Source organism: Anabas testudineus, chromosome 16 (genome assembly GCF_900324465.2).
Source record: "Anabas testudineus chromosome 16, fAnaTes1.2, whole genome shotgun sequence".
Classification (NCBI taxonomy): domain Eukaryota; kingdom Metazoa; phylum Chordata; class Actinopteri; order Anabantiformes; family Anabantidae; genus Anabas; species Anabas testudineus.
In genome coordinates this window covers 1,847,813-1,966,143 of record NC_046625.1, presented here as the reverse complement: position 1 = coordinate 1,966,143, position 118,331 = coordinate 1,847,813, and the positions used below count along the sequence as shown (strand labels likewise).

Here is a 118,331-nt window from a genome sequence, read left to right as displayed (position 1 = left end):
TGAAAACGTGTGTAGTAACTGGTTTTTGTATGAAATAATACATTTGGGTGAAAGTCTGTTTTGTAAGCAAAAGATCGTCCTCAGACCAAAGATGTGAACTTTATTATAATGTGTTATAAATAATATTTCAGGTTTGACGTTTAGTTCTGCTCAGTAACAGATCCAGTTGGACTAAATTTCTTTTACATTTTCATTTAAACTCTCTCATTAGTTTTTATTTTATCTGTCTAGAGTTTCTACATTTCTTCCTGTGTTCATTTTCTGAAGTAGATAAATAGGATCGCCTTCATATTTGGAGTAGGTGTTTGAATTTGCTTTCTACTGGTCACTCTACTCAACATTTATTCTATTTTTCAAAGGTAGTGTTATGTCTTGTGTGGTGGTTTATGTCTTGTGTTTAGTTTTCCTCAAGTTACAGTGTGAAGGACTTTTATGGGATCATTGTGTCTCTCAGATTGTAGCATATTATCTCTTACATGAAGTGTCACACGCTGTTTGTTCATCATTGTAGTTGCAAAGATGAGGAACTTGGTGTTGGTTGCTGTGATCCTCCAGTTGGCTCTCATAGAGGTTCAAGGTGAAGATGTAAGTTGATTTGTTTCTAGTTATTAGGTTATTAGGTTATTATATATATTATTATTACCATACGTTACCACAAAAGATATCACAAGTACTTAGCTGCACAGCTTCTTATTCTGCAGCAGTGAAGTAACTAAGTAATTGAATCAAACATTAATTTGTAGAATCTTAGAGACAGTTTGAGAAAATAAAATAATGTTTTTAGTTGAGTGGTTAAAACAAACTGTCAAATAAAACTTCCAACTTTAAAACATGAGTTAAAGGGCTGTTTTAAAATGTTACATCAAGTCTAATTCTTCTAAGACTAAACTAAATGTTATCCTAACTAAACATTGCCTGCTGTGCAAACCTTTGTCTTAGATTGATTGATTGGAATTTGTTGGTGCAGTTTATTGAACAAGTTAAGTAATCGCTCTTCAGCCACTCTATAGTTTTGTTGAGTACTGTTTCCTGTTTGAGCCTCCAAATTAGATCATATATAAACATTTAAAAATTTGCAAACATTTGATTGGTAAATTGACTTTTTAATTATTTACACAATTATTAAGAATACTGATAATAAGAATAATAATATAAAATCATATATCTCACTGTTTCAGAATGTCTGTTTGCACCTTTGTTCTTTAAAACATGGTGTCTAGTAGCCAAAGTCCCATCATTTGAACTATAGTCATTAAAACAAACTGGATCCTAAAATACTCAAACACTTCTGAGACACCTCAAAGAACTAATTCCATACTATTGTCTATACCTGATTTGTTGATATTGTAAAAAAAACTGTATTATTCAATACTGTGCCATATTTTTGACATCTGTGTTGTGATTTATTTATTGTACTTAATGTAACATTGATATATGTTTGTTTTTCATTCACAGTACGAATTTGGAGATATCATTTCATTTGTGAGGAGCTGTCCCTGTGATCCTAAAAAGACCTACAAACACTTTGCCATTTATGTGGGCGACACAGAAATTGATGGTAAAGAACCAGGCCAGGACCTATTTCAACGCACAGGTACAAAAGTTAAAACAGAGAACTGTATAACCTTCAATAATAAATAAGCTTTAATAATAATCTGCAGCATTGTGGTCAACTATTTTCTAATGACGCTGTAGAGTAGCTTACTAGCCTAACAGTTCTAACCCTGTGTCAAACTAGAGGGTGTTAGAAAACATCAGCAGGAGCAGAGCAAAACCTGCTGCTGTGACTCCAACAAGAACCTTTTTAGGCTCAGAAATCATGTTAGTCTGTAGTCCGACCTCACCAGCTGAAAACCATCCAGCTACAGTTAATGTCCCCTTCTGATCCAGGATCAGCACAGGTGACTTGTCCATTTGTTTAAAAGACATCATGTCAGAGTTTTGTCAGTGCTCCTCTTCAGCTCTGTATGTCTGATGCTGATTTATGAAGCCCCTTTTCTAATCTACCTGTCGAGTGGATCTTCTCATAACTGATCTATTACATTACATCAGGAAACTGTGTCATGTAGCCTATTAAAGCCATAGAGGACTTTATCTAACAGATAGATGGGACACTGTTTCTATTCCATGTCTTAAATGAATTACATTAACATGTTTCTTGTTAAGTTTGTTAAGTTTCTCTTTTCCTGCCAGGTCCGGTCCCAGGAATCAATCCACCCAAACTTTCAGATTGCATTTTTGACAAACTAGAAAATGAGCACAAATCAAAATCAAAATTAAACATTGAGAAGAAGGACAACTACTTTGACTCTGTATTGACACCTGGAACCAAAGAGGAAATAATACAAAGAATCAAGGAAAAGAAAGGAAAATGTGGAGTTTATAATCCCATCAATAACAACTGTGAACACGTAGCTACTTACATCCGATATGGAGAAAGATATTCACTGCAGGTATGAAGTAGAAAAGTATCATAAATGTAAAAACCTTAGTTTGAACTATTTCATCTAGAAGACATGTGGCGTTAGAGAACAGCAGATCCATAATAATAAAATAATAATAAATAATAACATGAGAGAAGTGTTTTAATATGTTCACTATATAAATTATAAACTGTGACAAGTTAGGCTGTAAGTGGTCTCATGTCATGTTCCCTGTAAAGTCTGATAAAAGAAGACAAACAAATAAAGCTGTGATCAAATAACTAAGAAACATTCAAACAAATCTAACAACAACTATGAAACTTATTAAATGTTGTCACTGTTTTTATCCTTTCTTTACAGAGTGGTACATCGTTTGAGAAAAAGTTCGAAGAAATTGCCAAGACCATGGCTGACGGAAAAAAGTTTATGGCCAAAATATTAGAGATAAAAACTGAGGTGGGATGTATCATCTGTGTACCTAAAAAGGACTAAAGTGTCCAGCTGTGTCTCTCCTCATATCGAGTAACATGACATCTTTAATAAATAGAGCAAAGAGTGTGAGTCTATTATTACAATTCAATTAAACTTTAAACATTTCAACACCAAGACTTTTTTTTTGTGTTTTGTCATACTTTGTTGTACAATCCTGCTTTTGCAATGAGCAGCAATGTGGGGACGACTGCAAACACTGTGGTGGTTACAATAAACGAGGGCATTAGAACCTACTGATGTCTTTTTACCCTCTGTTCCCAAATCAACATTAAACTAAGAACATTTGACACCGAACTGATGTGAACCAGATGTTTCGTCGACTTTTGTGGAATTAAACTTTCAGGAACAAAGTACAGAAAAAGTTTGGTGTAGAAGAAGCTCCAGGATGTATCAGGTAGTAAAGTGGACTCCTATCATTTGTCCTGTGTCGCCCCCTGGAGGACGTGGAGGGTTTTTTCTAAGTGTGGTGTGGGAACAATCAGCTGACCTGAAGTGTAACCAGGAGATAGTTGTGGACTAGGAGGAACAGAAGCGGCTCTGACACCGTCTCCACGCTGTGAGACAACAGACTGGACTGGACATGCAGCACAGTGCACAGGAGGGGACAGAGCAGACTCTGGTTCTTCAGGATCCCTAAGTCCTGCTCTAAGGTCCCAGTGAAGTCCCAGCACAGAGCCGGCCGTTAGTTTGTTGGTGTCACCGTGTGCTTTGATACCAGAGACGTGACTTTGTAGGAAGCTTATTTAACACATGTTCAACCTGACGTGGACACATTCAACTTATCTTAATAATTTAGAATTTAATTTGTATATTAAACACTGAATTACCCAGTTACACACAATTAGACATGTGTAGTGAGTTTTTGTTTCCTCTCTGTCACCTGCACGAGTATCCTTTCTCTTTCTCTTTTACCTTTTCTGATTGAATGTTGTCCAAATTGTTATATTTTCATCTGTACTTAGTCTTTTCATGTAAATATTTGTTAAAATTCATGATGCTCAAGCTGGTTTTGTTTTCCCTGCTTATGAATAGTGGCCATATGTGACGACATTGATGTGTATTGCTGCACAATTCCCAGTTCGAAGTACATATGTATGTACATAATGTACACACATGGGTGTGTGCTGTATTTGTGTAAACAGGTGATGCACATGTAATATGCAGTATTACATACAAGTATATATACTGGACTGCCTGCTGCCTACACAGCATGTAATCACCCATATGAGGATGGGTTCCCTGTTGAGTCTGGTTCCTCTCAAGGTTTCTTCCTGTTGCCTTCTCAGGGAGTTTTTCCTTGCCACCGTCGCCCTCGGCTTGCTCATCAGGGACAATCACATTATTATGATTCATACACATTCACTGTTCATGTACTGTTCTTTGGTTGTGTAAAGCTGCTTTGTGACAATGTCAATTGTAAAAAGCGCTCTAAAAATAAAATTGAATTTAATTGAATTGAATATACTGTGTGTATGAGTGCAGAGACACACAGAGACATGTTGATATAGTAAATGTATATTTAGAGATGTGTATCGAGTTGGATTATTTAATTTTACATTTTTTTGTGTGTGTTTTTAATCCATTATCACTTTTAAAAACCACAGATTATTTCACATTCCAGTGACAAAGCAAACATTATTTTCCAAACTTTGGTTTTTTTTTTTTTTTAGCTGCTCAACATTAATATTAATATGAACAATCTGTTTTTAAAGATTATAATAAGACAACTGCACCACAGTCAGTGTGACGTGTTTATGGCCCTTTATTACACAAGGGTTGTAAATGGTCAAAGATTTGAAGGTTACAGTCTGTTAACTAAAAAAAGGAAGTGACATATTTAATAAGACAGTTTCACAGTTTTACCTTTCATCATGTGCTTCAACCAGGAATCATTTGAAAGTTAAAAATGAAATGTTTAAAACATCTTACATAACACCTTAATGTTGATCACAGACGGCACTCATGGGGTCTTTTTCTCAGCTAGACTGTAAAATAATCATAAAATAAGTATTTTGAAGCAGTTACAGTGGGATGAAACATATTTATTTCATGGGTTAGGGTTAGGGCACAGTGTAATGGGTCAGTGTTGGATTCACACAGACAGTCAGTAGAGGATATCTGTGGCCTGCATAGATTACTTCCTTAATCTCTTGTAATTCTTGTGATGTGTGATTAATAACCTGTAAATATGACATAATTGTAATATTCAAAATAGGGCTCACGTTGTCCGTGTTAGCAACAAAGTCAGAGAGGCCAGCCTAAGATGGTTTGGACATGTTCAGAGGAGGGATAGTGAGTATATTGGTAGAAGGATGTTGGAGATGGAGCTGCCAGGCAGGAGGGCAAGAGGACGACCAAGGAGGAGATACATGGATGTCTTAACAGAGGACATGAGGTTGGCTAATGTTAGGGTAGAAGATGTTCATGATAGAGTTAGGTGGAGAAGGATGATTCGCTGTGGCGACCCCTGATGGGAAAAGAAGAAAGAGAAGAAGTGGTTCTGTAACTGGTTGTCCAGATTAAAGACACAGGCAACGTGTCAGGGTTATAAAGATTATACCTCAGCCGTTTACAGTGACTCCAACCACTACAGCACACGAAGAGACTAGAGCACAGCTTCAATTCAAACACATCACTTGTTCTACATTACAGCTCAGTTCAAATCATTTCACTTCAGGTTCAGACCAGAAAACCCTGAGTCAGGGGAAAAGGTCCTGACTGATCAACACACAGAGCACAGAGGTGAAAAACCCCAATGATGCTGAATGTTGGAGAGAAAAACGCCTCCATGGTCTCTATGTAAACGATCACCATCCACAGCCTGCAGTGAACCTGACTGTAAGACAGAACAGATCACAGACATTAGGATCATCACAAAACTAAACACACCGACATTTCTCATCACTGATTAAATGACTGACAACATGATTTATCTTGTCTTGAGGTAATATTGCAACTAAACCATTGTCTGATGTCAAATTACGCTCAGACTAAACCATGTGTGTACGTGAGATAAGTGCATATTCAGAGTATATTTGAATGATAGATGTCTACAACAGATGTGTGTAATGATGTAAGTGATTCTCAGTGTCACACGAATACATCAGAGTTCACAAACAAAGTCCATCAGCCGGCCTGGCAGTGACCAGCTCACTCACTTGGACCTTCACTCCAGCCTCCGACTCCTTGTCTTCTTCTTCTTCACTCGGTCCAGTGGATCCACTCAGGTGTGGGAAACATGTCAGGATCCAGATCAGTCTGATTCCTACTCTAATCCTGCCCCACTCCCTGTTTCATCATTACCATCTGAAACCTCCTCACAGAAATACAACAGCATAGAATGAACCCCACTGACACCACCTCAGTCAATCCAAGTGTCTTCCTTCTATCCCAGCTGGGCCGATACAGTAAACTGGAAAGTTAATGGAAAACAGGGATGATGGCAGAGAGAGAGCAGGATGGCTAATTAGGGGAAACAGGTGAAATGATCAGGTGATGGTCTATGACCCTCTGCTGAGTTTAAATTTTGTGTACAGTTCTAATCAAATGAATGGTGCTGACTGTAGGCGGTGGTGTTTTCCTTCGATATAAAAAGCCAATTTTATATTATAATAAGGAAAGTTAGTTTTTATGAGCTACGTTCTCTAAAATAATGAAATAAAAGATCATAAGAAAATAAAAAAGGAAACTAAATGTTACTACATCTAACACAAAGCAACTGAAGAGTTAAATGGTTCAGTCTTAATTCTGAAAGCAGGAAAGACCGGTTCAGTAAATACAGTTTAGACCTCATGTGTCAAATTCACGGCCCGCGGGCCACATCCAGCCCGGCGTGTAATTATATCCGGCCCGCGAGATCATTTCTATATTATTGTTATTAATGGCGATATGAAGCGCTGGTAACACAATAAACTACAGATCCCATAATGCAGCGCTTCAGCTGCCGAACACATTCCGCGTTAATCAAGTCTAGTTTATGATGCTGCCAGTTATTATGAAGTTTGTCCTCACAATGCCAAGTAATGTTGAACCATATCGTTACAACGGTGTTCACAAATACGCACTTTGCTGATAAACTGAGTTCTCACGGAGCTTTGGAGACTTTGACGAACAAGAAAAGAGTTTAGAGTTGCTTCTCAACTCATTTACCGTCTATGTGTAAACTGCACCTGTGCAGATTCAGATGGAGCTGATTGAGCTGCAGTGTAATGACTGAAGGTAAAGTAGGACACTGCAGGACCCTGCACAGTTTATTCACTCCATTCCCGTAGAAATGTCCCAGCTCCGTCCACATTGTTTATATTTAGTAGCACAAATCTTAGTAAGAAGGTCTTCTCAGTGATGAAGACTAACAAAACAGAACACAGGAGTCCTCTCACTGGTGAGAACCTACAGTCCATCCTGAGAATCTCCACAACACAGAACCTCACACCAAATATAAACAAACTTGTTGACAAAAACAGATGCAGCTCTGATAAAATGACTGAAGAGCAAAGACAACTGAATGATTTGTTTTGTTATTGCTGAAAAGCACAAATTTTATTTATATTTCCAGGTTTTGTTATGCAGCATGTTCACATTTTGAATTTGTATAATTTTGACAGGAAATATTTTTATGGAGAGTAAAATCTTTTGGGATATTTAAAATTTAAGTTTATTTTTTATATAAAATGACATAAGAGTAAAGAAATTTGAATGTTTGTTCTTTTAATGTTTACTTTATTTCTAACTTGTTTAATTTAGAGAGGATATATTTTTATAGAGAGCAAATAATTATAAGTTATTTAAGGTTTATGTTAAAAAAAGTTAAGTTTTAAAAGTTTTAGTGTTGTTCAATAAATGTTTATCCTGTTCGGCCCGCGACCTAAAGTGTGTTTTGGATTTTGGCCCCCTGTGCAATTGAGTTTGACTCCCCTGGTTTAGACAGTCTGAAGGTGAATCACTTTATCAGAGGAGACGCTCCCAGCAGCCCAGTCCAGGTACACCCCCACTCTGTTAGAGCGAGGTTTATAGATGGACACTCTTCTTTTATTGTGCAGGACAGAGTAATTTTTATTAGAGCAGCCCAAACTCCAGGACTGATCATTTCGTCCAAGGCAGCTGTCGTCACCTTCTCCTCTCCGTCTGATTCCTCTGTACGTCACAGCTATATAAACCTCTCCGTCCGTCTCAACCTCCCAATAACAGCGACCTTTCAGACCCTCTGTACACAGCAGCTGTTTCCAGTAGTTGAATCTGTCTGGATGTTCAGGATACGGCTGCGTCTCTTTCCCCACTGTTACCTTTGTATTGTGATCTGACAGTACCAGCTTTCTGTTTGCTGTGTTTGGGTCCAGTGTGAGTTGGCAGGCATCTGATGAAGAGACAAGACACAATGTAGCAGCAGTTTCTTTTCACTACATTTTCTACATAATAATTTAATAGTATTCCATCTGAAATGGATTTTGAATAATTCCGCTCCTCTGAGAGTATTGGAACGACATTGTCATGATTCCAGCCTCGTTGCTCCTGGTGTTGCCCCCGAGCTCTTATTTTGGCAACTTCCTGTTTCCTCTTCCTGGTCTGATCACATGAACTCACCCGATTGGTTACACCTGGTCTCCCCCACACTATAAATACCGGCCTGCTCACCTGATTTCTCTGCCAGATAGTTTGTTCTAAAACCCCGGACACTATCCCGCATTTCCTTGGACTGATTTGGTTTGGATTTTTCGGACTCTGCCTGTTCTGGACCCCGTCTCTTGCCTGACCCCCTGGTACTGTGAGTTCTGTTCTTTCCCTGTCTTTCCCCCTGCTCATGGTACCAGAACTGTACCTCCTGTCTGATGCCCTTTCCCGGACCTGTACCCCTTTACCCTGGCTACCCTGGATTCCCCCTCGTTGGACCAGCCTGTCCTGACCCTGCTTCCCCTCTGGTCCAGTGAGTTTACCCTGTGGTCTGTTCTCTCCCTTGTTGTTCCCTTCCCTGCTCTGTTTTGGTTTGGATTTCCCTGTGTGTCGACCTGGATTGTCTCACTGTTGTGGATTTTGCCTGTTGGATTTACCCCTGAACTGCCTTTTGTGTATGACCTGGATTACCCTCGACCTCTGAGTTAGCCCTGTGGACTATTTCTTCGTGGTAATTGTGTGACTGTCCTGAACTTTCTCCATTTTGTCCATGTGCTCTCTGTTGGTCGGCCATCTTGGTCTTGACGTCACTTCCGGTTTTCACCCAGTCCACCATACTCACCCGACGTCATCTCCTTGCATCTGGTGACTGTTTCATCCAATCCATTCATTTACCGTGTTCTGTCACTACAAATAAAGATTCAAAACCTGGTCCTGTCCTGTCATATCTCTGGCCATGGAGTCCTTCCTCCAGCGCATGACAGAACTATCTGGCCACAAAATGGACTCCGTCAGAGACCTGGCCTGGGGGGGACTTACCTACCCGCCCAGCTACCGAGAGGAGTACTCGTACCTGGATGATGATGATTACCTGGATTCTCCGTACTACGGTACACATCTGGCCATTGCCCCGAAACCAGTCAGTTACGTGAAATCCAGATACCTGCGGCGTTTCCGCCAGAAGCGGCGGAATCTCCAGACTTCAGCTCCAGCTCCAGTTCCCGTTCCGTATACCACGGCCAAGGCTGCCTCAGCTCCAGCCTCAGTTCATGTTCCTGTCTCCGCAGCTGCCTCAGCTCCAGTCACCGCAGCTCTCTCAGCCTCAGCTCCAGTCACTGCGGCGGTTCCTGCTACTGCTCCAGTTCCGGTCTCCACCACCGCAGCTGCTCCAGTCAGTCTCGATTCCTGTTTCGGCCACCGTCTCCGCTCCTGTTCCTGTTTCGGCCACCGTCTCGACTCCTGTTCCTGTTTCGGCCACCACAGCTGCTCCAGCTTCAGTTCCTTCAGTTCTGGCCACCGCAGCTGCTCCAGCACCTACTGTCACCACCACGACGTCTCTTTTCCTGTCATCATGGCGGACGTCGCTCCCGCTCCGGTCATCGTGGCGGACGTCGCTCCCGCTCCGGTCATGGCTACTGTGTCTGCTGATCCTGCGGTCTGTGTTGCGGCCGCCGCCTTGACACCTGCCCAATCCCCGGGCTTGCCTACATCAAGGGGATTGACACTGTTCCTCCAGGCTCCTGCTCTAGTTACAGTAGCAACACTTTCCCAATCTCTAGGTGGGCCAACGTCAAGGGCATCGCCGTCGCTTCCTCTTCAGTCGCCTCAGGGGCCCCGGCTCACGTCGCCTCAGGGGCCCCGGCTCACGTCGCCTCAGGGGCCCCGGCTCACGTCGCCTCAGGGGCCCCGGCTCACGTCGCCTCAGGGGCTCCTGAGGAGCGGAAGCCTGGAGAGCCGGCTGAGGAGCGGAAGCCTGGAGAGCCGGCTGAGGAGCGGAAGCCTGGAGAGCCGGCTGAGGAGCAGGAGGGTGAGGGGCACCAGGAGGATGCTCTGATTGCAGGAACTGGGCAGGCTGGAGAGACAGGCCAGGCCGGGGGAGTGACGCCGATGAACTCTGCGTCAACCAGCCTGTAGACAGGAGAGACGGCGGCGACGACCTCTGCGTCGACCCGCCCGGAGACATGACAGGATGGGAAGACGGCAACGACGACCTCTGCGTCGCCCCGCCCTGAAACACAGGACAGGCTGGTTAGGCTCCGGTCAGCGGATCTCCGGGCGCCTCCACCGGGACGTCCACCCGACGCCCTCCGGTCAGCGGATCTCCGGGCGCCTCCACCGGGACGTCCGCCCAACGCCCTCCGGTCAGCGGAGCTTCAGTCCTCCAGCCTGGCGCCTCCGGGCCGTCCGCCCGAGGCTCTGTCTCCTGGTCCGTCGTCTCTCCAGTCCTGTTTGCCACCTCCTGGCCGTCCGCCGGAGGCCCTCCTGGTCTGTTTGCCGCCTCCTGGCCGTCCGCCGGAGTCCCTCCTGGTCTGTTTGCCGCCTCCTGGCCGTCCGCCGGAGGCCCTCCTGGTCTGTTTGCCGCCTCCTGGCCGTCCGCCGGAGGCACTCCTGCTCTGCTCTGCCCGAGTACAGGCTGGAAGTCCCAAAGTCAAAATGGGACACACCTCCATAGGTGGTCGAAAATGACAGAGCTAAGATTCTGTGGGACTTCCAGATACAGACTGACAAACTGGTAATGGCCAACCAACCCGACATAGTACTGGTGGATTAACAGGAGAACAAGGCTGTAGTGATAGATGTAGCAATCCCAAGTGATATCAACATCAGGAAGAAGGAGCACGAGAAGATCAAGAAGTACCAAGGGCTGAAAGAAGAGATGGAAAAGATGTGGAAGGTGAAGGCATAAGTGGTACTGGTGGTAATAGGAACACTGGGGGCTGTAACTCCCAAACTGGGAGAGTGGCTCCAGAAGAGTGCAGTCTGGAAGAGGACCCGAGCTTGAAGGAATAAGATTGCTCCAAGGAAAGAGCAAGTGGGGAAATTTTCAGTCTATTACAAATCTCTTCATTTGAGTACATGGCATAAATAAAGATTAGAAGGCAGTATAATTTCAAGTGTGACCTCCAAGCACATTATTTCACTCTATGTCTGTCTAATGACAATATAGATTTAAGATTTAATAAAGAGTAAACAAAAGTCACATTTTATTGCTGTAGGTTTTTTCACATGATGAAACCCTACCTGAGAATTTCTAGTGTACAATGTTTAACATATTTTTGACTTACTGTACTGCAGAGAATCAGCCAGCTCCTCCTGCTTCATTTTCCTCAGGAACTGCAGTGTGATTTCTAGAAAAGCTGCTCTCCCTCCTTAACATCACCCACCAGCTCATCTGCACCTTGGCTCTCCAGGTCAGCTGGGTAATCTGTGCTCAGAGCTCTCTGGATCTTCGTAAACTCAGTTTTCACAAAAGCAAAAATGTTCTCCTCGAGAAGCTGAAATGACATCCACTTTAAAAATTTAATCACACAACATATACATCCCATCTGTTTCAGGGAGACCTGCTTTTATGCACAGCATCTATGTTTTCATAGAAAACGATTTCAGATTCTTTCATAGTATCTGTTGTTACTATAGATCCTGATACAGTACTACACATACTGTAGAGTTACACACCATAAATATGAAGTCCAGTTGTGTTAGACAATCAGTGTAAATCTTGTTGTGTTTTAAAATTAAGAGGGTGACCCAAAGACCGGTTCATGGCTGCGTGCAGGAGAGTCTGGTCTCAGTAGCTGGAATATAGAATGTCCTATAAAAAGTAGACGTAGGAACCTTTACAAACACAAAGAAAGAGGAATGTGTGGTCTAAGAACAGCCTGAGTCCTGGATTCATGGCACAGAATTCAATACAACACAGTTACAGCTTCCTCTCACTGTAATCGCTATTATTTAGTTACAGTTATGTTTTACTAAGACAAACTATCGCTATCACCACAGGGACACGTGCAGTGACCAGGTTCTGCACTTTAACACGGTTTGATGCTGAAATCAGCAGCTGTAGTTTCAGATTAACTGGCACAGATTGCGTGCTCCCGCGGACGACGTCACTACCTGAGACTCCTAAGATCTTAAAAAGACAGGACATCAGCTCGGCTACGTTTGGTAGAACCTGCAGATTCATACATGACCCACCTCTACCTCGTTAGGTTAACGAGTGTTGAGGAGTCAATAGAGAAAATGAAAGTGAAAGTCTGGACTTTTTGGGCAGAAATACGTGATTTTCTGAGGAGTTCAATGGAACCAACATGACTCATTTTAGAAAATATGTAGTGAGATTATAGATGCACAGAGCTTCTCAATGCTGCCACCAGGTGTCACCAACATGGTTCATGGTTCTGTCTGGGTTGTTAGAACACATCCTGTTCTCTACAAATATGTTAGGACTTAATTACAACCCACACATAATAACTTATTTATAGAGTAACAATACTTATTTTCCTCTTTTTCCAACACTTGACTTATAAACAGCTGTTTGAAGTGACAGAGTAAAACCACAACAGGGCACAATCCAGTCTTAGAAATGCAGAAGGTTGGATCAGGAAGGACATCTGACGTAAAACATTTGTCAAACCAAACATATGAATCATGAACAGGACTTTAATACTTGATCTGTCACAGGTGCTGCTGACCTACAGGGTGCCAGTGGAAACCGGGCTACTGTTGGTCAAAGAATGAGAGGAGAAAAATGAGTGTAGGACCATTGAATGTTGGACTATGACATAGGAGTTTGTAAAGAAAATTCTGGAGGTGAAAAGATTCTTGGATAGGGTGATGACCGTGAGGCTGGACATCGAGGTGTGATGTTCAGTGAAGGAAGACGCACTCAGGTGGACTAGATCTTGTGCCAATGTCAACTAATAGGAGATCAGTGACTGTAAAGTATTGGTAGAAGAGAGTGTAGCCAGACAGCATGACTATGTGGAAGATGAAGAGGACGAAGTGGTGGAACATAAACAGGGTTAATTAGACAAGAGCACTGGAAACAACTTCACCAGGACTCCATCAGATACTGTAGAATCAGGCAGTGTGTCGTGAGTCACTGGTTTCTGGTGAACACCATACGAGAGGAACGTTCATGCAGCACATCTACAGTGTGTATGTGTATTCACCTTGTACTGAAGCAATTCACAAGACAAAAATGATCTTGAATTACTCGTCACCAGATGACACTGATGATCAATTACTCATCAAGTAGGTCCAAATAATAATGTGTAATAACAAGTAAAGTTTCTGTTCTCTGTCACCTGTAAGAGCTTAGTTTCTGTTTCTCTCCTGCTGTCTCTCATTTAAATCTCATTTATTTCTATTTACATTGGTTTTACCTGCTCACATGTTTTATCTAAAGCAACTTACAAATCAAATCCAAGCCTGAGAGAAGATACTGAAAGTAAACGGGCCATGACGAGGAAGAACAAACGTGATGTTAGCAGTGTTACCAACGAACGCCTCACATTTAAAGTCCACACTCACACCCGTCCTTTGTCTTTGATAGGTCATTTATGTAAACAGACAATGATTTATGTAAATAAATGTAAACAGACCAAATGTAAACTGTTCGTCTTAGTTCTATTTGATATGTACAGTAAAAACCTGCAGCACACAGGGGGCGGAGTTTAATTATCAGTTTAATTATCAGTCTAATCGTCAGTCTAATCGTCAGTTTAATCAGTTTCCTCCTTTATGAGGAATCTGTATTCCTCTGTCAGGTTTGATGGCAGCACCATGTGAGGAACGGCAGCACTGGAGGCACGTTGGGCTCTGTTCTCCCTTCCTGGGCTGCATTCCATTTTAAAATATCGCTTATCCACAACAATCAATCACAACCTGAGCACAAGCTTTTTAAAAAAAAACGTATGTGCAAATGGTTTGTTTCCAGAGCCACATGTAGATGAGCATACTGAATGAGAAATCTTCTTGATAAACTCACTTCTAATTACACAATACGCAAATGATGATGAAAATAATAATAATAATTATTATTATTAACGGACAGTTATAGTCGCCTCTTCAGAATACGCTTAATTAGGAATTTTCTAATGCTCTGGATTTAATTCACTTAACTTAATTAATGATGGTGAAGTTGTTTAAATTTAGGATTTAATTTAATTTAGGATTTATTTCTGAATTATAATAGCTCACATCATTACTGTATTTAATATTTTCACATGGTTGTATTTTCTTTTCGTTTCTGGAGATTTTGTTATTATTTTGCATTTTACCTTCAGCATTTTTCCTACAGTTGTTTATTGGCTTTGATTCACTCATCTTTGATTCTTTGGCAGCTGATTGAGAAAAAGCTCCTTTCAAATCTAATGCCAGTGTGTTGAGATGACCATGAAGGTCCCTGTGCCCTTTAAACCTCCCCTGATGATTCAATCTATCCATCATTTCTTACCATTTAACAAACATTTGACAATAAACTAGTTTCTGTTTCTTTTCTCCGTCACCTTTACGTGCTTCTCTCCTGCTTTCTCTCATTTGAATGTGTTCAAATGTGATTAGATTTACATATATATTTACATTCAGTCTTCTGGCAGCTGCTTTTATCCAAAGCGACTTCCAAGTGAGGAGCAAAGCAGCAAATCAGCAGTCACGGAGAAGATAGTGAAAGTGAAATGCCAGAAGAAGAAACGCATCTGTTCTGTAGAAGTATATACAGTAACTGAACACTTGTGAGTGTGGAAGCTTTAGCAGTCAGAGTTTATTACAATGTAGAACAACACAGAACATTATATTCCTTCTCTTTTCCTCTGCCATGTTGGCCTGAGCAGTGGTATTTGTTTCTATTTGCAGTTTCCTGGTTCTATTTAAATTGATCAGATCACATGGGCCATGTTATCTGATCTTCACCAAAGTCACAAATATCACAAACACAATCTTTCCAAGCTGATAATCAGTCCTGAGCTTACTACATGTCATGTCAGCTGGGGTCAGGTGTGACCAAACCTGGAGTCCAGTCAATGAAACAAATATGGAGGTGTGGTTTAGAGCTACCTTGACTCTTACAAATAGCCAAACAGAGTCGGTGTGCTATTCACAAGCAACATCATCTGGCAAGAGCCATGCCTCGCAAAAAAGAGATCTCAGAAGACCTACGATCGAGAGTTGTTGCTTGGCACCAAGCTGGAAAGGGTTACAGAGTCATCGCAAAGACTTTACTTATTCATTCATCCACAGTCAGACAAATTGTCTATAAATGGAGACGATTTAGCACTGTGGCCACTCGTCATAGAAGTGGGCGTCCAGCCAAGATCACTCCAAGGGCGCAACGCACAATACTCAGTGAGGTCAAAAGGAACCCGCGGGTAACAGCCAAAGTCTTGAAGGACTCATTGGAACTGGCTGACATCTCTGTTCATGAGTCAACCATCCGCAAAACACTGAACAGACATGGTATCTTCGGAAGGAAGCCACGGAGGAAGCCATTGCTCTCCAAACAAAACATTACAGCACGGCTGAAGTTTGCCAAAGAGCATCTCAACACTCCACAGCACTACTGGGAAAATGTCCTGTGGACAGATGAAACAAAGGTGGAATTGTTTGGGAAGAACACGCAGCGCTACGTATGGCGTAAAAAGGGAACCGCATACCAACATGAAAACGTCATCCCAACAGTGAAAAACGGGGGAGGGAGCATCATAATTTGGGGCTGCTTTGCTGCCTCTGGACCTGGACAACTTGCCATTGTTGGGGGTAAAAATAATAATTCCCAAATTTATCAAGGTATCCTACAGGATCATCTCAGGCTAGCTGTCCGCAAGCTGAAGCTCAGTGACAGCTGGGTGATGCAGCAGGACAATGATCCCACACATCGAAGCAAATCTACTGTAGGATGGCTTCAGAAAAACAAAATCCGGCTTCTGGAGTGGCCCAGTAAGAGCCCGGACCTCAACCCGATAGAGATACTGTGGAGTGATCTTAAGAGAGCCATTCACAGCAGACGTCCTAAAAATCTGTCTGAGCTGAAGCTGTTCTGTGAAGAAGAATGGGCCAAAATTCCTCCTGAACGTTGTGCAGGTCTGATCCACAGCTACAGGAACCGCTTGCATGAAGTCATCGCTGCCAGAGGTGGTTCAACCAGTTATTAAATCATTGCTTTACTTTTTCTATCATCACTCTGCATGTTTAAAGGGTGTGTTCAATAAAGACATGAAAGAACTTTTATCTATTTGTCTTTTATTAGAAGTGTGTGATTTGCGTTTCTGTGTATTTATGTTTGCTCTGTTTTTTTATTTCTTGTCTGACTTAAACTAAAACTGAATAAAACAACCTGAACGACACAAAACTATTTCGCCTGATGATTTTGTCAGTGTAAGTCCTTGCTTGAAGTACTTACAACATGTCATGACATTCACATAAAGTACAAGTTCCAGACTAAGAAAACCAACAACATTAAATTTGAAGCTCTAAAATAACATTTCTAATTAAGATTTAATTTCAAAGGTGAAAAATATGACAAAGACCAAATCCCCAGTAATTAATAAATCAATCATTAGTTGAGTATAAAGAGAGATTTGCATTTTGTCAGACTACAGGTCACGTTACACACATTATTTTCTAAATATTCATTATTTTACTGCAAAACAAAAAGTGTCAAATAACAGAATCTATAAATTCAATTCAATTCAATTCAATTTTATTTGTAGAGCGCTTTTTACAATTGACATTGTCACAAAGCAGCTTTACACAACCAAAGAACAGTACATGAACAGTGTATGTGTATGAGTCATAATAATGTGATTGTCCCTGATGAGCAAGCCGAGGGCGACAGTGGCAAGAAAAACTCCCTGAGAAGGCAACAGGAAGAAACCTTGAGAGGAACCAGACTCAACAGGGAACCCATCCTCATATGGGTGATTACATGCTGTGTAGGCAGCAGTAATCAATGAATTGTGTTCTGCAGCCATCATCTGTTGATTCATGGATTTCATCTAAAAGTCATCTTAGCTTTTCTCTTGTTTTCAAGAGATAAACCATTTGGACTGAAGTTGTTCAGGAGGTGAAATACCAAATCATAATAATAAAGTTAACAACTCTAAACTCATAAATCTTGTTGCTGTCAAAGATCATCTCAGATCATCTGGAGACTGTAAAGGGAGACAGATACTGGATTGTCCAGAACAGCTGGGAAACATTTACTGTTTGACTGACATATATGTAATATGTCGATATTATATAAGCGAGATCACTGGTTGTCTTTTTATTTTATCATTTCTTGAGACTTCATGTTGCATCCTGTTGTGAAAATCCAATTACAAGTGTTCTGAGTTGAATTCTATTTATTGACAGCTGCTGGTTTAGATCCTCACCAAGTCTTTTGTCTGTCTATTGTTATTATTAATTACTAATAGGGGGGGTCCTAAGTGTGTTTTATTTTATTGTATTTATTTCATGATTATCATGAAGCTGCTTGAGTGAGTTAAGGCCACTAGATGTTGCTGTAGGACGTGATTTGACCTTATTCAACTATTCATGGAAATACATGTTGTACACATTTGCATTGTAGTAATCCTACACAAGCTAACTGTCAAACACCCCCCGTGCTGAAAACATGTCTGTGTAGATGAAGTTTTCATGGGGGGTTAATTAATTCAGGAAGTAGATGTTTGCATGAAACACATGAACCTGTTTTATCTGATTCAAACCCACGTTTTTATAATCAATATGTTTTATAATAGTTTGCTTTAAGAATATTTGCAGTGACCACTCTGAACTATCAACTTGGGGGCCACAGTTCAGTCTGCACATGCCCAACGCCGCCCATAACGTTAATGAACAACTGCCCGACTTATACAAGTGAGGGAAGTGGTTGTGGTTTTGAATTTGTATCCTCAACAGTTCTTAACGTGGGTGGAGGTTATTTTAGGTCATTTGTTCCACTGCCATTCTGATGCAATCAGATTTGAAGACATAATTTAATGAATTACAAATACAAAAAGTTGCATGTTAAAAATACTATTTCAAGTAAGAACAGTTCTGGATAAGATGTGTAACTAAGTCCCTGACCCCAATTCATATTTATATATGAATTATTTCAGAAGCTCACAGCTGTCACACCCTGCGTGGGTTATTGTGCGTGATCTGACGCTTCTAGACGCTTCTGAACCTGTAACTTCAAGCCCAGTTACTAGTCAAAGGATTTCATTCATCACTTACCAGAATTGAGGATGTATATTACTTATTTAAAGAGGTAAGCACATGTTTCATGATTGTGAGCAGGTATTTCCTCTAACTTGTACTTTCTTTATGGGACTTTTCTTTCTTTTCTAAATTCATACTCACAATATGAATAAATGTAACCTGAATCTAACTGTTGGTGGTCACCCTCTGAAACTTCTGAGTTTAGGTCTGTTCATTCATCTTTGTGTTCGTTAGTAGTTTAAGTTTGACTCAGCTCCTCCACATTTAACAGCTTATCTTGGCCACATCATCTAGAGAATGGTTTTTACCTGTGAACACCCTCAGCGGCTTCTCTGTGCTGTTTCAGGATGTGTCTTTGTCTGGTCCTGCTGTTGCTGCTGGCAGTCTTATATGTGAACTGCTCTTTGAAGGATGAAACCCTGGACATCCAGTGGGAACAGTGGAAAATCAAATACAAGAAGAAATATAATGTAAGACTATGTGTGAAGTGTGGTTTCCTCTATTCTGAGATGTACTCTTTAGTAATATTATTATTAGTGGTAGCAATAAAAAAGCCAACGTTGGTCAAAATAGTTGTTTTAAAAGGAGTTTATATTTATTAAAAAATATTATATTTATTAACAAATTTATTAGATCATTACATTTTCTACCTCAGAACTGTATGTAAGTATAGTATAAAATTGGTTATTATGTCATACGTGTTTCTGTCTTCGTTCCTACCTCCCTGGGTGAAACATGTATTCACACGAACTTTACTTGATGATTCAGCCTCTCGCAGCATAGTTTAAAAAATGCCACAGAGGGAGAGAGGGAGGGACTCTTCAGGACGTCCCATAGCTCTTATTGGCGTTTGAGGATACATGGGACAGGAAAGACACACCTCTTTTCTATAAATCTGTTAGTGATCATCTCACAGAGCTGATGTAGCAACGCTGCAGTTTTATGTGGTTGTGGGTGAACAACTGACCCAGTTCAAGTTTTTACTTTATTTCTTTATTGATCCACAGCCTCACTGAAAACCAGCAAAAGAACCATTTTAGTCCTGTTGGTTTAGATCTAGTTATTTTAGTAACACTTTATTTTAAAGTATTTCCTTCCTGTGACTTCACAAGTGTGAAGACCTAAATTGACATAGAAAGTAAATCACTAAGTAAATTTACTATTTCCAGTCGACTTTCTGCAAACATAACAGCATTACTTTGCTTCGCTGACACATTTTCCTGTATTCGTATCTTAGGATGAAGAGGACTATCGGAGGACCATCTGGGAGCAGAACATGTATTTGATTGAAGTCCACAACTGCGAGGCAGAGCAGGGCAAACACTCGTACAAGCTGGGGATGAACTACCTGACAGACATGGTGAGGCCTTCATTAAACTTTAACTTTAACACATCACCCTGTGTTTTGTTCATTTGTTACTGTGAATTCATTTAGAGCTAAATTTCTTTTTTCTTTTGCACATTTCATTTCTAAAGTGCATCCATCAATTTTCAGTACAGCATCTTAAGAAGGGTGTGAAGCTTTAGACAGACATGTTTTATAAAGTCACTAAAGGTTATTACAACCTACAACATTACACAACATCCCCCTTTATCCTAAACCTGCAACAATGAACACTGGACCCAGTTCTGATTAATCTGTCTCTTCTCTCCATCTAGACTTCGGAGGAAGTGGCTGAAAAGCTGACATGCCTGAAACCTCACAGAGTATGATTTCAGTTCTTGTGTTGAAAACGTGTGAACGTGTTTTACTGTAGAATAATCATTGTGAGAGCGCACAGACCAAATCAAACTCTGTTTTATTCTGTTGTAAAGTAAGGTAAATGTGTATGTTTTAGGCAAAATTCAGTGATTTTTCAAGATCAAGAAAATGCTATCTACAGTCAAGAGGCTCCACTGGACCCGACTGGTCAACAAACAGAATGGTGAGTGAACACTGAATATTATAGTGTCATATCAAATGTCAGGCTCAACTTTAACATTTATAACAAAATGTCAGCTCATTTTGAATTCGACGTGCTAGATAGAGGTTTGTAGAACAACACATGCGGCCTGAAATGCAGAAGCATGAATAAGATTGTTTTCATTAATAAAGCAACAGGTCTTTGAGGGTTGTTCACAGAAGAGGTGATACAATAAATACAAAATGAGCAAAGTCTTTGTTCTATGTTCAAATCAAAAATCTATGTATTTTTTTTTTATTTCCATTTTACACAATGTCCCAACTGTTCTGGAAGTGGGATTTGTACCAAGTCCTGGATTGTCTGAATATGTCCTCATGTAAGCACAGAACAAACCTCTTCACACTAAAATAGATTTGGTTCATTGTGTGAGTGTGAAAAATGGTTCATTGATTAGAAGTAGTTGATGTAAGAACAGCAGCTACTAAGTCCTAATACTAGTATTGTCAGAGAATGATGACTGACATTTTTCTCACCGTCACGTCCATAAAAAAACCTCTGTCTCACACAGAGAGGTTTGCTTCACACCATTAATTTTAACTGTTGTCCTCCCACTGATAAAGTTGTGCCTGCTTTGGGTCTGTGGCAGCAGTTCGTTTTTCCTTCAGAAATGAGGTCAGATGAAAGGTTGGTAGTCTTCCTTTTAACCTCATCACCTCTTATCTCTGCTTTGGTTGCGATATTAATTATATACAGTATTTTCTATCATGAATTTGCGTTTTATTGCACTCACAATGCTGAATGTTGCAATTCACAGTAAATAGCTCAGAATATATTCACGTACTGATGCAGCATTATTCAAATAATCTTAAGACATGGGAGACTTTGGAATTTGAAGGGTTGAAGACTTTGAAAGTACAAAGCTGCAAGAATTTTCATTGACTCTCATCAGTCACTATTTTGCATCAAGCAGCCAGTGGGGAGTTTGTCTGAAATGATCATCTCAGGTGCTCTTGGTTGCTCATTATGAAATGTAGAACCTAAAATAACATGTTATCATGTTACATGAGATTTACTTTCAGCATGTTGACAGCTCTGACTTTAAACATCTCTCTGCTCAGACACATATTCACCAGAAGAAATGCTCACAAGACAGTAAACTTCCCAAGTCCATCGACTACCGCCAGACAGGATTGGTGACCTCAGTCAAAAATCAGGTCAGAGGCCAATTACCAACCATAATTTTTTAACACTCTAATCTTTAATTATGCTTGTAACATTATACTTAAACATTATACTTATAGCAGTAATTCAAACCACTACTCTAAACAAGGTTTATGCATTAACTGTAAATTATAGATTATTTCAGCAGGTGAATACGTCACCAGCTTACTGCACCAGTCCATCGCATGGCACTGGACTAAAGACATCTTGTGTGGCATTGTTCACTCGGTCTGTGTGAACCAGATCAACAAGTAGTAAAAAAGAAAAAGCAGCAGATGTAAGATGTCAGATGATACACAGAGATTCACAGAGCTTCTCCAGTCTGAACAAAACAAAAGGTTTGAACCAGTGTCAGTTCATAGAAATGAGGTCACATGGTTTTCACAGGACATTAAAGGTTGTGGAAAAGGGTTTAACTCCTCTTGCTGTGCTCCTCACTTTGTAGGGATCCTGTGGCGCCTGCTGGGTGTTCAGTGCCACGGGGGCCATCGAGGGCCAGTTGGCCAAGAAGACAGGCCGGTTGCTGGACCTCAGTGCTCAGAACCTCCTCGACTGTGTTGACAATAATGGCTGCAACGGAGGACACATTATCGATGCCTTCGAGTATGTGCAAAAAAACGGAATTAACTCAGAGGAGGACTACCCCTACGTCATAAAGGTAATGTGCTTTTGTTCTTAAAAACTGTACCAAACAATTCATAAAAAGGTCCATTCAGTCCAAATACTGAAAACCCACCTCCCTCTGGTCGTAACAATCCATGCACATAGTTATGGTTTTATTTGATTACTGCCTTTGTACTGCAGTGCAAGACAAAGTATTTTTATTTGAGATGTGTACAGATCCCTGTTATTCAGGAGAATCTACACCCACTCTGAATCTGCTGCTAATAATCTGCCTAATAATCCAGGCAGTGGATTATTAACGTCATTACATAACCCACTCCTTAGCTCTTGTTGTGTATTTGGTTCCAAACTGTGAAATCATTGCAGCATCATTTGACTGGAATTTTGTAAAAATAATTAACCACAATCTTTAACCTGTCTTCTCTGCAGAAGCAGTCATGCCGCTTCAACTCATCGGCCATTGCAGCCCAGTGCAAAGGCTATAGAGCGATCCCAGAGGGGGATGAGTATGAGCTGGCTGAAGCTCTGGTTGAAGTGGGCCCTCTCTCTGTTGCCATTGATTCCAGAAACATTTCCATCTACACAAGCGGTCGGTCATCTACTCTGCTGTTCTTCAATTCTTAATGAATAAATAATTTACTAACAGTATACACCATGTGTGCAGGTGTTTACTACAACCCACAGTGTGACAAAGACAACCCTGGTCATGCCGTGCTGTTAGTGGGCTATGGAGAGACTGCAGAGGGCGAGAAGTACTGGATTGTCAAGAACAGGTGGGAAACACCAACTGTACGAGATAACTGATAATACCTGTTGGCCAAATGTTGACAGATGATTCCTTCTTTTTTCTCTCTGTCGACAGCTGGGGTGACGGCTGGGGTGAAAAGGGCTACATCCGGATCGCTCGGAACCGTGAGAACCACTGTGGTATTGCCACTGACGCCACATACCCACTCATGTGACAAAGAACCTGGGGACACAGCGTTTGATGTTAGTTCTTTAATGAAATGTTAATTTGGAAAACAACCATGGAGCAGTGGGTTTTCAAGGACGTGTGACACCCTCAGTCTTGACGATCACTTCTCTGCCTACAGTAAAGGTTTAATCCCTGGACCTTGAGGATTCAATTTGGTTGGAAGCAGTAAAAAAGCAGCACTTGTCTTCTCCCTCATCACCACTTTGGTATCCAAAAATCAAAAAGCAATGACGAGTCCCAACATCTCTTAAGTAATAAACTTATTTAACTACTGTTTGTTGTTTGAGTCATAGTATTTTAAGATGTTTGTTTTATTGCTATTTCAAATCCCAATCTGGAAAAAATCATGTACAAATAGAGAAATAAAAACACACGTTTCTCAGATGTATTCGTGTTCACTGACATACCTTATACATTTACTGACTTGGAATCAGTTTCAGATTCTTTTAAAGTGCTCTGAAAGCATTTAACATTTCCTCTCACAAGTACGGGGGTTGGTGTTGGTTTGGTATTTGTGGCATCATCTTCACCATCATCATGGGAAGTGAAGCAGGAAACCTAGAAACTGCAGTGAACGCTGTGAAAATGTTGTTGATACTGGCTGACTTTGTTTTTCTTGGTTCTAATTAGATCAGGTAGATGTTTGACGTATTTTATATTTGAACATCTTTACATTTATCTTCATACTGTAATTCAAACTTTTCCAGATCAATTATTAAGGTTTAATTATTTATTTATTTCCAGAAATTACTTCTCAACCAGTCAGAAACCTCTGAACACCACAGTGACATCATTAGAGTCCATTTTAAGACACCAACAGGACACAACTGGTTTCCTGTAAACTGGGACTATGCTCTGAAACCCATAAAAAACATAACTTAACAGAGAGCTGGTGGATAAACAGGTTTAATAAGACAAGAGGAATGGAAACCAGTTCACCAGGAGTCTGACACCTTGTCATGAATCACTGTGGTTACTGATCAACGGGGACATTAACTAAGATCTTGTTCATTGTTCCTTCTATTGTTTTCATTCCAGAGACATGATTATTGACATGTTCGAAGTCTATTTAAAGCATGTTTGGATGAATTAGACCTATTCAAATGTCACACAAATCACATAATGACAGTGAAGAGAGTACTTATATTGTGTAAGACCTAATAAAGTTTCTGTTTCGTTTCTCCGTCACCTGTACAAACTTCCTTTTTGTTCATCTCCTGCTTTCTCTCATTTGAATGCGTTCAAATATTATTACATTTACATTTATATTTACATTCAGTTACAGCTGAAAACTGAAACAAAGTGCCCTGAGAAAGGTTTTCATTGTGTGAGATGTAAATGTCACGAGGAACGAGTTTAGTTTAGTTTAGTTTAGTTTAGTTTAGTTTAGTTTAGTTTAGTTTAGTTTAGTTTTATATTACAGTATACAGTATTTTATATTACAGTATACTGTGTGTACTTTATTTGGGGCTTTCAACAATGAAATATACTTTTGAATTGTCTGAGTACAATGTTCCATCTGTTCTCCTGCACAGTGTTGATTTGCTGAGCTGTGGTGATCGTGTCAATCAATGTCAGTCACCACAGAATTGTAAAACTATCTAATCTAATAATATTTTTATCTGATCCACATTGATATTAATAAGACAATTATTCTCTTAAGGATGATGTCATGAAAACCATTCCACATACTATGATTTGATTTGTTTTTTTTTACTATTTGCACAGTGGAGTGAACTACTCCTGAAACATGGTGACGTGTGTATGAGTATTATAACACGGGGGCTTGTAAATGATCATGTTACATTAAATTAATGTTACATTAAATTAATGTTACATTAAATTGTCAACTGACTGCTCAAGTGAATGAAGTAATATTATATGAAATAAACATTAAACATTAACTCTTTTTACACAGATCATCACGCCACATCACGTGACGTCAGCAACATTTCGTGAGTGATAACCCTTGACTGTACTTCAATAGAGCGACCGTCAAACACACTGAGCACATTCCTAATTTAAAACACTCCCACTTGTGTCATTTTGAAAGTGATCTCTGCAGTATATAAATAAAGGAAACAGGTCCTGAGGTGTGCACCTAAACAAAAACCTTCTCCTGCTTTAACAAAGAGCAAAATAGTGACGGCTTCAGAACTTCATCCAAATTCTACCAAACTTCTGGACTAAAGGTAAAATAACTTTCACCAACCAGTAATTAACAGATTTTCTGTAAAATGCTTTATGTTTAAAATAGAATCATCTGATATTTTACTCCACATTTGGTGGGTGTTGAAATATTTCAGCCCCTCAAACAACTGAGAGAAACAAATTATTTTCTTTTAATTATGTAGTTAAACTTTTATTTTATGTGTTTGTTTGTGTGAAGATTATTCAAACTAGCGATTTTCAGCTGTGAACCATCAACGTGATGACTGTGGTTCTGGTACAGTCACACCTGAGATCATGTGTTATTTATTGATTACTGTCTGTGTTGCTGCCATTTCAGGATGTTGCTGTCCATCTGTGTGATACTGTTGGCTGCCTCAAAGCTGAGCTTTTGTCTGGATGAAGTTTCCCTTAGTGCCCAGTGGGAGGAGTGGAAGATCACTTATGGAAAAGACTACAAAGATCCTGTAGGTGGTACAGTTAGACCAGATTTAATAGGCTAAAATGTTTAGCAGACATTTCTCCAACAGCACAGATAAAATTGGTCAAGGTAAAGTCAATAATAATATTGAATAATATTGTGCACAGTATTGATTTAATCTAAAGTATCCTGAACAATAGTCTTTAAAAAAGTGTTACAGCCTACAATAAGAATTATAGATCACTGATAGATACTTTTATTATTATTATTATTATTATTATTATTATTATTATTATTATTATTATTATTATTATTATTATTATTATTATTATTATTATTATTATTATTATTATTATTATTAAGAGCAGGGATTAATACATTTGCACCAGTGTTTCTCTGTGACACTCGACAAAATCACACAGAAGTCTTCACTCTACCAATGATACAATTGTGCACATTCATGTATCTTTTAAAACTGTTTTATCAAAAGTTTTGAGGATGATAATTAGGATTCGTTTGTAAATATGTGTCTTGGTAACTTTCCCCCTCCGACTTTTCCTCTGCTGTACAAAAACCAGCAGCACACAGCTGCTTTCCCAACCATTTACATTTTCAGGTTGATTAAATAAAATGGTGTTTTAGGATGAAGAGGAGTATCGGAGGAACATCTGGGAACAGAACATGTATTTGATCGAAGTCCACAACCAGGAGGCAAAAGAGGGCAAACACTCCTACAAACTGGGGATGAATCATAACGGTGACAAGGTGAGTCTGGATACTGACTTCATGCTGCTGCTCTAAATACACATTTACTTATATTGTTGTTCTTGTGGAATTAAGTGGGTTAAAGTCAGGGCTGTAAATGGAGATAATGCTTTTTTTAATGCAAATTAATCATATGAATTATGAGTATGACTTCAACTTCTCCCCTTAATAGCAGCCCAGATAGTTGTCAGACTGCGGTGAGTGGGTGTGGTTTTTCCCTCTGCAGGACACGACATCACTTATCGGCTAATGCTTAATTCTTGTTACCTTGATACTGTCACTGTACTTACACACAGCTTTGACACCTCTAAGAACCATTCAAACCACACTGACATAGAGTAGCTTATTACAGTACATGTCAAGTTTGCCTGTCAACTCGTGCCTGTACTGGGTCTAACTTAATACTTAACCTCAACTTTTTGGTTCTTCAGAATATGAATTCAAATTCATTTAACAAACTCAAATAATTGCTGTAACATAAATTTACATAAACACTGGAGGGAACAGGATTCTTTTATCCTCCTCTGTTGTTCTGATGTGTCAACTGCACTGTGGGGAACAAAGTAATTGGTACTAAATGTGAGTAGAGTTGAGCCGACAACTACATATGTTGAAAAAACTGAAACATGACATGAAATCTAATCTAATCTAATTTCATCCAGGTCCCAGAGGAAATGGCTGAGAAGATGGCTGAGCACAATAGGATGTCAAGAAATCATGTATGATATTTTCATCAGCTTTACATTTTCACATCTAATACTCATTCATTTGTTGTTATGTCTTAACATCACAATGCAGAAAACTGGAACTTGAACAAACCAGCAACACTAAACTCCTCCGTTATTTGCTTTGCTTTCATCTCTTAGACCCATCAAAGCTGAAGCATGACAGTAACATTTAACTCTCCCCATGTAGATCTTGAAAAAAATGGCTGAGAAGATGCTTGAGAATGACAGGATGGCAAGATATGAAGTATGTTTTTACAGTTTTATTTCATAGTTAATGATTACGTGATAGACATTTGTGACTCAGATAATGACAGATAATATTTTTATTTACACGCTGGCCCTGGTTAAGATTTTACTTAAAATTACACTGATGTGAACATTGTAATGACACATTTTCTACAAAGGAGACATTTTACCTAACTCAACCCTTCCAACAACATTTAGGAACACCAGCTGTGTGTTTGTTCCTGTTTCAATCAGATTTGAGCCAAATTCAGTGATTTAGAGAATTTTATTTTTTATTACATAATCTGAGGATTTGTGCTTTTTGAGTAAATCTGTTTTATCTGAGCAAAACATGACAAAAGATTTAACTCCTCATCCAGATCTTGAAGAAAATAGCTCTGAAGATGGCTGAGAATGACAAAATATATAGGACTCATGTAAGATATTTTTACATTCACCTTATTTTGTAAATAGTTTCTTTGACATTTGTGAATGATTAATATATAATTGGAAGCTTGGACAGAGAATGAATGACATCTAATATTAATCAGATGAAAAGCAACTGGAATTTTTAACTCTCCTTATCCAGATCTTGGAGGAAATAGCTGAGAAGATGGCTGAGAAAAGCAACATATTAAGACATCATGTAAGGTTTTTTTTACATTTTCTACATTTTTATATTTAATAATTGTTTCATAGACATCTGTAAAGATTAAGTATCCAGTTGGTAGCTTGGACAAGCAATGAAGAGGATGAAGATTATGTGTTGCTGTTGTATGTGTTGTATCTCATTTATGCACAGTCAAACACAAGTTGTTTTATAATGTGGTTGTAACATATCTATTAAAATCTAGTACTTAAATGTACAGTTTTGAGGTGCTATATTTGGGGTACCAAGACCTACAGCAGAGGTAAAGAGGGCAGCTGGTCCTGTTCCCCCCTGTAGATACAAAGTGAAGCCCAATCTAATCCTGTACTTTGTCTGGTTTGGTGTTTGAGGACTTTTTCTCTTCTTCTGCTGTTTCTCTGCACAACTTATCACATCACAATATTATTATAGTATATAACAAATTCTGTAATATTTAATATTTTTTGCTACCTCCACTGGTGTGCTCAGTAATTGTAATTGTAATAAACTTGCTCTGTTTATGTTATTTATTTCCTAAACTGACATAGCATTTCATTTTTCCCATGCAGGTCTTAAAGGACATGGCTGAGGAGCTGATGGAGAATGATGGAATACTAACAAATGATGTATGATTTTAATATTTGCTTATTATTTTTATGTAGAATTTTTATTATAAAAATAAACTAACCTAAAAATGGATGGTCTTTACAGCCCTGATAATTAGCTGTGTGCTTGTCCATCTTTTCTACCTTCTAAGAGTTTTGAGACAATCTCAGAATAAATAATAGAAGTTTTTACATGATATTTTATTCTTTAGATTCTGTAAATCTAAAACATTTTTATTAATGTTGATTTTGCTACTGTGCTTAGTCATACTAGTGAACAGTGTTAGAAATATCAATTAACTCCTGATATTAACACTGACACTAACAAACACTGAAAACAGTGGGATTCCATAAAAGTACAGTATCTAACCCGGAACCCGAAAACAATTTTATTCTTTCCCTCCAGATCTTGGGGGAATTGGCTAAGAAGATGGTTGAGAACAGCAAAATATTAAGAAATCAGGTATGATTTTTGACTTCGTTCATTGTTGTTATATTGATTTATTTTAGATTGATTGAATCATATTTGAGATCAGCAACATCACAATATGTACATGTCTGGATCTCATGACAGAATGAAACCGTAATATCTGATATCATGCCTGCAGAACTTATGGCTTTAAAATATTATTATCTAAAAGTCTCTGTTAATAAAATATTTTATATTGATGCTGCAGTTATTCTATTGTTATTATAACTTCGTCTGTTTCTTCGTAACGTTAGTTTGTTGTCATTTCCTAAACCTAAAACTTTCTCTTCTTGCAGATCTTGAAGATAATGAGTTGGAGGATGGTTGACTACGACAGGATATTAAGAGTTGATGTAGGATTTTTGCATTTGCTTATGTTATTAAAAACTAACTAATTATATTCCCCCTTTGCTCTGGACAGATTTTTACATAAATGCAGCAAATGTCAATTCTTTTCATTTTGGTTCCACTTTGCTACATGGCCAGAGCTAACACTACAAAAAAAATTTTTTAATCTCAGTTTAGCACCTACATGTGACATCTCAATATTTATATATTAAAAATTCTGCAAATCTAACACTAACATCAGTGCAAATATGATAACTGTATCACTGTACTCTGTGGTACCTCTTTTATAAGTTCTTTCTAAACCTGTCTAACCTAAAACATCCATCCAGATCTACGAGGAAATGACCAAGAAGATGGCTGAGTACGACAAGATGTCAATAACTAACGTATGATTTTGAGATTGTCTTTTTATTTTTATATATCATAATTGTATCATAGACTAAATTAAATTTAAGTACAGACTGTGGCATTGTTGTCTAATTTGACATGTCATTATTTGGTGTAGCAAATATAGTAAATGTTCCTTTAACTCAATCAGGAGAAATTCTCTCTTCATGAAAGTCTGTCTTAAATTTGTAAAAAATGTTAATTGTTTTTATGTAGTTTTAAGGACTGTTTCAAATGTATGCTAGTTTGAAGAATTCTAGCCAAGCAAAATGTGCTTGGCCAATCTTTTTGCTTTATATAAAAATATATTGTGATTACATTTCAGAATACTTGGCAAATATTTAGCAGGACTCTTTTTGCAGTGATTCTGCTGCTGTGTTGTAACACAGCTTGTCACGAGTTCCTTGTTATCTCCCAAACCACTTAAACATGATGCAAAATTGAACTTTCTTCATACAGGTCTTGAAGGAAATGGTCAGGAAGATGGCTGAGTACAACTGGATGTCAAGAAATTATGTATGATTATTATTTTAATACCTAATAGTTATTTCATTAGACGTTTCTGATTGATTGATTGATTGATTGATTGATTGATTGATTGATTGATTGATTGATTGATTGATTGATTGATCGATTGATTATGCATCATCCCTCTTAGCAGGAACAGATTGAAAAAAGTCAAATCCATAAACTCAACTTCAGTCATGTCACATCTTGTAATATCTACATAACAAAGATAATCTTTTAGTCTTTTCAGGATATATTAACCATTAACAAACATAGTAAGTCTCATAAACTGTGAATTAAAAGTAAAATCATCCCATGCTACTCAGTGTCCTTAAATTATATTCGTATATAACTAAACTACAATCACAAATACATTTTAATGAGCACATTAAAATAAGAAAGCACGATATAAGTGCAGAGTGTTTACCATTTTTAAAAAATGTGTTGTCATTTTGTAAATTTCTGTCTATGTTACAGGCAAAGTTTATATATTCCAAAGACCAAGACACCTACAACCAGGAGGCAACACAGGAAGTCTCTCAAGAGTGCACGAAAGACTTTGACTGCATGGTGAGTAAACACTGAGAGAGGCACTGAGACACTGTTGTAAATAAGACTTAATTTGTTCATTGGTGATTGAAACTCTTTTGAGATTACTCTCAACGATGGCTGTAAGAGCTTTAGTTAATCTACAAAGCTTGAAATGTGATGCAACATTCTTCTAACTGTTTGTCTCTCATGTCTCTTCAACCAGAGCTCTGAAAAAAACGATGATACTGGCTCACTGCCCAAATCTGTTGACTATCGAGAGGACGGCATCGTGACTGGAGTCAAAGACCAGGTCAGAGATTTTTATGAAATTATAGTATATTCTAATGCATGTTTCAGATATCAAGGGAATGATAGTCCTCCATCCCATAGTCCTCACCAAACTGAAATTCTGTTCTCCACATCCTGCAGGGGAACTGTGGCTCCTGTTGGGCATTCAGTGCTGCAGGAGCCCTTGAAGGACAGTTGGCCAAAAAGACGGGTCAGCTGCTGGAACTGAGTCCTCAGAACCTGGTCGACTGTGTCCCAGAGAATAGTGGCTGTGATGGAGGACACCCAGATTTTGCGTTTGAGTATGTTCAAGAAAATGGAGGCATTTACTCTGAAGAGGACTATCTGTATGTTGGAAAGGTAGTGTGTTGGAAGCACATACGCCTTAACTGGCCCAATATCAAAAAAGTGAATCAAAGCAGGCAGTGCCTTTAGTGTCCTTCAATGAGTTAACTTATCTCTAACAACTGCTAATTACTGGTATGTTAATGATGCTAAAGGTACCCACTTGAATTGTGATGGTGTGCACTGGGGTGCTGATAGACCACAATAATAAGCCACATGCCTATGTATTTGACGTACCTTGTCTCAATAGGAGCAGGAGTGTCACAACAAATCATCAGCCAGAGTAGCCCAGTGCAAAGGCATGAAGTGGATTCCCGAGGGGGATGAAGACGCACTGGCTGAAGCCCTGATTGAAGTGGGTCCTCTGTCTGTGGTCATCAACACTGGCGACGAAAAGTTCCAGTTCTACAAGAGTGGTCAGTGCCGAGCTCGGACTTTAGAGATGCTGGACAACATTCAGAGTTGACCTCTGCTGTTACGCCTTAATGTCATAATGAGTGTATTTCTTTAAACCTCATATTTTATACTTGTACACATTTACTAAGTGGAGAATAATAGATAATTAACAGTTTAAATGATTAAACCATCATTTTTCTATTAAAAAAGCAGGATCATGCATTTTTGGAGGGGGCCATGTCTCAGGAAGCATAAAATAGTTCTTCTACCTTGTTAAGCACCAGGTTCACTCACTCCTCTCACGCAAACAGGTGTTTACTACAACCCAGAGTGTGACGAAGATGATCTCAGTCATGCCGTGCTGTTAGTGGGCTACGGAGAGACTGCAAAGGGAGAGAAGTACTGGATTGTCAAGAACAGGTGGGAAACACCAACTTTAATACTCAGTTATTAATGTAAGATATATACAGTATATACAATATATATTATATATGACATCTCCATTTATTTATTTTGTGAGTTGTACCAACATCTGTTGTTTGATCATCAGACTGATCAAAACCTTTCTCTCATTCTTCTTTATCTGACAGTTATGGGGAGTCCTGGGGTGAGAAGGGCTACATGAGGATTGCACGTAACCATGATAACCACTGTGGGATCGCCAGTGATGCCAGCTACCCACTCGTTTGACACAGCAAGTGCAGAAGCAAGCAGAGAGGCTGAAAGGATCATTCCTGACATGAACACAAACACATTTATGACAGTTGTTGTATTTTCTTTCCTAAGTTTTAAACAAACGTTTTTCATTTTAAAGCCTAATTACAATGCTGTGGTCCCTCAGAGCCACAAGGAATTAATCTTCTAACTTAGGTAATGCACAGAGAAATAGGAGGTTTTAGAAATTGCTTTAAATATCTGTCAGTGTTGGGTTGAGAGTGATGATTTACAGTGGATATTTCTGAAGTGAATAACTTACTTCCTTAATTTATTATAATACTTTTATCTGTGATGATCTCTTGATATTTCTTCTATTTCTTAATATTCTGTTTCAAATATTACTGATTGTGCAACTGGGCAGTGGCAACATGTTAGTCTTGGTAGTAGTAGTCCTGGAGATCTGGATCCTTCTTACAGTGAGGAATGGATCAGGGGGAGTTTGAATGTTGCTTAGGATCACATCATCTAAGCTTTTTCAATTTTAAATTAAATTTACAATGCAATGAAATGTGAAAAAAGTGGAGGGGTGTGACTTTTCCAAAACAAATATCAAATGTCAACAAATGTCATTTCATTTATAAAATCTTCTCCATACTTTTATCTTCAGCAGTCTGACAGTGACGCAGGGCGTCTTCACAGGTGACGTCGTCTGACAAATGTTGGTTTATAAAGCACATAATGGCAGAAATCACTTTTAATTTGAAACTGTTGCACAAATAAATCCGCTTTGTACTTTTACATTTTTACAATATATATAAAAAAATATAGTGTTTTCGTTCTTCACCTCATTAAACCACTTGGAAAAAGAAAACATGAACTTCACAATATGGTCAATTTTACCCGGGAGGACCAGTATGTCCTGTTGTCTGTGTCGCCCTCCTGAGTATATCTGAAACACGATCTACAGTCATGGATCACACTGGCATCCCTGCTGTTCCCATCTATTCTCCAGATGTCCTGAGACATTTCAACAACTAGAAACCAACAATTTAGAGAAAATACTTATGAAACAATGAATAACGGCCATGTTACAGCCTGAAAGACAGTGTGCACGTGTTATTATTCAGTGAACCATCTCTTAGTTCTGCTGATATAGCTTAGTCTGCTGGGGGACCTCTACTGATAAACTGAGCTCCTCTCCTCTCTCCTTTCTCCTCTATCCATTCAGATTCTACCATTTCATGTCATTAACTTTGTGTCTTCTCTCTCCTGTAGTTGTGTTTCCTCCTCTCTGTCTCCCTCTCTCTGTACTTTTCTGCAGGTATCCTCGGCCTGGAGCTGTACATCTCCAGAATCCAGTTCATCTGCCCAATGTTCTTGCTGCTTGTTGTTGTCTTTATTGCCTGCTGTTCTTTTCTCTCTCCTCTTTCCACTCACCCCAACCGGTCGAGGCAGATGGCCGCCCATTATGAGCCTGGTTCTGCTGGAGGTTTCTTCCTCTAAAGGGAGTTTTTCCTCTCCACTGTTGCCTAAAGCTTGCTCAAATGGAATTGTTGGGTTTTCTCTATAATTTTTTGTATAAATATTTTCTGTAAGGTCTTAAACCTTAAACACTGTAAAGTGCCTTGAGATAACTCCTGTTGTAAATTGGCACTATACAAATAAAATTGAATTGAATTGAATTGAATTGAAGGCGAGAGCCACAGTGGCTGCTTAGCTTACAAAGCTTATAAGCTTCTGCCAACCAGGAAGTTGGAGAAGTTGTCCAGACTCATATTATAATATGTGTATGTATGGGTTCATTTGGACATTTAAGTAAATGTGCCTGATGTAAGGACACCTGATGTTTCCTCCAGGCATTTGAGACGTGGCATTAATGAGAATGGGACAAACTTGAGGTCACAGTGACCTTGACCTACAAGTTCAAGTGGATTTTGTGCCAAATTTGGAGAAATGTCTTCCTCTGATATCATGTTCACATGAATAGACGTACTTGAGGTCACAGGGATGTTGACCTTTGAGTTTTGACCATAAAAACTGAATTAGTTCAAGTGAACAACTGTGCCAAAGTTCAAGAATTTGTTCTTGAGATGTTACATTTACAAAAATCTGATGGCTGAACAACCCGAGAACATGATGCATCTGCAATGTCAGACCAAAAGTGGTCAGTGTTCCTTTAAATCATTAACCATACACTTACAATCAGGGGTGAAGATACTGTACACTCACAGGAGAGATGATGCTGACAGAACTTTTCAGTCATATTTTCTTTAAAGGAAAGTTACAAAATTCTAAATAATAACGAGCAGTTTAAAGTGCCTCTTAGTTCTTCTTACTGAGTTTCATCCTAAATAACAGAACAACACTTAAGCCCAGTCCAGTAGTGGGTTCTGTCACTAGCTCCTCTCTGTTTGTGTCACGGTACATCGACATTTTCTTACAGCGCTTACATAATGTTTTTGTCTTGTCTGTCACTTTGAAGCCCTTTATTGTTTCCTCCAGTTCAAACTGCTCCCACACAAACAATTTAAAAGTGGTGGGGGCATCTATTCTGCTAATTTCACCCTCTGGCTGCTGAGGTTCTGGTTCTGAACATGTTCTGGTTTTATTATCAAGATCTTTTAACATGATTTATTTTCTCTGGCACACATAGAGTGCTCTGGACTCTTTGTGGTTTTGGAATCACCTGTTCTACAGTGTGTGGCAATGAAAGTGACACAAAATGTGATCAGGTGACAACAAAAACTCCAGCAGTGTGTGTATTTAAACCTATGGTCTGCAAGTGGTGAGGAAATGTTTCTGTGGTGTGTGATTATGACTGACATCAGCGTGAACACAACCACAGCAGTGGATTTCAAAGAAAGCGTTGAATAAAACAAAGCAGCGACTTCATCAGCGCTTGCCGTGAAATTGAAACTGACTGATGATCAAACATGGAGTTCACAAAGTGGCCGTCATGGAAAAGATAAAAGACAGACTGTCGCTCCTAAAGCACCTTGTTCATTGAATGTCAGGTGTTTGTGCCGTTAACAGATCCACTCTATCTGTGTTCTAGTCACTATTAATGTTAAGTTAAGTCCTGTTAAAACTTTGTTTTTTTTATATTATGGCAAAGAACAGACAAAGTTCTATTTATTGAAAACATCAAACTGGACTTTTCTGTCAGTGTATTAATGAAAACTGACTTTGATTTATATCTTCACAGTTTTTGTCTTTGCAGAGTGTGACTATATGATTAGCTGTTACACAGTTTTCTCTTAACAAACATCCTTACATTTCATTTATTTATCTTATTATTTTTGTTTGTTTGTTGAAAATTATTACAGATGATGTCACTGTTTGGTTTCTGATAAAGCCAAACGCTCTTGGTTTCCTGAAAGCTGCCAGGTGGTGCAGCACGGGTATTCCTGGTGTTTCTCTTTTGCTTTCAGTCCGTCCCATTCATTTGACTTGTCGTTCAGTGAATATATATCTCATGCTGTTTGTAACATGATAAAACCACTTTATCCATAACTGACCCACACACTGAAATCTGAAATGTATTTTATGGACAGTGTTTATTCATGGATAGGACGTGATATTAAATACTACAGGACATGATATGTGTGTCAAAAAAGGGTTTAAGCACATGACCTGTAGGTAAATCCCTTTTTAAATATTGTAACTCTGAGACAGCAACTTTCAGTTCCCTTCTTCACATGTGCCAATCACTTTCATGTGGTGGCAAACATTCCTAATTTGAACCACTCCCCCTGAGTGATTTCGAAAGTTATTCTTTATATAAATAACACCTGAATTACTAGAAACAAGTTGCCGTGAGTTGCACAACTAAACAAAAACCTTCTGTCAAGTCAGAGGACTTCATGCAAAGTCTGTTAGACTTCAGGACTTCAAGGTAAAATCTATTTAATTAATCAGTGATGAACAGATATTTTGAAAGATTTCATGTTTTAAAAAGGAGAATAAGTGACAGGGACCTGGATACATTTTTTTTTGTATCTGTTGGAATAAAAGCAGCTTGGTGTTAATAATGAACTGTACCTGTAGCTGCCACACAGCATCAGTATGAAGAATTCTATCAGTACAATCTGACAAATTAAGTTCAGCGATATAATAGGTGTCTGAGGGACTTTTTGGCTACTGTGGCAAGAAAAACTTTGTGAACCTTCTGGAATTTCATGGTTTTCTGCATTAATTTGTCATAAAATGTGCTCTGATCTTCATCTAATTCACAACAATAGAAAAACTAAGTCTGTTTAAAATAATACTACATAATACTACTTTTTATCTAACATAACATGTAAACATTCACAGTGCTGGGTGGAAACAGTATGTGAACCCACCTTGAGTCCAATCAGTGCGATGATATTGGATGTGTTGCTGAAAGCTGTCCTGCCCTTTAAACACACACACCAGTCTTGGGTTTACTGGTTTCAAGAAGCACTGCCTGATGTGAACCATGCCTCGCAGAAAAGAGCTCTCAGAAGACCTACGATCAAGAATTGTTGACTTGCATGAAGCTGGAAAGGGTTACAAAAGTATCTCCAAAAGCCTTGATGTTCATGTGTCCACCGTAAGACAGACTGTCTACAAATGGAGAAAGTTCAGTACTGTTGCTACTCTCCCTAGGTGTGGTCGTCCTGTAAAGATGACTGCAAGAGCACAGTGCAGAATGCTGAATGAGGTAAAGAAGCATCCTAGAGTGTCAGCTAAAGACTTACAGAAATCTCTGGCACATGCTAACATTTTTGTTGACACATCTACAATAAGGAAAACACTAAACAAGAATGCAGTACATGGGAGGACACCACGGAGGAAGCCATTGCTGTCCAAAAAAAATATTGCAGCACGTTTGAAGTTTGCAAAGAGCACCTGGATGTTCCACAGCACTACTGGCAAAATATTCTGTGGACAGATGAAACCAAAATTGAGTTGTTTGGAAAAAACACACAACACTATGTGTGGAGAAAAAAAGGCACAGCACACCAACATCAAAACCTCATCCCCACTGTAAAACATGGAGGAGGGAGCATCATGGTTTGGGACTGCTTTATTGCCTCAGGGCCTGGACGGATTGTTGTCATTGATGGAAAAGTGAATTCCAGTTTGGTTAAGGTTATTGCTGCCAAAGAAGGGTCAACCAGTTATTAAGTCCAAAGGTTCACTTACTTTTCCACCCAGTACTGTGAAAGTTTACATGTTATGTTCCATGAAAAGATATAATGTTTGTGTACTATTATTTTCAGCAGACTGTTTTTCTGATGTTGTGACTTAGATGGAGCACATTTTATGACCAATTCATGCGGAAAATCATGAGATTTCAAAAGGTTCATAAAGTTTTTCTTGCCACTGCACATGCACTCAGCTATCAATAAAATGAATTGGACACCATCATGGAACATGGCATCCACCATCACTGACGCTTCATGTTATCTGGGACTATTATCCATGATCCTTTCAGATCCAGTTTATACTGAACAGATAATATGAGAATAGCATGTTTCCATTTCTGTGTTGTCGCTGCTTCAGGATGTTGCTGTGTGTCTGTGTGATGCTGTTGGTGGCTGCAGAGCTGAGTTTCTGTCTGGATGAAGTTTCCCTCGATGCCAAGTGGAAAGAGTGGAAGATCAGCTATGGAAAAAAATACGAAGATGTGGGTGCTAAAAAAAAAAACACATTTAACAGACATGTTCTTTCACAGTAGCACAGTAATACTACAGAGACTTTTGGCAACAGTAGTTTATACAATATAACATTAAACACGATGTACTGCTCGTCTAATCTCTGCTTCCCTTCATCTAAACATCAGAGAAGGTTCTCAAGACAAAACCTCCATGCTTCATCTGCTTTTTACAGTTTTCTGTACTTAAAGAGCAACTTTCTGTTCACACTCCAAACTAGAGCGGCACACAGCCACTTGCATCCTTTGAAAAAATACAGCTATCTAAATAAAGCAGAGTTGTATATTTTAGGTTGAAGAGGTCTACTGGAGGACCATCTGGGAGCAGAATATGCGTATAATTGAAATCCACAACCAGGAGGCAGAACAGGGCAAACACTCCTACAAACTGGGGATGAACCACAGAGGAGACATGGGGACACCGGACACTGAGGCACGCAGACTTTCATACTTTAGTAGAAATTGATTTAGACCTTTTTTCCTCTGTTCTGGTGAAAGAGAATTGAAAAGCTGCAGCACTTCTATATTATCTGATGACTCATGACACTAATCTCTCGTAAACGATGCAGAGTTAATGTCAACACACAAACATAGATTGAATCACACTTTGTTGCTGTAACTTGCTTGGTTGTCTAAAATCTAAAACATGAAATCTAATTCTCCCAATGCAGGTCCTTCCGGAAGTGATTGAGATGATAGCTGAGCACAAAAGAAGAAACGAAGTATAATTTTTACATAATGCACAAACATTAATATCTGTTAAACATTTCTCTGCCTCTAATTTAAATCTCTGTTCATCACCTGTAGATGTGCCTGCCATGTAACTGCATTAAATATTTTGTAAATCTAATATTGAATTTTAAATTGACACTAACTCCACTGCTGAGCTCAGTAAAACATGATTTAACATTTAACTCTTTCCGTCCAGATCTCGGAAGAAATGTCTGACATAATGATTGAGTACAACCAGAGGGCGAGAGACAGCGTAAGATCTTTACACCTGCTCATTCATTTTATATTTACATGTAATAATTATTTTATAAGCAGCTTTGATTGATTGACTGGACAGAGAAAGAGAAAAGGTTCTCCCACACATTTCCACATTGGACAACTTGCACTTGTCACCACTGCACGTGCAGAGTTTTACACCATTGTTCACGTCATGTTTCGTTACGACGTCATCTTCATTTTTAAAGATTCAGTGAGATTCACGGCTGTGCTCAGTGGTGAAACCTAATATAAACTCTATCGCCCCTCATTCAGATCATGGACATGATGGTGGAGTTGATGTTGGAGTCTGACAACATGATAAAAACTCAAGTATGTTTTTCTTAAGTCTTTATTATTTTTACATCTAATAATTATTTCATCGACTATGTGAGTGATTCGCCAGGTAGATTCACCCCTGGACACGTTTTACAGAAATGTGGTCACATAGAATTCTTCACTTTGTCCTGAGACATTATTTCAACTCTCTCCATCTAGATCTTAAAAGAATTGTCTGATACAATCGATGCAGTCAACAGGGGAGCAGGAAGTGACTTGTATGTATGATTTTTACATCTGTCCATTACTTTTATATATGATAAGAATTTAACATTTAATTAAAACCTGAGACATGATGTCAAACTAACTCTTTCTATTCAGATCTTGCTGGACACAGCTGAGACGCTGGAAGATTACAACACAACAGCTAGAGAACATGTAGGATTTATTCATTTACTTATCACTTTGATATCGAGTGGCTGAGTTTCCCCTCTGTCTGGTGAAAGGAAAAGTTTCTTTGTGCACATTGTAAATCTCAGCTATTACACATTATTACTGAGTTTCTTGTTCTTAAACATAAAATCAAACTCTCTCCATTCAGATCTTGGCGGTATTGGCTGAGAAGATGATTGAGTACAACAGGATGTCAAAACAACTTGTATGATTTTTACATTTGTTCATTTCTATTCTATCTAATAATTGTTGGTCAGTGTTCAGACATTTTTTTCTGGGGGAGGATGGTTTCTTTGTGCCGACTTTAGAGAGTAACTCTAATAATTGATTAATATGATCATTTATTTTCAGTGATCTCCATTCAGTCACACAATTAATTGGCTCTACTCGTGTCCAAGTAACTTAGAAAAGCTCAGATTAACACTAGACATTATATCACTGTGTTATTATATAAAATCAGCACCTTCATTCCTTTTAATTGATGCTGATTCTAGTGCTGTACAGTAGAACATGAAATAAATTCTAGTTCTCTCCGTCCAGATCATGGAGATAATGACTGTGAAAATGGAGTCGGGCAGGATGTCTCAAAATGAAGTAGGATTTTTACATTTGCTCACTACTTTTGTGTCTAATATTTAATAGATAGATTTTTACCTAAGTCAGTGGTAACTTGTGCTGGGAACTATAAGAGTACAGTCCTGTGTGTGGTGTCGTCATTGTAACAGAACAAACCCAGTTCATGCACAGAAATATATCATATTATAAAATCTCACTCTATCCACTCAGATCTTGGGTGATTTGACTGAAGTGATGGCTGAGTGCAACTTAATGTCAAGAGAGCTGGTAAGATTTCTATTACTTTATACATAGAATTACTGTCGCTTCAGGTTTTTACTGGAGGTTTCTTCCGTTTAAAGGGAGTCAAGGGGGACTGTTGGGTTCTCTGTATGAATTTATGAGGTTCTAATCTTATTATTTAAAATGCCTTGAGATGACTCAGCTGTGATTTGGAGCTCTAAAAATAAACTTGAATTGATTTGAATAAATTCAGAAAGTATTTAGAGTCCTTCATTTGTTGCACATTTTAGTGCAGTGTATGTTTACTTTAAATGTAAAATGCAATTTCTGTCCATCAGTCTAATGACAAAAACTAGAGCATGTCATAAAATCTACCTCTCCCCAATCAGATCATGGAGGAAATGGCCAAGACGTTGGCTAACTATGACAGAACAGCAAGGATGAAGGTACGATTTACACACATCTTTTTTTGTATCTGATAATCAGGTCATAGACATTTGTGATTGATTGACTGAGTCAGTGGTGGCTTGGACGTGACTATTGACTACTGTCAAACTGCTGTGCTACTGTGCACGACACCAAAATACATCCATGTCCTGACGTTCACTGCATGTACCACTAATAACAGATAGGCAAGATTTACATTTTTTTTTTTAATTAAATTTTAAAAAAGATTGACCTACCACCAGTAGGGGTCCTTAGGAAAGACCTCCTCACGCTTACCCTGCCTACCTTTGCATCCTACTTGTAAGTCGCTTTGGATATAAGCGTCTGTAAAATGATTAAATGTAAATGTGTTTCTGTTACAGGCGAAATTTGGTTATTATAAAGATCAAACGACCTTCAACCACAACTCAACACAGAAACTGCATGAACGGAGCATGAAGGACATCATCTGCACAGTGAGTTAACACTGAGTTAGTTGTTAGACTTTCATGCTCAAGACCTGGTTTAGTTTAGTGTTGATTTAAACTCTGCTGATTGTTATACAGGGAGTGTTAGAGTCCTCTCACACTTTCAGTCTGTTTAAATCAAACTCAAATTAGTTTTCCCTCTTGCTGCAGTTTGTTTCATCTGGTGTGAACACAGTAATCACATCCGGGTTTGCACCAAAACAACCCTGTCCAGAGTGCCCTGAAAGGGGAAATCTCGAAACGAATCATCTAGTTAACTCTGGTGCGGTCCTCCTGTTTAGAAACTGAGCACAGGACCAAGTGCTGTGAATTACATGATTTGAGGGCATAAGATTATATGTAGATTTTAATTTGCGCACTCAAAACCTGCTGCAGGATGAATCACAGACAAATGTGAAAACGTGAGAGTGAGCTCTGCCTCTCAGACCTTTGGTCACGATGACTATGAAAGTGGTGTAATAATAATAATGACCAAGAAAGAAACATGCATTAGACAACTACACAGGATGTTGACCGAAGAGCAGAGAGGACGTCCTTATGTAGTTTGAAATGAAACGCTCCTGGTTTAAAAACCCAGAGCAAATGCACAAAAGTGTGAAAACTTGAAATGTGATGCAACGTTACTCTAACTGTTTGTCTCTGTCTTTAATCAGAGCTCAGAAAAAAACAATAAATCTGACTCGCTGCCCAAATCTGTTGACTACCGAGAGGACGGCATCGTTACTGGAGTCAGAAGCCAGGTCATTTCAAATCTACTGATGCATGTTACAGGCATCAAATGTACAGTACTCCATCTCACAGTCCTAACTCAACTAAACTGAAGCCATCTGACTGCGCTTCTCATCCTGCAGGGGAACTGTGGCTCCTGTTGGGCGTTCAGTGCTGCAGGGGCTCTTGAGGGTCAGCTGGCCAGGAAGACGGGTCAGCTGCTGGAGCTGAGTCCTCAGAACCTGGTCGACTGTGTCCTAGACAAAGGCTGTGATGGAGGATACATGGGTCTTGCCTATAAATATGTGACAGACAATGGAGGCTTGAACTCTGAAGAAGACTATCCATACGTTGGAAAGGTGTGTTGGTGGGAAGTGAGGAGAGGCAAGGTGTCATAAAATAAACCTACAATGGTGACACATCGTCTAGTCCCATGTTTCTAATACGATTTCGACAATTCACCGAAGATTTTAGCTGAACCAAACCATTCAAGTCCACGACTGCACACACAGAGGGATCAGGACACCAAAGGTCAACTCAAGCCAAAGTCTGTGCTGTGTCTTATCTTCACAGAAGCAGAAGTGTCGCTTCAAACCATCAGCTGTTGCAGCTCAGTGCAAAGGCTTTAAGATGATTCCAAAGGGGGATGAAGACGCACTGGCTGAAGCCCTGAATGATGTGGGTCCTCTGTCTGTGGTCCTCAACGTTGGTGACAAAACGTTCGATTTCTACAAGACTGGTCAGTGTCCTGCTCCACAGTCTGACTGGTTTAGAGACACTGATGTGTCCTCATGTTTGCCGTCTATTGATTTGTTGTCTTGATGTCACAGCTGTATTTTTTAAATCAAATCAGTCAAAGCAACTTTTACAGATGAAGAACCAATTTCTATCAGATGGTGTCTTAACAGTTCTAACAGAAAGTTTAACAGATTAAAAAAGGCTGAAGTTGTTTGTTCTGATTGAAGTTGGTGACTGTAGCCAATTAATTAATGAATTCATTGACTGATTAAGAGGAGTGTGTCTGGTGAGGAGTGTTCTACAAATGTGCAACAAACCACTAAAGTCTGAACAAAGACTGAACAAATGAGCTGATGGTTGTTCAGAAAGGTTCGAGGTTGTGTGAAACATCATCCTGTTACAGCTAATTTAAACAACACAACGTGGCTCCAAGTGGAGAAATTGAACCCACGTCAAACAGCTTCACACAGAACAATTAAAGTGCAACAGATTCCTTAAACTCAACACGAGTCACTGTCTCCTCGTCTCGTGTGCAGGTATTTACTACAACCCAGAGTGTGATGAAAACCAGCAGAGTCACGCCATGCTGTTAGTGGGCTACGGAGAGACTGCAAAGGGAGAGAAGTACTGGATTGTCAAGAACAGGTGGGAAACACCAACTGTTCGAATATCACAGGAATGATCGTCGATAAAACGCAACGTGTGACATATTCTCCTCCTTCTTTTCTTTGCTGGCAGCTGGGGCGAGCACTGGGGGGAGAAGGGATACATCCGGATCGCACGTGACTGTGATAACCACTGTGGTATTGCCAGTCAAGCCAGCTACCCACTGATGTGACAAGACAACTAAAGAGTTCAGAGGTCAACTGAAAGGTTAAAGTCGCGAGGTAGCAAACTAAAAGTCCATTAGACAACCACATGTACTTATAATATTTATTATGTATTAACTGACACGTCTATGACTTTCAGACATAAACTGAGATTATTAAAACACTTTGAAAATGCTGCTGAGCACCTCAAAGACACAGAGGTATCAGGTTTTTTATTGAAATACTGAAGGATAGAAGATGGAAATGCAGCATTCAGTTCTAGACACCTGAGGTCTGCTCCACATATTTAAATCAGAGCTTAAGACTTTTCTGTCTGTCCAGAGTTTAGCTTCATGTTTATCGTTCTTGTCAAATCATGTTTAAATGGCTTCTTTTATTTTTATTTCAAGTACTGTGAACTGTGAAAAGGGAACATGTCCCTTACTTCATTTGAAAATTGATGTTACAGTAATTATTTATCTTCTCTTTCTGCTAAAACTAAATGGAAACTGAAAATATGTGATTCAAGTTCTCTGTTGTGAAGAACATGTTGTTCCTGTGTCGCCCTCTGGAGGATTTGGAGGTTTGTTACCTTTACAACATGCTGCAGCTGAGCAGCTGAGCAGCTGAGCAGCCTCACTACCTCAGGACATTGTTCTCTAACAATCTCCATTCAGACACTAGATGTCCCTCCAGTATCTCTTACCTGATTCCTCCCAACTCCACCCACCCACAAACCTGTTCCCAGGTTTATGAAGCTATTAAAACATTTACACCCACTCTTTTTACAGTACATCAGATGTGCATTGTACATTTCAGCTACTGGTTGCTGCTGTTTTTGTGTTTAGCACTGTCTTCAGACGTCTGTCTGCACTTTCTCTTTGTGTTCTTGCACTGTTTGCACTAGGTTGGACAGGATGCACTTTATGTGGCTAGGACAACTTAGCAGTTCTCAGCTCCATGTTCTGTCTTGTTACTGTATTATGTAGAACCATGGTTCTGGAGAAACGTTGTCTCATTTCACTATTTACTGCTTCAGCTATATGTGGTTGGAATGACAATAAAGCTTCTTGACTTGACTCTTACGGTAAAGTTCTTTTGGACTTTGTTCCTTTTGCTCTTGTAACATGTTTGTTACAGATCACTGCTTGCGAATGTGAATGAATGAATGTGAGTCAAGGGCTGAAAATGTGCCAGACATATTTTTATTTTGCAGCTAATGTTTAAGTCTGTTGGTATATATTCAAAACATTGTCTTTGCTATTCTTAGGCCTTCACTGGATCTTTTTTTAATAAAATTCATTAAGCTTGTCATGTTTTTGCTCACTCATAATACTGTAGACTGCAGATTGTAAAACTACAATAATAATACTGCAGACTGTGATTACGCTTAAGATAAACTAAGAAAATAGATTGTCTCCATAAAGATGGAACAGGATACATGTGCATCAGTAGCCACTGATCAAAAACCAAATCACAGTTGTACTAATGGCTAGAGAGAATAGAAGAAATCATACTAGCTATAACAACATGGCATCACACACATTTTACTATTTATTCTATAGACGTGCATCCGACACCTGCATCAGTGTGAAACCCACTGTAGAGGAGGGAGTGCAGGGTTGGTGATGTTTAATAATGATTTAATGATTGAAACAGCAGAGAGGAAGTTTCAGCAGAGATGCATTTAAATGACTATTAAGATAAACAGTCACGAGTTTGAAAACTTAAAACACACAATGTGGTTAGTTTATGTCCACCGTCTGTGACAAACACACTGGACTGTAATGTTCTGTGGTCTAGGAAAGATTTTAAAAGGGAATCAAACCTAATAAAAGAAGAGTCGTGTACGTGGTCACCATGTTTATTGACGTCATACATGATAATATGATCTAGTGGGCTAATATTATTATTCTAGTATTCTCAGTAAAAAGCTATAAGTGTATGAGTGGTATTCATATCCTTCAGGGTTTGCCCCTTTTTAAGTAGATTAATATATATATTCTACATATATAAGCTGTTTCATGTTCCTGTTGAAATGGAATGTGCCAGTGGCATTTTAACTGTGTTTATACAACAATACAAGTAAAACATTAGTGAAAAAATACAAATGACATGAGGTTAATGATTTGATATGAGAAGGTTTAAAATGGTTCACTCGTCACTTCCGTTTTCCTCTTCATACGCTCATGGTGACCTGGATAAACTACAGAGAGAGAAAGAGATTCGTTGTTAGTGTGCAACCGTTGATCTTCAAACACAGAGCAGTCTTCTTCTAAAGAATACATCATTTGATGCTGCATGAAAAACTGAACAAACAAACTGTGAACATTCGCCATTAAAACATCTCTCCGAAATTCCTGCATGATGTTCTTCAGTGTAGCTGCTGACATCAAACATCATCCACACTCAACTTACGTCATCATATTGAAATGAGGCGTTTCCAGTTTGGCTTGTGTCCCTCCTTCGGAACTGATCTGAAACACACATTGAAACACTTTCACCACTGACTCACTCACTTAATTATTGGAACACAGTAATGAGTGAATGCTTCAGCCTCGTGATGACAACATGAACCTCTCTGTGGCTCTACCGCCTCAGTAATCGGCCACATCTTGTCTTTAACTTGAGCAAAACAAGTGTTTCACTCCGAAGATGATGCAGAAGTGGACGAAACTCACAGTCCTAATGGACGAGGTGAGCTAGAGAGGAGCCAACATAATCAGATAACAAGTTTACATTAAATGTCAGTTTGAGTTCTTGCTCGGCCCACTCACCGGTCAGAGCACGGAGTCTTACACAACAGCTCACAAACTCATCGAAGGGGATCCTGTTGTTCACACTGTAGCGCTTCATGATGCAGTTCATGGCCTGAGGGCTCAGATTGTAACCTGCACAGTTCACATGATCAAATAAATATAATTTCAGAGATTCTCATGCACTAGATAATAACTTTCTTCCTCTACAAACCTTGGCAGTCTGTGTAAGGATATTAAACCACTATATTTAGATATTAGAAATTCAGGTTTAGATCAAGCTGCAAGTGAATAAGTTGTGTTAGTTAACTGTACCCATAGTGGTGATGGCCTGCTGCAGCTCTTGGCCCTCTACAGCCCCGCTGCGGTCCCGGTCAAAGGACATGAAGGTGGTCTTCCAGCCGTTCAGAACCTGACACAGCTCCTTGAACTCTTGAAAGCCCATGGTACCAGACATGTCTCTCTGTCACAGTCAGTCAAGGATAACATATCCAGACATCACCCAGCTGAGCACAAGTGAGAACGCAAATGTTTGAGTCAGACGACCCGGATATAATCTGGACTTTAATCTGCAATGTCCCAACTACAAAGTCCAGAAAATGCCTGAATGGTGACCTGACCTGGTTTTCCCAGTCGAACCCGTTACCCATCACTTACATACATACAGAACATGAATCAACACCCTCCCTGGATCTCACTTATGCTCCTGAGTCTGAATGGGAACTAGAAGAGTAAAAGCTGTTAATCAGTTTCATGACTGACGGGGGCATAAACATAACCACAAAGCAGTGGATTTAAAAGAAATCAGGAAGTGATGCAGCAGTTTCATCATCCTATTTCAAAATAACTAACTTCCATCATATGTCTTAATCTGTTAATCGTGTGTGTCTGAGGGAAGGATACATCCAACATGTTGATCATCAGCCTGCAGGTGTCCAGGCTGAAGGCTGTAGAAGAGAAACAGAGACTGTGAGCACAGACACGAGTGTCCTCACTCAAAACACCATATACATGAATAAACACATCAGTGCGTTTTCAGATCATCTTTTTTGTTGGTATGACTCCTCAGAAATCCTCTCTAGACTTCTGCCAGAAAAAACACTGCTACTAAACGTAACTGTGACTGGTGAATCTTACACTGACCAGACACAGTTTGTTCTGAATGACTGGAGCATATTAAACCCTCATGAACACAGTGTCTCATTCCACTACATCAGTGTCAGACTAAAGTTATGAATTCAAATGTTTAATATGATTATCAGGATACAGTATTCTTATTATTCAGCTTTGATGGTGGCATAATTTTCTAATCCTTACTTGCTGTGTGACCACACAGAATTGTAATCAACTCAAAAAACAAAGATGTAAATAGAATTATTAACACAGGCTGTGTATAAGCATTATATGAAAATTCGGTTTAAACCTCAACATATTTGGGTTTTAGGTGGATATATGGTAAAACCGTGTGGCCTTCTTACGTTGGTACGAGCCAGACATGCCGGACTGTGTGAGGCAGCGCTGCAGCTCGTCTGGTGAGATCTGTCCGTCCTGTCACGAGTTGAGAAAAGAAAACAACAGACAGAGTGAGACAATGATCAGCTGCTGCACAAAGGTCCAGCATTACTGGACCTGGTGGTCTACTGTGGTTTGATGGTTCATCAAACATGATGATGCCACAGTGAATTGTTTCTTCAGCGTTTGTGCAGGTGTGTTACCTGTCCAGCTATAGCTGAAAAATATCCATAGAGAGGATCCTGCTGCAGAGAAACAGAGACAGAGGTGTGAAAGTGTTAGTTAGTTGGTTTATTAATATTATCCATTATTGCTGGTTAATTTTATTCAACTCCTGTAAATAAAAGAATCCACGAACATGAGTAGGACCGATACTAAGATGACTTTCATCAATTGTTTTTGAATCAATTTATTTTTTCTTATATAAAATGTGATAAATTAGCATCAAATGCCTGTTCCATGTGTGACAAAGCAAAAATAATAAACAAATCCAAATTTATCATGACTTTAAGTTTATATGGACCTTAAAGGAGCTACAGCATTTACACCATATTCCCATGAGCGTAGACACAGACATGACACACAGTAATGTCATGCCAGTCCAGACATGTAAAGTTGTGGCACAACTGATTTTTGTCAGTGATAAAAAACCAGACAGAGAAAACCATCCGGTTTCATCGTGTCACCACCTGATAAAGATCCAAAGACTTTAATGTTTTAATAAAGTGAGTTTACTACACTGATCACATTCTCCTGTTAGGAAACAGTGAGTCAATACAGGCTGTGTGTGTCTCAGGCTGTTTCTGTGCAGCATTTGACTCAGTTACCTTTTTCTCAATCAAACCTCATAAATGTTGCATCATTACAAAAGTTCACTTCATTCCTGTATAATCTCTGCCAGCTGCCTGCATGCTTTACATAGTTCCCTGTGCTGACTATCTGTTTATTGGCCACAGACAGGACTGAGCTGATTGTCTAGTGTGTGTGTGTGTGTGTGTGTGTGTGTGTGTGTGTGTGTGTGTGTGTGTAACCACTCCCTTCCTCTAAAAGAGTTTACACAGGAGTTTTCCAGACAAAGAGTTTAAATGGACGTTCTACTGTAAATGAACAATAAACATCAGTGGTTTCAGTTGACTTTGTTTGTATTTCAGTTTTATGCTGTTTTATGTTCCAACTACACCATTCACAGAGAAATGTTGTGATTCTGAATGATTTAACTGTCTCAAAGCTCTACCGGCCTCCTTCCAGCTCCACATCTGGTTCATGTGAACAACACGGACACAGGTTTTTATATGTGTTCCACATGTGCAGTTGCAATCATTGGATTTTAGTTTCTACTGTGCCAGTTTAGTGTAAGTGTAATGCTCACTGGAAAATGGCCTTTTTGATATTCTAACTGTACTTCTACTGTTGTAACAATGCAACTTATCCACTGTGGACCTAATAAAGGTTTTCGTTCTTTCTTTCTTTAACTGTGCCTCATATTCATAGTGGGCGTTGAAAGATAAGAAATCTTTTAATGGCCTGTTGAACGTTCAGTGGAAGGAATGAGGGACAAACTCCACAGTCTCTGTCTGGTCCAATAACTCATTGAGACTAATAAGTAGATTCAGTCACCTCACTATTTGTATATGAGCTGGATATTCTAAAGGTAAAGTCCCTGCAAAAGCTAAACCCGCTCTAAGTAAATGTCTGCATAAGAAAACATAGTATTAGTACTACTCCAAAGATCTGAACACTAGTTTTACTGATGTGAAGAGTCTCAGCTGTCAGAGATCCAGAGGTGGAAGAAGTGAAGTTTTACCTACAGTGAAGTATCAGAACTGCAGTGAGGAAAACTGGGACAACAGTAAATTCATCCCTTTCATTTACATTTGATATTACTGGGTTGAATTTATTGATTTGCACTGAATGATGACTGACTCTCCAGACTTAAACCTACTTTATTTTATTCTATAATAACACAATAGTAACGTAGCAGCTGTTGTTATATCAGTGTTTTTGTTAATTATACTTCGTTTAATGAACGTGAATCTGCACAATAAGCAGCAGATAAGTCATCAGAGACTTCTCCAGCTCCGCTGTGACAAGGAACGGTTCAGGAAGTCATTTGTGCCAACAGCCATCAGCCTGTACAATGACTCCCTGACAGAGAGTCAGTGTCCACGCTGATGGTTTAACAATGTGTAACTAAGTCACTTTACATTCAAGTCCTACTGTGTGTTTTGTTGGTATTACTGTGTGTTATTCTTGTACTGTGTCTCGTGTATTGTTGTGTAGATTATGTTACTCAATGTTCAATGTTTTTGTGTGTAATGGCTGCTGCAACACCGAAATTTCCCCTTGGGGATCAATAAAGTATCTATCTAGATAGAGAAGAGTGAGAAGAGAGCTGCACAGGCTTCACCCCACAAAGGCTGCAGGTCCTGATGGAGTCAGCCCAAGGGTGCTGAAAGCCTGTGCTCCTCAGCTATGTGTTGTTCTCCAACACATCTTCAATCTCAGCCTACAACTGGAGAGAGTTCCTCTAGGGTGGAAAAAGTCGTGCCTGGTTCCAGTGAATAAGACGCCACGTCCCAGAGTCCTCAATGACTTCAGACCAGTGGCTCTGACATCACAAATCATGAAGGCTTTTGAGAGGCTGATCCTGGAGTCCCTCCGACCTCTGGTCAAACCCTCACTTGACCCCCTCCAGTTTGCTTATCAACCCCATATTGGAGTGGATGACGCCATCATACACCTTCTACATCGCACCTACACCCACCTGGACAAGCCTGGGGGCTTAGTGAGGATCATGTTTTTTGATTTCTCCAGTGCATTCAACACCATCCGGCCTGCACTGCTGGGAGAGAAATTAAAAAACATGCAGGTCAACACTCCCCTGATTTCCTGGATCATGGACTACCTCACTAACCACCCACAGTACGTCCGCCTGCTGAACTGTGTGTCTGACACTGTGGTCTGTAGCACAGCTGCTCCACAGGGGACAGTTCTGTCTCCATTCCTCTTCACCCTGTACACCTCAGACTTCAGGTACAACTCAGAGTCCTGTCATCTTCAGAAGTTCTCTGATGACTCTGCAGCTGTAGGATGTATTAGGGGTGGAGATGTCACAGAGTACCGTGGAGTGGTGGACAGTTTTGTTGACTGGTGTGGACTCAACCATCTGCAACTGAACATCAATAAAACAAAGGAGCTGGTGATGGACTTCAGGAAATCTGGGAGTCCTGTCATCCCTTTCTCTATACAGGGGGAGGAGGTGGAGGCTGTATCTGAGTACAAATACCTGGGAGTGTACTTGGACAACAAACTGGACTGGACCAAAAACTCATCAGCATTGTACAGAAAGGCTCAGAGCCGGATGTACTTCCTGAGGAGACTCAGGTCCTTCAACGTCTGCAGCACCATGCTGCGGATGTTTTATGAGTCTGTAGTGGCCAGTGTCATCTTCTATGCTGTGGTCTGCTGGGGCAGCAACATGAAGGTGGCAGACACTAACAGACTAAACAAGCTGATTAGGAGGGCTGGCTCTGTTCTGGGGGTGGAGCTGGACCCTCTACATGTTGTGGCTGAGAGGAGGATGCTGTCCAAACTCCTCTCAATCTTGGACAACCCCTCCCACCCACTGCACAGTGTGTTGGCTGGACAGAGGAGCACGTTCAGCCAGAGACTTATTAACATTAAATGCTCCACAGAGCGCCACAGGAGATCCTTTCTACCTGTGGCAATCAATCTGTACAATTCCTCCCCCCTCTGTAAGGGGTTGGGGAAGTGAAACTGTCATATACTTGTGACCCAATTTCATTTATCTATTTTCTATTTTACATATTCTGTATATATATTGACTTTTTCAGTATTGATGTTATTGTGTATTTATGTTTGTGTATTTATGTTGGTGTTGGATCTTTCCTGGTTGTGGTTCCTTTTCTTTCTGTCTGTTTTGAGAACAATGGTGATGAGGCAAAACAATTTCCCTCTGGGATTGAAAGTTTTTTGAATCTTGAATCTTGAATCTATCTGTCTATCTATCTATCTATCTATCTATCTGTCTATCTATCTATCTATCTATCTATCTGTCTGTCTGTCTGTCTATCTATCTATCTGTCTATCTATCTATCTATCTATCTATCTATCTATCAAAGGAGCAGCTCATTAATTATTAAGGTGTAAATGAGCAAATATTAAAGTAAAAGTAGTTCAAGTATGTTGTGTAACGTACTCAGTTCCTAATATTTATAAGGAAGCTGCTGAATCACTTGAAGCTGGTTGATTCTCTGAAACATCTTTTCTTATTTCCAACAGATCTAAACTTCAGTCGAGCTCAGTTTGGACGAACTCGTCAGTACTTTTTCTCCTCCGGGACCTTTGCTGCACATGTCCCGCTGCTGTCCGCCTCCCTCGGCTCCACCTGCGGCCCTTACCTGGACTCCACCGGGGACTCCACCCGGGGCTCCGCCGTACCCTGCTCCGTAGCCCGGATAAGCCATCTCTGAGCCCCGCTTCCTGTTTCAACCTTCAGGGTGTGTCGGTGAACACGAACACGTCCCAACAACGGACAAACAGAGGTTCTTAAGCACTGTTAATGACCCTGAAGGATCTCGACATTAAGGCTCAGACATTAATGTTCCAGAGCTGATGTCGAAGCAGGTAGAAAGGAAACAGGAACAAACAGGAACCTTTGAACCGCACTTCAATGTTTCCTCTGTGCTGCACTAAGCTGCACTCTGATTGGACGGGAGCGACCACATGACCTCTAGTGACCAACCACATTCAAGCACTGGCTGTAAAACTGAACATCCTGTTAGTGTAATAATTAGAAACTGTGACTAACAAAGTGTTGTAAAGGGCCAAATATGAACGTAAGCATACAAAATACACCTGATCCCTGGAGTTTTAACTCAAGAGAACTTGTCTTTTTCAAGTTGAGGGCACGATTCAATGGTTTCCTGTTCAGGAAACCATTGAATCGTGTTATTTATCCCTCAAAACGTCTCGGCCCCCCAGTCTGTCCCTACTCAAGCTCATATCATGCTCTCACATTTACAGTTACTTGAACAGATTTCATGTGCTCCAGCTCAGGAAGGAAGATTTGTGGACTGATGAAACAATGGTTGAATTGTTGGCAGCACTATCTATGGCATAAAATGAAATGTAAGAAGAGCAGTACTGTAGGTGGGGGTACCGTCATGATTTGGGGCTGCTTTGCTGTTGTGGTGTCTTTAGAGGAAATAATTATACAATTCAATTTTATTTATAAAGCGCCAAATCACAACAGAGGGGACGGCCATCTGCCTTGACTATTAGGGTGAGTGGAAAGAGGAGAGAGAAAAGAACAACAGGCAACAAACAACAAGAACAAACACTGGACAGGTTGTAGGACCAGTAACTGAACTTGGAGCTGTATATCTCTAAGGAGGATACCTGCAGAAATACTAGATTTATCTGACAACTGAGCCTGAACATTATATTGCTGAACTTATACAGTCTAATATTTAGTGGTCAGTACAGTATCTCGGTATCTGAGTTCATATATCAGCTGAGCTTGGTCTGAAAACTAACTTTTAATTGAAATTTTTTAATACATGTAAAACTTTGGTATGATCCTTTAATGGAAAACCTGACGTCAGTCACTGACACAAGCTGCCCAATCAGCTTGTTCTGGAGGGACACATACCTGCTGGGTCCAGCTCTGGAGAAACCCACTCGGAGGCTGTGAGGCTAAATCAAGAGGGAAACACTTGACCACACTCACTTGTGGAGATCACTGAAGATCGAACTCAGGCTGGAATCATGTACAGACTGAATCATGGCTGTTGGATCTGGTCACCCAGACCTCCTCCATGTTTCCATCCTCAACATTCAGGGAGCCTGGCTTCAGGTATTCTGAGCCTCCAGGAGGAAGAGGGAGAGGAGGCGCGAGAGAATCCATCTGTTTGCTGCTACACTACAGGTGGGTTTAAGACAAGAACAAATAGATTTTAATTGGTTCATATTCACCTTGTTAAATTAAATTGTTGCATCAGAAAAAGCTGAAAATAGCTGCTATTACACAACATAGGAAAAAAAGACAAAATAAATCAGCCAGTATTATCCAACCAGCAGAAAAACATGAATCAAGGTACAGGATATTAATGAAAGAGTAGGACCCACTGTTTTCAGATGACAATGAAGAGATAAAGTTATATTTAATGCATGTAGAGAATGATATACCATATTTCTGTGTTCTGAATGTATGTTACAGATTACAAATATAAATATTTATATATTTTCCTTTGTCATAGGTGAAAAAATACAAGAATTCAATTAAAACACTGTATAAATTGAATATGAATAAATTATCACACTGGACTTTAGTCATCTTAGCAGTTACAGACTGATCAGACTGGTTTGTGGTGTTTGGTGGTTTGGTTCATTTGCAGTATCAGTCTCTACACCAAAACAATTAGCTTTGACTTAACATCCATCCATCAATGCTTGTTCTTGTTGCACTCCCTGCTCTCTGTGTGCATGCCTGTTGTGTGTCTATGTAGGCGCGATGCCACTACATGCTGATGACATATTACTGTATTTTGGTCCAAACCCAGCAGGTCTTATCAGCAGGTAAAGGAAACAGATGGCTCAGGCATATGATTCAGCAGTGACGTTCGACTATAAGCCAACCCCAACATTTACCATTCAGGCACATTCGGGTGGCATCAGAAAACTCAGTGCTTTATTTTCTAAAATAAAAATGAGACGATGCGTAGTGTGTCCAGACTGACCCGAGCTGCTGAATATCCACATTACCTCACATATATCTTACCTGCAGGTTGCCATGACGTTATCAGTCAGGCTGTGGAAGCCCAGCAGTCCACCTCCGAACCCCCCACCCACTCAGGGATCCCCAGCAGCTCTGGCCTGGCTGGGAGAAGTCCTGGTGTCCTCTCCTCTCAGCAGCCAGCAACTGTGATTCAGGCTGATGAGGGAAATGTAGCACAGCATTTCACTGGCTGTTACTGGGACGGTCCAGAGAGGCAGACTCAGTCATGTGTGTGTGTTTTTGGGGATAGAGAACCAGAACATGTGGGTCACTGCTGGCCTGGATCTCCATACATCTGCTTCGGAGGTGAGTATTCACCTGGTGTTTCCTCATATAAGACAGCAGGATTCTCAGTTTTAGACAGAGACAAACATTCTATTCATTATAATTAATCATAACACTCATACTATACACACAGCTTTTTCAGTCTGATGAAAAAAGCTGTAGGCCGTTTGAAATCATAGTACACTGGATGTGTCTGCATCTTGAGTCTGGCCCTTATGTGCTACAGATGCAATATGAGGATTTCCTTTTTTGCCTTTTTTGTCTCACTGGCCCCCAGGGGAACAGGTGTACTCACCAATGGCATAAATTTATATTTCCTGTCTGCTATTGGTGACGGCAGATCGGAGCCTCACAATACTTCTGTTTGCTTGATGTAGTGAGGAGGAATCTAGTCGTTGGAGTCGAGGTGGTGGAGGAGGTTGCTATTGAAGACACCGTAGAGGTTCTGTAAGTACAGCAGGAATGATTACTTATTCTCAATACTGCAACTGTTTCTATGGTATTTCTAGTTCATTGTAATTCTGCAGTATGATCCACACCAATACAATGATGCTCATAAAGGTGGTGGAAACAGATGGTTGCTCTCTTTACCCTTCTCAGAACAGGGGACGTTTACACAGATGATCTTCTGGATCCTGAGTTGCTGCACGAAGACCAGCTGTACCCGACATGAACTTCACTGACTTTCACTGCACTCTGCACTAAGCTATTTTTGCCATGTCAGTATTGTATATATGTTAATTTTGTGTATTTGGCATGCTGTTTATCTATTTTCTAATAAAAACAACTGACACAATGAAGAAATATGATTCGCTTACCTGATTTTTTTCTTTACATACATAACATAATATGTAAAATATAATATTCTCTTTTACGCCAACCTATTATGTTTTCACTCACCTCACAAAATAAATAGACATCCGAGGTGCTACTAGAACATACATGGATGAAGGACAGAACATATTTAGCTGCACTGAACTAAAACAAATTAACCTGTTCATTAGAGAAACTTCTTGGTGTCATATAAATATTAATTATGTAGCTCATGAACACAGCTCCTGCTCGGTAGGTGGCGGTAGTGCTTCCTGAGCTGGCTGCCAGCCGCCAATCACGTTTAAAGAAGAAGCATCACGTATCGTCCGTCAACGCCCCATCACACGTCATCACGCATCTCAATATGGCGGCGGCGGGTGCAGGAAAATCTAAATACTGATGCTATCTGGTTAAAATCGTATTTTAAAAGCCACAATGTCAGGGTTGCAAGCAGAAACTGTTCCTGATCGATTGGACCGACTGCGGGAGCTGACAGAGTTCACTGAAAAATGTAAAAAACAGCTAAATGAGATATTTGAGACCCTGGGATGGTCGCTGGACTACAAGCCCAACCAGGTAAGCTAACAGTTAATGTTAGCTAGCTGACTAGCTAGCTTGGTATTTAAGGTAGATTAACCTTTAGCCTTTAATGTTACGTTTACACATACTGTCTTTGGTCACAAAAATAGTAACTTTGATTATAGTGCAGATAATTAAACACGGTTAGTTTTATCACTTTTATGTATATGTGCATATGAAGTTGACGTCCAGCTAAACAGAATCTGAACCTAAACCTTAACCGCTACCTAGTTAGCAGCTAATGTAACGTTAAACTGGTCAGCTGTGGTTAGAGTCTTACTAACTACTCTAGAGTTAAGCCAGAAAGTCAAATATTTCACATTTAACGTTAGCTCAAATTAGTTTGCCCTGTCCGTATATTGTTATCATATAAGCTGATGTACGTGTAATGTTGTTGGTGTTTTCTCAGGAAGAAATGGAGAAGTGTCCCTACGACCCCAACCACAGAGTCCCAGTCCGGAGTATGGAGAAACACAAAGCTTCCTGCAGCCTTAGAAAGCTGGGTTACTCCACGGAGGAGCAGGTAATATACGTTATCATGGCTGTAGTCTGATAAAAACAAAAGTAGCGATGTTCCAGAGTAACATCCTTTAGATATTTATCAGGTTCAGACATTTTCTGGTGTCGCACATGTTCAACACATGTAGCTTGTGCTTAGTGCTCAGCTGACTGGGTAAAGTTTATGTAATATCCCGTCTGCTTCAGACATTTGTGTTCAGACAAGCTCAGTGAAGTTTTACTACTCTTTTACAGGCAGAGATGTACGACCCCTCTGTGTGTTATGAAAACAACAGCGTTAGAAGCTTTACAATGGGTGAGTAAAAATGTAACCACTGTTGTGACAATTGATATTCAGAATGAACCCTTAAAGTTGAACTATGATCAACGTGGAAATAAACATCTTTTGGTAACTGCTGTTGATTAAGCTTTTTAAAAGAGGAAGATGGGAAGGAATGATGAAGATTTTAATATAACAAACTGCCTATGTCTTGACATCCATTGCAGTCAGTTCTCCCATTAAAACATATATTGTATGTTTTTAACTTGTAACCATGTTTCTTCATGCAGATAAATCTACCCAGCATCAAGTGATCATGCAAGCAAGGTCTGCTGCACCACTAATGAAGATGGAAGGAGTCTTCTGGCAAGGTATCAGCTCATTTTGTTGTTGTTGTATATTTTTCATATTTTACATATTTGATGTAATCCAACCAGACATGACATTGTTTCATTAGAAGCAAAGGCAGTCTAATTTCAAAGCCAAGAACAATGGATTTGTAATAACAAACCACTAGATGTCACTAGAGGGTTATCATGTACCCAACCTTAAACTATCTCAAAACACGTCTGCCTCTATTATTATTATTCTCATGTTTAAAAGCTAAAAAATGACGCTCATTAGTTGTTTTCTATTTTTGGGAATGACATTTTTAATATCATATTTGTGTGTTCTGTTTGCAGTGACAGGGTGAGTATTAGAGTGGAGCTGAGCTCCAGAAAGTTCTGCTTCTCTGGTTCAGGCTTGCCTGATTACAAGCAGTATCCTTTAATATAATATCCTTTCAAACCATAAGTGGGACTTCCACACACTTTTCTCTTTACGTGTTAGGGAAAATCCTGTCCATACTTTCAGACTTGACACTGAGTAATGTGTTATAAAAGATTATAAAGAAAAAAAACAATTTCACTTCTTTTTATGAGTTTCACTGCTAAAATAATTACAGTTGACAGTCATATTCACTTACGATTTTCCCTAATTAGAGTGATTACAAAAAAGATGATAACAAAAGAGATGTGCAATAGATACTTAGCGTAGCTGAGTAAGGGAAAGATCTTAGAAATGATCCATATTTCAGATGACAGCAGCTGAAAGAAACTGATACCAGGGATGTAAATTATAAACAAACCAGTGAAGCTAAAGGGCTGGGAAACATGATGACCATCTTTATCAGATTCTCTTGTGAATTTTTGATTTCTGAACAATTGTTCTCTTGCTCTTCACTCACTATGCCAGGTGCAAAAGGTCACCATATATTTGTAAGCTCATTTGGACATAAAGGCTGTCGTATTTGTCTACCACAGTCCTCTGTTTTAAAGCCTCTGTGATCCTCCATCAGGTCAGTACTCGGGTCAGGCTCTTGACGTTCCCCAGAACCACAAGCGAGCTGTGTGTGACCTTACAGTCGCTGATCGATTGGCTCTGTACGATCATGTGGTTGGCGTCCTCAATCAGCAGAAGGAAGCTGCCTCCAATGATGATCTTTATGTAGATTTGGTTTCCAAACTCCAAAAGGGTAAGACTCCTGAATCATCACAAATACACTAAACACCAAACATGACATGCTGCAGAAAAATACTTTTAGTTTGATGAATAAATATTGATAACTTTGGTTTCTCCCTCTCTCTGAAAGACATCAAGTTAGAGTGTTTGTGTTTTTGTTTTTGTGTACAGATGAAGAACAGAATGAACCCAAGACTCACCTGGAGCTGATGGCAGAGATGAGGGACTACAAGAGGCGGCGTCAGTCTTATCGTGCCAAGAATGTTCACATCACTAAGAAGTCATACACTGAGGTATGAGTGATCCACAGGGTAATGTTGCTCATGTATGCAGCTGTTCTGTTATTAGAGGAGTCTGACATTTCTCCCTTTGGAGTTCAAATGAAATTAGAGGTGAGGTTGGACAGAAAAAACAAATCCTCAGAGTTTATCTTTTGTTACTGCACAGTTCTGTCAGACCTTTTATAACTCTGTTTTTCACTGCATATTCATGAGTTTTGAAGATGAAAGGCGATCAGAAAAGTGTGGGTGAAATTTCTTTAATGCCTCAAATAAATTATTTGCATGTCTAAGTAAAAATGTGAGCTGACTGTGATATGTGTCGTGAATACTTCTCTTTTCTATTTTGTTAAACATTGAGAAACTAATTGAATATCTGATATCACTGTGATCAATCTGCAGGTGATCAGAGAGGTGATAAATGTTCATTCAGATGAGCTTGCCAGACAGTGGCGACAGGAAGAGGAAGAGAACCAGGAGGAGTCAAGGAGATCTGAACACGTGTCCCACAGGTATAAGAAATTGCGTAACTTCTGATCTCCTGATGATGAGTTTCCTGAAAGATCATTCTGTTTTTTAATTTCTGCTATTTGTCTGCCAGACGTCGACTGGATGAAAGGAGGTCAGCATCTTCAGAGTCTCGCCACTCCAACAGCAGACGCCATCGTAGCCGAGATCGAAGTCAAGACAGAGAAAACAAGAAGAAGAAAAAGAAGAGAGAACGGTTAGAAAAGACTTAAATATTTTATTATATAATGTTGTTTATGATGAGTTTCATATTTATATAATCAATTTATTAATGTATGTTTCCGCACTATTTAATCTCAAATAGTATAGAAGGACGCAGATTCTAAAAAAGTCTTTGTAAAATCATATTCATTAAAATGTGCTTGGGTTTTAAGAAAATGTACTTTAGTTTCTTTGAAGATTATATTGGCTCTTTTGATCTTTGCAGGGATTCCCGTTCACCAGATGGTCGAAAGAAGAAGAAAAAGAAAAAGAAAGATGACAGGGAAAAGGAGAAGTGATAGTCCAGCAGCAGCAGAATTCAGATCAGAGGTTAAGGTCAAAGTTTTAGATGTCATAACATTTTAAGTTTGCAAGCTGGGAAATTTTGGAAATGTATAAATGGGAATAAAGTTTGGGGAACTAATGGAACATCTCTGCCTGGTTTGATGGGGAGTGTTTTTCTGCTGCAGACTAAGTGGAATGTTTTGTAGACATGTCATAGCTGGCACGTTTTCACCATCAGGTCAAAGGTCATTCTGTTTTAGGCCTAATTTTCATTTTTCCTTTAAAAGATTCAAAAGAGTCTTTAAAAATAGTCATTCAGGAAAAAAAGTTCTAGGTTTGAATTTGGATTTCAAAAGTGTAGATTGTTTTCAAAAACTAACAAAGTCTATGATGATGGTGATGATGATGCACAGGTCACTATTTAAAAAACAACTATTTTAGAACAACTCATACTTGCAAGAAAATTACTCTTACAATTTGTGTAACTCCAAAAAGGAAGCTGTTGCAGATTGCAAAGTAGGGAACACCCAGAAGTCTGAACTAGTCTCAGTCACAGAAGGTACATTTCATGTGATCCAGTTGTTAGTTCCAGACACTAATCTGCATTTGACTGAACGTTTCTTTTTCAAATATTTTCATATTTACGCTTCTACCAGAATAAAGTCAAACATAGTTCTAATCACTGCGTACAGTTCCACATCATTTCTTTGAATGTCATTAGTTTTATGTGATTCAGTGATTTTATTCAAATTTAAAATTGTTTTGATGAAAAGGTTTTATTGTGATATTTCCAAAGATTTACTAATTTTAAATAAATGATACACCGTATTGTCAGTGTAAAAACTAGACAGAGCAGCAGAGACTAATTTATAGGACCTGTTTAAAAGTGTTCCAAGTTGGCTTTGAGGGATTGAGATTCTCTTTTCAGTCTCACATGTTGTTTTTAACAATTTCCTAAAATTCTGAGACATTATTAGTTTTCTCAAGAATCACTGCCCTTATTAAAATAAGAAGGTCTTTTAATTTGGGTATAGAGCCACATTATTACAGACGGACATTGAGAAGTTTGTGGTTAATAGTTATTTCTGCTTCTTTAAGCATCAGCATGTCATGAAAATAATGAAGTAGGTTTAAGGTTATAACTTTGTCGCAGAAATCCTTGCATCTTTCTTTCTCTGTCTTAGTCTTTCTGTTCTGATGCTGGATTGTGACTCAGGTATTTCTCACCCTGTTGAGAAGCAGAGATAGGGGCCAAGAAGAGCAAAAACACACAGAGGATCTCATCAGTGCTTGGGAACCTGAGGGATCCTGCAGAGACAGAGAGCTCAGGGGGAACCAACAGAGGGATAATGCTGTGAGGAGAACTGCTCAGGGAAAGCTAAATCAGGTCGTTTTTGTCCTCACCTGTGTCCTGAAAGAATCCTGTGCGGGATCGGGTTTGGTCTGAGGGCCCTCACTCTGCAGCACCATGGGAGCCTCCAGTGGCAAGGTAAGTGGGGATGGCCAGGGTTTGGCCAGGGGCCCTGCACGTATGGGTTTAAGTGAAGCTGGTCTCTGCTTTATCCCTGATTGGACTGAAATTTTACTTTGTTAGATCAGCAGGGATTAACATGAAAAGACTGTGTCCGTGTGGTGAGAAAAAAAGTGTTGGGGCAGCATTAGGTTAAATTATATTGACATCATGTAATGCAGATAAATGAATATTTGAAAAGCATGAAAAGAACAGGCATTAAAATCAATGCTCATGTCTAAGTATACGTTTTCATTTCTGCATTTAAACGTTGGCAGATTTTCTTTCGTTCTATTTAGTTCTTCATCAGCGAGATAAGAGGTTTTCTACCCTGTAAAATACACTACTTCCAGGAAATCATACAAATAAATACATTTATAAAACCAGCTGTCTTAGTGACAGAGAAACCTTTTTGATTTGGCACAGCAGATTTTATTTAGTCACTATGAGGCCATTTTCTCTTAGAATCACAACAAAACCTGATTGTACAGGATTTATTTCATTTATTTGTGAAGGGAAAATGCATTTGATTCTCTTAAAATGTCCCCGAGCAGACTGCATTGACTCAACTGTAGCATTTTTTTATTAGGTTAGGTAAAGTATAATTAAAAAACAATTTGATTAATTTTCCACCAAAAGTGTGAAAACATTGGTGTGATGCATTGCATGAGTGTTTTTTTTTTTTCTGTAGCAAACGACAGATGCCCTTAAAAACATTAAACATGAAATGGGACAGAACAAGTGAAGGCTGTATCTCACCTCACTGTCCTAGGGGTCCTGCAGAATCACTGGTTCTCACCTCCACATGTTGCAACAGTTACACTGGATATTTTGGATTCATGCCAAGACTTAGTAGACTTGTTTTATAAAGCTTCATATTGTGCATCCAGCAGAGCACAGAAACACTGACTTCAGGAAAATAATTACTAAATAAAGTTTCTTATCATAATACTTGAATCAGTAAACAAAAAAATTTTTATGATGTATGTTTAATCTTTTACTCCAGTGTTTGCTAATTAGTTAAATGAATGACTGCATATTAAAAGAAATAACGTAATGATAAATAAATAAAGAAGAAGAACAAGAGCGGTCAGATATAATTTGACTTTTGTGAGTTTAAATATTTTCTTAGTGAGTTTTCCCAAACTTAGACTACATATAAGATCAAACTGTTAATTTTCAGAGATTTTGGTCTCCTTCATTTTATTGACCTGAAGTCAAAGTTCACTGTGCAGGTCGTCCAGCAGTTTCTTCAGTTGGTTTTCAGACTCACAGTGAAGCTTCAGGAATGTCAGATGAGTCTGAGAAGACCTCAGCGTCTTTTTATCCTGACAATAAAATCCTCTCACTCTAACACCAGCAACTCAGGTCCTCCACAGCAGCAGAGTGACCAGAGGTTCCTGGAGAGTTCTTTTTTTATTTTAAATAAACTATTTTATTTTTAACATTTTAAAGACTTTTTTTGTGTGTTTTTGACTTCAGGTCTAAAATGATGTAAATTTACAGTTTGAACAAAAACTTCATTAAGAAAACATGTACAATATGGCAGAAGTGCTGTATTTGACTGCAGGTGACCCTAATAAAGTGACAACTGAGTGTAGTCTATAAATTGTCATTTTCCTTTTTGTCACATTTCATTTGTCCAGAAACTTGGAAACTAGAGAGACAAACAACAAAGGCATTGTCGATCAAATGTTTTACAGTGTGCAGTGGTTGTTCCTACAAATGTGTAAATGAAAGTTGGTGAGTTTGTAAATTGTTTTCTTCTGGTCTGAATTAGTGAAACTCAGTGGGCAGTGGTACAATCTGTCTGATGGCACATTGACTGTTTTGTTCCAATAATTAAAATCAACTGTTACAGACAGAACCCGCAGTAGGAGAACAGCTCTTCAGACTGACTGCTAGAGCTGAATCGCTCTTCCGTCTGCCACTGATGTTTGATATCTGTCTTGACATGGCTCTATTTAATAATTGATGGTATTAAATGAATGATATTGTTTCTTTTCCACTGCAGGCGTCTCTCCACTCACAGCTGCTTGTTCTCCTGCTGTGTGTCGGTTCTTCTCTCTGTCAGCGTGAATACTCTGGATACCACTCAGGTCGGAGTCACCCTATACTGACTGAGCATTACAATCAATAAAAATATATTTGTCTACTTATAAAGAAACTTTTTTGTTGCTGCCTTATACAATATCAAAAGAAAACTGCTCATTCAAAATTCAAAATAAGCAAAGTGAATATTGTTAGTGCCTCGTTTTCTTTTAAGTTTCTTTAATAAGAAAACTGATACAGTAGGAAGCATGTAACAGTGGCATGGGAAATATCCAACATTCACACTTAAATTACAAATTTAACGACTGTGTTAACTTTTTAGTAGATTTGTTTTATACTTTAAATTCGTCATTTATCTATTTCTGAGTTGTGTTACGTTCTCAGTGTGAAGAAACATCTCAATTCATGTCACCTGTTCTTTCTTAACATTCTGCAAACAGCATTTTCTAACTCATCTTTTGTTTCCTCTCAGTCTTATGAAGCACGTGTCCTTTATAAAGTAAGAGGGCTCGTCCGGGATTTGAACCCGGGACACTCTCGCACCCGAAGCGAGAATCATACCCCTAGACCAACGAGCCACTCACACTGTGATGATCCAGTAGAAACAGGTTTCACTGTCCATGTATTCGTGTTTGTTAGGTGAGGAACACACCTACGAAGGCTCTGTCGTCCACCACTATGATGACTTGGCCTCTCCTCAACTGGGTAAGACCAGTGTCCCTCATTATTTCTTATCTACATATGACAAATACCTTCTGACCAGTACCAGAAGCCCCACTGTGTGAGAGAAGTGAAGTCCAGATTCCCCTGGGAAATTGTCTAAATGTTGTATTTTCATCCTTGGCATCTTCAGAGTATCCACCTGAGCCAACTCACAGCTATGATGAGGACCAGCGGCCTGAGGACAGAGACTATGACCTCAATGGTCCTGCCCCCACCCAGGTCACCATGATCACTGAGGATTCTTTCCCTTATGTCACCACCACTGAATCCCACTATGCCAAGGAGGACACTGAGACCATGCAGGTAGGACAACCGAGCACTGGAAGTTCTCTTTTTTTTCCAAAGTCCATTTAGAAGCTGTTTGAGCTTTTGATCATACCACACAGTCTTCATCAGCAGATGTTACTAGTTTCCAAGGACTTTAGAAGAAAATCAACAAGCAGATCATCGTTTTTCTTCAAGGTCAAGAATTTACAAAGCCTTTCACTTTTATTGGAGATTTACTATTAGATGCTAACGTTTGATCCTAACATCTTTAGCCAGTGTCTTATGGGATCATCAGGTGGTCACTAACTTTCGTTTTCACCCTGTACTACAACATCCTCACTTGGCAGGTCGGCAGTGATAGGCTACCACTGCCCATGTTCTCCTAGCCATCTCTTTTGCACCCGTCACAATTTGCACTCGTGTTTCTCTCCGCATAAGCTTTCACTGTGGGTTCTCCTTCATTCACCACCTCTGCTGGTTTGAAGGTGTTAGTAAAGTGTCGTACGCTGATCAGAGCAGGAAAGAGGTGTCGAGTGTATAATCTTCAACTTTGGTAAATTCAGATATTTCCAAGCCCCATATGACCAATGTCATGACCCTTTCCTCCAGAGCTCGTCTTGAATCTTTCCTTCACCTTGGGTATGAGATGATAAAATTTAATTTTATAGTAATTAGGAAGTGGGAACTCGTACACTGTCAGACTATTGTGACAGCAAGCAGCTTTAATCTGATATCTGTTGGATGTCTTTACACAAGTTTATATGTTTTTTTAAAGAAAACATCTGTTAACAAACTGTTAAACTATTAAATCTAAGTACTTTCAGTACAAGTGTTCACCTCTACCCATTAACATTTCCTGTTCTATATTCTCAACCTTTAAAAATCCATAGCACACTCACATTATTTCCCACTTTTTAAAATTTTTCTTACTAAAGATGTAGATTTCAACTTCCCATAATGTCATATTGTGTTTCAGATCCCGTATGTGTACCCTCCTGGAGACACAGAGTCCTCTGAGGAGTCAGGGGGTGATGCAGCACTTGGGCAGGAGGGGCCAACAGATTGTGACTGTGAACCCGGACAACCTGGATTTGCTGGTTTTGCAGGACCAAAGGTACAGACTGATGTAATCACCTCATGGTCACTGTACTATCTTCAGAAACACAGTGATTATCTGATGACATAGAGTAAAAAAAAAGTTAGGGAGACCTTCACAGTCCTCTGGCTGCTCTGAACACTACTCTTAATCTGCCAATGGAGGCGCTAGACTACAATCTTAACAGATCAGTGTCCTGTATCAAACTAATTCACTAATGTGGGTTCATCAAGCTTTTCTTGCAATTAGATAAAAAATGTAAAGTTGAATATGTCTGATTTTCTTCTTTCACTGTTGGCGGATTAAAACCTATCTTATTCAATATTGATGTAATTTATACTAGAATTAAATAATTGTAATTGTTCCTTATTAGAAAAAATTGTGAAATACTCTAAAAAGCAACGTTAGCCACTTAGAGGTTATTGTAGGTCACCAGCAAAACGCATTAGATGCTTTGTATAATACAGCATTACACAGAGTTAATGTCCTCTGAATGAAGCCTGTTCAAGACATCACATAAACAACTTTAACAACTAATTCAAGGGATTATTTCTGACATGTGCAATTTATATAATGAATAAACACTAATACAGTAAACCCATGATAATCATGAGTCATCAGCAGTACTGCTGATGATTCATGATGTGTTAAACATTTTTACTTACTCAATTAAAGCAAAAACACACAAATCACTACAGTTTAGTCTGATCCTGAAACTACTGTAGATTAGTATTAGTGTCTCTTCCGAAACTCAGCCATTTTTTATCTGTATGTACACAACAACTGTTTTCTCGTTTATTAATTTATTTCCATTGCTTCTCATTTTCCTCTACCTGTCAGGGTTCCCGAGGTCTGCAAGGTAAATCTGGTGAGCCAGGAACTCAAGGCAGAGAGGTACCAGTCAAACATATTACACATACTACATGTTTATTTCTAACAATATAACCTGAATAAAGTAAATGGTGGACATCAAAGTTCTTTGGTTTCTGCAAGACTCAGCAGGGTTTTAATTTGTGATTTTATTGTGTGTGTTTTTCAGGGTTATAAAGGAACCAAAGGTGTTCAGGGAAGAAGAGGAGACACTGGGCCAGTGGTGAGTAATGCTATCATTAATGCTTCTACAATGCTATTACAACGTGCACTGATAAATGCACCTCTCAAAACAGCGTGTAAGTAACAGCCATGTCTTGAATAACTGTGAACTGGATCCCTGAGAACCTTCATGGACTCAGTCATGTTGTCATCACAAACATAATTTAAAGTGAAAGTACAAGTGAATTTAGGAAAAAACTCTAATGTGAAAATAAAACTGTACACACATGAGAAAGTTCAGAAAAGCTAAATAAAAAAGTAAAAGTAAAGTACAAGTGAAAGCAGGTGGATAAAGAAAATCCAGAATTTATTCTTTATGTGCTTGAAAAGAGGCCACAGCTGTTTCTCTAAGACACTAGTATTTGACCTCTGACCTCTCATCTTCACAGGGTGATGCTGGGCCTGAAGGAGATGATGGAGCCTCTGGTTTCTCTGGGGCCATGGTGGGTTAACCAGTTCAGACCATCCACTATCTTAAAAACCTAAAGACGTTAAAATCTATTTTAATGTTTTCATTTTGTAAATATTGACTTTAACTGCTGCAGGAAGTTAAACACAAACAGTTAATTACATTTAATAAACTACGTCTTCTTCAGAGGACATTTAAAATGACGAGGACTAAAAAGAAGCTGAAGAAACTTAAAATTACATCTTGAATGTAATTATTCTTTTGTTATTAACAGGGAGAACCTGGACTTCTAGGAGACCCAGGTGAACAAGGAGAGCTGGGTCTGAAGGTAACCACACAATAAACACACACGGCAACATATACAAACCCAGAATGAACCCAGTAGGATTTAAGGAACCAATCAGAGTAAGGAGCATCATTAAAAGCCTTTTTGTCTTATTTTATATTAATTTCCTGTCAACAGGGTGACATCGGTATGGAGGGACCCCGCGGAGGAGTCGGAGCTCCTGGTGAGACTGTAAGGAAACAGCTACTTCAGAGATTTTAATCTTGTCATATCTAAACTGATTTTGTCATTTATTGCACAGACAAATAATTATAGACATTTATATGTATGTACATGTATGTAGAGATACATGGAGCTCCCACTGGACTCCAATGATTCAATGAGTCATTATTTGGTGCTTCCATCCATAGCAACTGACAGGTCAGGTGCAAAGCAGCAACTAATCTTAGTCATGAAGTCACATGAAGCAAAATGCAATGAGAAGAAATGTTTGTATGATGACATGAGAGGTTTTTTACACTTTTAATCTTGTTGTTCTAAACTCAGGGTTGAGTTTCCTTTTTACATCAAAACAGAAGATGATGTCTAGTAAACGGGAGCTTCTGTAACTGCTCCATGTTCAACCTCTTATTAACTAAAACTTTTAGATTTGAATTGTGTTCCTCAATAGATATTATCTATTATTGTTAATGCGGCTGGAAAGTGTAGTGGTAAGATCGGGTTTGAACCCCAGCTGTGGCCTTCATCCAGTAGAGGTCCATCGGTAAGACCTCCTTACACTTAAGATGGTTTTGCCTTAAACCCTTGTTCCTCACAGTAAATGTAAATCTGTTAACTTCAGTTCATGTTCTAAAAATGTTTGGACAAAAGACATTTGAAATTGGTTTCTTCTGAAAAACAAAAGGCCATTGTCATAAAATGAAATGATCACAACTACAATTGTTCATTCATTTCTGTACAAAGACAATAATAAAGAGAAGGAGGAGTAACTGTCAGAGAAACCACCTGCCGCCTTGTGTAAAGGTCCAGGTCCTCTGTTGATCCAGGTGTTGATGTTTCACACGGTTGGAAATCACCCACAGTTTTGGATCCCCCAGTGGCCACGTTGCCCTAAAACAATCCATCACTGCCAACAATGTGACGCAGGAAAGTGACTGGTGGTGACTTCAGGGGTTTACCAGCTGGCAGCTGCTGACGGAAGTGCATTAAACTACTGATCCGCCTGATTAAACTGCAGTTTATAATTATTTTATTACGCTGTTAATTGAATTAAAGTACATTTTTATTCCACTTCTATTCTTTTCCAAACATATTTTAATCTGCAGAAGCATTACCACTACATTTGACTCTAGTCTCTACCACTTCATGTCTAGTTCATTATTTTTCTGATGGTTTTAATAACTGTAAACTGTAATGACTGTTCTTTATTTTATTTGTTTGGTTTTTTGTATTGTTTCAGGGCCCTCGTGGTGATGTAGGGACCCCAGGATCAAAAGGAGGTAAAGGTATCAAGGTAAAGAAGAACAGTCAACACACAAGTTGCTTTTTCACAAATTAGCATCACTGCCTCCTCAACACTTAGGTTTTTAACTGCTACACAAGAAACGTAAATTAAAGCTAATAAGGCTAATAAATGCATTGAGACTTTATATTTCTGAATATGGTAACAAATAAAAATGTAATTAAATTAAATTTGTCTAGTGGCAAAATGATTATTTCTCTATATCTCTCTTAAATGATTATTTCTCTATATCTCTCTTAAATGATTATTTCTCTATATCTCTCTTAAATGATTATTTCTCTATATCTCTCTTAAATGATTATTTCTCTATATCTCTCTTAAATTATTAGTTCTCTGTCAGAGTCACTGTTTATATTTATCTTTAAGACTTTGAAGACTCACTGTCACTGTGGTTGTGTGTAGGGGTCTCGAGGTGACCAAGGCAAAGAGGGTCCTCAGGGAAGAGATGGGCAGAAGGTACTGGAATCAGACACATTTAGAGCTCTTAAACACATTGAAGTGTTTTCCCCTGACGTACCAGTGAATATGTTTAAACTTTAATATCTTATCATTTTATTATGTTACTCCTGTTTCACTGCTTTCTAATCACCTTCAGAGGTCGGTAGACGTCACACCTGACTGGTTGAATCTAACTGTCCTGTCTTCTCCCACAGGGGCAGACGGGAGCACCTGGGTTTCCAGGTGATGTTGGTGAGAGAGGCTACACCGTAAGAAATCATTATCATCATCTGTTCATACTAACATAATCTGAACCTCTGAAATTCTGTGGCGCGTCGTTCACCTTTTGATTGGATTTCTGCTTCAGTCAGTCACTTATCATGTGTAGGAAACACATGACTTGTGTCATATTCTGTGATTTTAGAGGATCTTAGAAGATCTGAAGAGTGTCTTTGTCACCGGCGATGTCAAAGCTGTTTTCACTGTAGCAACACATGCAGCTCATTGGAAAGCAGAACTACAAAGGTGGCAGTTCAGCTCAGCATTTCTTAAGTAAACACTGACTCTTAATTCTAAGTAGCTATGGGACATTTTAAGCTCAGATGTTTCTGTGGGAAATGTGCAGAAGTTGTAGAAAAACAGAAGTTTACAATAACATGACTTCTTTCACTTGTTCTCTCTGAGTAGCTGAGCAGAACCTTCTGGAGAGTAGCAACAGATCACTTCTGAATAGTTGTTTTTGAAACTGTGATTTTTCATTTCACATTTCCTCAAATCATTCTAATAAGTGTATAAATATAAAACTGTTCTTTTACCAGCCCACACAAAGATCAAATGAATTGGGAACAAATAACTGAATAATGATTTGAAATAGTGACCAATTATCAGATTAGATGCCAAATTATTTTCACATTCATTATTTTTGACATTGAAGATCTAATAATGTTGTCTTCAGTCCAGTGGGTGTTAGAAATGTCAGTTTCTATTGGAATAGCCCAGTTCATTTATATAAAAGATTTTTGTTGGTCTGTCAAACATTAAGTATGTGCTTGTTGAAAATGTTTTTTCATTCACTATCTCCTATCACATCCTCAGAACTGAGATCAATATTAATTTATTGAACCCACTTGGAATTAGACAGGGTTCAGGAGATTTCCAAGATTATTATTTTTTTGTGTTTGATGCATTTTTCTAATAAAACAAGCTCTCAGTTGAAGTTAGCTCGTTGCCATTTCCTAACATGACGTCACTGATTTACTCTGTTCTCCATTACGACAGGTTAATGTAGTGAGCATGTGATGTGATGACATCTGTGTTGCAGATTGTTCCACTGCAGGGAGTTTAGTTCTGTCTACAGAGCAACAGGTTACACCGCTCAGACAGCTCGCAAGTGAAAGCTCTAAATGAGGAAATCCTAAAATAACATTCAGCCAGTGTGACGTCTCGTTTATTTACTTCACTTTTTTACATGTGTGTTGGATTTGACATGAGCGCAGATTTAAGTGACTGGAGCAGCACTCCTGAATTGTTCCAGTTATTACTAAGCCTCTGCATTATCTTTTACATAACCTACTCCTCATGATAATCTGAGCAGAATACTTTCTGCTTGTTTCCATAGGGTTATCCTGGGCAGCCAGGAGGCATCGGATCCATTGGACCAAAGGTACATACACACAGAGGATGTGATACCTGCAATCTATGTGTCTGCATGATTGTTCTCAGTTTACGTTCCTCATGTGTGAGTGTGTGTGTGGTAAAGATCCCCTCAGTTTCTGTTTTAACACACACTTTAAGTTTCCCAATGACAACCTCCATGCTGTAGTGAACACAGTGTCAGTGAGGGGGACACTGTTCGTCTGTATTGGGATTAATTCTCAGAGGCTGCAAAGACAGTAATGATGATGAGATCCTGGTGATCCAACCGTTTCACGTGTATACACAAACAATCACAAAAAAACACCACATGAAACAAACACATCTTACTGATACTCACCAGAGGAGGAGTTCCTTCATATTTAGACACTTTTTCTTTAGGAGCCTCAGGACAAACTTCACATGATCATCTTCAGTGTCCGTTTTTTTAGATTCCACGATCCTTAACCAGCATTTACTAGACAAATCTGAGGTTTGTGAGATGATCAACTGGTCAGGTCAACATGTACTGTTTGGTGGACTTGATCATGTTCCTGTTATCTTGATAAGCCTTCAAATTCCTGAGTTAGTGAAACTTCAGACAGAGAAGAACGGGTTCTGCTATAACTAAAAAAAGAAACATGAAAACATTTGAAAAACCACGTGATAAGCTAATGCTGTATAAACATATGACTCCCCTGTGTTGAGCAGTCAGCGATGGAAAGTACATTTACTCAAATTATTACTATTATTAGTAGTATTTGTACTTCATGAGAATTTACATTCAGTCCAACTCAAGCTGTTATTTAATCACAGAGCGAAACATATAACTTTTTAATTTATCCACCCAACTCATAAATATACGGTCAAAGCCTTTTGTGTCAGTGAGTGATCTCTTACAGACATTTCTCTGCTACACGTCTTAATTGGTTTCAGTTAAAATGTTTGTTACGTGTCAATACTTAACAAATGTAGTGGTGCTTTCTGCTACAGGGACTTCATATGCTGCAGACCTGGACTGTAAAATAACTTATCTTATTACTTTTATCTTTGGTTATGACAATCTTAAGAGAAACAGTATGAGTACAGCATTCATGTTACAGAGTAAAGCATCCGGGAAGCACATCTGTTGTCTCATCTAAATTTCCATATGATCTGATTCTGGATGTGGCATCTAGAAACAGGAACTAACAGCACAGGTGAAAAATAGATACTGTAGGGTAGTATCGGGTCAGTCAGTCCAGTGTCTCTGTTGCAAACCCCGGAAATTTCTGTCTCTCATTGCAGGACCATGGACAGTTTTGAAAATTTGAATTTATTTTCCAAACGAGTCAGAACAAGTCTCCTATTTTAAAACATGACCCAGAAACTTTCAGTTGAAGAGGGAAAAATACCCAAATTGCTGCAAAGTTTCTCTTTTATAGTTTTGCTTTTCCTTCTTCTTCAAGAACACATTTAGACTAGTGTAAAAGAGAAAGAGTCACATCACATAGGGAGTAAAGGTGAAATTGAAGATAAGTAGACAATGTGATCAATGTGTTCATTTAAATGCGGATCATCATCCGGCCGACTTGGCAGCGCTGGTGGCAGGAAACCTAGATTCATTCTTCAATTATTTAAAGGGAGTGACTCAGAAATGAAACCAAAACCATACGTTTTAGTAAGGCTGTTGGTGTCAGACTGCACATAAACAAGCCAATGAAAGTAAAACTAAACTAAAGTAAATACAGTCAAACAGTAAACATGTTTACATCCGTTCACACATGTTTTATCATCAACAGCTCTCTTGGTTGTCACCTGTTATGTAGTGTTTACTCAGTGAGGTACAGTTGCATCAACTGGATTGACCAGTTCTATGTATTTTTCTGTATGCTAAAATGTATTCAAAACCTATGCATATAATTAGTGTAGAAAATTCCTAATATTCATCTTTGATTCAACACATTCATTGTGAATTATGCCAATTACAACTTCCCAGAATTCACCGTGAGGTCTTGAAATTGTTGGTTTTGTCTGAACATGTGAAACCAGAAGACTCAGTTTGATGTGATGAATTAACTTAGTGAACAGAATCCAGTAAATGTTGTTTTTCTTGATAAATAACTTGAATCTTATCTTATTATCTTTACATTCATTCTAACTCGTTTTAACATTTGACGTCTAACGTTTACGTTTGCGATCAGTCTTTTGGCTGATGCTGTTCTGGGATGAGGCTGCATCACAGGTATTCACAGATACAGAAGAAACATTTGTATTTGTTGCTATTCAGCATCTTGGAGCCATATCAGTGTTCTCTGTCCTGTTTTAAGTTTGCTAATGTTTCTCCTCCTCTCTCTCAGGGCACTAAAGGCCTTGATGGCCTTCCAGGCAGTGACGGTGATCCTGGGGAAGATGTGAGTTGTTCAGCATTAGAGATACAAATCTCTATAATTTATCATTTACTCTTAATCTACTACCACCTTTTATGCCTGCGTTCTTTTTCTTCAGGGTACTAAAGGAGTCCCTGGAGTCATGGGTGAACCTGGGCCATTCGGTGCCAAGGTAATGGTCGTAATGACTTCTACCTTTAAGAGCATCAACACAACATACAATAGATACAGTGCTTTAATAATTCCAGTAAGAAATTACAGACAGTGTTAATATTTACAGGGTAATGTTTACTTAAAGCCACAGCGTTCAACTTGTTGAATTTTGTTTTATTAGAAATATGATTCATAACTGATGACCTGATCCTGTGAAATGTGTGTTCATACAGTTTACTGTGTGAGATGCACTTTATTTCTTAACAGAACTGTTGAAATCATCCAAAAGTAAAATCGTTCTACGTCGTTCTTGATCATCAACAACATCAGCTCAGTTTAAAACCCTTGGACGGCTGGAATAGTGATTTATTTAAGCTCAGTGTTTATACAGATGAATTAACATTTTAATTATCTGAGTCACATAGCATGTCTAGACACGACTGCAGGAAGTCTGTAACCTCTGATAACATCTCACTCACTTACTGTACAGTACATAAACAGTTCTGCAGTACAGTCTTGCAGAATGAATTATGTCATGTCAAAGTTCCGACATTTGATATTTTAGTGTGGTATCAAAACACAGGTGACACTGTTTTCCATCCACTGGGGGATTCTTGACTAAACTGCTTTAGCAGACAGATTGTTCTACACAGGTTGTTTTTTTAAATCCAAGACATTTAGACATAGAAGAAAATTCACCCATGAAAAGCTAAATTCCATTGAGTTGTCTCAGCTTCAGACTGTTGTATTGTGCATGCTATCCCCTCCCTTCCCTTCTTCTTACTATTATTATTTAAAGTTAAAATATCACCAGCTTGATGTTTAAAAATGATCCTAACCCTTCTTTAGAAAACAGACAACCTTATTTATCATCATGCCTGTTCTACTCTTACAGGGCAATAAAGGCGATCGTGGTGTGAGAGGACCTCGAGGCAGAGTGGGTGCTGTGGTGAGTGACCTGGTTGTAAACTCAGTCACAGCCTTGATACCTGGCTGCGCTGAGTCTGAGCTGAGAGGAGTCACGTGCTGAGAAAAATGGTAAAATGCCAAGAGTGCGTGGATAGAACTGTCTCTGGCAAGTCCCAGAACTTCATGGAAGTGTAATTTACCTCTGGTTTGCCCTTTTAATTTGCAAGTTTGCAAATTCAGGGAAGCCTTTAGCCTTTGTATGTTCCTCCCTAATAGCCTAAATGTAAAATGAACTGAAACTAAAGATGAAGCGGGGAAAGTTGATGAGGTTTCTGCTTTCTTCTGAAGAGAACAAGGTCGTTCCTGTGATTATATGTTGTTGTAAGACTACAAAGAACAACAGACTTCATTATTTATTCACTGAGTCCTTCCCTCTGAGGACATGCACAGTGTGTCAGTAAAAAGGTTTGTGACATAGCAGTGGTAAAGTTTAACTGCTAAAACATCCTTTAGGATTTTAGGCACAGAGAGCCATATATGTTGAAAATAAATCTAAGAGTACAGCTGAATATCAGAGAAACTGAAAGGTAAAGACATAAAAGGTAGTGGTCATACAAGATCAGTACTGAAACTTATTTAAATAAGCACATGGACGCGTCAAGTCAATTTTAAAATACAAAGTGAAGTCGATGAAATAGAACAAATTACAAGAAATGGATCAACACTTCTCTGAAGCAGCCTGCCAGAGTAAACCTGTAGCTTGATATTACTCTCAATATACAAATGAAGATTGTGATTTTCTTATAAATTCAGTGTAAAAGTGACTCAGTTCAGGGTTCCAGCTTGAGGTCATTGAACCCTGCCTTTAATCAGAAGCCCAGTCATACTGAAAACTGTCCAAAATGGAATTGATTAGAAATATGAGGATATTACTGAACCTTTTTAAAAATGTATTGACATTACTACATTATTGCATTATATTTACATGATATGCACATATATATACATTTATTTCTGAGGAATTCAGTTATTCAGTGATTGTCTTGCACATGTAGTTGAGACCATCTGCAGTTCTATCAAATGACTTTAGAAATTTCCCCGAGTGAAATTCTCATGAGGTTGTTTTGATAGTAATGTGGTCAGAATCTGACTGATGAAATAAAGGGGATGTCCTAGAGTAAACATGTTTTAATTCTCTGTGTAGTCTGTCAATTTGAAAATGAACATCTGCAAAATATAATTTAAAAGTCATATAGAAATTATATTGATAATAATATCAAAAGATATATGAAAATATGAATATGAAGATATGAAGATATGAAAAAAGCTTTATTTACAAATTAGTACTGCTTCATGAAAAAATAGTTTTGATGCTTAAAACTCACATAAACAGTTGAAACAGAGCAGTTCCTCAAAATCTGACATTTAAGCAATAAAGGATTCAAACAGACACATTTTACTTCCTCTTTATTTTAACATATCTATCTTTTTTTCTCTTCGCCAGTGATTTTATATATTACTGTTAATTCTGCATAGAACAAGAGAGCAGCATCAGCCTCTAAAAGAATTTCATTTACTGCCTATTCCTCAGAAGCTAATGAATAAATAAAAGAAGGTATTATTAATTATTGATTGACTGTGTTCCTGTTCATTTGCCCAACAGGGATCTGAAGGAGACCGAGGAGACGCTGGAGTACCAGGGAAACCAGGACCAAAGGGCCTGCAAGGCCAGACAGTGTGTACACACAATGCAAAAACTGTCCAGTTTAACCTGAGAATGAGGTTATCGATATATTAGTCGGATACAGTTTCAACAGACCTGGGTTTATGTCGTTCCTCTCTGCCTGGGTTTCCTTCAACAGTCCAGGGACATGCAGCTAGGGTTATCTTTCCACTTAGGAAAACTCAACCCAATTTAAACTGTAGACCAGCAAAAGAACTTCTGGTTAGTCCTGTCTTTCAGTAGGACGTTGAAACGGTCAATGGAACGACCCCAACAGAAACATTTAATGAGATTTAAATAATTAACTTGTCACAGATACTATATGGACTCCTGTGCACATCTATTTAATGTATGTGTAGCAAAATCAGTTGCACTTTTTGTATCTGTTTATTTATTAGATCTGAAAGTTAAATATCAAATCAGGAAACACAGATTATATTACAGTAGTGGAATATTACAATGAAACATCCAGTTACTGTCTCCAGATTTCCTGCATAGTCCACATTTTGATATTTGTTCACACATGTGTTTGGAACATTATGTCACTGTGCAAAACATTTTGACATTGATTGAGTTCCTGTTTTTTGTTGTTCCTCCAGGGGGCCAAAGGCGAGATGGGACCTGACGGTGAGAAGGTGAGATCTTTAACAGAGCACAAGCTGCTTGTAAAACATGTAACTTCCTGTGCAGACAGAAGAGGTTTGAATGCCAAGCGTCACATCTGGAAGATACCAGGCACCACTCAACACCTGGCTAATACCATCCCTATAGTGAAGCCTGGTGGTGGCAGCATCATGCTGTGGGGATGTTTTTCAGCTGCAGGAACTGGAAGACTAGTTTGGATCGAGGGAAAGATGGATGCACCAATGGACAGAGACTGACTCTGTACCAAAGGGGGCAGCAGCTCCCTGTCTACAAACTCCTTGGACACAACACTGGAACCTGAACCATTGGCGCCTCAAAGGGGCAGCATAACGGTTTCTAACAAAAAAGGAGCAATAGCAACAGGACAACTCTGTAAATGTCATGGAGTGGCCTAGACAGAGCCCAGACCTGAACCCAATCTGAAAATGGCTGTGCAATGATGCTCCCCATCCAACCTGATGAAGCTGCCTAAAACTACTACTCCTGTTTCTGCTCACATTCCAAATGCATGTAGATTAAGTGGTGGCTCTGAAGGGCTCATAAAAAAAGGGAAAATCTCAATTTGACCTCATTCTGGCTGAACAGACTGAGAATCAACACACATTTATCTTCATGAACATCCTGCAACTCAAACTCTTGCTCTTATATTGTTGCAGGAAAAAATATAATGTGTTGTCAGTCAAGGACATATTCAATACAGCATTGAAGAAGTCTCATGTCCTGAATAAAACAGACGGGGGTTCCTCATGGTTTATTCACTTCTGCATTAGGGCCTTGTTTTTCCTGTTTACTTTGATTTTTTTTTTAAAGCCTCACTCGAGGAATCTGTCAGCTGCTGATCCTTTGTCTTCTGACAGTAATTGCATTTTCCTCTTTCATCTTATTCCTTGGGTTTTTTTCCTGCAGGGTGCAGCAGGAAAGAAGGGCATTAAAGGGCTAAAAGGACAAAAGGTAATTTACCTGTTTACTTTTGTCATGTGCTACATTTCATTTCCTTTCCCCACAAATTCCAGGGTTTTCTGAATAAGTTTCTTCCTGTTTTTTCTTACCTTTCAGGGAAGTGTGGGCGACCGCGGAGACAAGGGACAGGTGGGTATTTATTATTATTTTTACCCTGACATCACAGAAATACATGTGACAGCTGTAATGACAGCTTTTGTATTATACTGTACAAGACACTTGAGTGGGAACAAAAATGAATTATTGTAATATGTAATTAGATGAGTGCACAGAGGAATTTTCATGTTGAAAAACAAAAACAAATGTAATATTTAAAATTACCTTCATTCAGTTAGAGAAATAATCAAAGTTTGGCAAATTTTTAAAAGTTGAAACAAACTACTTGGGACAAAACTTGAACATTAACCAGCATTTAACCACAGTTTTGCCCAGTCACAGTGAGTTCCAGTACAGAGGCGGTTTAGCCTCCAACCATAGCAATGAGATATACAGTATTAAGATTATCTAATGTATTATGTATAATGATAGAATGATGGAGTAACAGGTCAACAGGAACCAGTTTCTAACATACATGAATCCACTAAGGTGATCTCTTTGCTGCTTTGTCTTTCCTCACGTCCCCTTTTTTTCACAGCGTGGCCCAAAAGGGGCAGTTGGTCGTGATGGCGTCCCCGGGCCTGTCGGCCCACCCGGGATCCCAGGGGGCAGAGGAGAGCGTGGCCCAATCGGTGACACTGGTGTTAAAGGCCGGGCAGGACCCAAAGGAGTCCAAGGACCTTTTGTGCGTTACAGTATTCATTAAACTGATTATCTGCATGACTGCAAACTTTAATGCCACATGAGCAGACTCAGTGCCAACAGTTTTAAAATGACCAAGAAAGATCATATAAGAGTAAAAATAGTTTACAGGATGAAATTTATGGTGTTTTGTTGTTTTGATGTAGAGAAGATAAACTTTGCGGTTTCTGTTTTGCAGGGTCCTGGTCTGAGTGATGAACAGGTCCTGCAGCTCTGCAGAGGGGTAGTCACAGCCCAGATCTCCCAGTACGCTGCCTCCATTCAGGCCAAGTGCCACCAGGGCTGCCCCATCAACAACCGAACCCTCATCGGGCCCCCAGGAGCCCAAGGACCGCCAGGACCACCAGGCAAAGCTGTAAGTCTGGAGAAGTAAAACCCTCTCCAACTTCTCTAGACCTTCTGAGAGAAGATCATTTAATTTCCTCAGTCTCATAATTTCATTAATGTACACAGACAAATTGAAGAAATATAAAATAAAAACACCTGTATACTGGATTTAGTTTTGACAACAAAAGGAAATGTGTAATTATTTGTCACCCAAAATGAATCTGGAAAACCTTGATGTACATTCATGTCCCTGCTGACAGTTACTGATTAATAATTGCATCCTTATGTTTGTTTGTTTTTATTATTATTTTTTTAAAGATCAATTTAAGCTGATTTCCTCTAGATTTAATGTCTTACACACCCATAACTCAAGCTATATTAGGATTATATACTGTTCTGATTATATGCTCTACACTCTTTATACACTCTTACAGTTACAACTAACAGAATTCAGGAGTAATTAGAGTCCATATCTGTCTCTGTCTTTCAGGGTAAAGCAGGAAAAGCTGGAGCAAAAGGAGCCAGAGGAGTTCAAGGTGACAGAGGACTTGAGGGACAGGAGGGAGCCCCGGGTGACAGAGGTAAGATGACAAAAGCAATCTTAGCACGATAATAATCAAGTGTACATTTTTGATCAGTCATTCCCTTTCATTCTTGCAGTGAAGGGATGTGGATAAAATCGAAAATTAGTTCTCTTGAGAAGCTAAATAATTATTTCAAATTAACTTAAGTCTTTAGAATGTTGTTAACGTTAAAAGGAAAAGGTCAATCTTAGTATATAGTAACCTGATTTGTGGCCTCAGTCTGTATTTATGATTAGATCTATAAAAATATGTCCCAGCTACCAAGTGATTTTTTTTGTTTGTTTCCAGCCTTAACAAAAGCTAAAATTATTATGACCGAAGTTCTGTAGTTTACTACTCTGTGAATTGTAGCTTTTCTCAGAGGGTTATTGTGTTTTTGCTGAAAAGGTCAAAAAGGACCAAAAGGGGTTGCAGGTGATCCAGGCAAAGGTCTGTCAGGACCTGATGGACCACAAGGGCTCAGAGGTACGACACTGTTCATCATAAGACATTGATGATTAAAATAAAAAATTATTTTTTAATTATATATTGTATATATATTATAATAAAAAAATATATATTTTGCTCTGATCAGGTTTACCAGGTTACCCAGCTGAACCCAAAAATGGCATGGAGGGACCTCGTGGACCCCGTGGTTTCCCTGGTCCAGTGGGTATCCCTGGAATAGTAGGGATAGCAGGTGTGCCAGGATTTTGCGAAGCGCGAGACTGCAGCATTCATGCACCGGTGACACGAAAAGAACAGGGTCTGGTGAAAGGACCCGTCAGCTCAAAAATTTGAACCTGAACACCTGTGATAAGACATTGTAGGTCTGAGAGACACTTGGTGTAAACTTTGTGGTTTGTCTCAGTGAAATTCCAGCTGACTTTAGAGTTGAGTTTAAATGGGAAGAAAATCATTACACTTTTTACAGTTGTTGTTTAAAAGCTGCAACATTTGTCCTTAATTAATGGACTGGATTAAAATGTCAGTGGACCAAGTATAATACCGTGGGGCACACCACCGAAAAGAATCAGAGTGACATAAGCAGACTTTTCCATCTGACCCGGGCAAAGCTTTGAGTGAAAAGATTTTAAACTTCATCTAAACCAAGACTTGGTTACATAACATTTATGTTTGTTGTTTTGTAGTTTAAAAAAATCACTACATGTTTCCCCATTAAAACTTTCCTTCAGTTTAATTTTTCTTTTATTTAGTTACACAGAAATTACTATAAAAAATAAACAAAAATGAATAATGCCATGTAAATAATTTGTAAAATATCTTAAATACATGTACTGTGCTCTGAAATGTTTCAGATAAACTGTCTGATGTTTTTTTTATCTGAGTCGTCGCCTTTTTAAGACTGATTGTGCTTTAAATTTGGATAATAACTATAAAAAGTAATTAGAAAACATATATCAGACAAATAGCCTGGTCCCAGATCTCTGGAACTTATTCCACATCTCAAATGAATATAGAAAAACATAAATATATCAAACTAGTTTACATATTTCAGAAACAATGTACATTAAAATAGTTTGACATATTTTCATATTGTTTAAAATTCACTTACATTAATTATGAATAGACTACACAGAGGTCTTGACAAACATTTATTATGGGTTATAAATACATTAGCGCAGCAGCACAAGACAGATGCACATAAGATGTAGCCCCTACTGTATAAAAAATATCACATTATTTCCTGGTTACAGCTGTGCAGTACATCATGTTCAAATGTGGGAGGTTGTAAAAACAGCAGATTACATGAATGAATGATAACAAAATACAGTACAGAGATAATTTCAATATTTGGTTTCAAGTACCATTCTTCACATTATTAAAAAGCAAACAAGGTTGAATTCTTGAATATTTGACTAGATAAATTTAATTAAACTTTAAGAACTAACATTTTTGAAAATGTTTTGTTATAAAATTACAAATGGACACAGGAAAAAGAAATGTGTTTTTTAAAAAATGGAGAGCATTCCCAAAACAATACCAAAAAAGCAGTTTTTGCATAGCATGTGATACGCATGTGTTCTTCTTTGGCTTTATTTTTAATGTCCCTTCAACATTGTGGTCAGTATTTCCCAGTGCAGTCAAATAATTCCTAATGCCCAGTTTTAGTTATTTATATTAATATTTTTTTATAAATAGTTTGGGAGCAGGAAGGAGCATCATTTGGGCTAAAATTAAAAGCAGAATTTGTGAAAGACAACATAATTGTGAGGTATTTAAAAAGATTGGATATACTGTCCAGTTCTGTGTGTAATAATAGGTCGAAAAATAAAAATAACATAAAAAAATCTGAGGTCAGTGGTTATATGTAAACAATATGTTTTTTAAATTATTTTTATTCTGGTGGGACGTGCTGTTTGACTTAAAGCACAGACGAAAACAGCTTAAGACTCATTAAAAAGAGTCCTGTGAAAGTGCACATAAAGTTTTAGCTTCATACACTGTGGAACCTAAAGAAGATAATAGCTTATAGTTACATTCTGTACCTGAGAACAAATATATAGTAGTTTGTAGTATGTGTAATCCATTTGCTTATTAGCTACAATGTTGGTTAAATGTTTGGTAACAGATTTAGAAAAAGCCAGTTACTATTTCCCAAATCCCAAGAAGAACAATTTCAATAGTTTGTTTTGTTGTACAAAGCAACAAAGGCTGGAACCAATAAATTATTAGTGAGAACGTTGAAGTGTTTCATTAATCCTGAACAGCTCAAGAACAAACTGATCTAAAAATACTACAGGTATTACCTGGTAGTGTTAGAAGACATCATACTAACAGGTAATTTGTATAATACTTATATTTATATGTTACTTATTACTCTGAGAATACTGCCAATAATAATGAAAATAACATCAGACTGTGTTTTCATCTAATTAAAGCTCCACTAATGTATGAATAAGACAAAGCCATCACACAATAACACACCCATGGAAGCTTATTGCAAGATGCTCCTTCCTGCTCTGATTATTTGTTGTAGACTGCTGAAGCTACAGATCCCTTAAAGTTAGGGTTAGGGTTAGGTTTGACCAAAATATGTAGTGAGCGGGACATTTTACAGTGCAAAAATCATTTTTATCTGTGGAATGTATGTGGATATGCCGACAAGTCATTTTACTGTAGTTTTTGTCATTTAGCTGTCACTAGTGTGCATAACTCCCACTTTTTGTGCATCAGTAATCATCAATCCCTGCAAGTTGTCTGTGTAAACAATTAATGGGACATTTACTTCTAGGATAAGGGACACCAACAATATCTTCTGGATGTCAGGGGATTCTAAAATCTATTTCTAAATATGTAGTAAACTGATGAAATGGCCAGTAGAGATTTAATCTAGTTAATTTGATCTTGACCTTAATGCAGCAGCTTTGTTCTTTTCTCTCAGAGGGCTGTTTTTGCTTCGCAAAATCTTTAGTGGCCCAAATATTTAGTGTATTGAATCATATCTCTAAGTGGCTTTGGATCAGTATATTTGTATTTAGCAGCTTTAACAGGGGATAAAAAAAACAATCACTTCCAGACATCCTCTGTCCCTCATACTTCACCGCTACAGATGCACTCTGTAAATGGATGGGATGACTTTGATTGATTTTCTAATAAATACAACCCTGAGAGAAATGAGGTTAAAAGACCTAAAATATAAAAATACTTAGAGGCTGTATGTGAAATTTGGACAAAATACAGCGTTTTCTTTGGATTAAGAGTATGTTTTACAAACAGAGCACAACTAATGTGCATGTCAATTATTGCAATTTTTAGATTCAGCTAATGTAGCAAAGCAATTTCATAAATACATTAGCATCACAATCTATGAAATAAACATTTTCAAAAAACAAACAATACACATATATAAAAGTGCAAATTAAAGTGCAAAGCATAGTAAGTAAACGGAAAGAAGGCAGAGAAAAGGCCCCTTTACCACAGAGACAAACGTCACATGTACATTCAGGCAGTTTTCTTTGGAGCTCGTCTACTTCACAAACCTTCCAGTGATCACCAGAGAGAACATTAAAACACCAGCACGTACTGCTGTGAGAGGAAAAAGATCCAATGTTAGTATGTTACTGAGTCAGCTGTGTCCACGTTTACAACCTAACACTGCTCATCTGGTCACAGCTACATTCTTTAGCTTCTAACCAGTGAGTTTCATGTCGATCCGGATCATATTTGTGGTCAGACTGTGGGTGTCCTGCAGCATTCACGGTGAGAACATGGATAGTATAACAAACCCTGTATATTCCAGGGTTTGTCCTATGACAAGCACCCAGTAAACTCTCTCCAGTGGGTCTTCAGTTACATTTCCATGCACTTATTCCACAGTCATTTAATGTGTCTGACCAAAAACAGACTGCAGAGAGAGATTCTGTCCAGTCTGCAGACAAATCAAGATATTTTTCAAATCTATGTTGAAGATGTTGTTAACCTACCCTGATCTCCAGCTGTGTTTGACAGAGACTCAGTGCACGCTTGACTGCGGTAGGAGATCCTTCTCTCAACCATCACATTCATCTCCTGTAAACAGATGAATTCAAATTACACTTGGAGCTACATTTTTAAGTTGCTCTACTGTTTTACTATGATGAGCACAGAAATCTAAACCTCACAAAATACCAAAAAAATTTAACATGAAGTTCTACAGCAAGATATGAAGCCTCTCTCATCCACAAATGGGTAAAATACTGTTTTAACGGATGAGTTAAATCACTGAGAAGAGCTCGGTGAATTTTTAATTCCCCACCTCCCTTTGTAACATTAACCCCTTCACGCTAAACTTCATTTAAAAATAAAAAAGTGATGACCCACTGTGCAAACTGAGGTCACATTGACATCCACACAGGTCCCCAGCATCATCCTGCCACCTTTAACCTCCTTGCAGGGTAATATGCATTTTTGGTCCATGTCACTGAGGTAGTTGGAATAGGCGAAGTTCTGTCCAAACATGACACGAACAAACAAAACACTTTTGAAACACTAAATTAATTTACAGGTACCTCAGGGTCAATCTAAACGTATTTATGGGTTTTAACTCTGTGAGATGTCACTGTGTATTTGCATGGGTTAAAACCTTTGATGGACTCATTTGGTTGCACAAATTTCAATCTGATGAGTATAAAGAAGTGTGTTTAATGAAACATGAGGTCCACTGTGTGTGTATGGAGGGCATCAGACGCACTTCATGAGTCCGACATTGAAAAGGCAGCTAAGTCTGAGATTTGGAACATGCTGATTGTGCACGTGTGGTTGTTTTTACCGTGTCATGGCTACTCCACGTGTTGTCACAGTGTTGGTCAAATGGGACTGCAGGGCTTCCACAGCAGGAATAAGTAGAGCTGCTCTCCCTCACCTCTGAGTTTCCACTCACAGATGCAGCAGCAGCTGATAAAGATGAAGTGCATTAGGTCACAGGATGTCAGATATGATCCTTTTGATAATTTATGATTATTAGATTAATATATATATATATATATATATATATATATATATATATATATATATATATATATATATATATATATATATATATATATATATATATATATATATCTTATTATTTTAGCATCTTAACAGCGGGGATTGTGGAAGACAGCATGGAGAGTGTCCAGTTAGGTTTAGGTGACCTGATTTATTTATAGACTTTTCTGTGTAATAATAATCTCAATCATATAAAGAGTGACTCATAGTGGGAATTTCCTTCATTTAAAATAATGTTATCAGCTTCTTGTTTTAAACTGGAAATCCCCTCTTTCGTGGAAAGCACAGGGAAATCCCAGAGCTTTCAGTTTCAGTGGAGCTTCAGCCAGCTATGATGACGATTTATTTATTTATCAGATTATATTTATTTACTGTGGCATATTGGCTGTAATATTAGCACATTACAGGTGTTGTACAATTATAACAATAGTCCAGACGTTAAAATTACTAAACCATTGTCCCTCCATACCAAACTGAAATCAGAACTCGTTCGATTCAAATGAGTCTTTTTGTCGATGAGTTCAGTTCACTACAGAAACAGATACGACCTTAATACGACCTTAATACGACCTTAATCCGGCTCAAGTCGAACCCACTTTCATCCAGAAACTTTTTTTTTAATCTTTTAAACCTGGGTCCAGTGTGGATCGTGGAGTCTTCGATAAGATTCAGAGAGTTTTCGATTAAGATCGATTCGGTTCCTGCGTTTTCTGATTTTCTCTTTGAACCTGAGTTGACGGTTCAAACCGAGTGAAGCTGGATTATTATTATTATTATTATTATTATTATTATTATTATTATGAGTGTTCATATTCAGTGTACTCACCTAAAATAAGAAGTGATGTCATTAGATAGAAGGTCTTCATCCTCCAGCTGCTGAGTATCGAGCTCCTGCTGCTGGACGAACCACATTGGAAACGTGCTCTTCATGAAAGAGGAAGAGGAGTGGCTCTCACTTCACTTTCGGTTTGTTCTGGTTCCTTCTCCTTCGTCTCTATATAAAACAACATACGGAACGTTTTGACGCACAAAACTGGGTTCGAGCTTGTGAACCGACTCTTCATCAGCATCATGAGGTCTCCACAGTTCCTGATCCTCGATCTGTTCTCTCTGTGTGAGTACTTATATCATCAAACCTGGAGTCACTGGGTTCCTGTCTCGCTTCTTCTGACTGTTTCTATCAGTATGAACCTAACACCTGGATCCTCCTGTCCCTCAGGTGTGTGTCTTGCAGCGGGTAAATCTGTGAGTGAGGACAGGTTGGAGGTGGACTCGGTCTCTGGTTCGGACTGTTCCCTCCCGTGCACCGCGGTCCTCAAGGCTGGAGTCCAGTACAGAGCAGTGAGGTGGTACAAGGTAAAGACCAGAGGCTTTGATCCAGGTGTTTTCACACAGACTGTAACTTAGATTAGGACATAATCTATTATATATAAAATAATCTATTCTCACTTTGTACTTAAATGATGTTCAAAACATGGACACAGAGGAGAAGGAAGCTGCACTTGTCCTCTTCTCATTGGCTCGTTTGGATTCAAGTTGTGCTGCTACTTTCTCTTTCTCTTAGTAAAAGATCAGTCATATAAATATGATGCCAATAAGGAGTCTTCTGGTTTCAGTCTTAGTGCTGATTAAGAGGTTTTTACAGCAGAAGAGAAAAACTCAAAAAGTCAAACATGTGATATTAATGAAATGTGGTGTAACAGCAGCAAGTGTACGTTTAAATGTGGGTTTTAAAGGTGTAGGTGCTGTGAAAGGTCACTCAGAGTTTCACCTGTGTAATATAAGAACTGGAAGAACTAAGTAAGCACTACTGGATCCTGACTAAGTCTAATTCACCTTTCTAGCTTCTTCCAGTGCGTTCTGTTGTGTCATCCTCTATCACAAGTAGGAAACTGCTGTGTTGCCATGATCATGTTTCCACTGTCATCACATGATCTGATGCTATCACATGACATCACGGGTCACAGATGGATGGATTAGTAGTAGTAGAGTAGGAGCTTTAATTAACTATTTAACCTTAGAAATTAGAGCTGCGAATGAGGATTTTTAAATGATTGGTTGATTACTTTTTGAATATTAGTGAATTTTTCTATTAAAGATTTTAAAAGGTGAACAGACAGTGTTTTTCAGTATTACAGTAAAAGTATGCTCATATCACATAAATACAGAGGAAAGCTGCGACGCTTTAAGTTGGAGGGCAGCAGCTGTGAAGTTCTGATCCGCTGGTTAAACAGGACTCTCTCTGTGCTGACGCTGCAGGTCGGAGAGGCTCCATCTCCTCGTCTCAGTGGTCTGTTGACCAGAGACTTCGACAACGGCACGACCAGATGGTACAACGGCGTGGAGCGAGAGGTGGAACTGGATGTTGAGTCTCGCAGCATCTTCCTGCCCAACGTCACGTGCGATGACAGCGGCGTGTACATGTGTCACCTGGCCGCACCTGTGGGAGAGCAGAACAGGGAGGGACTGGTGCTCCTCACTCTGACAGGTGAAACTCTAATGCGACATCATTTCTCTCAGACTTCACAGGCAGGTTTTCCAAACTTTTAGCTTCAGGCCCGCTGTCATAGTGGATGTGGCCTGTGACGTGACCCTAAGAGGAAGTTTTAAACCTCAAACACAGCGTGTGTTTGTCTAAAGCCAGAAAATCCACATTTAGCTGCAGAAGTGGGGACCTGTGAGTCTTTTATTAGACCGGTGGTTTAAAACTGGAGTTCCGTCTCGTGATTGCACATCACGAGCAGCTCGGTGTGTGATCAAGTTTACGCAGGTTCAAACTTTAGTAACTTTAATTTCTGTTTTCATTTCCAGATTGTGCTGACAAAGCTGCAGAACAAGCCATGACAGATACCTACTTGGTCATTTTTGCTTCAGCTGTGCTGATGCTGGCACTTCTAATATTCCTCATAAGCTATGTAAGTAACAGTTTACATGCACACTAAGGCTTTTGATTCGTCACAGCATTAACATGGACTGACGGGGACTTCCCTAAAGCAATCTAAACCCTGTTTTTCATTAAATACAGCTCAGTGTTTATTGTTTCTGAGTGTAATTTCCCATATTGTCCTCACAGGGTAGTCTGAAGAACATCCTGAAAGACAGAAACAAGATAACAAAGAAAGTCATTCATTTGAATGCACCTCTGAGGCCGCTTCAGAAAAGGGACTTAAAGCTGATCTACACCTTGGGTCCAAAAACATCCACGATGAAGCATGTCTGTGTTTGAAGCCAGAGAAGAAGAAACGTTAACGAGAACTGTCTCCTGACGACCTGGAAGACTCCTCATCATCAAATAGTGTCCACAGCTCTATGAAGGATCCATCACACTGTGTTACTTGTCCTCAGTTGGTCCCTGCTCTGATTGAATGTGTGATTAATTTAGTCTAAATGTGATTTAAAAAACACGACAACATGAGCCCAACAGTCATCGCCCTCACCTGGTCGCTCTTTATGAGCAGACCGATAAGAAAACAAAACTCGACCCTGGATCAATTTAAACCACAATCTACTCGTGACTCATCAACCGAGGACAAGGACACAAAGACTTTTTAAAATGTGGATACAAAGAGGGGTCTTCAACAGCTCGAGGCCAGGATGGTGTCGACTGCACCTCAGGGAGCAGAGCGGGCTGAAGGCGATGGGCTGCAGGTGTAGGCGGCTGCCGTCGCTGCTCGGGGAGATACAGAGATAGACAGGTAGATAAACAGACAGGTAGATAGACAGGTAGATAGACAGAGAGAGGGATAGACAGTCAGATAGATAGACAGGTAGATAGACAGGTAGATAGACAGGTAGGTAAGAGGATAGACAGAGAGAGGGATAGACAGTCAGATAGATAGACAGGTAGATAGACAGGTAGATAGACAGGTAGATAGACAGGTAGATAGACAGGTAGATAGACAGGTAAAAAGACAGGTAGATAAACAGACAGGTAGATAGACAGGTAGATAAGAGGATAGACAGAGAGGGGGATAGACAGTCAGATAGATAGACAGGTAGATAAGAGGATAGACAGAGAGAGGGATAGACAGTCAGATAGATAGACAGGTAGATAGACAGGTAGATAGACAGGTAGATAAGAGGATAGACAGACAGGTAGAGAGACAGGTAAATAGACAGGTAGATAGATTTACATTTGGTAGAAGCTTTACTTACTGGTGAGGTACAGAATTTAAAAAGGAGGTTTTGCTTAAAGACCATTACTGCAGATAGACCACTACACTATCCAGCCACTGGATGGATCAATGATGGATGATGGAGATTTAATTGCGTATTAATTCTACTTTTTACTCCTTCCTGTATTTTGTTGCGCAGCAGATGCTCACAGTGCCTGTTTGATATGTTGCTGAGCTGCAGGATGTGTAATTGTAGGAAATGATCCTGGTAAAAGTAAGAGAGCTATCATAAATCTTTTTCCAGGATGACATACTTCCTACTTAAACTACGTGTACTAACAGAACAATCCTATGATTTTACTTTATAAAGTTCTCAGTGTGTGTTCTCTGCTCTCAGTTTCCTGTTTATATGATCACTTCATGTCATTTTGTCTCCTGACTGTCTCAGATCATTTTTCAAATTAATATCTGTTAATTAACAGTGAGTCAGAACATGGGTTGAGACTTTACTCTGTGTGGTGTTTGTTCACACACATTAGAGAATTAGAAATGTGATAACAGTCTTTAGTTGCACAGAGAACTAAACCTAAGTACCCTTTCAAAATAAGAAGTGAAAAAGATGCACATGCTCAGACGCCCACGCTTGGTGCTGATGACATTTTGATCATGACCTATATTTTGACATGGGGAAAACCCACCGATGTCTGGGTGTTTTTCATGACAGGAACTTCTCATTTGCAGATAACAACATGTCTCCTACTGCTGATTCAACATTTTTAAAGCCAGTTCTTTGATGCAAAGCTCTTATATCACTGTGTATAAATGTAAATGTGACGAAAACACGATTCATTTGACCTAAAACTTTAAAATAGGTAGAAATAATAAATGTACTGGATATTACACATGTTATTTCATTGTGTTTCTGTGTTAATTTGGGACATTGATATATGAGATATGTATATTATGTATGTATGTAAATCTGACAGGAGTCAGAGTGAGAAGATGTAAATCAACTGAAATTAAAGTTGTTTTTCTAATAATAATTTATTTTTGGCTGTAATAACTTGCTTTTCGTTCCCTGTTTATAGAATATGACCCCGAACCAGGTGTTCTGGAGCTTGTTTGCTCTGTAGACTCACTTACAGGAGCTGGACTCCACTTTACTCCACGTTTAGATTAAAGAAACCTTTTTTTTTTTTTTTTTTTTTTTTTTTTGTGGTTAAAGTGAAATTTTGTGGTTCTGATGAAAGCAAATCTTGTCAGCGGGGGATCAGTGGAAATTTCTTTAGTTTTAGGGGAACTCCACCTCACGCCTCGCTTCAGTTGCTGTTCTCTAAAAACAGACGCGTTCCCAACACTTCGCTGTGGCAGTAAAACAATTGATTTCATTTCAAGTCAGAGGAAATGAACTGTTTGTATATTGTGTTGGTTTACGTAACCTTCACTTTAACAGCTCTACTGCTGCTGAATTGAACCTCTTCTGTGCAACTGTATGAAGCACATAGAAATAAACTTTTTAGTCCTGCTCACATCTGTAGAAACCAGGAGGCCCCAATTAACTAATTAATGAATTATTTACAACATAATGTGAAGTAACAACAGGACAAAAAAGATAATGTACGTTTTTATACGGTGGTTAAAATTTAAGCAGAAGAGGCCGAGACCCCCTGACTTCTACATTTTTTCACGTCGTTTCACCCTGCAGCTCTGCACAGATCAGTAATAATGATAATTAAAGTAGAAGAGGGTTTATCACGAGCCACATGATGTTTCAGAGGCTCAAGTTGCTGAAACGCATCACCAGAGAAAAACCACAGTGTTAGTTGGTTTTCAGGTGAATTAACTTAAAGGAAACACAACCTGTGAACACGGTTTCTTTTCCCTGAGTGCAAGCTCAGCTGTAACTCTCATTTCTTCTGCACATAACTCCCCAAAAGACAGAGTCGACATTTTTTAAATTCTAAACTTGATGTGAACCAGGCGCACAGAAGGTCAGACCACTAATGTCTGTCTTTTCATTTAGTTATGTGAATATGTGACGGACACTTTTATATCACTCAGAGTCACGTTGTGTGTCTTTATTGATATTTTATGGGTGTTTTTGTCTTTTTTCATCTTATTTTTTAATCTCTTTTGGTCATTTTGTGTCTACTTGTAGTAATTTCTATCTTTTAACCAAGTTCTGCAACTTTCAAAAAACAAATATTAAGCCTCACTTAATACTGGGGCACAGGCTGAGGGCCCCCTGACCTCTCAGGTTATTTGCTATGAACTGGACAATTACAAACGATTCGCTAAGATCTACAATAAAGTAACAAACCAACCAATTAACAAGTAATTAGAGTTAAAAATTACATTTGATTGTAACAAACAGTACCATGATGCAACTGAACTGGAAACACACTTTCCACGTGTGTATTAGTCCCAGTACTAAAACTAAAAATCATATTCAGCTAAAAGTTTAGACAGACATTATGCATTTAACAGCAATATTTCCCAAACATTTCTACTAAATCATTCGTTAAACTCACCTTCCCCTGGAGCTCAGGAGGCCTCAGTCCACAGGAGCCTTTAAAGGAGAGTAATAAACGTCCTGCCAACGAAGGATCAAACGCCTCGTCTGATGTGGCACACGCACACTGCAACATAGAAAGTACCTTGTTATTAGTCTTCTTCCCACGTAGTCCATGATTTAGACAATGGACTGACGTGATGTGGCAGGTTATGAATCCGTTAAGAGCTTTATATTAGTTCACAAACGGTCATTATAGGCTTTAAAAAATTAGAACAATTAAATTCATGAGATTTTAATTCATTTCTATTTGTATCACTACTTTACTGATGGTATATTGTTAGATTCTCAGATAATAACGTTTATTAGCACACATGTTTGTGTTCATCATTTAAGAATAAAGCATTATACTTTTTAACATATTATGAATTGTGTATATTATTTTAACGTTTTACAGAAAGATAAAAATGTATGACTTTGTTTGAGAAGATTCTAAGGAACAGCAATATTAATACTTCATGCTTAATATTTATTTTGACTTTACTTATTTGTATTTAATCTACAGTTAGATAGAATTTATAATTATATCTAAAATATGGTTTGTTAATTTTTTTTATTATATTAGATGTTCTTATTGAACTGATATTGAATTTGATTTGATGATTTTTTAAAATATTAAATATACCTACATTTTTATATCATCACCAGAAAAACTATGATGAAAGGAATTTATTTACCAAACAAATTAGATTTTACACATTACAGATAATAGATTTGTTTAGAAGTATTTGTATTTAATGTCATACTGTTTCAAATGACCCCAACACTTACAACACGTAACCCTACCCAAAATACTGGCTGAGTTACAGTTGTTAAAGTAGGTTATTAGCATTATTATTGCCGTATTAGAAGAGCAGAATATATATAGTTATAGACTGAGCAGCACCAGGAGACAGTGGAGAGGAGAAACTCCCTTTAGAGGAAGAAACCAGGTTCAGGGTGGGCGGCCATCTGCCTCGACCGGTTGGGGTGAGTGGAAAGAGGAGAGAGAAAAGAACAGCAGGCAACAAAAAACAAGAATCCCTGTTATAAATAAATGGAAATAACAACATGAAATCTGACAAACCTTCAGCTCTTCATCATAGTTTCTTGATAGAATTAGACAAATCATCCCAGTTTGTTCTAAAACTCTTATTAGTTTATTTGACTAAATGAAACACGTAGAAATAATGTGTACTTATCCCCGCTCTGCTCTGTAGTATGTGGATTCTTTGCACCTGTGAAATATTAATATTAATAATATATGATGAATACCACCGTGCTGCCCTTTATAAGGTCTGTGACGCGGCCCCCGTCACCGGTTGTCGTGGCCGAGTGGTTAAGGCGATGGACTAGAAATCCATTGGGGTCTCCCCGCGCAGGTTCGAATCCTGCCGACAACGACTCGGTTCTTCTTTATCTTTTATCGTCTCTTGATCACTTTCAATCATTCACCTTTATCTTTATCTGTCTGCAGCTTCTACGTTAGTTGAACAACGTTTAAACGCTTTTAAACACAGTAACGATCGTTTTAAGGTTTCCCATCACAGTTTCCAAAATAAAATCCTTAGCCAGTACAGACAGCAGGCAGCGGCGGAGGGACTGTGGATCCATCTACTGCAAAATATTCATATATAAATGAAACAGTTGTTGATTTAAAAAAGATAAAATAACAAAAAAATAATTCAATCAACGTGCTATCAATGCATCATCATTTATAGAAATGTGAAATATAAGGTACAAAATAAATAACAAGTGTTTCACAGCAAAAGCCAACAATAAAACTAAATTTAATTTCATTACATTTTTAATTAAAATAGCTCATAATATATACCTCATTAATTAAGTTTGTTTTATCTTATCTTATATTGTGATATTATATTTATCTATGTTCATACGTTTACTCGTTGCACATTTACTTCATAGGTTTTTGCAATGCATAGAATCTGCTGTATTGATTTAACACAAAAAGAGTCCAAAAGTCCAAATCACCCCATGTTGATTAAAACAATGTTAAACAAAGAACAAAATAAATAACAAGTGTTTCACAGCAAAAGCCAACAATAAAACTAAATTTAATTTCATTACATTTTTAATTAAAATAGCTCATAATATATACCTCATTAATTAAGTTTGTTTTATCTTATCTTATATTGTGATATTATATTTATCTATGTTCATACGTTTACTCGTTGCACATTTACTTCATAGGTTTTTGCAATGCATAGAATCTGCTGTATTGATTTAACACAAAAAGAGTCCAATAGTCCAAATCACCCCATGTTGATTAAAACAATGTTAAACAAAGAACTAACAGTTAATAGATTTTGTACCTGAACTTATTCAGTGTTCAGATAGTTTATTAAAACACTGTGTAACAGAGGCGACGTTTATTTTGAAAGGAGAGTTCCTTAATTTCCGCTTTGTTCCTGTTACTTAGCAACGACTAACGCTCCGCTCATAGCGTGCTGGCTAGGCTAATGCGGTTAGCTAATGCAAAGCTAACAGGGCAGAGAGAAACCTAAACATGGAAAACGACGATGACCTGGATGAACTGCTGGATGAAGTTGAAAAAAAGTTTTGTCGCAACGTGTGTGTCGCGTCTCCATCTCGCGGAGACTCGAGCGAAACTGAAAAATACGGGAAAAACAGAGACGGACATGGAAAACACAGGTAAACAAAGCTAGTTGGGGTAGCAGATGTCGGCTAAAGGCTAAAATATGTGCAGTGTAGCCGCACATTTAAACATTTATAAAGTGTTCAAGCTTCTCGATGATAAGGTTTAATGACTTAGCTAACGCTGCATGTTCTGGACCTTAAACGACTCAAAGGCTAACTACTGAATTTCAGTGCAGTTAGCTAGTACTTAGCGTCTATTTCCCTGGACAACATTAAAAAGAGACGAGATTTTCAGTGAACACTAAAATGTTCTCATGTTTTGTGGTTAAATATAACTGTAGTTAAAAGCAGCTAGTTATTGATCCTCTGAACCAGGTTGTCCACCTACCACCCCCGTAAATTCTAATAGAGACTGATAAAGTTTTTCAGAAACGTTTTCTTATTATGTGGATTCTTCAGATATACATGACGCTGTCAGTGTTGCCTTAATCAGACTACAAGGATTAAAGTATTGATAGCAATCAATTATTTGTATCAAAACTAGTCATAACCATGTTGAAAGTATTGGAATCATCCTGTTTTAGTTAACCAAAGCCCCCCTTAAACCTCCAATTCTCATAAAAAAACATCACTTTCCCAAAACACTGATGTTTCATGAACTCAGAAATGTCATGTCACAAGTATTTAGATATTTGTCACAAACTGGACAAACACATACAGTTCACTAATTCTTGTTTCTGTTGCCTCAGGTTTAGTAACACAAAAGCTGAACAACCGATTAGCAGCGTCACCGAGGATATTGACGCATTTCTGGAAGAATTACTGGAGGAAGAGCACGGAAATTCCTCTCATCTAAAGGTAAACGCACACCTGGGGCTGTTTTAGTTTTTTAGGGAAGTCTCAGTTGGGCAAGTCTGTAATCTGCTCTTTTACCTTTCACCTCAGACCGAACATTTCACTGCAACACCACAGGTGGAAAAGAAGCTGTCGTCTCAGTCTGGAGGGAGAAAGTGAGTCATGTAGTTCATTGTTAATAAAATAAAATGCAAGTGGGTATGACAGTCACAGGGTATAAACACAAGTTTTAAGCCTAATGAAGTCAATTCAGCAATCAAAAGCAAGTCCAGTTGTGTGGTGTCGCATGTCCACATATGTTCAGTCAATTATTTGGCATTTTTACATAATTAGTTCATGTATACAATTTGAATTAGCTACCAGACACAACTGTTTGTGGATTTGTTTAGAAAAAAGTGATGGTCAGATTGTAGAACCCTAAGAAAAGAAGCATGTCTTATCAGTATACAGTATAAACTAGGGAACTAGATGTTTCCACTAATGTTTCCCATGTTCTTTGTATTGTTCTCCAAGTTCTTTGATTTTCTTACATGTGGATACTGTTTTTACGAGCATTTGGAGATGTCCTGCTCTGTATGTTCTGCACCCAGGTGCTGTCCTGTTTTCATTGGAGGGAGTGCTGTCACAAATGGTGTTGGAACAGCCACATCCAAGAGGTGTGAAAAAATAATTTCATGCTGCTAGCATCTGTCTCATCTTGCCTTTTTCTAATGATACAGAATTCTGGTACAGATCATTTTAGTGACTTACCTGAGCATCAACTTACTAAACTAACTAAACTACTTTTTCCATTTAAAATACACTTCTGTATTTAATAGTGATTGATAAACGATCTGTGTCAACAGGTCATGTGATCAGTTGAGGTGTACATCCTGTGACTTCCGGGTGCTGACCTTTGATGATTGTGAGTGGGACTCGTCCTGTGATTACCTGTTCTTCAGGTAAGTCTTCAGACTGACTCCAGTGAAGTTTTCAGTCCAGAAAAAAAAACACAAAAATACAAATACACAAGAAAATTCCACACACCAGACTTTCGTTGTTTGTCTTTACATAAGATATGAAATTCATATCTTCTTAGACTCTGAATTGATTCATAAACGCTAAAACTAACTAATAACTAAATTATTGTTAAGATGTTGAACATGTGTGTAAGTCCTCTTCAGAAAAGAGAGCTGTGCAACAAGCTTTATTACATCACTAACAGACCAATAATAGCAGAGACCAGAAATGAGCCAAATTACACTGCCTGTCCAAAAAGTCACACACTCTAATATTTCGTTGGACCACCTTTAGCTTTGATTACAGCATGTTGCTTGATTCATGCCAATAATTAGACTCTTCTGAAACAGATTAACATCTTTTCCACAACCACAGGATGTGTCTTCAGACATGTTTTTTAAGAAATGAGAAGCTCCTCGCTGACTCAGATAGAGTTAAATAACTCAATCATCACTTAAACATAATTATCCATGCAGTAATTTTCCAATGGGAAACTCCTACCTGGTCCAGCAGATTTGTTATTACCAAGTAGACACTGACTGGGACTCAAACAGTGGACATTGTTTTTGCAGTTACATATCCTAACCACTACCACATGCCTCCAGCCACCTTTTAATTTCATCTTACACTATATTGATGAGGTTGGACTTGGAGAACTCTCAATGAGAGCAAGAAGGTTCTGGGTTGGAAGCAGTTTTTGCAGAATGGCTACAGTTCACCCACCCAACTAGAGAGAAGAGATAAAGGATCTGCTCATGTAACTACTCTTTTACAGTGTTCCTGTTCTCACTGATTCTTCTTAGAAACACTGGCGCTTTTGTTTTTGTTTGCTGTGTTCTGTTAGAGTGGAAACAACCACTTCATTCATCTGAATGAATGCTGTCAATGCAGCATCGCTAGTGATGAAGCAATAAGGTTGAGTCCAGCTACAACAATATAATCACTGTCACATGGAAAGGTGCAGTGCTGGCCAGTCAATCAAAATGTATTACAGTTTATGATAATTATGTTTATGATTCTCTTGTTTCCCCTGTCCCTTGTGGAATCACAGTCCACCTCCTCTGTTCAGAGAGTGGACATTGTCGTTTGTATTTCAGGTGCAGACAAACTGCTGAGTCTTGCCTCGAGGAGCTGGCTCTCCTGTGTTGTGTTGTGTGTTTGTGAAGCTGTTGGTGGTGTTGTTCTTTTAGTTGTTGTTTTCTTCTCTATCTGCTGTGGACATGATCCTCCTGGATCTTTTTGTAGATTTGATGAAGGCCCACCTTCATCCAATGCACAGGGTTTGAGTGCTCTCTTGTTGTCATCATGTTCCAGCTCTTTTCCCTCACCACTTGTAGACTTTTGAATGATTTTCAGTCTGGCCAGAGGGTGGCAGTATTACGCCATGAGTCTGCTGATTATTTATTTATCTTCTTAACATTAGCAAAAACACAGCAAATCAAACAAATTAGGTGTAAAATATCAATTTACAGTACTCTGTGTAGAACGCACATAAACTAAATTTAAAACAAAAAGTTAAATTTTACTTTAAGATTAAAGTGAATCTTAAAACCTTTTAAAACGTTACGTTAACATCAAATGCCAAACGAGTCAACACACACAGTTAGACCCCTGTGCAATGGGAACAGTTCTGCTGCTGCACACCAGTGTGACTTGAATACAAACAAGTAGAAGCACTGATAAACCTCAGGGAGAGGGTTTTCTGGACTAACACCAACTGATGATGAGAAAGCAAAGCTAGATGCTTCAACCTACTTCATTACTTTGGATGCATGTCTTACCTGAGACTCCCAACTTAGCTTCAGAGGTGTAGTGGTCATTTCTGAGGATACGCAAAACCAACAATCCCAAGAAACGCATGACATTGAGGAACTAACGCAAAAATGTCGTTAAAACAAGGTTTTGTTTCCACTAAGAGAATAAATCTGATGTAAACTCCAGCAATCTGGCATTTAAAGGGTTAAAGTGCTGCTGCTGCTGCTGCTGCTGCTGCTGATGAGGATGATGATGATGATGATGAGGATCTCGATTGGTGTCTTTTATTTTACACAACATCTTTGCTTCACTCCTGAGGCGCTTCACAATTTTTGAACTCTGCTTTTGGACTGTGTGCTTTTACCATCGCCCCTGATGAAGATACCATTATGTGTTGATTCCTATTATTTTGCTAACACCTGTCACTAAAACAGTGTGGGTGTGGGTTGGATTTGAGTTTCTTGAGGGTGATGACCTTAAATTTGTCTGCACAGACGTGGTGGTTATCTCTGCTCATGTTAATCACCGAGTTCTTTTCTTTTTGTTTCAGACTGGGAACATATAAGAACTTTACTGTCAGTTTTCTGTCAGTTGATGGCTGTGGTGATTTGGCACTAAATTAAATTGAATTGAAGTTTAAAAACAAATGATAAATCTCTGAAGAAGGAAACACTTGGTCACAGTATCTCACCAAACTAGACTGAGTCAATATTCGGCCTCACTTTTATATCTGGTTATGGAAAGTATGAAACTATTCAGATGCACAGATGACACAATGATTTCCTGTTAAGTGACAACGGTTCCATTTGATGTGCAGCAGTAGGAGGGAACTAGACTAATTCCTGGTGACTTGTTCTCACTTTGCATGGTAACAGAAACCGACAGTGTGAAACAAAGAAAACAGTTTGATGACAGACGTCTGTTTCTCAGTTTGACTGAGACACTGGATTTTTCTCCTTTATCTTCCTCTGAGTGGCCGCTCGCTTCCTGCTTGTCAACATGTCTGCTGATGATAAACCATCAGACAGTTACAGAAATTACAGATGTTTAGAGTTTTATTTTGTTTTTTTAAGTTGCACAAAAAAAGGTGGGTGAAGTTTTCAGCCCCTGGTTAATTCCATAATTAAATAGGTGAAGATTAGTCAAATTTGCATAAAAACAACCCACCCACAGATTTAAGAATCTGTAAATAATAGCTTTTAGATATTTATCTGCAGGGGGAAGATTTAAAGATTAGACTGATGAGCTCATACACATAAAGTACTAATATCTGAATTGTATTTGCCATCACGTCAAGTGTTAATCTTCTTTCCACTATATGCATGATAACTTAGCAACGGTCAATGGTAATCGCATGAATCTGGGACTGGTTGACAATTCAGTTTTACCACTTTATCGCCTTTTATCAGAATCAATTCAGGATTATGCCCCAGCCCACACAATTTTCAGCACTAAGCAGCACCCTTTCTTCGTAGTGAGCACTTTTCCTTTATTGCAACTTTAAGTTCAGAGCACTTTGAACCACTCGGGAACACTCACAATCATAACTTTGTCCTTCACATCTTCACTTCAGTGTTATCAACCAAAAAGCATCAGTCCTCCAGCAATAGAGCTTCGACAAGCCAGTCACTAAAGGTGAAATAAATTTAAAATACTAATGATGATGGAGGTGAGGTGTGTGCTGGCTGCTAAAGCCTCCAGGTCCAAACAGCTACAGAGGCTTTTCTACGTAAACGTCTTCATCTGAGCTGCAATAATGAACAAACACAGTCAACATTGGTAACACATAAATCATGGTATTGTTCATGTTCTGAAGTGGTTCAGAGTCTAATGACATCAACAAGTGGTAAGTGGAGCCAGTAGTTGGGGTCCAATCAGTCCAACTAAACAGTGTGTGTTTGTTATTCACAAGAAATATCTGCTGATGTGAACCACGACTCACAAAAAAGAGATCTCACAAGACTTAGGATCAAGACTTGAGCCTGAATAAAGGTTTACAGAGTAATCTGAAACAGTTTAGATATTCATCAGTCCACACATCCGATAAGCCTTTGTGAATGCAGCCTATTTACTATTGTGGCCACTCTCCCAAGAAGAACAGAATCCTAATGAGGTAAAAAAAGAAACTCAGTAACAGCTAAAGGCTCAGATTAATATCTATTCATGAGTCTATTATGATTTGAGGCTTTGCTGCATCTGGGCCTGGACAGTGTTGTCATGGAGGGAAAAAGGAATTCCCAAGAGGGTTCCCTGAGATTTGATTTAACTTCCCAAAGATAAAACCATAAAACATCAACAGATGTTGAGTAATGTTTGTTTTCATAACCTGCCACAGGATGCAGCAGGATTTCTTACTAAAAGTCAGAGGAGCTGTTCATAAAGAGGCTTCATTCCATAGATCTACACTTTAACTTAACAGTCATAGAATCACAGCAGCACTGATGAGATGACCATATCACCAGTATTGGATTCTAATATCTTCATCTTTTCCCTCCTGTCCGTACAGGAACAACATGCCGGACCATCAGAAGCTCAGAGCCAAGCTGAAGAAGAGGAGATGTGTACGATCGTACGCCTGCCAGTGCAGCTGGTTCTCCTGCTCAGAGCCCACAGACCTCAGGGACCAGCCTCAGCTCAGATGGGTCTGTGGAAAACACCAGGACTGATGTTCTCGCCTCACCGCTGCAAAGCTGCTGTTAAAAAATGTATTTGATAATGATCCTGGATAACAGAGCAGAACAGGAACGTTACAGACTGTCATCAGTTCATTTTTGAACAGTAGAGACGTCAGAAAGTCATAAAATACTTAAATATAAATATTTGAAGTGAGTCCCTTCATGGGAGCTTTCTACCCCCCTCACTACCCCACTGTTTATCACGTATCTGACGTTCGTCAAGCTTGGGGGTACTGTAGGTACTGACTGTATCAGGAAGAGATGACAGGGACCAAACTGATATTTTCCAAGAAAAAGGAGCTTAAAATGGGGGAGTTGCTAGTTAATGCTAATGGTATTAGCATCATTTTAACTCTGTGTCACCACATTTCTGCCTCAGTCACAAGATTCCAACACATTTGCTTCCATCTCCTTCACTTTGCTGACCTGTGAAATCTCGAGCATCTCCAAGGTTAAGCCTGTTTCAGACAGGAGGTGGGACTGAACGCTCACCCGAGCAGTGATATTTGTGCATATTTGTATTGTAATGATACAGGAAGTATCACAGCGGTGGAGAAATGCTGTTTTCTGATTTTATCCTGCAAACTGCCCCAGCGCCTGCAGGTTATGTCTCCAACTTTATTCACACCATTTCCTGTTCCCTCCCGTTTTTGGCTGCAACACACAATTTAATATGATGGATTTTATGAATATTTATGAGGTGCCACAGGTTTTGATCATGGATGAAAGGTTTTAACACAGCGCTGGTATTTGACACCCTGTGTGCTTTGATTTTGAGTCTCATGATACAGCCAGCTTGATTCTTAAAAGCTGAATATTGTAGTTTTAATGTTGTCATAAATAGGATACAATAGGAAATCAGATCATGTAACTGCTCAGAAATCAGTTGATGTTAATTGAGTTTTACTGAGCTCATTGACGTTGTCTCATGTTTCTGTGTGAAATCTGTTTAAATTAACATTTAAAAATAATGTTCAAACGTAAAAGTGAAGATCCGAAGCAGCAGGAGGAGTGCTATTTAAAATTTGTTTGGTTTTAGTTGCAGTGATTTTAATGCTTGGTAGTTAAACTTATGGAAATAATGTTTCTATAATTAAAACCTGCCCTGTTTTATATCTGAGGGTGAAATGTTTTTTTTTTTTTGTCTATATTTAATCAGCCAACAAACGGCTTGATGATGGTTTTGTTGTGTAATTCACCAGATCTGCAGTTTTCTGCCCTGATGCTGTTTAGTAAGGTGTTTCCAACGATCACAGTCTGACAGAAACGTTCATCCTCTGCTCCAAAGTCACAGCTCAGTGAGCTTAAAGCCTGATGTTTAGATGCAAACATAACAAAACCACATGGAGGATCAGTAATTATTCAGTACGGGGTGAGTGGGAAACTCAAATACACTGTGGTTAATTAAAAACAGTATCAGAGGCGTTATGTTTTCAGGTTCTTCCTCCATCAGTATGGTCGCCCAATTCCTGTGAACGTCATATCTACAGAATCTACCCTTCAGATGTCTCCCCCCAGACTGCACCTCCCTCCCAGCCATTTGGTTCATACTGAAAATACTCTGTAAACTTTGACCCTGAATCTGTCTGTGTAAATGTCATCATGTCACCTTCTGGTATTGATGGATGAAGACACTGTGAAACTACAGTTTTATCTGGACCCTGTTCTTTGTCGTCCTCTTTCAGGCTTAAGTTTAAGGAGTTAGTTACACAACAAAGCTTATTGCAGAAACTGGACTAACTGTGATGGTTTATCATCAGCAGACATGTTGACAAGCAGGAAGCGAGCGGCCACTCAGAGGAAGATAAAGGAGAAAAATCCAGTGAGAAAACAGACGTCTGTCATCAAACTGTTTTCTTTGTTTCACACTGTCGGTTTCTGATACCATGCAAAGTGAGACAGGACTTCTAAACCCAGTCAGCTTCAACCTGAACTGCTGTGTGTTCACGGTGAGGTGTTTATTACAGCTGTATGTCCAGGAGCAAACATCTGGATTTGTACCCTGGCTCAGCGTAAGCAGCGGGCCGCAGCTTACTGAGTCCTTCTAGTTTTGGCTCTATTCTCTCTGTTTCAGGTGTTTCGTGCAGTTAGTAACGATGTAAGAGGTCGATTGGACGACAGAGTTTCACTGTAAATTGGAGATTGAGCATCTGAAACGATCTTCTTCCTCCTCGTCTGGACCCCAACCAGCTTTTCAATGCCTAAAAATGGCTCTGGTTCTTTTGATTGTTAAAGCAGAATTCTTCTTTTCCCGGCCTAAACCGTGACGGCACTAAAACACACAGTCAGTGTGAGGTATTCAGTGTTTCGATTCCTGGGAATAAAGTACACTTCAGCCTGTCACTTCAAGCAGCAAACATTGTCCTCACTGTCTATATTCTTTGCTTTTTGGCAGAAATGATTAGTACCTGCTGGGTTCCTATTGACGCTCAGCTGGGGACAGTTCTGACACACAGTCCGACAGTTATTGTATGTGAGGAAAACACAGGCCTTCCTGCTGCGAGCGTGAAGCAGCAGCAGTGGAAGATGGTGTCAGATCCCCGTGATGCGATAAAGACAGCTGTGACAGCTGATATGAAACACTGGCTGTGGTTGTTAACGTGTTGAATGTGTGTTTTTTGGTATTTGACAGCCTCAAGTGTGTTTATGAATTTGCAGCTGTCTCCGTGAAAGGTGCAGCATTGTTCAGTTCACTTGCTGCCCTGATGAATAGGCTGCTGTTTGTTAACAGAACGAGGCACAAAGGCCCGCTGATGTGGAGTGTCCTTGATTGTTTTTCTGAGCGTAATAGTGCAGAACATGCTGTGCATCCAACCAGAAATCTCAAGTACACGGTTTAAATAGGTGCTGAGCAGCTTTTTGCTCCTTCAGCAGCAGATGAACACGTTTCCATCAGTTTGTACAACATTTTGTCGCCGTTTCACTCTGGTTGTGTTTTTGTTTTTTGGTTGTTTGGATTTCTCTGCCCCAGCGTTTTCTTTCTCTTCATGTAATCCTGGACTGACTCCATCAGGCTGAGGCTGTGCGGGGGCCACACCATCGGTTGCAGGACTCAGGTCATGCAGACGGCGCTCTTGACTCTGACTTTGATTGTTTGGACTTGTTGTTGTTCTGCAGAATGAATTTGTCAATTAGATTGTATTGTTGGTTTTAAATGTCACAATCTCATGGGCAGTTTTCTATGAACAGATCTCGCTGCTGCACCACAGAGGCTGATGACCTTTCTTCTATCATCTCTAATAGATCAGTCTTTGCCGACAGACCTTTTGGAAACAATCAGCAAACTAACTTAGAGCCAACATAAGTCATCAACACCATAAGTTTCTACCTGTCTGACCCTTTTGTGATGCTATGTTCACCTTGATATGTTAACAGCAGAGAAGCAAATGTTCAGTGTGCAGCAAAAACAAGATAATGAGCCTCATTAATATATAGAACACAGCTGCTGTGCTGGCCTCATGTTCACCTTTTATTTCTAGTGAGACTCTGATTCAGGGTTTCTTCTTCTTTTTTAAATGTTAAGAATTATTTTATTTATAGATAAGTCTCCATGTTGCTGTGACCTGATTCGACTCCATCTGAGATTTTAACAACTAAATTATTATGGGCTGTGGCTACGTTCAGAATACACCTGATGCAGCACTGATCCACACAAACTATAGGTTTCAATAAAACACAGACAGGTGGCACATTAAGGGATCCAAACACTTAAACTCATTTAGTCTTTTGAGTTAGTTGAATGAATTGAACACTGTTTGCATTTATCTAAATCCCTGTAACCGTGTTTCTGTTGTGCGTGTTGACTCAGAGCTGTACCGTGCTTTAAAAGAACAGTGATGGACCGAGAGAGGGAAACAGAGTGACAGAAATGTGACTCAGTCTCTCTCCTGTCAGACAGAAGGAAGAACAGAACGACAGGTCTGAGGAGGAGGAGGAGGAAGAACAGGAGAAAAACAACAGCCGGAGTGATGGAGCTCGGCACGTTGTGGGCGCAATGTGTCGGCTGCGGTCATCTGCTGCCAACCTCAACCTGTCCGTCCGAGAAGAAACCTAGAAACTGTGGTCTCTATTTTATCTCTGGAACTTCACAGGAAAACATTATTCAAAGTTCAACAACAGTTCGTCTGATTCCCCTTTAGGCAGATTTCAGGTTCGGTTCCTTTCTGTTATGAAAATCTATTTAACTTTGACTCCTGTATTTGCTAAAAGGAAACTGCACTGGGCAGTGTAGTAAACACAGTCTTATTCAAGAATATATATAATATAAATATATTTAGTTAATTAAATATTCACTCAGTTTGTTCGGTTTGTCCTCATGATAAAAGAAAATGAAGATCAGTGTGAGTCAGTAAATCACAAAAGCTTTCATTTCAAACTAAAAACATTCAGGAATAAATCTTTTCTGCATGTTTGGGGAATAGAACATGGTTCATTGGAGCTTAACACGGCTCTAATCCTTTCTCAGCTGCTCTGCTACATGCAAACAAATGAGGCAATGTTATTTTGAAGTTTAAAACTTTAGCTTAGTGATTCTAAGGTGAGGAAGGAGGCGAAGGCGTTCACATGAATCTGGTTTCACTCGAGCCAGTGGGACCAGTCCCTGTAGGTTTGTTTAAGTAAATATGAGGCCACGAATCTTAGTAATTAATATTATTATCTAGTTATTGGGGATTGTGTATACAGAATATAATCAACTATATCCAACACAAACTGCTGGTGGATGAAGCAGCTGTCAGCTTCATCTTTACCAGCTGTTGTTGCTCCACACCGTGTCTATAAAAACACACATCTTTGTCCTTAGTTTTAATTCATTACCAGAATTTTACTTTACAGAACACATTTGAAATTAGTTCACAATAAATAAGATTAGTTTTAATTGTGTTTAGCTCCAACATTGACTTTTTTCTTGTTACTGACTACATGCTCTAAAACATATTTAAAGTACTAGTAATTCAACTGAGTTACTGATAATTAAAAATATTGTATTTAACTTGATGTTGATAACACAAATGCACAAGCCTAGTCCAGATTTGTATCTCATAAATCAGAATTCAAACAGGGTTTAGTTTAATTAAATTACAGATTCAAGGAGAGAAACACTTCAAAAACCAGATTTCTGAACATTTACTGTGGTACTACTACTGGCAAAGAAATTGTTCTAGTCATTGATAAAACTAGAGGTGAATGATCTTATTAACGTACAGTACAGTAACAGGTGAGTTTAATAATGCATCCTAATTTATTAATTAGATTTAGCTTTAAGAATCCACAACGACAAAGTAACTAAAGGTGTCAGTTACATGTAGTAAAAGTAAAAGTACAAGTACCTCAGAGTGGTACTTTAAAACAGTAAGCTGTGTAATGAAGCTGCTGATGAACCTTGTGTCCAGCAGGTGGTGCTAGAAACTTTAGCTATTAGCTGTGAACCAGCGAGAAATCCACGAGTAAGAAATACAGGAAGTAAAACAACAACAACAGAGACACGCTGCAGTAACAGTAAAGTAGTATTTGTAGTAATAATAATAATCAAGTGATGCTGAGATGGAAGAAATAGAATTTGATGATGTTTTGGACGACTGGTTCATCGAATCCCTGAAAACGTAGGAAAACGTTTTGCTCATTGTTTAGGTGAAATCTATGTTAGCCGCTAGCTTGAATCTCCAGGAGCTAATTCAAAGACGCTGCTAACTGTAGCTACTGAAGTTTAGAAATCTCACAGTTTAATTTTCATTTTAAACTTACCTGATAGATCATAATACAATTCATGTCCTGCATCTAATTCGACCATTTGTAAGTCAGACTTCAAGTCGCTACGACTGGAACGTTGAAACAGGATTTCTCCGTTATGAACACCTGTACAGGTGCATTTTCATACATTTACAGCTTAGAACGAATTATTTTCATGTCTACTTTGGTTTTGCAGTAACTTTACTGCTCAGTGTGTTTGTAGTTGTGAACAGTACTTTACCAACTTTCTGGTTCCTGCAGATACAAAGATCTTCATGTGTATCAGCTGGAGCTTCCAACCCAGGTCATCGAGTGGAGCTCACAGAAAAGTGGGTCAGCTGATTTTTCTCCTGTTGTGCAGATGATCGACCTGTTGGTAATTCATACTTAACATAGTGGAAAGTACCTTATTTACTAAAGTACAGTTTGGAGTGACTGTATTTTATACTAATGCCTTGTCTACAGGTCCAACTTTAATCATCGCCTCATCTAAACAAATCACAGAAACCAGCTAAAAGTCAGATTAAAACCTTTTGAACCTTTTCAAAAATATCTTCTGAAATGAAATAATATCTAAAAATAAAACAGTCTCCTTACATGAATCACTGGGTGAAGAGCATGAAGTCAGTCACTGTGTCTGATTCATGCTCAGTCCTCCCTGTCTCCGCTGGAGGTTTGGGAGCGTAGGAGCTGCTGTCTCCAGCAGAACTTCTCAGTTTTAAGACATTACTGGTAAATGATGTAAATGACTGAACTGCGTCACTCTTTCCACTTGGCCAAACATAATTTACTGTTGATTAAACATCTTTAAACTTTCAACTTTACTACATTTCAGAGGGAAATGTTGTAATTATTAATTCATCACATTTATCAGTTTTAGCTACTAGTTAAAAATAAGATTTTCAAAATAAGATCTTAACATTAACATGTCTCAGCTGATTGTGAAAACTGTTTCTCAAAAATATTGTTTCTGCAGAAATGTAAAATGTTCATTGCTCTTTAAATTTAACAGTTTAAATAGATTATGTACAGAGTCAAGAGAAGAACCACTTCTAAAATTTTATTTCTGAGAATGTATTTAATTTCTTTAATTCCAAATTTTAGTAGCACTAAAAAAAGCAAATGGTATTTAGTCTAATGGTAATGTTAATATGTAAATGACAGCAAACCAACAGCTGCACAACATTTGGCCTAAATAATTAACTAAACATCTCTCAAAATAAAGTTTTAGTTTATTGAATATTAGTGTTCCTGTAGGCGTGCTGATGAGAAACAATGAAGTGTAATACAGAAACATCATTTAGAGACAGCGTCTGTCCAGCAGAGAAACACTGACAGTGTGATGCTGTGTTTAAACCCTGTATGTCAGTATTGGCAAAAACCAACTAATGTTCAACATGTTTCCAAAATCTGGTTGTTTTCACTGAAATGAATTTAAACTGTGACTCGTCAGGACAGTGGGGTTTTGCGTATTCATCGATGTTTGTTGTGTTTACAGCCGTCTGCGTCGCAGGAAACAGTTTGTCTAAAAGTGAAATTTTGGAGCTTCATTTGCCACCGAGGCTTTTTGCTGAAGAGAATAAGGTAAAAACATAACCAACATTTCCAAAGTGTGGGTTTTAGTTTTAGAAGGGGACGATCGAGGCGTCACTCTGAGCCTCTGCTGTGTGTGTTGATGTGTTCAGGGTCTCTGTGCAGAGCGGGATTTCAAAGTTGTCCATGGTGGTTTCACAGATGGTCCCGTTCGCTGCCTCAGACACATCCCAGGAACACGGTGAGTTACCTGAGTTGAACCTCCTCTAGTTATTTCCTCTCTCCATTCATGTCCCTGTAAAGACTCAGCACCTTCGTTTCAAAGGTTCTTTCATGAGTTTTACTGCAGTGAAATTAAAATAAACTAAGTAATTGCAGGTACAAAGACATAAATGACATAAAACGCTGAAGAACAAAACAAGATGAAAAGCACAAACTGAAGTGGATAACAGAAATATTCTCGGCATTTGAAAGGCGGCAGCTGCGTCTTTGTTTGCAGCAGTGTTCATGATTGCTTATTACTGTCTTAAATAGTTTGGAAAATGTTTATTGACTTTCTTTGTAAGGTTTGATGAGCAGAATGTTTCCAAGATCAAGAATAAACCTTCAGTATGCTTAAATCCTCCAGTCTTCATTTCTAATGAACGGGCTGTGTCAGTCATCTACAACATAAAGTGAAGAAAAAGTGAAGCTGCCTGAAAACTTTCTGAGCCCTCGGTATAAACAGCCTGAAGCAGTTCCTTTTGAAATTTCCTGAAGAAGCAGGAGCTGTTGCGTTTTCTCCCAGCAGGACATCGTGAACCTACAGCCTCTTCTTCCAAAGCAAAAGCAGCAGCAGCTATTGCTGCTCCTGGACTTCATCTCCCTTTGTAAGGAGAAGAACGTGGGGACCCTGTGTTGTTTACTGCAGCTTACAGAGCAGGGACTAAAGAAAGGCTCGAGTTGTTTTATTCTCTCTCTCTCTGCCTCACGTGGGAACTCAAAGCTCTCAGGTCGCTCAGGTGAAAGATGCAGAGTTTAGTTTCACTGTAGCTGCTTCACGCTCTCCTCTCTGCGCTCTTTCAGTGCTGCTGCATTTCATGTTCGAACGGTTGCAGAGTGCAGGAAGGAAGCTCCTCAGTCAGCTGCTGTACAGTGTAGAGTAAATATAAGGTGAAGTCTCTCAGATCAGCTAACAAGTGTTTACAACACGTCTACATCACATCATCTAGAATTTCACTCCAGAATTTCTCCTTTCCTTCTAACTCCCATCCTTCTTGTGGGACATCACCACTAACAACACTGAACATCACACCTTCATCCCCCTGTCTGAGACTCTTCACCTCTAGAACATTCCTGACAAACTCCTCCTTCAGAATAATAACTGGTAAAACAACTTTAATCCTGATCCTAAACTTCCAGCCTCGCTACCTTTCCACCTGCTCTCCTGGACACAGCATGTCCACCTTCCTTTTCTGCATCATGTCAACCACCTCTCCAGTCTTCTCTGTCCTACACTCAGTCCTTCACTCTTGTCTTTGCTCTTTTCTCTCTGCCTACGAACACGTCTTCCTCCTCTGCTCCTTCGACCAACAGTAGCTCAGTTTCATTTAAGTCAGTTTCATGTCTGAGTGAGCGCCCTGGTCAGTTTACTGTAAAGGTTGTGGTGATGCTCTCGTTACCAAGTTTCCCTGCTATTATCTGCTTTTGTCTGATAAGAAACCAGGTTACTGTAAATCTGTGGAGCAGGTGTTCAATGATCTGTTTTCTCCTCTAACTGGGTTTATTTTTGGAAGCATGGTTTTATCTGTGTAGAGACCTTTGTCCTGCACATGAACTCTCATAAAAAGACAATTAGAAACCTGGTTACCTGTCTAGTGAGGCAGGAAAACCTGGTTTCTCTGATCCGATTACAGAAGCCACGTTTCCCGTTTAAAACCTAATTTAGTTTAAGTGCATGTAAACACACTGATTTCTGTCCTTTCAACATGGCCGTGGTAAAACTACACGTGTCTCGTGGTCGTTTGCCTCTGATAACCAGGAAAGTTGACACACAGCCTGCAGTCAACTATCGTGCATGAAAATAATTCAATCTAATGCTTTGGGATAAATCTGAGGACAGCACCACCAGTGGTCAGCTGTGTGTTAGTTTAGTTATCAGACGACCTTCTGCACTATAGACCAGTTTTGTAATCGCTCCATTATCTCTTCGACTCAGGTGTTAGACGTCATTTTCTCACTCGTGCTCCTCTGCTGTGTCTGAGCAGCCTGAAGTGAATTTTCTGACCTTTTAGTGACTTTTTGAGACCTCCTCTGATGATCGTCTTTGTTTATTCAGCAGGGACCGTGCAGATAATGATAGCCTGTGCAACAGCTGAGGCTAATTTGCAGTTTGTGTTGTTGATGACACTTTTAAAATGAGGTGAAAACATCCAAACAAACAGAATCCGCATAAAAAAAGACATAAACAAAAAGTGTGACATTAACATCTAATTCTTATAATTACCACCGTGTGGGAGAATGAACATCTTCGGGTTTTGTGGGTCCAAACATGTTAAACATGTCACGCTGGACTCTGCAGTCGACTGTGTGCAACAGAAGCTGTTTGATTCCTCAGTAGCGACTAATAGATGATGCTGTGCAGACGATCAGTGCTGTGTTTCAGATCTCATTAACACTCGTTTGGCAGCGTGATTCATCACTATTTGTTTGTTTAAGTGGTTTTTATTCAGCGTCCTGTTGTTTGGGCAGGTGTGTGGTGACCAACGACGGGCTGAGCTCCGACCTGCAGGTGTGGGACCTCGGGGGAGACGACAGCGGTGAGTTTAACTTCCCAGTTTAACATGAAACCATGAATAATTAGTAATAGATGCTGACCTGGAAAACACTTTGGGTCATTCCGCAGTGTATTTGTATGGAGATTTATTTCTCACCTCTGAGATTTCTGGCTCAAGTTTTTCTCGTGCTTCCAACAAAAAAAATGAAAAAACATCTTATTTATTCTGAATAACTTACAGAACACAGCATCGGTTCTATTTGTTTTTTGCCCATCAATCACTAGATTTATTAAAACATTCAGAACTTCGTGGCCCGTTTAGCACCAGCTTTAAGTCGTCTGGTTTCAGGCAGTGTGTCCTCTTCTTTCAGTCAGATCCTCTTCAGGTCTCTCCACTGATGTGGACTCGAGAGCCTTGTCCTGAAGCCACCCCAGCCTCAGAGGGTTCTTTTCTATGTCCCATTAGAGCAGAGGATCATTTTCCTCATGCTCTGAGTTCTCAGGACGTCTGAAGCACCTTTCAGAAACACAGGACACGCTCCCTCCTCCACCACTCACGTCCTGTCATTCAGACATGTTCACTTTTACTTTAATGTTCTTCACGGTTTCATTGTGACAGAAAGAGCCACAAAAACTAGCTACAGACGATTTCTGCTGTCTCATGTCACGACAGATGTGATCAGAAAGATGGGAAGTATCGAGGGCAGCAGGATCGCTGCGGGGGGAGGCAGCAGGATCGCAGCTCAGCTCTCGTCACAGCCACAAATTCTTCACGGAGCTCGAAGCAGCGACGTCCAGCTGACACATCTGACCTCTGGACAGACGCTGTATAAACTAGGTAACACTGACGCCCGACTCATACATTTATTAAGTTGAGGATGTTGATGCAGCAGCAGAGAAACAGACAAAACTTTTTTGAGGTTTTTATTTGTAAAAGCTAAAATGTACACATTATGTATATATAGTGTATAGTCAGCTGACTAAAGTATCTGTGTCATGTTATTTTAAACTGAATAGTTTCAGATTATTGGACATAAAACTGAAAAATATGCGGATTAATCATGAATGAAATGTTGACTTATTTTTCAGTAGAGAGCTGAAGTGAAGCCAGAATATCTGTTTTCATCAAACAAGACTCACATTCAAAAGTTTGACGTTAAAAATGTACAGCAGTTCTTCAAAAATCGAATATTTCAGTTTATCTAAACGTCGCGGCTCAACAGAAGAAGCTCGTTCATTAAAAACAGCAGAGTACTTTTAGAAGTCTGGTCAGAGTTAGAACGATCGCCGGGAGAGAGAGCTGTGCTGCACGTGAAGTTTTATTTCAAGGTTTTTCTAGTTTTACAGATGCTCAAAACGAAATTGTTCTTCAAAAAATGATGCAGAGGAACTTGTTTTTAACAAATGATGAAGGTTTGCTGAAACACAGTCTATCCAGACATGACGTGAACGACTTCAGCTCTGTCTTGTGTCATTATTCTGTATAAGTACTATGTGTAGGTATTTGATAATGTACTTTGGGGCCGTGTCCTTCGTGATCTGTTGACAGACAGGTGAGGACTATTTTAATCAAACTACAGGAGCAGATCAGAATGCAGTATTCAGAGTACTTCTTATATTAGTACTATTCAGAGTACAGGTCTTCAGCTGACAGTGTCTTCATTCATTCATTCCCAGTTTTCAGCAGCTGCTCCTTCGCTTCAAACCACACTCAGGTTAAAATTCCTCTTCTGCTCTTTTTGTCCCAGAGACTCCCTCAGCAGACCCTCTGAGTTCCTTACAGTTTGTAAGTGATGCCGTTTTCCTCGCCGGCTGCTGTAACGGGAAAATTTACGTCGCCGACTCTCGAACGTCTGCTGCTCCTCAGCTTTCACCACCACCACACTCATCTCCAGGCGAATCTGTCCTCTGGTGGACGGACGCTTCATCAGGACCAGAACCGTCCAGCTGCAGGGTCGTCAGACTGTCCTCGACGGGACAGGCGCTGGTCTCGGACCTGAGGAACCTGGGAGCAGCTGTAGGTCGAGCTCAACTGAACGTTGAGACAAGTCACTGCAGCCTGGACCACGTTCAGGTGTCGTGGGCGCCGGTGCTGGACGAGTGCATCGCTGTGTCAGGTCAGTTACTGAGCACAAAGTAATCTGGAGTACTGAGAGTAATCTGTAACTTAAACAAGGCTGAGAGACGGACAGACAGGAAATACTTTATCTGAAGTGAAGAGAATCTGATTTAGTGACAACGCTGTTCCCAGAAATGTTAAATTATTATTTAGAACTGGTTCCAACACTGCAGCAAACGGACGTTCAATGATTCAGTTACTACTCATCTGACTAATCAGCAGTGGGGAGGGCTAGTTGTAAAACAAGCCTGGCAGCAGAAATAGACACCTGATGCACCCTGCCTGCAGAATATTTACACTTGATGGACCTTTAGTTTGTTGTTGGTTTATTTTGAACAGATAAAATACAATAATAAAGTTTTAAATTAGATACAAATGGTGAATTGAAATGAACTGAATTATGTTGAAAGTTGATGAAACACAAAGGTCCTACATTCAGCCCTGCCCCTGAATGCCTCAGTCTCACAATATAAATCTGTAACCGTTTCTTACTTAGGGTCTGTTTTTTGGCCCTTTTACTTGTTTTTATCCAGTTACAGTAACGCGTCAAGTGTTTCAGCGTCTACATTTACATTTATCAGACGCTATTATCTAAAGCTTACAGGAATGCAGGGGAAGCACAAGGAGGTCTTGCCTAAAGACCCCTACTGGAGGTAGGACACAGCTGGGATTTGAACCTAGTCTCCCACATGGGGTGATCTTCCCACTACACTAACAACTCTCTACTTAACTTTAACATAAGCACAGGGAGCTTCTTCACCTGAACTGACAGAACTACACATTTATGGTCACAATTTTCCAGTGAGTGGTTTTAGTAAAAAGTTGAAAATAATCTGCAGCTCATTTTATTTGAGCTCATACTTTTCTTTAAAATAACAGAAGCAGCATTTGTATTTTGTCCGTTTGCTGCAGGTTTGTAAATAAGATGTTAACGAACTGAATCGATTCTAAAACCTATAAAAACTAAACCGAGCTGTGATGAATTCGCTTTTTTCTTTCCTACCTTCCTCCTCCAGGCTTCAGTGGAACCGTTCGGATCTACGACTCGTCGGTTTGGGGGACGGAGCTGCAGGAAGCTCAGCTGCTGTTTGAACATCGCGGTCACGCCATTTCATCACAGGCCGACGACAGTGTCCCCGTCTTCATCACCTCCCACATCTGGCATCCCGAGCGGCCGCGGACGCTGCTGTCTGCAGCCTCGGACGGCTCCGTCCACGTGTGGGACTGGGTCGACCTCTCGACCGCTGCCGGTCCAACATTAGGAACGACGTGACAGTGAATCAACGGACAAATGGAACCTGTGTGGAATCCAGAAAAGTAGAAAACACATTATAACTGGTGCTGGATCGAAGCCTGAACTTCCTAATAACTCGTTAACAGATCCAATCTGAAAACAGAACGTTAAAGGGTCAGTTCACAACTCTTACACAAATCTCAGACCATCTTCTCTCTTTCCCCTGCTGCGATCTGACCGTGCTGATATTTCTGGTATTTAAGTTGAGTTGGTTATAACATAGAAACTGAATAAAGCTCCTTTTCCCTCCTGAGAATCGTGTGATTTTCTCCTCATGAAAACCTAATAAACCTGATTCAGTCTCTCCTCTGTTATTGTGTTTGAACAATCACAGTCGGATCATTTCACATCATCATCTACTGACCTGAGCTACAGACGAGTTCTTCAGTAAAACCTTCTTCTATTTCTCTAAGGAGCAGAAAAAAATTAAATTCACCTCGACAGTTTTAGAAACCAAACTATCTGCCTGGTGAGAGAACAACAGGGGGGGTGAGTGACCCTGTCAAACCCAAATCTTTAAAACATCTGTGTCTCAGCTGCGACGCAGTGAAACACATGGAAATAACTGAACCACAGAGAACAATGAAAGTGTGAACTCGCGTCACCTGAGACGGTTTTTAAACCACAGCTGAGTTCTGACCTGTTTTTAATGGAAATGAGTTAATTTACAGAAATAAAACTTTTTAAACATGATTTTCTGTCTTTATCGTCGTGTTTTCTCGTGGATAAGTCTCTTTATTGCATAAATAATGATTAATAAACAAAAGATGATGAGCATCTGTCATTGTCCAAATGGAAGAACTTTACCTTCTGACTGCGTCCGTGGTTCCGAGTTTCCACGGGTCCAGACTCGGCTTTAGTTTCCTATAAGGAGACAAACATTCAGGTTTGTTAACCACACGTCTGAACTTGTTCTCAGATACATGACACAAACTTTTGTCCGTTTTTAATCCAGATTAGTGTCTTCAAGCTCTTTACCAGGTTTAATGAGTTAAATCAGCTACTGCAGAAGAACTGAACCGTATGAAAGCTGTTTTAAATTAACATTCAATAAATAAAACATTTTCATTGACAATATTAACACTGTGCAACGTTAAAGAATAATTACAGTGAAAACAAAGAGCTTTCAAAATAAAAGCACTTCCCTTGATAAATCATTTACACCAATCAAAGCTAACAGCTGTAGAGACCTCTGGACATGTACGAAGCTCCTTTAATGTTGTTCTGGTACAGATTTTATAGAATTTAAAAATAAAGTCCTTGAAAGTACTGGAGCCGTCAACACTGTCCAGGCAGTAACTGGACAAACGTCTGTTTCCACACAGCATTGTGTCGTTTTTCTTCGTGAACAGACACTAACCTGCTCTTTGATTGGAAGAAATGGAATAGGAAATTGGACGAAACTTAATTTCATACTTTGCTGCCTCCTTTCTTGCCTGTTGAACAGTCATTAGACTCCCCTTGAACACGAGCGTCACCAAATAATGACAGCTCTGCCTTTCAGTGAACTCCAATTTCCTCCAGACCCTCGCTTTCCTCTCAGTTCCCATCAATTTGTCGCTCAGCTCCGTGTCCCAGCTGAACAAATTCTCCTTCTTCTCTCACACAGATGTTAAAAAACACACAGCTGCAACATCAGCCTGCGCTCCCCCCCCCTCCTGTAGGACTACTTTTCTAGTCTCAATGTCTTTATCACAAATGCTTCTATTTACAGACGCAGAGTTTTTATCTCCAGCTGTTTCCAGCACAGGAAAAGTTCCCTGAAACGCACAAGACGACAGAATAAACCAGAAACCTCCCTGAACGTTCTCCTCCACACGAGGCTCAATAAAGTACCTCATTATTAGGATTAACGCCCCCCCCCACCCCGATAATAACGTTAACACCCCTCAGAGCCTTTAGTGTAAAGTGAGTGACGGAGACGTTCAGTGTCCACAATCATTTCTCAGGTAAAAACACCAACAGTCTCCTGGTTTCAGTGTCTTTATGAAATACTTCACCTTGGCTTTATGCACGGTGCTGACGTGCACCACACCTTTCATACTGTTTGATGAACAAACACCTGTTCTATAAAGCAAAAGCAGGCAGGTTACACGTGAAGCCCACAGGCAGGTGACTGTCACCATACGTAGCATCATTAAAACAGCAGCAGTCGATCTGAAAATGATTCGTTTAGCTCTAAAATGTTGGCGTCAGATTTGTCTCCATGAGATTAACAGGAAGCCTCCAGAGGAAGTGAGTGATTCATGTATCAGAGTAATTCATCCACCTAGAAAACACAAACGACAAAGTCAGTGACTGAAAACAAAGAAGAAGTTTGTACAACTCATCCCAAAGAACCGCTAACGTTAACGTTAGGTACATTTAATACTTCAAATAAAAAAAGTCAAGTCTCCAGTGGAGGATTTACAGATGTGAACCAGACTTTGACCACATTCATGTTAAGAACAGCATCAGGTTCATATGATAAAGGATCAGGGACAGTATGAAAATGTATTGGTCAGAGAAATAAGTCTGAATGAACAGTGAGACCACCTCACTTCATTATTTATTACTTATGGTGACGACTTCTCTCTCAGTCGTACAGGACATGAACGGAGCCACCAGGACCAAGACCTGACCAGCAAACGGTACCACAGGGTTTAAACAAGCGATCCTGCTGATCCACTGACGCTGCTGAATAAATACTGGAGCCAAACGTCTTCAGTGTTCAACCAACACGTATTGACTGGTCTCATCATTTGTCTCTGAGGTTGAACCGTACTCTAATCGAGTCATGATGATTTACGGCATCAGGCTGGTTCTTGGAGCTAAAACACACAAACCTGACAAAGCTCTACTGACCCAATCTGAAGTGTCAGTGTGAACAGTCAAGTGTCCTCCCACACGGGACAGTATAATAAGAAGTGCAGAAAGATCTACAGTCAATATGTCTCCTAACTTCAGCAGTGACAGAAGAAAAATAGTGACCTCCCACACAGCGTCACTGAGAAGTCAACAGGAGCTCCTAACCCGTAGTCACGCTACCAGCACCAGCTGTAGAACATATTTATCTATTCAAATTAAACTGACGGAACAACAACGTGAACTCGGTTAAGGAGAAACCAAACAAAACAAGGTCCACGGGAGAGAGTAAGTCTTGTAATTATACTGAGAGACAGAATGAGGAAGCGTGAGCCTGAACTCACATCTCAGCGACAGAACAGCCACCAGCGAACGCCCCGGAGCGACCTGCATGAGTCAGGACTGTGGTGCCTCTAACAACAGCCTCTGAAACACCACCTGAGAATAAATGGACACGTGACGCCTGTGTTCAAGGGCTGACTCATGCCTCCCTCACGAGACGCGTGTTGATTGACGAGTGACACTTTAGTTAATGGACCACAACACAGTCGTCCTCTTCATCCTCTGGTTTTCAGATTGATTTTAACAGACACGCTCAAAATGTACTCACCTTTTTAGAAGTAACTAATTGAATGCTTCCCCTCCACTACACATGATATATTAAAGACGTGCTAATGATATTTATGAGTATATAACAACGTTTTGTCCGTGCCTGCAGGCAGCAGCTTCTGTCCTTGACTGTGTTTACATTCACGTAAGTAACCGGGTTACTGAGAGAAAGCAGCTTTCTCAAGATGTTGGGGAGTGGAGCTGAGACGCACTTAAGAAACTGTTTGCTGGATCTGAACTTGTATTGAAAACATTTTATTTGAAAACACTGCTTCCTGACTTTGACTTTTTCTTTCACTGTATTCATGTAGATGCAGAGTGAGAGACAGAGGTGACGACTAAGAGACTCTAAGACTCTCTCTCTAGAGTCTCTTACATTTTAATAACAGCTGATTACAGCAAAATCTCCAGCATATCAGATATATAGATAAGACAGATCAGTGGACCTACTGCATGACAAGAGCTTTGGAATGAATAAGATATTTATCAATGTAAATAACTATTAGTAAGTTACTTACGAGGTGAGTTCGA

General features: G+C 39.1%; 9 protein-coding genes, 2 long non-coding RNA genes and 2 other non-coding genes across 17 annotated transcripts; 10 read left to right on the top strand and 3 right to left on the bottom strand.

Moving 5' to 3' along the window:
• Nucleotides 1-18,245: 18,245 nt before the first annotated feature.
• On the top strand, nucleotides 18,246-23,574 carry LOC113171110 (cathepsin L1-like). Of its 3 annotated transcripts, XM_026373487.1 has the most exons (10): nucleotides 18,247-18,555; nucleotides 18,853-18,976; nucleotides 19,744-19,866; nucleotides 20,166-20,213; nucleotides 20,345-20,431; nucleotides 21,529-21,624; nucleotides 22,077-22,289; nucleotides 22,685-22,844; nucleotides 22,920-23,028; nucleotides 23,118-23,574. In XM_026373487.1, the coding sequence occupies exons 1-10, from the start codon at nucleotides 18,533-18,535 to the stop codon at nucleotides 23,215-23,217; spliced, it is 1,083 nt and encodes a 360-aa protein (XP_026229272.1). In that variant the 5' UTR covers nucleotides 18,247-18,532; the 3' UTR covers nucleotides 23,218-23,574. The 3 variants fall into 3 exon arrangements, with proteins under 3 accessions (XP_026229273.1, XP_026229272.1, XP_026229274.1); XM_026373488.1 differs by lacking the exon at nucleotides 21,529-21,624 and having other exon boundaries at nucleotides 18,246-18,555; XM_026373489.1 differs by lacking the exons at nucleotides 18,247-18,555; nucleotides 18,853-18,976 and adding an exon at nucleotides 19,440-19,550.
• A 1,737-nt stretch (nucleotides 23,575-25,311) lies between these two features.
• Nucleotides 25,312-32,874, top strand: LOC113170972 (cathepsin K-like). The gene is made up of 18 exons (XM_026373311.1): nucleotides 25,312-25,423; nucleotides 25,741-25,867; nucleotides 26,464-26,586; nucleotides 27,249-27,305; nucleotides 27,502-27,558; nucleotides 27,920-27,976; nucleotides 28,129-28,185; nucleotides 28,737-28,793; nucleotides 29,179-29,235; nucleotides 29,538-29,594; nucleotides 29,919-29,975; nucleotides 30,436-30,492; nucleotides 30,961-31,053; nucleotides 31,238-31,324; nucleotides 31,444-31,662; nucleotides 31,898-32,063; nucleotides 32,355-32,463; nucleotides 32,634-32,874. Exons 2-18 carry the CDS (start codon nucleotides 25,742-25,744, stop codon nucleotides 32,731-32,733), a joined length of 1,536 nt encoding a protein of 511 aa, XP_026229096.1. The 5' UTR covers nucleotides 25,312-25,423; nucleotide 25,741; the 3' UTR covers nucleotides 32,734-32,874.
• A 6,438-nt stretch (nucleotides 32,875-39,312) lies between these two features.
• Nucleotides 39,313-39,917, top strand: LOC113171124. Its single transcript, XR_003299676.1, has 3 exons — nucleotides 39,313-39,365; nucleotides 39,644-39,700; nucleotides 39,866-39,917. It is a non-coding gene; the product is annotated as an uncharacterized LOC113171124 (long non-coding RNA).
• Nucleotides 39,918-40,033: 116 nt separating this feature from the next.
• Nucleotides 40,034-44,879, top strand: LOC113171123 (cathepsin L1-like). Its single transcript, XM_026373506.1, has 11 exons — nucleotides 40,034-40,084; nucleotides 40,248-40,304; nucleotides 40,640-40,693; nucleotides 40,886-40,942; nucleotides 41,287-41,343; nucleotides 41,707-41,799; nucleotides 42,465-42,551; nucleotides 42,663-42,878; nucleotides 43,093-43,258; nucleotides 43,794-43,902; nucleotides 43,996-44,879. Exons 2-11 carry the CDS (start codon nucleotides 40,272-40,274, stop codon nucleotides 44,093-44,095), a joined length of 972 nt encoding a protein of 323 aa, XP_026229291.1. The 5' UTR covers nucleotides 40,034-40,084; nucleotides 40,248-40,271; the 3' UTR covers nucleotides 44,096-44,879.
• An 813-nt stretch (nucleotides 44,880-45,692) lies between these two features.
• On the bottom strand, nucleotides 45,693-53,052 carry sri (sorcin). Its single transcript, XM_026372992.2, has 8 exons — nucleotides 52,756-53,052; nucleotides 48,538-48,579; nucleotides 48,301-48,370; nucleotides 47,726-47,769; nucleotides 47,138-47,285; nucleotides 46,844-46,957; nucleotides 46,485-46,543; nucleotides 45,693-46,272 (listed from the first exon to the last, which is right to left on the bottom strand). The coding sequence occupies exons 1-8, from the start codon at nucleotides 52,819-52,821 to the stop codon at nucleotides 46,246-46,248; spliced, it is 570 nt and encodes a 189-aa protein (XP_026228777.1). The 5' UTR covers nucleotides 52,822-53,052; the 3' UTR covers nucleotides 45,693-46,245.
• Nucleotides 53,053-56,580: 3,528 nt separating this feature from the next.
• Nucleotides 56,581-61,062, top strand: snrnp48 (small nuclear ribonucleoprotein 48 (U11/U12)). The gene is made up of 9 exons (XM_026369874.1): nucleotides 56,581-56,807; nucleotides 57,220-57,333; nucleotides 57,564-57,624; nucleotides 57,879-57,959; nucleotides 58,928-59,104; nucleotides 59,263-59,384; nucleotides 59,772-59,881; nucleotides 59,971-60,093; nucleotides 60,325-61,062. Exons 1-9 carry the CDS (start codon nucleotides 56,667-56,669, stop codon nucleotides 60,395-60,397), a joined length of 1,002 nt encoding a protein of 333 aa, XP_026225659.1. The 5' UTR covers nucleotides 56,581-56,666; the 3' UTR covers nucleotides 60,398-61,062.
• A 555-nt stretch (nucleotides 61,063-61,617) lies between these two features.
• On the top strand, nucleotides 61,618-81,069 carry zgc:113232 (collagen-like protein). Its single transcript, XM_026372259.1, has 26 exons — nucleotides 61,618-61,872; nucleotides 63,908-63,992; nucleotides 64,585-64,650; nucleotides 64,799-64,971; nucleotides 65,912-66,049; nucleotides 66,872-66,925; nucleotides 67,071-67,124; nucleotides 67,513-67,566; nucleotides 67,807-67,860; nucleotides 67,996-68,049; nucleotides 69,278-69,331; nucleotides 69,743-69,796; nucleotides 69,994-70,047; nucleotides 71,397-71,441; nucleotides 73,750-73,803; nucleotides 73,898-73,951; nucleotides 74,828-74,881; nucleotides 76,505-76,576; nucleotides 77,164-77,199; nucleotides 78,116-78,160; nucleotides 78,266-78,298; nucleotides 78,804-78,950; nucleotides 79,146-79,322; nucleotides 79,785-79,875; nucleotides 80,266-80,343; nucleotides 80,453-81,069. Exons 1-26 carry the CDS (start codon nucleotides 61,852-61,854, stop codon nucleotides 80,656-80,658), a joined length of 2,007 nt encoding a protein of 668 aa, XP_026228044.1. The 5' UTR covers nucleotides 61,618-61,851; the 3' UTR covers nucleotides 80,659-81,069.
• trnap-cgg lies at nucleotides 64,451-64,523 on the bottom strand. The gene has a single exon. It is a non-coding gene; the product is annotated as a tRNA-Pro (tRNA).
• A 5,257-nt stretch (nucleotides 81,070-86,326) lies between the features above and the next one.
• On the top strand, nucleotides 86,327-89,332 carry cd83 (CD83 molecule). Of its 2 annotated transcripts, XR_003299623.1 has the most exons (6): nucleotides 86,327-86,464; nucleotides 86,570-86,706; nucleotides 87,610-87,838; nucleotides 88,162-88,265; nucleotides 88,424-89,073; nucleotides 89,314-89,332. XR_003299623.1 is itself a non-coding variant. In XM_026372117.1 (5 exons), the coding sequence occupies exons 1-5, from the start codon at nucleotides 86,422-86,424 to the stop codon at nucleotides 88,574-88,576; spliced, it is 666 nt and encodes a 221-aa protein (XP_026227902.1). In that variant the 5' UTR covers nucleotides 86,327-86,421; the 3' UTR covers nucleotides 88,577-89,121. The 2 variants fall into 2 exon arrangements, 1 of the variants encoding a protein (XP_026227902.1); XM_026372117.1 differs by lacking the exon at nucleotides 89,314-89,332 and having other exon boundaries at nucleotides 88,424-89,121.
• A 4,005-nt stretch (nucleotides 89,333-93,337) lies between these two features.
• On the top strand, nucleotides 93,338-93,419 carry trnas-aga. The gene has a single exon. It is a non-coding gene; the product is annotated as a tRNA-Ser (tRNA).
• A 1,055-nt stretch (nucleotides 93,420-94,474) lies between these two features.
• Nucleotides 94,475-102,018, top strand: c16h8orf37 (chromosome 16 C8orf37 homolog). Its single transcript, XM_026370360.1, has 6 exons — nucleotides 94,475-94,689; nucleotides 95,385-95,493; nucleotides 95,581-95,645; nucleotides 96,081-96,146; nucleotides 96,336-96,431; nucleotides 100,751-102,018. The coding sequence occupies exons 1-6, from the start codon at nucleotides 94,544-94,546 to the stop codon at nucleotides 100,908-100,910; spliced, it is 642 nt and encodes a 213-aa protein (XP_026226145.1). The 5' UTR covers nucleotides 94,475-94,543; the 3' UTR covers nucleotides 100,911-102,018.
• Nucleotides 102,019-106,379: 4,361 nt separating this feature from the next.
• wdr73 (WD repeat domain 73) lies at nucleotides 106,380-115,040 on the top strand. Of its 2 annotated transcripts, none has more exons than XM_026372028.1 (8): nucleotides 106,380-106,519; nucleotides 106,908-106,975; nucleotides 108,145-108,230; nucleotides 108,332-108,420; nucleotides 110,910-110,977; nucleotides 111,608-111,772; nucleotides 112,683-113,051; nucleotides 114,070-115,040. In XM_026372028.1, the coding sequence occupies exons 1-8, from the start codon at nucleotides 106,461-106,463 to the stop codon at nucleotides 114,324-114,326; spliced, it is 1,161 nt and encodes a 386-aa protein (XP_026227813.1). In that variant the 5' UTR covers nucleotides 106,380-106,460; the 3' UTR covers nucleotides 114,327-115,040. The 2 variants fall into 2 exon arrangements, with proteins under 2 accessions (XP_026227813.1, XP_026227814.1); XM_026372029.1 differs by having other exon boundaries at nucleotides 106,908-106,979.
• Nucleotides 114,228-118,071, bottom strand: LOC113170112. The gene is made up of 3 exons (XR_003299620.1): nucleotides 117,536-118,071; nucleotides 115,155-116,616; nucleotides 114,228-114,351 (listed from the first exon to the last, which is right to left on the bottom strand). It is a non-coding gene; the product is annotated as an uncharacterized LOC113170112 (long non-coding RNA).
• Nucleotides 118,072-118,331: the final 260 nt, after the last annotated feature.

What these genes read in the sequence shown, in the direction of transcription:
- LOC113171110 (XM_026373487.1), top strand. Translation starts at nt 18,533, where the DNA reads ATGTATATTACTTATTTAAAGAG. An exon ending in AATACAAGAAGAAATATAAT is followed by an intron (nt 18,977 to 19,743) that starts GTAAGACTATGT and finishes TTCGTATCTTAG; the next exon opens with GATGAAGAGGACTATCGGAG. An exon ending in TACTGGATTGTCAAGAACAG is followed by an intron (nt 23,029 to 23,117) that starts GTGGGAAACACC and finishes CTCTGTCGACAG; the next exon opens with CTGGGGTGACGGCTGGGGTG.
- LOC113170972 (XM_026373311.1), top strand. Translation starts at nt 25,742, where the DNA reads ATGTTGCTGTCCATCTGTGTGATACTGTTGGCTGCCTCAAAGCTGAGC. An exon ending in GTTCCAGTTCTACAAGAGTG is followed by an intron (nt 32,064 to 32,354) that starts GTCAGTGCCGAG and finishes TCACGCAAACAG; the next exon opens with GTGTTTACTACAACCCAGAG. An exon ending in TACTGGATTGTCAAGAACAG is followed by an intron (nt 32,464 to 32,633) that starts GTGGGAAACACC and finishes TTTATCTGACAG; the next exon opens with TTATGGGGAGTCCTGGGGTG.
- LOC113171123 (XM_026373506.1), top strand. Translation starts at nt 40,272, where the DNA reads ATGATTGAGTACAACAGGATGTCAAAACAACTT. An exon ending in ACAGAACAGCAAGGATGAAG is followed by an intron (nt 41,344 to 41,706) that starts GTACGATTTACA and finishes TTTCTGTTACAG; the next exon opens with GCGAAATTTGGTTATTATAA. An exon ending in ACTATCCATACGTTGGAAAG is followed by an intron (nt 42,879 to 43,092) that starts GTGTGTTGGTGG and finishes TTATCTTCACAG; the next exon opens with AAGCAGAAGTGTCGCTTCAA.
- sri (XM_026372992.2), bottom strand. Translation starts at nt 52,821, where the DNA reads ATGGCTTATCCGGGCTACGGAGCAGGGTACGGCGGAGCCCCGGGTGGA. An exon ending in TTTCAGCTATAGCTGGACAG is followed by an intron (nt 48,371 to 48,537) that starts GTAACACACCTG and finishes AACTCGTGACAG; the next exon opens with GACGGACAGATCTCACCAGA. An exon ending in TGATGATCAACATGTTGGAT is followed by an intron (nt 47,286 to 47,725) that starts GTATCCTTCCCT and finishes TGACTGTGACAG; the next exon opens with AGAGACATGTCTGGTACCAT.
- snrnp48 (XM_026369874.1), top strand. Translation starts at nt 56,667, where the DNA reads ATGTCAGGGTTGCAAGCAGAAACTGTTCCTGATCGATTGGACCGACTG. An exon ending in TGGACTACAAGCCCAACCAG is followed by an intron (nt 56,808 to 57,219) that starts GTAAGCTAACAG and finishes GTGTTTTCTCAG; the next exon opens with GAAGAAATGGAGAAGTGTCC. An exon ending in CTAAGAAGTCATACACTGAG is followed by an intron (nt 59,385 to 59,771) that starts GTATGAGTGATC and finishes ATCAATCTGCAG; the next exon opens with GTGATCAGAGAGGTGATAAA.
- zgc:113232 (XM_026372259.1), top strand. Translation starts at nt 61,852, where the DNA reads ATGGGAGCCTCCAGTGGCAAG. An exon ending in GAGGAGACACTGGGCCAGTG is followed by an intron (nt 67,125 to 67,512) that starts GTGAGTAATGCT and finishes TCATCTTCACAG; the next exon opens with GGTGATGCTGGGCCTGAAGG. An exon ending in TTGGTGAGAGAGGCTACACC is followed by an intron (nt 70,048 to 71,396) that starts GTAAGAAATCAT and finishes TTGTTTCCATAG; the next exon opens with GGTTATCCTGGGCAGCCAGG.
- cd83 (XM_026372117.1), top strand. Translation starts at nt 86,422, where the DNA reads ATGAGGTCTCCACAGTTCCTGATCCTCGATCTGTTCTCTCTGT. An exon ending in GGTGCTCCTCACTCTGACAG is followed by an intron (nt 87,839 to 88,161) that starts GTGAAACTCTAA and finishes TTTCATTTCCAG; the next exon opens with ATTGTGCTGACAAAGCTGCA. An exon ending in TAATATTCCTCATAAGCTAT is followed by an intron (nt 88,266 to 88,423) that starts GTAAGTAACAGT and finishes TTGTCCTCACAG; the next exon opens with GGTAGTCTGAAGAACATCCT.
- c16h8orf37 (XM_026370360.1), top strand. Translation starts at nt 94,544, where the DNA reads ATGGAAAACGACGATGACCTGGATGAACTGCTGGATGAAGTTGAAAAA. An exon ending in GACGGACATGGAAAACACAG is followed by an intron (nt 94,690 to 95,384) that starts GTAAACAAAGCT and finishes CTGTTGCCTCAG; the next exon opens with GTTTAGTAACACAAAAGCTG. An exon ending in TCTCAGTCTGGAGGGAGAAA is followed by an intron (nt 95,646 to 96,080) that starts GTGAGTCATGTA and finishes TTCTGCACCCAG; the next exon opens with GTGCTGTCCTGTTTTCATTG.
- wdr73 (XM_026372028.1), top strand. Translation starts at nt 106,461, where the DNA reads ATGGAAGAAATAGAATTTGATGATGTTTTGGACGACTGGTTCATCGAA. An exon ending in CGAGTGGAGCTCACAGAAAA is followed by an intron (nt 106,976 to 108,144) that starts GTGGGTCAGCTG and finishes TTGTGTTTACAG; the next exon opens with CCGTCTGCGTCGCAGGAAAC. An exon ending in ACAGACGCTGTATAAACTAG is followed by an intron (nt 111,773 to 112,682) that starts GTAACACTGACG and finishes TTTTTGTCCCAG; the next exon opens with AGACTCCCTCAGCAGACCCT.